Source organism: Physella acuta, unplaced genomic scaffold (genome assembly GCF_028476545.2).
Source record: "Physella acuta isolate Inbredline_101_S28 unplaced genomic scaffold, ASM2847654v3 ptg001162l, whole genome shotgun sequence".
NCBI classification, from domain to species: Eukaryota; Metazoa; Mollusca; class Gastropoda; family Physidae; genus Physella; species Physella acuta.
Window position 1 is genome coordinate 14,856 of NW_026732679.1, and position 144,179 is coordinate 159,034.

The 144,179-nt window shown below is 36.3% G+C and overlaps 7 protein-coding genes across 12 annotated transcripts in view; 3 read left to right on the plus strand and 4 right to left on the minus strand.

Annotated features, from left to right (window-relative positions):
* Nucleotides 1–2,548: 2,548 nt before the first annotated feature.
* On the minus strand, nt 2,549–4,422 carry LOC131956586 (putative transmembrane protein DDB_G0289901; the record flags this gene model as incomplete). The annotated part of the gene is made up of 1 exon (XM_059321112.1): nt 2,549–4,422. A coding segment is annotated over exon 1 (1,874 nt), but the record flags the coding sequence as incomplete, so codon positions are not given.
* Nucleotides 4,423–14,123: 9,701 nt separating this feature from the next.
* LOC131956587 (uncharacterized) lies at nt 14,124–18,817 on the minus strand. The gene is made up of 6 exons (XM_059321113.1): nt 18,670–18,817; nt 17,808–17,935; nt 17,172–17,247; nt 17,000–17,060; nt 15,831–15,934; nt 14,124–14,254 (listed from the first exon to the last, which is right to left on the minus strand). Exons 2-5 carry the CDS (start codon nt 17,910–17,912, stop codon nt 15,838–15,840), a joined length of 339 nt encoding a protein of 112 aa, XP_059177096.1. The 5' UTR covers nt 17,913–17,935; nt 18,670–18,817; the 3' UTR covers nt 14,124–14,254; nt 15,831–15,837.
* Nucleotides 18,818–30,033: 11,216 nt separating this feature from the next.
* LOC131956579 (mediator of RNA polymerase II transcription subunit 13-like) lies at nt 30,034–63,146 on the minus strand. 3 transcript variants are annotated; one of them, XM_059321103.1, is made up of 35 exons: nt 62,920–63,146; nt 61,393–61,642; nt 61,073–61,175; nt 60,903–60,980; nt 60,616–60,761; nt 46,410–46,598; nt 45,952–46,294; nt 45,678–45,785; nt 44,501–45,484; nt 44,022–44,262; nt 42,087–42,153; nt 41,648–41,751; nt 41,293–41,374; nt 40,977–41,161; nt 40,399–40,565; nt 40,094–40,310; nt 39,877–39,985; nt 39,514–39,764; nt 39,038–39,170; nt 38,268–38,390; nt 37,943–38,113; nt 37,750–37,847; nt 37,353–37,602; nt 37,176–37,235; nt 36,837–37,016; nt 36,336–36,565; nt 35,978–36,160; nt 35,570–35,781; nt 35,204–35,346; nt 34,892–35,043; nt 34,643–34,759; nt 34,166–34,381; nt 33,642–33,803; nt 33,266–33,375; nt 30,034–32,963 (listed from the first exon to the last, which is right to left on the minus strand). In XM_059321103.1, exons 1-35 carry the CDS (start codon nt 62,986–62,988, stop codon nt 32,831–32,833), a joined length of 6,366 nt encoding a protein of 2,121 aa, XP_059177086.1. In that variant the 5' UTR covers nt 62,989–63,146; the 3' UTR covers nt 30,034–32,830. The 3 variants fall into 3 exon arrangements, with proteins under 3 accessions (XP_059177086.1, XP_059177085.1, XP_059177084.1); XM_059321102.1 differs by having other exon boundaries at nt 41,648–41,784; XM_059321101.1 differs by having other exon boundaries at nt 41,648–41,784; nt 42,078–42,153.
* Nucleotides 63,147–63,199: 53 nt separating this feature from the next.
* Nucleotides 63,200–101,432, plus strand: LOC131956578 (protein hobbit). Of its 2 annotated transcripts, none has more exons than XM_059321099.1 (59): nt 63,200–63,365; nt 64,867–64,999; nt 65,503–65,552; nt 65,978–66,131; nt 66,487–66,605; nt 66,836–66,902; nt 67,168–67,257; nt 67,550–67,595; nt 67,821–67,993; nt 68,222–68,283; nt 68,565–68,659; nt 69,032–69,096; nt 69,712–69,881; nt 70,232–70,386; nt 71,130–71,293; nt 71,788–72,052; nt 72,414–72,523; nt 72,788–72,874; nt 73,390–73,513; nt 74,606–74,729; nt 75,401–75,512; nt 75,660–75,748; nt 76,330–76,399; nt 76,828–76,929; nt 77,630–77,689; nt 78,329–78,419; nt 79,230–79,440; nt 80,250–80,422; nt 81,327–81,425; nt 81,928–82,194; nt 82,722–82,818; nt 83,314–83,407; nt 83,609–83,755; nt 84,091–84,182; nt 84,716–84,821; nt 85,194–85,331; nt 86,166–86,218; nt 86,647–86,710; nt 87,139–87,312; nt 87,782–87,955; nt 88,311–88,389; nt 88,909–89,075; nt 90,020–90,205; nt 90,774–90,890; nt 91,120–91,209; nt 91,399–91,464; nt 91,693–91,790; nt 92,414–92,485; nt 92,850–92,930; nt 93,017–93,069; nt 93,162–93,276; nt 93,899–93,995; nt 94,231–94,318; nt 94,684–94,812; nt 98,062–98,210; nt 98,402–98,473; nt 98,736–98,876; nt 99,128–99,238; nt 100,010–101,432. In XM_059321099.1, the coding sequence occupies exons 1-59, from the start codon at nt 63,307–63,309 to the stop codon at nt 100,061–100,063; spliced, it is 6,690 nt and encodes a 2,229-aa protein (XP_059177082.1). In that variant the 5' UTR covers nt 63,200–63,306; the 3' UTR covers nt 100,064–101,432. The 2 variants fall into 2 exon arrangements, with proteins under 2 accessions (XP_059177082.1, XP_059177083.1); XM_059321100.1 differs by having other exon boundaries at nt 67,171–67,257.
* A 140-nt stretch (nt 101,433–101,572) lies between these two features.
* LOC131956580 (small nuclear ribonucleoprotein Sm D3-like) lies at nt 101,573–103,557 on the minus strand. Its single transcript, XM_059321104.1, has 2 exons — nt 103,092–103,557; nt 101,573–101,778 (listed from the first exon to the last, which is right to left on the minus strand). Exons 1-2 carry the CDS (start codon nt 103,402–103,404, stop codon nt 101,717–101,719), a joined length of 375 nt encoding a protein of 124 aa, XP_059177087.1. The 5' UTR covers nt 103,405–103,557; the 3' UTR covers nt 101,573–101,716.
* Nucleotides 103,558–112,356: 8,799 nt separating this feature from the next.
* Nucleotides 112,357–135,813, plus strand: LOC131956581 (SH2B adapter protein 1). 2 transcript variants are annotated; one of them, XM_059321106.1, is made up of 8 exons: nt 112,360–113,453; nt 129,507–129,608; nt 130,457–130,584; nt 130,761–130,807; nt 131,129–131,314; nt 131,826–132,034; nt 132,352–132,619; nt 133,910–135,813. In XM_059321106.1, the coding sequence occupies exons 1-8, from the start codon at nt 112,755–112,757 to the stop codon at nt 133,912–133,914; spliced, it is 1,644 nt and encodes a 547-aa protein (XP_059177089.1). In that variant the 5' UTR covers nt 112,360–112,754; the 3' UTR covers nt 133,915–135,813. The 2 variants fall into 2 exon arrangements, with proteins under 2 accessions (XP_059177088.1, XP_059177089.1); XM_059321105.1 differs by having other exon boundaries at nt 112,357–113,453; nt 132,352–135,813.
* A 5,607-nt stretch (nt 135,814–141,420) lies between these two features.
* Nucleotides 141,421–144,179, plus strand: part of LOC131956585 (rabankyrin-5) — a 22,113-nt gene continuing 19,354 nt past the window's right edge. For both annotated transcript variants that reach the window (XM_059321109.1, XM_059321110.1), the window contains exons 1-5: nt 141,421–141,463; nt 142,525–142,720; nt 142,983–143,104; nt 143,539–143,674; nt 144,059–144,179. The exon at nt 144,059–144,179 is cut by the window's right edge and continues 3 nt beyond it. In XM_059321109.1, coding sequence (XP_059177092.1) covers nt 141,436–141,463; nt 142,525–142,720; nt 142,983–143,104; nt 143,539–143,674; nt 144,059–144,179 — 603 coding nt within the window. In that variant the 5' untranslated portion in view covers nt 141,421–141,435. The remainder of the gene's footprint in view (nt 141,464–142,524; nt 142,721–142,982; nt 143,105–143,538; nt 143,675–144,058) is intronic.

Genomic DNA, 144,179 nt, shown 5'->3' on the forward strand with positions numbered 1-144,179 from the left:
TTGGTTAATTACTAACGAGAGTTCAATACAACCTCCATCATTACAAGTTTTATACGACGGAGATGGGTGGGATGGTGCGGGGTGGGGTGGGGGGGGGGGGGGGTACTTAATCCACTTCCTTCCTACAAAATGACGTTGAGATGTCCATTTAACCACAACAACAAAAATGCGACATTTCTCTTTAAAAAGGTACATAATCCAACGTTTTATCTTTATACTTCAGCGAGGAGTGGTGAGTATGGCTTTTAAAACATATTTCTGAGAGCTTATTTAGTATAAATGCAGTTTTATTTGAATTACGATTTGTTAATACAGATTTGTGAATTTTTATACAAGCCTAGGGACTGATGAAGTCACTGGTTTTGAAGTATGTGTGTGTGTGTGTTTATGTGTTGTGATTTTGAAAAGATGTGTCATGGTTTTGTAGTGTGTGTTGTGATTTTGAGAAGATGTGTCATGGTTTTATAGTTTGTGTTGTGATTTTGAAAAGATGTGTAGCGGTTATGTAGTGGTTGTCTTGATTATTTAACGTGTGTTGTAATTTTATAATTTGTGTCGTGGTTTTTTAATATGTGTCGTGGATGTTGTATAATTTGTCGTGAAAAGATTTTCACGAAACATTGTTCATGATCAACGTATCTAAACAGTAAACATATGTGGCGGGGAAATATAAAAATGTCAAAAATGTCGGGATAGAGAAATGTCGGGATAGAGAAATGTCGGGATAGAGAAATGTCGGGATAGAGAAATGTCGGGATAGAGAAAAGTCGGGATAGAGAAATGTCGGGATAGAGAAAAGTCGGGATAGAGAAATGTCGGGATAGAGAAATGTCGGGATAGAGAAATGTCGGGATAGAGAAATGTCGGGATAGAGAAAAGTCGGGATAGAGAAATGTCGGGATAGAGAAATGTCGGGATAGAGAAATGTCGGGATAGAGAAATGTCGGGATAGAGAAATGTCGGGATAGAGAAATGTCGGGATAGAGAAATGTCGGGATAGAGAAATGTCGGGATAGAGAAAAGTCGGGATAGAGAAAAGTCGGGATAGAGAAATGTCGGGATAGAGAAATGTCGGGATAGAGAAATGTCGGGATAGAGAAATGTCGGGATAGAGAAAAGTCGGGATAGAGAAATGTCGGGATAGAGAAATGTCGGGATAGAGAAAAGTCGGGATAGAGAAATGTCGGGATAGAGAAATGTCGGGATAGAGAAAAGTCGGGATAGAGAAATGTCGGGATAGAGAAATGTCGGGATAGAGAAATGTCTGGATAGAGAAATGTCGGGATAGCAAAATGTTGGGATAGAGAAATGTCTGGATAGCAAAATGTCGGGATAGCAAAATGTCGGGATAGCAAAATGTCGGGATAGAGAAATGTCGGAATAGAGAAATGTCGGAATAGAGAAATGTCGGAATAGAGAAATGTCGGAATAGAGAAATGTCGGGATAGCCAAATGTCGGGATAGCCAAAACTGCAAATAGTGGTACAAAATTAACACTTGCTAACTTCGAGATCGTCTACATTGATTTGTCAACAGGTCAAGACTAATAACCTGTCTCAATATTTCGTTTTACCGAACACCAAACGTTAAACATAGACACTGCGCTAGACACTAAAATACAGACAGACCTAAGGAGTCAACGGTCTATATGGGTCGTAATAAGTTGGCACCTAATACTAATAGTGTTGGGGGAATTTTATAACGAAGAAGATAAACTATCCAAGACACTAAACATAGAAACTGTCTTCGACACTAAATAGACACTGTCTCAAACACTATACATAGACACTGTCTTCGATACTGAACATAGACATTAAACACAGACACTAAACATAGACACTGTCTTAGACACTAAATAGACACTGTCTTAAACACTAAGCATAGACAATGTCTCAAACACTAAAGATAGACACTGTCTTAAACACTATACATTGACCCTCTGTATAGCCCGTAGCCAGTTTTGTTAAGAAGGTTTTTTTGTTCTTAACTCGCTACAAATTCAATGTTTAAAACAATTGACGCGCGTTCAATTATATTTTGAATTGTGAGAAAGTATGAATAATTTCTAATCTTCATTTTTTATTGACTACCTTTGCCTAGTAAATATATCCAATCGGTTGCCCATTTGCAACGCAACCACGTATGGGGAGGGGGGATGGGGTGGAGGAAATATAGACCTGACTATACACGGACGCCCAAGGCAAACCTTTTTTTTTTGTACTTCCTAGAGAGTTCGTGACTATTGTCTGCTTTGTGTTGTGACAAAGCGTAAAACATTGTCCTAATTTGTCATGTCCTCTATGGTAAAGTGTGTCAGATATTTGTTAAGGTGTGTAGCTATTTTTTTTTATTTACAGTCACTCAGTCACTGGGGACTTGCAACATGTTTGTGCAACATGTCCGTGCAACATGTCCGTGCAATTTGTTCGTGCAACATGTCCGTGCAGCATGTCCGTGCAACATGTCCGTGCAACATGAATTACCGAACAAGTTCGGTAAACGAGATATCTCAAGACCCGCCTTCCTGACCCACGTCCCATAGACCCACCTTTGTGACCCACGTCCCATAGACCCACCTTTGTGACCCACGTCCCATAGACCCACCTTTGTGACCCACATCCCATAGACCCGACTTCGTGACCCACGTCCCATAGACCCGACTTCGTGACCCACGTCCCATAGACCCGACTTCGTGACCCACGTCCCATAGACCCGACTTCGTGACCCACGTCCCATAGACCCGACTTCGTGACCCACGTCCCATAGACCCGACTTCGTGACCCACGTCCCATAGACCCGACTTCGTGACCCACGTCCCATAGACCCGACTTCGTGACCCACGTCCCATAGACCCGACTTCGTGACCCACGTCCCATAGACCCGACTTCGTGACCCACGTCCCATAGACCCGACTTCGTGACCCACGTCCCATAGACCCGACTTCGTGACCCACGTCCCATAGACCCGACTTCGTGACCCACGTCCCATAGACCCGACTTCGTGACCCACGTCCCATAGACCCGACTTCGTGACCCACGTCCCATAGACCCGACTTCGTGACCCACGTCCCATAGACCCGACTTCGTGACCCACGTCCCATAGACCCGACTTCGTGACCCACGTCCCATAGACCCGACTTCGTGACCCACGTCCCATAGACCCGACTTCGTGACCCACGTCCCATAGACCCGACTTCGTGACCCACGTCCCATAGACCCGACTTCGTGACCCACGTCCCATAGACCCGACTTCGTGACCCACGTCCCATAGACCCGACTTCGTGACCCACGTCCCATAGACCCGACTTCGTGACCCACGTCCCATAGACCCGACTTCGTGACCCACGTCCCATAGACCCGACTTCGTGACCCACGTCCCATAGACCCGACTTCGTGACCCACGTCCCATAGACCCGACTTCGTGACCCACGTCCCATAGACCCGACTTCGTGACCCACGTCCCATAGACCCGACTTCGTGACCCACGTCCCATAGACCCGACTTCGTGACCCACGTCCCATAGACCCGACTTCGTGACCCACGTCCCATAGACCCGACTTCGTGACCCACGTCCCATAGACCCGACTTCGTGACCCACGTCCCATAGACCCGACTTCGTGACCCACGTCCCATAGACCCGACTTCGTGACCCACGTCCCATAGACCCGACTTCGTGACCCACGTCCCATAGACCCGACTTCGTGACCCACGTCCCATAGACCCGACTTCGTGACCCACGTCGCATAGACCCGACTTCGTGACCCACGTCCCATAGACCCGACTTCGTGACCCACGTCCCATAGACCCGACTTCGTGACCCACGTCCCATAGACCCGACTTCGTGACCCACGTCCCATAGACCCGACTTCGTGACCCACGTCCCATAGACCCGACTTCGTGACCCACGTCCCATAGACCCGACTTCGTGACCCACGTCCCATAGACCCGACTTCGTGACACACGTCCCATAGACCCGACTTCGTGACCCACGTCCCATAGACCCGACTTCGTGACCCACGTCCCATAGACCCGACTTCGTGACCCACGTCCCATAGACCCGACTTCGTGACCCACGTCCCATAGACCCGACTTCGTGACCCACGTCCCATAGACCCGACTTCGTGACCCACGTCCCATAGACCCGACTTCGTGACCCACGTCCCATAGACCCGACTTCGTGACCCACGTCCCATAGACCCGACTTCGTGACCCACGTCCCATAGACCCGACTTCGTGACCCACGTCCCATAGACCCGACTTCGTGACCCACGTCCCATAGACCCGACTTCGTGACCCACGTCCCATAGACCCGACTTCGTGACCCACGTCCCATAGACCCGACTTCGTGACCCACGTCCCATAGACCCGACTTCGTGACCCACGTCCGATTCTCCAGACCTCTGTCCTGACCCAAGAGGACCATGTCCTATAGACCCACGTTCTGACTCACGTCCTTAAGACCCATATCCTGACCCATGTCTTCTAGACCCAAAATCTAACCCTTGCACCCTAAACCCAGATCCACACACACACCCTATACCACCCACGAGTTAAACATGAGATAATCACACACCAACCTGAAACCAACCCATCCACAACAAATACCCATTACACACATGTTAATTACGATTCTAATGCAGGTACCTCCCCCCCCCCCCACCCATCAGGAAAATTACCACCCCTCTTTTTGAGAATATATGTTATACATAATGTCTATAAGGTGAGCACCCAGTTTGTTATAAAATGTCTGTGTTATAAAATGCCTGTCATTGGCTGACATAGTACAAAAATAAATAGTACTTTGTATTTTCCCTCTGTATTCTATACTATACAAAACATGGAAACAACGTGCAGAATAAGATTATTCCGTCCAGAACATTGACTAACATAACCTAACGCTATCACTATCATTAATCTTATCCTTATCCATATTTTACCGATACCCTACCCGGAGCTTCCTCAAAATGACAGAGAGTATAGACAGTTTTGTGTTTGTTCTTCTGCAGATTGAGAAAGGGATAATGTACAGCGGCTGGGGGTAACTGATCTAGGGGGTGGGGGGTGGGGGGGGGGGGGGGTAATGGCCTGTTGAAATAATCGGGGGGGGTGTAATAACTAGCAGAGGGGGTCGATGTCCTGCTCCCGTTATTTCATCAGTGTGATTTTCCCCGTTCGTACCCAAGACACATGAAGTAGAGTTCATCTGTTTCAGGGACCTCGGCATATGAAGTCATAGCGTGGTCAGCACTATGCCCAGCCGCCTTTGTTTTTCCCAACGTGAGTTAGGTACCAATCAGAGCTTCTACTGACTGGAACCCGAATTCGAACTCGATACTTTCGGGTTAACAGCCTAGCTCTCAACCGCTAAGCCACACCGTCCCTTGTTCCCCGTTATTTACATACCATATTTGTTGATGTTTTCAAACCTCCCTCTCTTGTTTACCTCTACCAGTTCAGTCCACCACAAAAGACTACCAGGACGCTCTCACACAACAATGGATTAGGGAGGTCATCTCAGCTTATCTGGAGGCCAACCGGACTCCGTGGAGTTTTGGTGCCACCACGACGTCGGAGGAGGAGGAGGAAGTGCCGGAGCTTAGGCCGCAGGCGTCCAAGAGAAGTCTGGGTCAGTGTATTCACAAGTGTATCAATGTCAGCAGGATGAATTTTATGCAGTGCAAGTCATTATGCCATTAGGTGAGCTGGTTGTGTTGGTTTCTAAAATTATAGTGTGTGGGTTATGTCCCTTGAGTTAATTCAATTCATGTTACAAAAGGGGCAAAACTTAAAGACCAAGGGATAAAATTTACTGAGCTAGAAAAAAAATTTCAGTTCACGTTACAAATTATTTTTTTTTACTAGCTCAGTAAATTTTGTCCCTTCGTCTATAAGTTTTGTCCCTTTTTAAAGCTTGTAAGTAATGTCCTTTTTAAAGCTTGTATGTTGTATTCCTTTTTAAAGATTGAAAGTTATGTCACTTTTTTTAAAACCTGTAAGTTACACTTTCTATTTTAAAGAATTGACACACTTCTGGTCGATTGGGCATTTGGTTTTCAAGAAACCGTCGTATAGGTTAATCAGTTTTCGGGTAAAATTCCGGCAACCTGAATATAAAATATAAACTACTGCTGCCGTGAAAGCATGTCATGATCGCAGTGACATTAAACAAGGAAATAAACAGCTTACGTCGTATATTGTGATTTAGTTAGGTAATCAACATGTCCATGGAAGGCTACGTGGTTGGGTAGTAGAGCGTTTGATTGTTAAGTCCAAAAGTTCAGACTCTGGGCAGATGAGGCTCAACAGCTGGGGACAGAAACCCATCCAGGCGAGACAACTCCAAAATCAAACAACCGCTGCCTTGTAGTTTGTTCTTGGTTGGACAAAAGCTATGGGAGCAAATCCAGAAAGAAATGCAGGCTGAAATCAGAGTCAACGGCCTCAATGGCGCATAACCTGTTGACACGTAATACTTAATTGTTTTGGAGGAAATTTTTCCAACATTATAATTCAAGAACGAAAAAGAAAACATCCCCATAAATAACTGAATGAGCCGGTAACTCTCGCTCTCTACTTGCGCAACTCTCTTACGACAACACACCGCTATAGGTTTTATAGTTTCTTGGTTTACAGCCCTGTTGCTTCACTTGTCGTTTGGCCAGCCCCTTGGCCCATCCCCCACCCCCTCCCCTCTGTATACCATTAGGTAACACGTGAATGCATGGTAAAGGGGGTGGGGTGGTGGTACGGCCGTTTAGTAACGCTATTAAAACACAAATCAGCGCGTGCAATGATCAGCACATAATAAATTTTAATGCAAGTGGCAGCTGGACATACATTTGTATTTTACACTCAAAGGTTCCTAGCGGTAAATTTTATCGCCACTTCCGATACAAAGTCAACCACAAATACCCCATTGCAAATATTAGCTTTTTCCCATGAGCAACCGCATGTAGCGTGTGCTGGAGAGGAGGGAAAACATAATGCCTATATATATATATATATATATATATATATATATATATATATATATATATATATATATATATATATATATATATATATATATATATATATAAGCCTAGAACCGCTGATCTGTAGTTTTGCACTGATTCGTTGGTTTTTGGTTTCCCATCTAATTTTTTATAAACCCTCCTATTGTTCATCGTTCCAGTAATAGCCGCTAGGAGGGGAAGTCTGTCTTCGATTATTTGTTTTAAAAATGTGAAGAATCAGCTCGGGATAAGTACCAATCAATGCAGACTATCTAGTTCTATACCACTTAAGTAGAGGGGGTGTGGGTGGGGGTATGTGCAGACTATCTAGTTCTATACCACTTGGGGAGCGGGGGTATGGGGGAGGAGTTGGGTTGGGGTGGGGGGAAATGTGCAGACTATATAGTTCTGTACCACGTGGGCACCGGAAAGTGGGGGGGGGGGACAAGGATGACAAGGGGGAGGAGATGTGCATACATATCTGGCTCTAAATTTGGTGGTGAGTGAGCGGGGGGGGGGGGTTAATCAATCATAGGCACTAAAACCAATGTACACATATGACTAAAAATGTGGAAATATTCTTTCTTAAAAGCATACGGCATCTATTAAAGTTTATTTTCGCTGGCATCTGGACTTTCTTTTAACAATAACAAAAGGATGGCAATATGTATGCTAAACTGAGCTCAGCAGTTGCCACCCACCCACCCAGTGGCGTAGCGAGGTCGGGTGTCACCCGGTGCGGCACTTAATAGTGCCACCCCACCCCAGAGGCGTAGCGACTTCCCGGGGACAAGCTTCAATTTTAGATTTGACACCCCCCTCTCGAACTTACTTTCGATTTGCACTCCCCCTCGAACTTTTGATTTGCATCCCCCCCCCTCAAATTTTTCTCTATATATTTTACTATTTCTTGCCTTGGTGTCACCCCCCTAAATGGTGTCACCCGGTGCGGTCCGCACCCCCCGCACCCCCCTCGCTACGCCTCTGCACCCACCCACCCACTACCCATCCACACACCCACCCATAATCCTTAGCGACCGTCCAATTTTATTTCAATGCATGGCGCTGCAAGAAAACTCCCATGCTAAAAAAGAACGGTTTGATTCAATGGTGGATATCATGCCACCAGACCCCCTCAGCCGCCTTTACTTTCCCTAACGTGAGTCAGGTACCCATCATAGCTGGGTGGACTCAGGGACGTTCTACTGAATAGAACCCGGTTTCGAACACTAGACTTCCTACCGCTCTGCCTCTACACCACGCCCAGATGTATATCTGTTTATTAATAAACAACAAGTACCCCCTTACATCGGCAAGAAAAAATTGTCTAAAAATTACAAGACAACATAGAGATAGCTACAGTAAACAATTAAATTGAATAAATTAAACATTAGTTTTCGAATTACAAAATCTTTATTTTATAATCTACAAGACTTTCCCTTCAATTTTATTTCAGCTTTCTTTGTTGTTTTTTTGTCTTCATATCGTCAGCCAACAAGCCGTCTGTCTATCTATGATGGTATTGTTTGCAAAACGTCCCGATCTATTCCGCGCTATAGGAACACAGTACAGCCTATACATCATGAATACGTCAGCCATGTTCTTCCTTTTATGTGTGCGCGCGCATGACGTTCTGGCCACGGAAAAGAATACGCCGTGTCTATTTATAGCCGCCAATGAAGAAAATAGCACCGGGCTTACAACAAAATGCACATCTACCCAATGTACGTGATATACGCGTCATGAGTGGGTGGAGAGCGATCTGAAGTACAAGTTCTAATCTTAATTACACACGCTCTCCACAGATTGTACACACACACACATATATATATATATATATATATATATATATATATATATATATATATATATATATATATATATATATATATATATATATATATATATATACAACCTCCTCTACAACCTCTTATACAACCTCCAATACAACAAATTATACAACCTCCTATACAACCTTATATACAGCATCTTATGCAACCTCCTATACAACCTACTATACAACAACCTCCAGTGTACTTGATGCTAACAATGCTAGGGTTATTGTTCACTGTGATCGGTTTAAGGCCCAAAACCCGTGAAACCTGTGAAACCTGTGTAGCTTGTGAAACCTGTGAAACCTGTGTAGCTTGTGAAACCCGTGAAACCTGTGAAACTTGTGAAACTTGTGAAACTTGTGAAACTTGTGAAACCTGTGAAACTTGTGAAACTTGTGAAACCTGTGAAACTTGTGAAACTTGTGAAACTTGTGAAACTTGTGAAACCTGTGAAACTTGTGAAACTTGTGAAACCTGTGAAACCTGTGAAACTTGTGAAACTTGTGAAACCTGTAAAACCTGTGAAACCTGTGAAACCTGTGAAACCTGTAAAACCTGTGAAACCTGCCCATGGATTGGCTGAGTTCATAACCTGAGGGTCACGCTATAGCCTTAGGTCAAACGTGGGGTCAGACGATAACCTGGGGTCACTTTATAACGTGGTGTATAACATGGGGTCATGTGGTAATCTGCGGTAACTATGACAGACATTTGAGCACCGTGTTGTCAAATGTCACAACACACAAACCATTTTGTGATGTCAAATGTCACAACAACACACAGACCTTTGAGCACCGTGTTGTCAAATGTCACAATAACACACAGACCTTTGAGCACCGTGTTGTCAAATGTCACAATAACACACAGACCTTTGAGCACCTGTGTTTTCCAGAGTAGAGGCAGATGTTGGCAGCAAGTAACACAGAAAAAAAAATCTCCTGACGTCATTTGTTAACGAAACAATAGCGGTGTGCGTGACTCCGCCATCTTGTGATGACGTCACGATTATTTTGACCAAGTTTCGCTTAATTTGTTGAGAAAATGTCTCAGAATAAAAAAAAATAGGAAATATTTATTTTTCAGTAATCGTTAAAGCGGATGAACATTCTACCCTTTTCGTTAATATGTATGTCCATATGTTTAAATGAAATCGGTTACGGCCAAATAATGCTTATCTTTTGAAAATACTAGTTGTAGGTATTTTACAAATTTCGCTTAACACGAAATTTTTTCCACGAAAGAATATATTTTTTCCCTCAATTTTGTATTAAATATTTTTAATTAATTCATGTACATGTATATAGGCATATATATATATATATATATATATATATATATATATATATATATATATATATATATATATATATATATATATATATATATATATATATATATATATTTATATATATATATTTATATATATATATATATATATATGGGAATTTAGTTGACACACATAATTATCGTATGGTATTTTGTTTCTTTACAGATGCTGAAATGAATAGGACCGGTAGATATACAAGAGGAACAACTATCTACTGATGTCATTGAACTATTAAAGCATTCCTGAAAACAGAAATAATTTTGTTCCTTCATTATTTTAAATAGAAACTTACATTTGGAGTTACGCGATTACGACAATTAAGTTATCAAAAACAACGAAAAGCACTTTTAAGATTATTTTTTTAAATAAATTACGTAACTGTTTTTAAAACTCGCTGCTTTACTATAAGAAAAATTAAAAGGGTGCTTCTTAATAAAAAAAAATACATGGAAAGACTCAGAAATTGATAATATTTATTATTACATGTTACAATCGACAGTGGCGTCACAAGGCGGAGGGTAGGGGGTGGGTGCGACCCAAATCCTTTGACACCATTTAGGGGGTAACACCAAATCTAAAAAGTCGTTAAATGGTCTGTCAAAAAAATGTGTTATACTGTTAAAAAAATAAAAATAAAAGTTAGGGATGAAACTGAAAATGCAGAAAAGCTGGAAGGGAGAGGGATGACACCCTCAGATACCTCACCGGGTGACACCCGCCCTAGTGACGCCACTGTCAATCAGACAAATACTTTGTAATCTATTGTATTATTTGAATTATATTCATCAGCATTGAATGACTTTTTTTCTTTATTAAAGTCGTTTTGTTACTGTTGTTTCTTCATAACTTTTTATTTACACATTGCTGGTAGAACATAGAGGCTAGGGTTACCCTTCAAAACAAATAAGATGGTGTTTCTTGTCCAAGTATGCTATATTATATATATATATATATATATATACATATATGGTTCATTTGTAGAACATTTGTAAAATTAGGACTAAACTAATGTTTGACACATGTTTAAAAAAACCGTTTTGGTGAAAGGGAAACCAAAGAGAAAAGCCTACCCGCAAGAAGATAAACCTACCCGCAAAAATCAAACCTACCTGCGAGGGGATAAAACCTACCAGCCATCTCATAATGACGCTCGCGATTTTTTTACAGGCAAAACACGTCATCATATTTTATTTATTTACAGAACTTCCTATCTCTTACAGATGTTTTACATACATCATCTTGAATGAATGATAACGGTAATTCAAGGGGAGGTAATTATAAATTACCTTTATGACTAATTAAAGGGAAGTTATGTTGAATTACTGGCAGAATAAAAATTGTAGGTTTTAAAAATGAAAAGATAGGCCTACTTATAGATCATTTAAGATTTTAACAATTTTTTTAAATCCTTAATTTGTAGTCTTCTTGGCTTCACTTAATTTCGATATGTGTTTTTTTGTTCCATACATTGTAATTAACTGCTTGTTCGATCTTATAATGATAAATGTTTGTAAAATACCGTATTATTATTTTGTAAAACAATACAACAGCTCAATAAAACAGTATAATTTATTTTAACAAAACTGTCTACAATTAACAAAAGTATTACTTAACATCGAGTTTAGCTAAATTAATAAATCATTTTGCAGTTGACGTTAATTAAAGATAACTTGAAGACATTTTTAATTGTGTTAATTAACGTAATAGGTATTCATAATTAGCTTTATAGGGTGCCGCTATACTTTTTAAAACTAATTGAGAATCTGCTAACAATAAGTGCTTCGCCACTTGTACTTCGTAAGATTCCCTTAACAACTCAATACCAGATATTCTGTGTACTTAGACTGATCGTATTTCATAATGAAGCTATACTTAAATTAATTAAAGCAAAAAAAAGGAAAAAATAATTACTTTTTTATCTATAGCCTAACCTAAGTTTTTTTCTAAGTCTACAGTCCTAACAGTCCTAAATGTTTTGCAATTGTTTTCGGAAATTGTGAAACTAAAATAAATTCTGTTTTCAGCAAATGCTAAATTCAGGTGGTTTTTTTTTAAATATTACATCAATTTACCACTAGTTTTAAAATGTAATGTGTCTGTTTCAACTGATATGTGTGTTTCAATTATGAAATTTCTGATGTCAACAGCGTTTCTGCCCAGTACTAGAATCTAGTAGGTTATCTAACAAAAAAGACTAGCTAGTATCTCCTATATCGCAAGGTATCCTCTTTTTCTAGACCTACATTAGCTACACCTTGTACTCTACAATAAAAAATATTTAGTTAATTTTATGATTGAGACAAAACTCCCATCAGAATTTATCATTTTCAAGATTTACCATTTCCCCAACTCACCATACACCAACCTCTTACTGTTTAAAAAAAATTAGCTTGCTCGTGAAAATATTTAATTGATCCTTTCAATGAATGAATTTTTTATAAAATCGTCGAGACATTAAAAAAATCAGTATAATCATTTATTAGATTTCCTTTTCCTTTTTATATACAAATTCTCTACAGACTTTACAGTATGCTCAAAGTAAAATGTTTAACCCTAATCGACGGCATCGATTAAGACGTCACAGGAAAAACTACGCAAAACTAGACACTATTTTTATCATTCTATTGACAGAAGTATTTTGATCATAATAGCCCACTAGAATCTAAGTTAAAAAAATATATTTGTGTATTGGTTTCTTACTTAATGGCCAGGCTTTTGTTGAAAGCGAAGCCAAAAAAATATAAAGATCTCTTCAGGGAAGAAGAGACGAGCAGTAAAAAAACAGTTTTACAAAATCAATCAGAGTAAAACAATGGCTTGCTTGCATAGGAAGTGGATGGTTTTTCTCGTTTCTGATTGTCGGTCATACACTATGTCAGACTTGCATTTGGTGTGTCAGACTGGCATTTAGTGTGTCAGACTGGCATTTAGTGTGTCAGACTGGCATTGAGTGTGTCAGACTGGCATTGAGTGTGTCAGACTGGCATTTAGTGTGTCAGACTGGCATTTGGTGTGTTAGACTGGCATTCACTTTGTCAGACTGGCATTTAGTGTTTCAGACTGGCATTTAGTGTGTCAGACTGGCATTTAGTGTGTCAGACTGGCATTTAGTGTGTCAGACTGGCATTTAGTGTGTCAGACTGGCATTTGGTGTGTTAGACTGGCATTTAGTTTGTCAGACTGGCATTTAGTGTGTCAGACTGGCATTTAGTGTGTCAGACTGGCATTTAGTGTGTCAGACTGGCATTTAGTGTGTCAGACTGGCATTTAGTGTGTCAGACTGGCATTTAGTGTGTCAGACTGGCATTTAGTTTGTCAGACTGGCATTTAGTGTGTCAGACTGGCATTTAGTTTGTCAGACTGGCATTTAGTGTGTCAGACTGGCATTTAGTTTGTCAGACTGGCATTTAGTGTGTCAGACTAGCATTTAGTGTGTCAGACTGGCATTTAGTGTGTCAGACTGGCATTTAGTGTGTCAGACTGGCATTTAGTGTGTCAGACTGACATTTAGTGTGTCAGACTGGCATTTAGTGTGTCAGACTGGCATTTAGTGTGTCAGACTGGCATTTAGTTTGTCAGACTGGCATTTAGTGTGTCAGACTGGCATTTAGTGTGTCAGACTGGCATGTAGTGTGTCAGACTGGCATTTAGTGTGTCAGACTGGTATTTAGTGTGTCAGACTGGCATTTAGTGTGTCAGACTGGCATTTAGTTTGTCAGACTGGCATTTAGTGTGTCAGACTGGCATTTAGTGTGTCAGACTGGCATTTAGTGTGTCAGACTGGCATTTTGTGTGTCATCGTTATGTCAGATTAGCATTAACCGTAGCTTCAAATTAAAATGTAACTAGGATCTAGTTTTTTAACTTAATCCTAACCGTCATCAACATATATCAAACAATAACCGTCAAGCATTTCGTTAAATATAACCAATATAAACATAAGTCAAATTTAACTGAAACAGCTGCACACATTCGTATTTTGTTTTTATTCATTTCTATTTGATGACAAAACAAAGTTCATGAACTGGTCCGCCTCAGTTGTTCACTATTCTACTCCATTGTTCACTATTCTACTCCAATTGGGTTGGGTAAATTACGCTGCAAAAAAAATAATTGTAAAAAAATCATTTCTTCACTCTTCTAAAAAGCTACAAATCACGAATGCTGGTTAGTGTGTATCTACACATAACAGGGGCGTAGCAAGGTTTTTAGGTTTAGGAGAGGGGGGAGGAAGATTAAAAGAGTGGTAAGTTTTTATTTCCTATGGAACATGTGTTTTCAATCAACACAAAGGTCAAACATTAAATATGCAGTCCCGCATGAGAATAGATGCATCTTTTCACGAAAGAGGCGTCGTTTTTCTGGAGATGGCATACAGAAGGTGAGGTATGTCCTCCCCACCCCCACCTACTGCCCCACCCCCAACCATAACTTACCGTGGTTCTAGACCTCTGAACTGACCCCGTCAGAAGCTCCTGGCACTCCTGTAGCGCCCTCCTCACCCCCACCCCCAACCATAACTTACCGTGGTCCTAGACCTCTGAACTGACCCCTGTCAGAAGCTCCTGGCACTCCTGTAGCGCCCTCCTCACCCCCACCCCCAACCATAACTTACCGTGGTTCTAGAACTCTGAACTGACCCCTGTCAGAAGCTCCTGGCACTCCTGTAGCGCCCTCCTCACCCCCACCCCCATGACTTACCGTGGTTCTAGACCTCTGAACTGACCCCCATCAGAAGCTCCTGGCACTCCTGTAGCGCCCTCCCCCCCCACCCCCATGACTTACCGTGGTTCTAGACCTCTAAACTGACCCCCGTCAGAAGCTCCTGGCACTCCTGTAGCGCCCTCCCCCCCCACCCCCATGACTTACCGTGGTTCTAGACCTCTAAACTGACCCCCGTCAGAAGCTCCTGGCACTCCTGTAGCGCCCTCCTCACCCCCACCCCCAACCATAACTTACCGTGGTTCTAGACCTCTTAACTGACAAACGTCAGAAGCTCCTGGCACTCCTGTAGCGCCCTCCTCACCCCCACCCCATGACTTACCGTGGTTCTAGAACTCTAAACTGACCCCTGTCAGAAGCTCCTGGCACTCCTGTAGCGCCCTCCTCACCCCCACCCCCAAGCATAACTTACCGTGGTTCTAGAACTCTGAACTGACCCCCGTCAGAAGCTCCTGGCACTCCTGTAGCGCCCTCCTCACCCCCACCCCCAAGCATAACTTACCGTGGTTCTAGAACTCTGAACTGACCCCCGTCAGAAGCTCCTGGCACTCCTGTAGCGCCCTCCTCACCCCCACCCCCAAGCATAACTTACCGTGGTTCTAGAACTCTGAACTGACCCCTGTCAGAAGCTCCTGGCACTCCTGTAGCGCCCTCCTCACCCCCACCCCCAAGCATAACTTACCGTGGTACTAGAACTCTGAACTGACCCCCGTCAGAAGCTCCTGGCACTCCTGTAGCGCCCTCCTCACCCCCACCCCCAAGCATAACTTACCGTGGTTCTAGAACTCTGAACTGACCCCTGTCAGAAGCTCCTGGCACTCCTGTAGCGCCCTCCTCACCCCCACCCCCAAGCATAACTTACCGTGGTACTAGAACTCTGAACTGACCCCCGTCAGAAGCTCCTGGCACTCCTGTAGCGCCCTCCTCACCCCCACCCCCAAGCATAACTTACCGTGGTTCTAGAACTCTGAACTGACCCCCGTCAGAAGCTCCTGGCACTCCTGTAGCGCCCTCCTCACCTCCCTCAACCTCTGCTTCAGCTGGATCAGTTGCAGCCTGCAACAACAAACAACTCCGTTACTTGTGTGATCTCCATCAGGGCCTTAGGCACCGTACACTGTTTATATTCCCTCTTATAGAAATTAGTACTGAGACCGCAACATTATAATTAAAACACTCATTTCTAAAGTGAAACAAGCTTTGGGAACCAAGCAAAAAACAAGGCGATTAAAGAAAACCTCCAAGACCAAATGCAGACTTTTTAAAAATTTCATGCGTTCTTCTGTATAGGGCTGGTAAGTAGGTCACCAACCAGCTCTACGGCTCAATAAAAACCTGCATGAGCCATAGAACTGGTTGGTGACCTACTTACCAGCCCTATTGCAGTGAATGTTTACAAGCAACAACAACCGCTTCCATCTGACAGTGTCTTCGAATGATCCACTGACACAATTTCCAATGATAGGAGACAACGAGAAATGGAAGTCGTTTAAAAAATAATTGAAGAAAAAAAGGTGGGCCATGTATGAAGAATTTGACCAGATAAAATTACAGCAAATGCGCGGGGAAAAGAAGACAGGGAAAACCAATGTAGACGTGGAGACACACAGCAGAAAAAATAACTGAATATAGTCAGACTATCTAGGGGACTGCCTAGAAAGTTGCCAGAGACCGACAGAAGTGGAAATAACATTCTGCGCCTGCCCTATTTGTCCTTGTCATTAATAGACACATAGATGTGTCGTGGGATGGTATCGATGTACATCCACATGTGTAATGTAATGGATGTCCAGTGGTACAGTCTCTCTAATATACGTCTGTTACATTACGTCTTGTTAGTGATTGTTATGTCCCTTGTATTGTGTACATTGTGGTTGCGTCCCTTGAGTGTTCACTGTGTCATCCGCGATGTGTAGTTAATGTGTACCTGTGAGTCAGTTAACTGCAGACAGACCCAGAGACAAGACGTGTCGTCTATGCTGTCTAGTATAATAAAGTATCAAGGTTCACTGTTCACTCAGAAGTAACGTAACAACGTCCAGCAATACACTTCATGAACATCAAGCAAACCCCCTAAAGTGTCACCTCACACACAGCATGTAACGCACATTATGTACTCACGCTGGGGACAGAGGCCACGGTGTCGGAATGACGTCAGGAACCTCCACAGATTCTGGATCAGCTGTCGAAGCAGACGAGACATATTTTTTTTTAATTTACAAGGACACTACCAATATGCGTGGTAAATTTAGAAATAAAATAAGTTTAAAAACTGAATGGAATATTACGGTACCATTGACTGATGACGGTGGAGGGGGCCGTGAGGTGGGGAGAGAACCCTGGCATAACTCCAGCTCGTGTGTGGCTAGCTGTAGGCAGATTAACATAACTACGTTTGTTTATGTAAGTCTCGACACACACACACACACACATACATATGTGTGTATATATATATATATATATATATATATATATATATATATATATATATATATATATATATATATATATATATATATATATATATATATATATATATATATATATATATGTATATATGTATATATATATATATATATATATATATATATATATATATATATATATATGTATATATATATATATATATATATATATATATATATATATATATATATATATATATATATATATATATATATATATATGTATGTATATATATATAAATATTTGTGTATATATATATATATATATATATATATATATATATATATATATATATATATATATATATATATATATATATATATATATACATATATATATATATATAAATATTTGTGTATATATATATATATATATATATATATATATATATATATATATATATATATATATATATATATATATATATATATATATATACAAATCAAAAGTTTCCATGGATTACCTCGATTTTAGCAATCGTCTGCCAAATCTGTAGATAATCTGTGGGTCTGGATGTGATACTGACCACCATCAAACTGACCAGCAGAACAAACAGCTGTGTCTTCATGTTGTTGGTAGGATGTCAACTAGCTAGATAACGTTACATTGTTTTTGTTTTTTAAATTCATTTATATTTTTGCTTTTGAAAAAAACATTATTGAAAATGTTAAATCGGGATGTTCTACTTACACCTGTAAGGTCATGTCTGACTTTTAGCTGTTAAGTCATGTTCTACTTACACCTGTAAGGTTATGTTATTTTCAGCTGTTAAGTCATGTCACACTACTTACACCTATAAAGTCATGTCTGACTTTCATCTGTAAGGTCACTTGTTTCCTTCTCTACCTTGAGTGAGAGGATCTTCTTCTTTTTTCATCGTTCTTAATTATAATATTGAAGGGGATTACCTTCAACTCATTCAAGTATAGCGTGTCAACATGTAATGGGCCATATGGCCATTGACTCCGACTTCTTTTCTTTCTGGATTTGCTTCCATAGCCTTTAGCTCAGCCAAGAACAGAACAAACTACAAAGCAGCAGTTGTTTGATTATAGAGTTTTCTCTCCTAGATGGGTTGCTGTCCCCAGGTATAGAGCCTTATCTGCCTTGGAGTTCGAACTCGGGACTTCTGGAGTTACAGTTACAGTCACTGAGTAACAACGTGTCAGTCACGTGGGGCTAGGTCACCGAATTTACTAATTATAGATCACACTCTCCTTACACGGAAACAATGCTGTTGAATCTGTAAGTTAATGCTATTACATCTGTAAGGTTATATGTGTTCATCTATATTATCTTACAGCAGAACGAAAAAAGACACTTACCAGTGGTGAAGTTGTACGAAGTGTTTAATTCAAACCTGAGATGTGTATTTCAACCCAGCTATTACAAGAGTGAGTTATTTTATACGACTCTTCGGCAGTTTGATATGTTTATCACTTCTCTCGGGATTTGGATGAACTAATTAAAAAACGTGACTCGCGGAAGGAAACAGCTTAATTTACAATACAATATTTCTGTTCTATTTCACTGTTGTAAACCCTACGAACTTAGACAAAGGTCTGGTGTATACACTCACACAAATACACCGGTAATACCTCTATATATAACGTGTTGCCTTGGGTTACAACTGACGGTGTAAATACCGAAACGTAGCAGAATATTGTATGGACAGCTGTTGGACGGAGCGGAAATTAAAAATAAGCCGACTTGGGAGACACAAGGCTAGGGTTAGTTAGATATTATCTCATAGTCTCTGGATCATAGTGTAATTATATTGAGGTTTACATAACATAAAAATGAATAATAATAATAATATTGTTATTATCATTATCGACCTTCTCAAACTCATTCTCTCATCGTTACCATTATTCATTTTACTAACTCATAATCATTATCATTATCATATTCATCACCAAATTTATCATCACATATACCCTCTAAATATCATCATCACCACTTTTAATATCATCATCTCTGTCAGCATTAGCACTACAACCATCATTATCATTATCACCGTTAACATCAAAATCAGTCAACTACAAATATCTTCTTCGTCATCAACTTATTTTATTTTATCATCACTAATGTATTTTCCATTGATGTTTCCATTGATGTTTCTTTATTTTATCATCGCTAATGTATTTTTCATTGATGTTTCTTCGTTTTATCATCACTGATGTATTTTTCATTGATGTTTCTTAGTTTTATCATCACTGATGTATTTTCCATTGATGTTTCTTAATTTTATCATCACTAATGTATTTTTCATTGTCATAGAAGGTACTAAAGATAAACTATTCTTGCGCACTACGTCTTGTTTGTTGGTCTAATCGACTCAAAAACATCAGTCATGTCCTAACTATACATTGCAAAATATCAGTCATGTCCTAGCTTTAATACAGGACAAATATCAGTTGTCCTATCTATACAGGACAAATATCAGTCATGTCCTAGCTAGACAGGACAAATATCAGTCATGTCCTAGCTTTAATACAGGACAAATATCAGTTATGTCCTATCTATACAGGACAAATGTCAGTCATGTCCTAGCTAGACAGGACAAATATCAGTCATGTCCTGGATATACAGGACAAATATCAGTCATGACACCATGACAAAAAGTAGTAGAGAGTATGCCACAGAAGTCAACCCCATACCCCACCCCGCTTTAAAAAGAAATACTTGAAACATTTTATCAACTTATGAAACTTATATCAACATAACAATATGTGTTTGTATGTTCGTCTGTAAGCTGAGCCCATCCTTATGTAAGCGATATTAATTCCGGTTTAATCAGAGGCGTAGCGACCCTTCCCGGCGCCCGGGGACAAACTTTCGATTTGCACCCCTCCCCCCTCAAGATTTCGATTTGCATTCCCACTCTCAAGATTTCGATTTGCACCCCCCCCCCCCCCCTCAAGCTTTCAATTTACTTTTCCAACCCATTTTGGCGCCCCCCTAAGGTCGGCGCCCGGGGACAGATGTCCCCCCCGCACCCCCCCCCCTCGTTACGCCTCTGGGTTTAATGTTTTATAAGCTCAGTCCTTACCGGTCTTCTTATTCTAAAAGCGCTGCAACAAATAGTTACTAAGTCTAAGTAGATGCTAAGTTTTCGTCATGGCTTAAACCAGAATTTGCATTTTTTTTCTTCAGTAAATTGAAAAATAAAATTCTAAATCACTTCTGGAGGATGAAAAAAAAAAGACCCAGTAGAGCTGTTTACATTATTATAAATGAAGTCAAGCGGAAACAGTTCTGAATTAATCCACGGCCCAACTGTAATGAGCATCCGGTTTAATTTTTGCTCTCCCCTTTTCTTCGAGCAAAATTGTTGTTATCGATAAACGCTGGCACGGTTATTTAAAAACAAGTTAACTATTTATTTTAAACGAAACAATTTAAGCAGCACTGTTTTTAGTACTCATTATACGCTTAGCCAATATTCTCTTGCTGAATGGTTTTAAATTATAAATTGTGTGTATTTTTACATACTAATATGGTATAAAAATAAATATGCTAAATCCGCGTGTTAATTTATTCTTCTAGCTGTGAATCCATATTTTGACTCGTACGCCAAACATTAGTAGTTTTTTTTTACGAAACTTTCACTAAGGTAGCTTCATGCTAGTCACTTTGGTAGTTGCATTAGTGGCGTCCCCTGTCTAAACTGAGACAAGACACAACGAGTCATCCTACATTTTTTATGATGGCAAGGTTTTCAGGTGCAAGATACCAACTCAATGGCGTTTAGAAAGAAGAAAAAAAAAGGGGGGGGGGGGAATCATTAGATCTCTATATGACATGTACATGAAAACCAGAAATAGAATTTAGGCGGGGGTACTCCGAGGGGGTACAGAGGGTTCAGAGTTTTGTGAGGATGTGTGACGGGGGTTCAGAAAGTCTCAAAACACATGTCTGCATTTTTTTAAAATGAATCTTAAAACTGAATTATACCCGACAAAGGACCTGTATTATCGAAAGTCTTTTTGTCGGAAGCTAAAGTCACCGGAGTCGAAATTCCAGGAGCCGTTTTGTCGATGGTCCTTTTGACTAGATTATATTCATTTAATGAGACCGTTGTGTGTGTTTGTGTGTGTGTGTGTTTGTGTGTGTGTGTGTGTGGTGTGTGTGTGTGTGTGTGTGTCTGGGGGGGGTGTGTATGTAAGACAGTTGCTACGGGCCGATGTTGATGCCCAACTGGTTTAAGTTCGTGCGCAAATTATGTAAAACACACGACATTGTTATCATTACAATACGAGAAAAATGGCCCGTTGAGGAAGGATACACCGGGCGCTAGGCTGATAGTGCTGTCTCTTTTCTCTAAACTAAAACCACCCCCGCCCCCCCCCCACACACACCCCCACCCCCCACACCCCCCACCCACCCCACACCCCCCCCCCGACCACCCCACACCCCCCACACCACCCCCCCCACACCCCCCGACCACCCCACACCCCCCCCACACCACCCCCCCCACCCCCCACCCCCCAAAAAACATGTATACCGTCCCATTCAACGAAATATAATTATATACTTTTTCCAGTGTCCGCCCCCTCCCCGAAAATTCTACCCCCCACCCCCGAAAATTTCAAGTACCCCCACCACTCTCCGGGGAGGAAAAAGTCTAAATTAAAACCACCCCGCCCACTCACCCCCCTACCCCCCCACTCACCCCCCTACCCCCCCCCACCCCCCCCCCCCCTCTAAAAAAACATGTCTACCGTCCCATTCAACGAAATATAATTATATACTTTTTCCAGTGTCCGCCCCCTCCCCGAAAATTCTACCCCCGCCCCCGAAAATTTCAAGTACCCCCACCCCTCTCCGGGGAGGAAAAAGTCTGAAAGAAACACTGGTGTCGCGCTTAGCCACTACGCGAAGAATTGCATTAAAGAAATTGCGAGAAAACCACTTTTTAGATTAGACACATTAATTAGGCGGTAATTTTATTATAGAGTATCGATGAGGAAATTTCTTTTGAGTTGGGGAGGGGGGGGGGGGGGGGCTCAGACGTTCTTACGCGGGGGGTGGGGCTTCGCCCCTACTCGAAGAATTCTATGCAAGAAACTCTTCACGCAAACCATTTAGATTAGACAACATTTCCTTTTTTTCAATGTTTCAATGACGTCATTACATTACTGTGTGCACTCTCTGGTTTGAGATTATGTTCTACTCTACGCTAAATGTGTCGACGTCATATTTCGTTTTTCGAATTACTGTGCAGGTTTTTAAATTCCTTGTGTTTTCTCTAGAGCGTTCTTGTCAGACAGATAGATAGATAGATAGATAGATAGATAGATAGATAGATAGATAGATAGATAGATAGATAGATAGATAGATAGATAGATAGATAGATAGATAGATAGATAGATAGATAGATAGATAGATAGATAGATAGATAGATAGATAGATAGATAGATAGATAGATAGATAGATAGATAGATAGATAGATAGATAGATAGATAGATAGATAGATAGATAGATAGATAGATAGATAGATAGATAGATAGATAGATAGATAGATAGATAGATAGATAGATAGATAGATAGATAGATAGATAGATAGATAGATAGATAGATAGATAGATAGATAGATAGATAGATAGATAGATAGATAGATAGATAGATAGATAGATAGATAGATAGATAGATAGATAGATAGATAGATAGATAGATAGATAGATAGATAGATAGATAGATAGATAGATAGATAGATAGATAGATAGATAGATAGATAGATAGATAGATAGATAGATAGATAGATAGATAGATAGATAGATAGATAGATAGATAGATAGATAGATAGATAGATAGATAGATAGATAGATAGATAGATAGATAGATAGATAGATAGATAGATAGATAGATAGATAGATAGATAGATAGATAGATAGATAGATAGATAGATAGATAGATAGATAGATAGATAGATAGATAGATAGATAGATAGATAGATAGATAGATAGATAGATAGATAGATAGATAGATAGATAGATAGATAGATAGATAGATAGATAGATAGATAGATAGATAGATAGATAGATAGATAGATAGATAGATAGATAGATAGATAGATAGATAGATAGATAGATAGATAGATAGATAGATAGATAGATAGATAGATAGAGAGACAGCGAAACTATTATTATAGATAAGGTTATAAAATATTATTAAAGATACATATTGTTCTTAAAAATATATCATGTAGAAAACGCTACATCTTTGTAAAATTGGACCCAAAGAAAAGGATATCAAAGGTAGTGCTATATAATATTGCTTTATATCTATCACCCCTGTACATATAACAATGTATAACAAAACTATGAACCATTTCTTACCACCAGTGCCGGCCCCCAGGTTATTTAGCGCCCTATGCAAAACTTATTAAAACGCCCCCTTTCACTTAAATTACTTACTAAAACATGTATAAGAAAACAAGTAATTAAAAGTGACATATTAATTTATTATCAATTGCATACACGCTTTAAGTAGACTTCAAAATCAAACTTTACTTGCCTCCTGCGTCGCAAAAGTTTGTACTAATTCCTTCAATCCCAGCTTGCAAGCGTAATCACACTCTATTGAAATTGTCTACGAGTATACTTTGCCCACACCCCCTCCCCTTAGAAAATTTCAAGTGCTCCCCCCCCCCCCCTCCTTCCCGGGAGAAAAAATTCTGGAAAAAAACACGGGAAAAAATCCACAGTTCTTGTAGTGTTGGGCTCTCTGCAGACCTCCAAAGGTAAATTCAGGGACGGAACTTACCTGTTTTAAGGATGACTGTTTTTTAGTTATAATTGTAATATATATATATATATATATATATATATATATATATATATATATATATATATATATATATATATATATATATATATATATATATATATATATATATATATATATATATATATATATATTGTATGATTACGTAACGATTTTTTTTTTTTGCTTTTGAAAAATTAAAGGTTATAAATGATATAGATTCCAGTCTGCACTTGTTATATATGAATCCTTTAGGAGAGGGGGAAAAATATGAAAAACACAATTAATTAGATGATTAATTTCCGACTTAGACGACTTTAGACGCATTTGTTGCACTATCTCATACTCTGTATTAACTAATATTAACGTAATTGCAATATACAACGGCTACTGATATACATGTTTTTCCATTGGATGATGCTAAAAAAAACATACCAAGCGTTTTTGTTTGGAACTTCTGCTCTATGTAATTTTAACAAAAGCAAATAATAACTTTAAGTTGTATTTATATGTAAGGGGTCAGGAATTTGAAATTTGAAAAGTTATGTTGCGAATTATCTCCCATTCGGAAACCCAATAACGAAAATTTGATTCAAGGGAAATAAATTCCACAATAATAGCTAAATTAACCAAGTGTAACTAAGACATGCTTGAAAAACACAGTAAAACGCTCTAAATCTCATTACGAAATAATTATAATAAATATTTTATATTAGCTATGTAACCGTGTGAAACCAATATATTTTACTTATTAACTACTTAACTATACTTTTTGCTTCAAAATCTAAACACTTTAATTTTATTATAACATACTTCTAGTCAACCTTGATGACATTTTATGCAGTACATTATTACAATAATCTGTATTAGAATTCAAAATTTTGGATTCCCTAAATTAGGGACCGCCTTTAAAACAAGTTAATTTAAAAGTCTAGTGACATTTAAGCGCAATTTCCTTATGTTATCTAAAAATAGCTCTGTCGTAGCGTAAATCAAGAGCAGGGTTAGTAAAACCATTGGTTAGTTATTAAAACGTTTTTTATTAATTTTTTTTCCAGTATTTTACATGTTTTATTTACTATAGAGTTACATGACTAAAAACCATTGCGCGCCTAGCTACCGAACGTGATGTCGCAGCCATTGAACGTGATGGCGCAGCTATTGAACGTGATGACGCGTGTGGTGTGGTTGGATAAAAATGCCTACTAATTCGGTCCAAATTTTAATTAATTCAAAAAAAAAAATTGTGACCAACGAAATGATATTTTTGAAAACTCTCTTCGGCAATATTGTTCTAAATTATGGCAGGAATCGATTGGTACATGTTTCAAGTCGCTAAGTGGTCTGGTTGCCGAGATATGGGCCAAAAAATGCATTTTTCGAGGTTTTTTGGCTTTTCCGGGAAATCCATGAAAGAAACCCGGAATGTTTTTGGCCTATGTTCATCCTCGTAACTTGCTTAACATAATTGCTTTTGGAACTAGTCCTCGATATTGCTTCGTTGAGGAGGAGATACGACTTAAAGCTGCGGACACACATACATCCATACATTCATTCATTCATCCATCCATTCCCAGAAATGACGAGTTAATAAACGCAATTCTCCAGAATGGAAATTGCGCTAAAAATCAAACACGGAAGCTGTTTAAAACATTGATGTAATTATTGAATGAATATTTAAAAAATTATAATTTGAAAAAAAAAAGTTTACTGAAGTTATAAATTCCAGCCTATATAATATTATATACTAATACTTCCTAAAAAACTAAAGATTTTTCAGCTAGAGAACGCCCAACTTTCTTTGTAGTGTGTTCCGACCTGAATTGAAATCATCTAACTTACCATAAACTCGACTACTCTATACACTCAAACTCTACAACATTAACAACACATATCAAACTTCGATACCTAAACATAACTAGATTGGATGCTCAAAAACTAAGACACCAACTCGCTTAACTTCACCAAGCTCTACAAACGATACTCCCAATTAACAGCGATTTAACTGGACCTACTACTACACATTAACAGTCAACACAATTCGATACCTTTATACCACTAGACTCGATACTTCCGGACTCCAGGACTACGATACCTCATCACCTACATTCTCATTTCTCTACTACCAAATATTATTCCACTAGACCTTCAACTACAAAATAGCCGAATAAAAAATATGACACTTTAATACTTCGATACTTTATACCTACGAAACCATATCAGCAACAGCCTTCCGCCGTTACTCCCAAATCAAAACGATTCATCAAATCTGACCAAACAAGTACAATACTTTGAACACCCCGTGATTACAAAACTATATACACCAGAACACGAGTTCTAATTCAAAGCCAGAGAAAACGAGATTTACAAGCCCTATTAAAAACCAAAATTGCACGTGTTTTGGAACGCCCGTCATGCGCTGGAGCGATCACTAAATCAACATTAAAATTAGATAACCGTTTGAAATGTTCAAAATTTAAATTACGGACGTATTTAATCGTTTTCTACATCAACTATGAGAAACCAAAATAAAAAGTCAAAGTGACCGATAAAAAGCGCCCCGGCATTTCCAAATTAGGGAGGTGGGGGTGCATTTTTACCAACGCGAATAAATATAGGCCAATGTAGGCCTAATTTTGGGGTGGGGGTGCAAAATTGATAGTTCGTCTTGGGCGCCGAAATAGATCGCTACTCCTTTGTTTATGACCCTGTCTATAGTTTATAAAAGATAATCAAAGTTTTTAATTATTAGGTACTTTTGATAATAGCGATTAAACCTTTTTTGCGCCCCCCCCCCACTAGGGATGGGGCCCTTGGCGACCGCCTAGTTCGCCTTATTTATAGGTAGCGCCGGCCCTGCTTACCACCTTTTCCTAATATAGATCTACAGTGTGCACGATCCCAACATAGACTCATAAACGAAGTTCTTACTTTTTAAAAACAGAAAACGAAATATTTCAATTTTCGTTCATTGGGCTGTAAAGTAATGTTTAGTCAGTCATGCTTACTTTGTTTAAGTGCTAAATATATTTTAACACGACTGGGTGAACTTGAAAAAAACAACTGTGAGAGCTTACTTGAGGAGACATACTTTGTTAGTTCGTATTTTTGGTTTCCAATTAGTTTTATATTTGTAAATATCTCTGTTATGCACGGATTAATATTTGTTTAAAGTATAATTTGCTGAAAAATGTACGAGTCGATTATAAATACACAGTCGGTCACGATTAATACTTAAATGATTGCTAACATTAAATTGGGAAGAAAAAAAAAGAAATGCGAAAACATGGCGAAAAAACCCCGATGTTGAAGCTGTCGTTTGGCGTCACGCAAAGGAAAAAAAAAATAGCAAGGGAGATAAGTCAGAATTCTCGTCAGAAGATTTTTATATGCTACTAAATCAAACTCAGCCCGTACATCACACCGACCCAAGGGACTTGATTTGACACTGGTTAAGACGGCCTATTAGAGCGGACGAACGAGAAAAGAGGGTGTTCTACATTTTTTATCACCCAAAAAACTGCACTCGCTATCTTATACAATACCCTAGGCGTCTTCCTAAAAAGTATTGTTTCGTTGTTTTTTGTTTTGTTTTTTTAATTATAAACGAACACCTTATTTAACTTTTTTGAAAAATGTGTTGTATAAATAGAAACAATTTGTTTTTGCTCCAAAGGTCAAAGGGCAAAATAAATTTTTAGTTAATATCCAAAAAACACTTGAATTAGGAATTCCTATTTTTTACCTGGCTGATGAAACGGAAGTTAGTGGCGGCAGGAACTTCAATGGATAATTAAGTTTTGGAGGCGTCCACCTATGACGTCAGGCACATAGAATGATGGTGGTGTGCCACGTAGGTGGAGGTAGGGTGGGGGTAGGAACTGTGACGTAGCTGGCAGCTTGTGTTATTATTTAGTTTAGATTAAAACAATAAAAAAAACTATAATTTCCGTTCGTTTCGTGGTTTTAGGGGCGGGTTTTGGAAATTCTGTGGGCGGTAGGAGTCTGACTTTTCATCACGTGGGGGCGGTGGGTGGGCAATGACAGTAACCCAAACAACCCCCTTAGATTTTTATTTCCAGCGCATAGAAGTTCGTTGGTCTCAAGACTGGATTAGTGGGGGTACTCACGACATTTAGTACATTTGTCCTTAAATCAAACGCTAACCCCCCCCCCCCCCCCCCCCCTCCTAGAGCTTCATTGTTAGAAGACTTAGGCTAAAAATAAAACGAGACGCAAGCTACGTCATCAAGCACAAACTTTGTGAGCGTCTGAATTTGTAAACCCATTCGGCATCTCTGTGACCAGCCTTCATGCGATGAGGTCTGGCAAATTGCTATACATGGGCGGCAAGATAGACAGCACGGCCGGTAACTCTGGGTTTGTGAGGCTGGAAGAAAAAAATTCATCATTGTCGATGCTCGCGTTCAATGACGGCGTCTACACGGAAAGTGGGTAAAAATGGGAATAGTTTAACCGTGCTCGTATCTTTTAAGATTCGACCCACGGAAAGTGGGTTGATCTTGTGAAAAATCTCGTCATGCTTTTATCATTTAAGATACGACCCAAAGAAAGTGGGTTGAAAATGTGAATCTTGTCACCACGCTTTTATCATTAAAGATTTGATCCCGATATCATCTCTTTAGGTAGACTGTCGTAGAGCGCTGAGCCGCTTCCATTGAGAAAACGAAAGTGAGTAGGCCATAGGCTCGTGCATACATGAATTGCTTTTCTTTAAAAAATATAAACAGTTGCTAGAACGTGTGTACAGCTTGAGGTACCACAACCTACTTGTTCAGCATCCTATACTAGAAGATTTTTTAAAAAGAGGCAAGTTTCCAACTCTTAAGTACAATTAGGCCCATCATCAGCACTCAACTTGTTTAAGTTTATAAACTTGTGGTTGTAAACACCAGTAACTCACCTACAAGTCAGCAGGGTTAGAAAAAATTATAGATATATTACTCTTTTATAACCTTAAGGTCAACGGGGCTTATCACCTGGTTCAGTGACCTCGGCATATGAAGGGATAGTAAGTTCAACACTACCATGCACAGCCTATTTCAATCCCCTGAATAAGTTAGTACTTGAGTCGGGTATCCATCACAACTGTGTGGACTCAAGGGTATCGTAGGGACTCTAGCCCGGGATCCAAACTCGAGACTTTCAGCGTAGCAGTCGAACGCTCTCTCACTCCACCAAACCGTCCATCCAGCTGGGATAGACTTATGTCCTAATCCTAAACCACAAGGTGACACCCACCACCTTCAGAGAAACACGCTAAATCCTAACCCATCACCTAACTCGACACCGCTTAGCCCCTACACACGACCACCCACCACCTTCAGAGAAACACGCTAAATCCTAACCCATCACCTAACTCGACACCACTTAGCCCCTACACACGACCTACCAAGGCACCTGGCCAACCTTAACTTAGTCCTCTTTACTCTTTATGGAACATAGGGCCTCCACCATTTCATCCGCTCCCCGACTATTAATTTTGCCGTCTCCCAAGACATCCCTGTTGGCTTCAGTTCTTCAAGAAGACTCCGCCTCCAGCTCTGTCTTGGGCGCCCTCTCTTCCGCTTTCCCTGGGGGTTCCACTCAAGCGCTTGGCGTGTAACATTTGGGTGAGCCTTTCGTAGGGTGTGTCCCACCCAGCGCCACTTCCTCATTTGCACAGCCATAGGCTCCTGTCTAGCTTTCATCCATAATTATGTTCGGCACTTTCTCCTGCCATCTCAATATCTGTCTCTGTATCTTTGCTGTGCTTGCTTTGGATACTCTCAATGTCTCTGCTCCATATAGCAGAACTGCCTTGACATTTGAGTTAAATATCCTAATTTTTGTGGTAATGGCCAACCCTTACCCACCACCTAACCCAACACAGGAGACAACTAACAAAAGACAAGGAGGCCTTCTATAGACTCTGCATCATGAGTTTTATTACCAGATATTTCCTCAGGACTACTGCTGTATGATATGACCATCTAGAGAATAACTTAACATCTCATTGTTGACAGACAGACAGCTGACACTAAACCTCTCACTCTATTTACACACTACTTTCAACAAACATGAACCAAAAAATATAACCATCACAGAAAGAGTCAACGTTTAGGTTATAAGTTTTGTTCCTTTATCTTGAGAGAGAAAAAAAATCAGAATTTTTTATTTTCTGATAATACTTGAAGGACAATATCCAGTGTCTTTACAATTATTAAAAATATGTATTACAAAAAAATAATAATCATACAATGAAATGGTGTCATAATAAATGCAATGGAAAGATACTACACTTTACTCACCAGTCAAGAAATTAACAACGGAAGTGAGTTTTTTTCACAACCCAGTGTCACCCACTTCAAAAAGCAGATTTACTTTAGCTTTTATAGGGTACAATTAAACCACATCTAAATAATCTAGCTCTCAGAGGTTCATTATTTTTTTTTAAAAATAACTTTATTCAATTTATAGTTTCATGACATAAATATGCACAACAACTTAGATTTCTATTCCAATTGTTTTACCATCTAGTACAAGTTTAGCAAATGAATTCTACTGGAACCTCAGGATATAAAAAAAAAAAATCTCTTACAGGAGAGTTGCAGGGCATAGGTTTTGTTCACCACTATAAATATTTGTACAGACATTTGTAGCAGTCATAGGAAATCATCTTGAACATAAATATTTATACAGACATAACAGTCATGAGAAATCATCTTTGAAACAATGTCAACTACATGCATGATAGCAGTCATCTCAAAGCATAAAATACAATGGATTAATTAAAAAAACATTTGGAAAATTAAAAAAAAAAACAACTGATGCAGTAATTCTGGTATTCTATATGTATATATATATGTATGTATAAACATTTTGAAATGAAATAGAGCAGACAGTTGTAAACCAGGTGAGGAATTATCAGGTGTGTATGTACACAGACACCCCATATTTGACTAGCTGTACAGAGACCATCTATTTGCTACTTTAGGGCATGTTCATATACAAGAGGGGGGAAAAAAACAACATGAGAGCACATATAGAGTTGAATTTTTTAAAAATTGAAACGGTACAAAACTAATACAAAATATACATCAGTTTGTTGCAATAGTTTTCATAGACAACTGGTTTCACCTATGTGTCAACACAAGTCCCAATACAGAGACATCAAAAACATTTCTTTGGTAAAAAAAAATTTTTTATTACACAATTATTGTTTCCAGCTTAGTATTTCAATGTACAGACTAATGCATTGAGAGTTTAAAAATACCTTTTATGCCATGTCATGTTCAGATCAGTTAAAATTTTTTTTAAAATACAAACTTTATTGATATAATCCAGACAAAAACATTTAATGGTGCAAGGCAGTAATGGTTTATATATATATATAAATATATATAGATTTTTTTTCCCACTGACTAACACTGTAATGTCTATATATAGTATGGTAAATAACCAAACAAATCTATCACATGAACATCAAACTGACCAGTCCAACACTACATACAACTGGCAGACAAGCAACAATTTGTGTAGGTGGTGATCATAAACAAAGGGAAACTTGCCAAGATGCCATCTTGCTGGGGGTATAAAAAAAAAACATGTCTCAATCTTGTTCATTGTCAAGCCAACAACAGAGCAGCTAGTTATCACAAGAGAAGTTAAGTACTGCCATTTCTTATGTCACCATCACCTTCTAGCAGTCAAACTAACAACTGTTTCATTACATGTACCTTTCAATTACTGTCACCTAGCAGTTAAATTGTTTCATTACATATAGCAAACCTTTCGATTACTGTCACCTTCTAACAGTCAAACTAACAATTGTTTAATTACATGCAGCAAACCTTTTAATTACGGTCACTATTATCACTCTCTTCTAACAGCCAAACTAACAATTGTTTTATTACACGTAAAAAAAAAACTTTCCGTAACTAATATGTATTTGTGTGTACTGGACGTATTTAAAAATATAATCTACCTAAACTACATGTTTATTCTGTTGACAATATGCTCCTAAAGTAGGCTCCCTTTCACAGAAAGAGAACACATAAGCTAGTAAAGTTACATCAAATGAATGAACACAAATAGGAAAAAATAATTTAAACAAGTGACATGAAATTTGATTTTAAAACATAGCTGGTAGCTCAAGTAATGTAGGAACTACACCTAACCTGTCCTTCCTAAGACAATATTACAATTTTTAATAACCACTTTAGGGATAAATCTTTCTAAACAAAACATTTACATATTTAAATAGTTGGGATAAAAATTTCAAATCCTTTAAAGAAAATGAAACTGCCTGTAATTAAAAACAAAGTTCAATATAGCTGCCATCATTGTATTACTGTATTGGATGGTATAATAGACCTTAAATAATCTTTATATTAAGCTTTCTATTATTAATGTGCCAAGCATATATACCCAGGCGATATACAAAATTACTTTTCAATCCATTGATTTTTCATAAAATAAACTCGAGTGAAATATACTATATTTCAAATATATTTAGTGTTTAGCTATTGGATCAAACAGCTCTACATCAACAAGATATTGCTACACTTTCTCACATATCATCCAGGCATTCTTAGTATCAAATATATATAAATAACAAGACAAGTCTTTTTGGTGTGATTGTTGCACCCAACTCCAGGTATCAGGGAGTCGGTGGATGGACACAGGTGGGTCATGCTACAACGACATGCAGATCTGTTAGACAAATGTGTGGAGGGCATGGTACAGCTGCATCAGCACCACAAAGTGAACTGGCAGGCAAGATCGGCGATCGTTGAGCACTGGGTCAAATGTCAGCCAGGACAGAGAGTTGTAGTTCTCCAAGACATACCTGGAGGGAGACAACAGGTTTACGCTCTAACACTTGGGTTCAGATGGAAATATGACAGAAAGTCATAACTAAATCATTTACAATAAAACTATACCAATTTAAACACAGCTATTTTTTTCTTTAAAATGTTCAGCGGACTGATATAAATGTTTTTTGGCACTACTAAGTACTCTAATTACAGGATGTTACTTTTTTCTAAAATAGCTTAAATACAATACCAGAATAAATAAACTCCACAAGCTACTGTGCAAGCCTTTTTTTTCTGAACATGTAAGTATAAAGTAGAATATTGTAGTACTGACCTGAGTACATCACAAGTCATGTGTGAATCTAGAGCGTGTGGTTTACTTCTGTTGTCTGACTTGTGAAGGAACTCATCATGGCGAGATGACTCATGAATGTGCAGGGCAGACTGGAATATCATAGCACTTATTTTAAATTATTTAAAGCCAGTTGTTTCTTAGTTTTATGTAAAGTAACCTTTTTGAGGACTATTTCATTTTTACAAAATAATTTGACTATTTTTAAGCAGGGATTATTTAAAACATTTATACTCCCAAGCTATTAAAAAATAAAATTAATATTTTGACCTCAACACATTTAAAACATTAAAGAAATAATGTATACTATAGGTTTTCTTACTCTATAAACTGTATTTCTAAATGTAAAGCCTCCTACCTTGAAGACATGTGGACTAACAAATTCATTTTCAGGGCAGGCAGACCAGAACCACTTGGGTAATGGCCCTGGCGGAGCTGTTGAAATGTAGTAGCCCATGGCTAGTGGCTGCTGGAGCAGGTTGAAGTCATCCTGTGGGTCAGCCTGGATCTCTGCCATGTTCTACACAGATCATACACAAGTCATAGATCATACCCAATTTATACACAGATCATACACAAGTCAGGTATAGAGATCATACCCAATTTATACACAGATCATACACAAGTCAGGTATAGAGATCATACCCAATTTATACACAGATCATACCCAATTTATACATAGATCATACACAATTTATACACAGATCATACACAAGTCAGGTATAGAGATCATACCCAATTTATACACAGATCATACCCAATTTATACACAGATCATACACAATTTATACTCTAATAGTCACATGGACCATTGTTTTTGGAAGGTTATTTTTACTTCTATAAATAAATAGATCTAAAAGTTCTATGATTTGAATGTACTTACAGCTGAAGGTCCATTGTTGCGTGAGTTCTGTCGCTGTGCATTGCTGATTGGTGAGACGGGTGGGGAGGTGTTAGCATTGTCAAAGTTGTCAAAGAGACCTATCTCAAACAGGTTTATCTCCTCCCCCATGTTGTTGATGTCAGAGAAAACATCATCCAGTTCAAAATGTGCTGTGAGATCATTCTGGGGGTCTTGCTGGAGGGGGTTGGCGTTTACCTGTAGAGGGGGAACATTGAATCAGCATACATACTAACAATGAGACAAGTTAAAGTCTAGATTTTAATGGGCTGCGAAGTTGATGAAAAGGAGATTACTAATGGTGATGACAGAACTAAAGTTATTTATGGTACATGAAAAGTTTGCTGTTCATGTTATTACATTATACAATTATTCCTAATGATAGGGGGACACAGTGTATGTAGTGATTGAAGCTTGAATGACTGGGGTAAATGAAAATAGATGCAATGATTGAATTACCTGGGCTGTAGCTGATGTAGGGAAGACCAAAATGTGTGTGACACTAGCATCTCTGGGTGTCTGGAGTGGAATGCTGCTGCTCTGTTTTTCTTCCTGTTTCATGGCATCTGCTACCACCTAAACACAAGAGAACATTTGGTAACATACCCAGCAAAGACCATCAGATACTACCTACATTATTTGATTAACAAACAAACACATTGAGAAACAATTATACAAATTTGTAAAAAAAATGGCATGGCAACCTACTTGGAAACTGGGATGTGTTTCAATAGATGTTAGACAGACACTAAGAACACAGGGAACTTCAGAAGGTCCCATCACTGAACACTGCCCACACATATCTTTCAAGCGACGGGATGCGCTGTGTAGATTCTTTTTACTCAACAGCCCAGACCATCCTTAGGATTACATGGAATTTTATACAATTATTTCTACTATAAACCTTGTGAATTCAATGTTGATAAAAAAATTTTTTTTAATAACAGCAGGCATAAAAAATTCAAGCAGGTTATATGTTCATTATGTCTGGGCATACAAATGTAAAATTTGTAATGTTACCTTTTAATTCTCCATGTCCCATACGTCCAAATCTTCCAATAACCAGCCTAGTGGGATAACATGTCAGAGACACAACACCCAGGATAAAGTCCCAGAGTTTCTGCAGTCCTGGTCTTCTTGCCGAAGCTTTCTTTCTGCGATTTCTGCAAGTGGACAAAAAATATATGTATACTAAATGTAAAAAATTAGAAATAAATATTTGCATTTAACGTTACAGTACTAAATATTTATTAAAAATTGTTTTTCTTAAAGTCTTTTAAGAAATGTAAGCAAAATTTAGTGTACTAACCTAGATTATGCTAATTACTGTAAATATGACAACTAATCCAGTAATGAGGTTACTTTCTACTTAAATTATGTAATAACCTGTTGGGTATTTCAATATTGATAGTGCAATGTTCCATAAGTTCTCCTTTCTCATCTGTACACACAGCCAGCAACCATCGTTGGTCCTCAGACAGACAATAGCCACAGAAAACAATGCTTTGTTGATCACTTTTGGCCTCCATAATTTGGTTTTGTCGGCTTTTAGTTGAAGCAAGTATGTAGGGTGGACTGTACAGCTTGAAATTTTCAGGCTGAAAGGAAATTTTTTTTAAAAAACTACTTTTCTTTAGGAAATGTAGCTATATCTAAAGTGTGATTTACTACTTTTCCACTTCAGGTGATTGAAAAGTACACCTAGTATTGTTTAGACTGAGCAACCTTAAGATTAAAAACAAACTTTCATGTGTAAGATATTAGAGTCAACATAAATTTTTTTAAATGGCTTACCCCTTTGCGTTTCAGATACTGTTCAGCTGCAGCAGCGGGTCCAAACCCAGTCAAAGAACGACCCATGATACTGTGACCCAGGTTCCACTTGCATGAGGTGAAGACAGAAAACGCTACAGACTTGAGTGTCTGAAGCTTGTTGGCACTGTCTTTGTGTTCCAGTATTGTGCGAAGAGGTACCAACTGTAGAAGTAAGAGTAACTTGTTTCTAAAGACTTATGAAGAGTGAGCATAAAAAAGACAATTGAAATAGTTGAAGGGACAGATTAAGTTTCAATAGCCACAGCTTTCAAAAGGAATGTGGTTTAATAAACTAGCCAGCCAACGTTTTAAAACAAATGGAATAAAATGTATTTACCTGCAGACTTAGATTGTTGGCCAGGTTCTCTGGTAATGCCATCTGCTGATAACAGCGCAGCAACCCAATCATAGCCAGCCTGGATATTGTTTCACTGTCCTGCCCATATGAAAATGGATCTACAATGTACACCACAATGCCAGGGGCATCAGGATTGTTGTCCTCATTGCTGCCATCGCCACTTTCATGCTGGCCATCTTTCTGTTGTCCATTACCCTCTGCATTACCATCTATGTTCATATGAATTGTTTAGCATTTTGAAAATCTATACCTTAGACATTATAAAAACTGTTGCCTAACATGAATGTAAAACTATAACTAAGTTTATGCTACATTTTTATGATCACCCTAGAATTATGTGATTATATAAGCATAAATAAAGTACATTAGTAATTATTTAGAGCCATCTAACTCTAAAGTGGCGACGTATTTTCTCTCATTGCTACATTATTTATACATCGGTCTGTGCTGAGGTTGATAACAAATAATTATTTTTTTTACCTTTCCCATCATCAATGCCTTGACCCTGCCCTGATGAGTTAGAATTTTGTAGATTGTCTGGGGTGGCAGGCCGGGCAGAATTAGATGCAGGTTCTGGCATTTTGAACTGGGCTTTATGTGCATTACCAGAACCTTGATCAAACATGGATTTGTCCAAGTTTGGCTGCGATAGGATTGGTCCTAAACAAAAAATAAATTATAGAATTATATACTCTTAACAAGACAAATGCACACATAATTATGATAAAGACAACTAGTGCTAGAGAGGATCTAAAACAAATAATTTACATTATCAGAAGATTTGAGTAGTAAAGTCGATGAATATAAAAGGGTACACACCTAAGTTATGTTTACAAACTTGAGCATAAAGCTTCAATTTGGATGCTATACTTGATTCTCCTGGTGTCCAAAGAAAAACAATTCATTAGCAATTTGTTAAATTGAAATAGTACAGACATTTTAGTCTGGTTGTTAATCATATATGAAAAAGGTTAACGAAAGTATATAGATAATTACCTAAAAAATTAAACCAGTCTTCCACTGGCTCATCAATAAGCCTAGCTGCAGCTTGTTTTCCAACCCTCAAGACACCCTCACGCAAGGGTTTATTTATAGCACAGTGTCTCCCCAGCCTACACATTTCATACACAGTGCTCAACTCTTTGAAAAATGCCACAACATGTTGCAAAATGAAGTCATTGTCTGGTGCCACGACAACGTACAGGACATCACGCATACGCCCATAAGGCTCCAGGAATTGCTTGTCCTGAAAACATGATTTTTATTTTAAGATATACACATCTGAAATGTATAATTTCAAGACAAAATTAAATACAAGAGGGGAAAAAAACTGTTTAAAAAAAATGAAATGTTATTCCAGTCAGAACAAAAAAATAATAATTGAGAAACATACCCAATAACGTATACTGTAAGGTGAAACTGTTAGCCAATCTCTATCATGACCAACCAGGAAATGTGGAATGGGTTGTGGTTCATGGTTTTCTTCAGTTCCTTAAAAAAAAATAAAGACATTTTGTTAAGACACCAAATTATACAGCTTATCTAAAGTGCTTTATAAAATAATATGTAGTATCAAATGTGTTTACCTCTTCCAGCCAAATCATGGAAATCTTTCCAGCTGATGGGTCCTTGAAGTGTGTATGTGTTTTCCCACAATCTTGTGACTCTTTTATTCTGAATTGCAGTTTGAAGTATTGGATGCAAAGACTTGAGACATTGTATAGTGTCTTGTGTGTTGTGAGGAACACACCCTGGTCCTGAAAACATAAGAAACCATCTTTATCCTAACCATACATACAAGTATTTTGACCATTTACCAATAGCAAGGCTACTTTATTTCCAGAATAAACAATGTTTATGGTTCATACAAGCCCTACCAGTAGCTACCAACAAGAGAAATTCTGTACAAACCTCTTAAGTAAGGCCACTTATGCATGTAATTTATCTTGAGGAGATGGTCTTCATATCTACCAGAACAGTTGTCCATAGCCTGTTTGGCCACTTCTATTGCTTGACTCACAACATCATTAGCATCTGTTGTACAGAGTTTCAGCAGTGTTAAATATACAGGCTACTGCAGCCAGGTAAAACAAACAACATTTACAACTTAGGGCTTATAAAAATTCAAGTTCAACCGTTACATTTTTTTAAAAGCAGATATCATATACTTGGATTAAATATGTTACTGGCTAAAGCCCAAAATCAGCTAGTTACCTAATAGCATAGTCAAATGTGAAAATTGCTAATGTCACTGTAAAATGGATAAGGGCAATAAAATTACAATTGCATCGGATGTAGCTCATTAGTGAGTAATAGAGAAGATACGACAGTTTGCAATAGTTTTCTTTGCACCTACAGATTCCATTACATGACCCTCACCTCCATAACAGCTGAAGCTACAGATTTGCCACCACAATGAGAAATTGCTGTCTAAAGTAGTATACACACAGGCTATTTTAAGTACATCAGATTTAAGCCACACTTCTCAGCCCAAGTGAGAAAGAGCAAGTCAATTTAAGAAATGACATGTTTAATGTTTTTTTCCCCATTTGGAACTGTACACAGCCTTTCCCTTAACTGCTATTTCATTATGTTTAAAAAGCAGGAACACAAAAAGTCTAGAAATTATCAAACAGTGGAAATTTTTTAAAAGTATTTTGATGTATTTAAATGAAACAAACCTCTAATTTGTAGTATATCTACAGTACAAGGCTGATAAGACATATCTGTTGACATCTGTAGAAGGTTTATGTGGTGGCTGCCTATACATGATATGAATGGTGATGCATATTGCCCAAGGAGTTGATTCATCACCTGCATTGTAATATAATGGGTTGACAAGGGCACATAATTTATTATTTAATAATATAAAACAATCTTTTTACCTCCCTGGTAACTATCAGATGTCTGGCCATTTGCATTATTAAGTTGTACGAGCCGACCTGCAGCGTATCATACGCTGCTATTTAGTTGTTTTATTTTCTACTTTTCAGTAATTCATTTGTGAATTCGACAGTATCAATGCTGCCACTGAAAATATTTGCTTTAAATTTTTTTTATTTGCTAAGATATGAAAACAGTTCAATTCCTCCTCAAGTCACATTTTAAAAATATTTGTCAACATAGCTAAGGTAACAGTAGCACTCATTCTTTTTACCTGAGGAGTAATATCTTCTGACTTTGATGAGCTATCACCATTATTTTTTGGCAAATCCACCTGTACAAGGGGAGCTTTTCGATGATCAAAGAGTTCATGCCGGAAACCAGTGATTTCAACCTCATCTTCATAAAACAGTCCTGAATTGTAGCCAAATCTCCGGTTCACAGCAGCACTAAAAGCACAACTGCATTTGAAGCCTGACGAGGATCCTTTACTTGTATCAGGGAGATAAACACTAACATCACTGCCTAAAAAAAAAATGAACACAACAAAATCAAACATTAAACACTGAAAAGCAATTTTTAATGGTTAATATTAGAAAAAGTTATGAATTATTAAAAATGAAAATGCTTTATTTACCATTGATATCAGCATTACAGACACATATAGTACAGCTGTCAAAGTTGTGATCTTTGAAGAGGTTTAATATAGAATCACATAACAGAACATTCAGTAATAAACTATGAGCCTGAAAATATAAATAAAAAAAACAATAAGTGTAAGAATTTACATACACAGCTCATGTTTTTAGACAGGTAAAAAAATTGAAGATTTTTCAAATGTATATATCCCTTACCTCAGGTAGCTGACTATTGGTGCCATGATTGTCAATGGAATTGTTAGTTTTGTTGAGGTAGGAAGAGGAGTTTGATGCTGGTGAAGTGAGTTCATAACTTAATGGTGTACGCTGCTGACTATTGCTATATATTGCTGGACTGGCATCAATACCCGCTCCAGAACCAACAGTTCGTATAGATGAAATATTCTCAACGCTGGGCAAATTAACATAGTGCCTGTAAGAAGAAAATACATTGTTATTTGTGAAAATAATAAAGCCTTGAAAACAAACAGGAGATAAGGGTTTAAAAAAGCATGACATACGTTCTCTGGGAATGCTGTGAGTCCAGGAGAGGTGTGGGAAAACTCCAACTGGACTTGTATTCAGGTATATTGGGTAACGGAGAAGATCGACCGCTAGGTAAATCTACTGCTGAGTATTTGCTAGCACCAATGGTCTCTGCAGCTATGGGTGGGACAAACACATCACACTGTGGAGGTGAGGAGAAAAAAAAAACAAGTATTAAAATTAAAACAAGCCAGGATGATAAAATGCAGAAAGTTAGTGAAAAATTGATATAAAACTGAAATGGGACAAACTAGTCATGCAAGGCGTGTCATGCTGGGATTAAAATTTGGATATTAGGGTAATTCCCCAAACTAATCCAGTTTTAAAATATCAGACTGTTGACTGGAAAAACTCTCATAAGCCACGCAAAATATGTACTCAAGTTAGTCTTAAAGGCTTGTTTCCTTTTGATGGCATTTCATAAACGTTTTCAGTAAATGAAATTTTCTTTAGATAAATAAATATTCCAACGATGTAAATACCATTTATTCTTTTAGTTTCCTTTTATCACTGAGGCCACAATAAAAATCAAAGATAAAAAAAAATGACTTACTTTAATATTGGTAACAGGGTCAATTACTGATGGAGCTGTGCTCTCTAATGAAGAATGAAATGTTCCAATGGGTCCACTAGTGAGAATGCCTTCATTGGTGACATCTGTCATGGTCTCAGGAGAATGAGATTTGTTGGTTTCATGTGAAGGGGGTGTGGGATACATACGTCCAAGGTCTAGAGGAGCTGAAACATGGATGTTTTCTTCATTTGCTAAGTTTAAACCACTAATCATTATTTTATCCATCAAATATCCTAAATATTATTTAGTAACATTTTAAAAATTTACAATCATAGTATAATAAAAACTGGCTTACGAATAATGCCTAGTGTGCCATTATTCATTTTAAGAGGCTTCAGATCATCTGTTGATTTACTGCCAACACCAGAGTCATGGGCCTGAAATTGTTACATAGAAAACATTACATTTTGTAGATAAGTATAAAAAAAGTGTAGTAGTTATGGGCATAAAAGGTAACAGATGTAAGCAAAAACTAAGCATCCATAATCAGGATAATACAGATCAACCCTACTTCCTGTTGATAAATAGCGAAGATACTTAAAATGTAGACAATTTTCTGAATTTCTTCAACAAGTTCTATCTCAGCAGAGTCATATTTAGTTAATTTAGTCGATAAAAAAAAAGAGAAAAAACTTTGAAAGAAAACTGACCCCGCCATCATCATCCTCCTCTGAGGAGTCAGACTGAAAGATCTGTAGAAGGTCCTGATCAGCTCCAACAACTCTGATGTCCCGCTCTCTAGTCAGGCTGCCACCTGGTGTTAAGGGGGAAGTTATGTGACCCATCTCTAAAATAGTAAGATGATGTCAGATAAGATTAAAAAAGAATAGAGTCCCTTTATAGATTAACACACCAGTTTCAAATTAAACATTTTAGTTCTAAATCTACAAACATAACATTAATAAAAAGTTTATATTTAAAGATAGTTTAATAATAAAAGAATAACATAAAATGTCCAGGATTACAATAATATAGATTTCATAATACTAGTTATATACCAATAACGTGTATACATATATATATTTTTTTTTAAAGATTGGAAAAAAAGACAACATCTAAAGTTGAAAATTGTGTGTTAACCTTGCTCACCATTGGCTGGTTCATCTTTCACTGACACATCAGTACCCTGACGTGGTGATGCTCGAGACTCATCCTCCTGAAAATAAATATACATAATAAATTTCAAACGATAGATAATTTTAATGATAAATGTACATAATAAATTTCAAACCATATGCAATTTTAATGATAAATCAATAAAATCAATGGCCTTTTATTACTAATTAGGCATGCTGCCCAGCTTCGCTTAGGCTTTCGAAAACATTGAGAATTTGAATGCTTAATTAATTCGCCCGAAGGTCGGTCTACGACCTCAAGAGTTATGAAGAGGTTCCTCCGTGGACATTTTTTTTCGATTTATAGCTCATATAAGGTACCGGTCAGTCGAGGTCAGTTTTGACCCCCACATCGTAGACTTTTCGGCCAACCGGCCCCCGTGTTCTGTCGCACCAAGGCAAGATCATGCCAAATTTGAAGCGGCTGCGGCGCCGGGAAGTGCCCTATCGGACACCCGACAATCTAGATCTAGATCTAGATTCCTAATAGAATTTTTTTTTAAGTTTAGCCCGAGCATAATAAAAAAGAATACATTAACCAAGTTGACTTGCTGTGTCTCGAACCCGCACCACCTGCGTGGTTTAATGTACACTAACATCTCCGCTATTTAGGCATCTTATAAAATACGGAGAATGAAACACGTATTTTAAAATCTTAACTTACGCGAATATGCCTATTCTTTCAAATTAATTTTTTATCCCAAATTAGCCAGTTCCAAACAAAGATTTTGTATAAAATAAATAAGTCTTGAAATAGTTTAGTCCTAATATAGAAATTTATTTTTGGAATTGATTTTAGAGAAGTTAGAGTCTAAATCTAGATCTTAGCGTCTACGTCTAGATCTAGTTATTGCCTAGATTTAGATTTAGATTTAGTCTAGATCTAGAATCCAAATACATAAAATAAATTTTATGAGTTTAGGCCGGAAAAATTGTATTGTATACATTTCATAGTGTACGTAGATCTAAATCAAATTTGAATGAAATAGTTCATTTCTTTTTATTCAAAACACAGCAGATGACGTCATTAGTTAATGTATAAGCAATAGCGACGTCGCAGTTTTATGCGTTCTTTTTCACATGTATTAATGCTTTTCCGGTTGCATAAATAATACTGTTTCTCTACATTCGAATACGCCTTTAATTTTTATTTTTTTTCTTTAAGTAAAATTGTGGTTATACATTTAAAACATCTAACATATTATTTTCAACAAAAGTCCGTAAAAAGTTCTCCATATACCGCTGCCGATTCTGACGTGATGTCCGGCGAAAATTTTTTGCGGACAGAGAAAGAGAGAGAGAGAGAGATGTGCGAACGTGGGGATTTATATATTAGGATTATTACAGTTGAAGGGAGGGGGGAAGAGAAGAAGAGGAAAGAGAGAAGCTGATCAATAAGGATACTAACAGTGGATTTTGGGGATAAACTCAATAAAAAAAAAAGATCATTTTCTAACATTTGTAAGAGAATTAATATAAAAAAAATGTCTTTACACCTCATGCAATAGGCCTACTCTGGTAGTTTTTAAAAATGCCTGGTTTATTATGAATATAGTTTTTGAAAACTATTATATGTGTCTATCTCAAAATTTGTTCAGTCCATGTGGGTTACAAAATTTTGTTTAACTAAAAATTAACAAATTTCACATGGTTCAAATCTAGATCCTAATAGATACTTCACCACTTTTCTGTTTGATTTTCAAATTTTGAATAACTGACTCTTGAAAAACTGACTCTTTGATTATTAACAAAAAAATGAATTGAGTTTTGAATGTATCTGGCTAATGTTCTGTAGTTTCTGAAAGTACTGTTCTAAAGAATTTTTGAGTTTTAGCTCTAGATTTTGACAAGAAACTAAGAATTTTCTTAAATTAAATAGTGAAGTTGAAGATTTCAAGCTTATACATACCATTTTACCAAGAGGTGAGGGCCTCTCATCTCTACTAGGCCTGGATCTTGTTGTTAGTGTTTTTGGATCTTTAGAAGCCTCATCAGAAAATTCATAAGGATCTGGGTCAGGTTGAGATGGACTTTGCACCATAGGAATGGAGCGAGAATGTGATGAGAAGTTCGAAGAATGGGCACCCAGATCCCCAGATATGCTGTCACCCAGAGACTCAAACCGACCTTTCTTCAGTGGTAGGTGTATCCTAAGCAATTTAGGTAAACAAAGCACTTAATAAGGACAATAACTTCTTAATTATTTTTTTTTAAATTGCTAACAAAAATTATTACATCTTAATGTAATAAGGCTACAAAATCAAGTTAAACAATAGCCAAATGCAGAGAATTCTAAAATATTAACTTTCTTAAAAATAAAAATTTAAATTATAAAAAAAAAAAAAAAACTCAAAAAAAAAAAAAATGAAAATAAAAAGAGCAACATACCACATATTTATCCATTCAAAATCATAGAGTGAATCCATACCCTGCTCTGTGTCACTATCAGAACCTTTAGTTGGTAATGAAGGGCGTTTTAAATTAGTGTCTATTAACCTTTCATGCTGTTTGTCAGGGTTAGGTCTTTGGTGGTGTGAGTTCACCCAGTGACTGATGCTTTCTGTTTTAGAGGTAACAGAACTCCAAGAAAATTGCTGCGGGTCGGCCGAGGCGGTATTTACAGACGGAGCAGTTCCAATTTTACCTGCTGCCGCTGGGTCCTCCATTTTGTTTGTAATGTCCAATGAAGTATTCACAAGGTTATTTGCAATATTTACACTGTTCAATAGATTATTAACACTACCTGTCACTGCCACTGATAAATTGCTGCCAAGGATCCCAGGGTTACCAGTGGAATTATTACCGTTATTGCTGCAGTTTGCAACAGTGGTTCCGCCGTTGGTGATACCACCACCAGCAGCCAGGGCGGCTGCATGCAAGTCTGTGGCAGCACCACTCCCCCCGCCGCCAATCCCACCTGCCACAGCACTCCCTGACCTACCACTGCTACCATCAGTCAAAAATTTACTCGGTGGGTGTGGGCTTAGGGTGGGCATGGTGGGGTCCATAGACGACGATGCTGGTGGTTGTGGTTCATCAAGTGGAGATGGTGCTGAGTTGGGCGTGTCCATCGGCATGACAGTGTCATGCATGGGTGTGCTACTCCTACCCTGAGGGGTAGTGTTGCTACTGCTGCTACTGGTGATTGTGGTAGCCCCAGTAGAGGAGAATGCTGGGTTCGGCTGGTGCATGGGCTGGGTCATCATCCTCTCAACATCAAACTGAAGTAAGTCATCCACATGATGGCCACGCCGGTGAAATGGAATAGGGTTTCGACTCAATCTGCTGAGTTGGCGGTCTAGCTTTTCATTCTTGTCTCCTTTCCCATGCTTTCCCCCAAGTGCCCCCTTACCCTGAGCTTTTTTACGGTGTCTGAAACATTGTTTTGATTGAAGATAAGTAGAGATATGGGTGGATGAAACAACATTGTAAAAGGTAAACAGAAAGATTTTTTAGACGTGACATAACAAAAGCTAACAGTAATGTTTATAAAAAAAAAACTGTTCAAAAGGTGGTTGTATAATGATAATAAAGACAAAATAATGTAAAGATTAAGATCACTCACTTGACACAATTGCAGTGCACTTTGCCGGCAGGATCAGAGAAATTCCACACACCCACAGGGGACTGTTGCTGGGTTGACTGATCATCTGTGTTTGCTACATCTGACAACCTAAATATAAAATTTTAAATATTATTTTTAAATGCTTTACCTATGAGACACATAAAAACTAATAAAAATGATTTTTTAAACTAAAGAAAAAGTTTAGAAAGTTATTTAAGAGAGAAACAACAAATCAGCAATGTTGTGACTGTTTCAAAAGTAACTGTTTACATACCTTTTGTTAAGAGCGATGTTGAGACAGGCATCTTGTCTGACTTTCTCAGCTAACTGGTAACCCAAAGCCTCAGCTTTACTGTCACTAATGAACGGCAGGCTATCAGGCTGACCGGGCACTGCACACAGTGGTGCTATCTTCATGCCATGGTGATCTATCCCCATTCCTGGGTCACCAGGTGAGGAGGGTGGAGAGAACTGGGACATGGAGCGTGCAAGGTTTCTGCTGTTGGGACCTGGAAGAAGTGAAGTCTGCATGGGCTGGAGGACACTGTTGCTGCCATTGAGTTCCTCATTGTCACAGACCAAAACATAGCATGTTGGATAGCGCAGTCTGGTACCACCTGTAGCGAGAGATGAGTTGTTTTTTTTTTAAATTATGACCACCACAAACTAATAACTACATTACATTTGTTTTTAAAACTATTTTTTATTACTGAAATAAAACTGAAATCTTACCAACAATGACTTCCACCATATTAGGCAATTTATTAGTACTGTTGCCAACAAACTCATCTTTAGAGTTATCTTTGATGGGGTAGTAATTTGCCCAGTCAGCAAAAATCTTAGAAGAGGTTTGGTTGTGGTCAATGTCAGAATAGGTAACACCAGTCAGTATTCCACTCAGGCCATGTGGGGCCAAGATCACTGAAACATAAACAGATGGTATTAACTTTTCATGGGCTATCAGATTGTAAATGCAATTAACATGAAGCAAGTGACAATTTAAAAAGCCTACAGGGGGGGGGGGGGGGTGGGGGGCGGCTTAGGCATGTTAATAGCAGAGCCCAGCTTAAGGTAATCATGCAGCCCACAATATTTAAATATTAACTGTTGAGAGTAGTGGGAAATTAAAAACAAATAGCAGGTCATAAAGGCCTAAAAGGTTAGGAATAATTTTTATTGCTGTTTTTATACAGCAGGGTTTAGTTTCTCTAAGGATCATGCTGTATCCCTTACTACCCCCCCCCCCCCCATGTTATTCCAGAAATGCCACAAATAATAGAAATACCGCTTTTTTTTTTTAAACCATGCATATTCCTACATGTAAATTAAGGAAGACAGCGAAATGCCTGTCATGATCTTATGATTGATCACCACGAGGGACGATATCTACCAATCTGTTCTTTCACACCCAGCACGAGAACGTCCCCCCAAAGACCCACCCAACATAACATGGACGGCAGAACAAAACGGAAACGCGATCTATTTAGGCGAGAGCGATTTTCTTCCATCTGCAAAGAGAACAAAGCGCATGTCCGGCGAATCTCAGCCCTCCGATAAATCAAGCTTTTTGAAACCAGCACACCAAAACAGTTTCCTTTCTTGGGGCCTTGTTGGGGATTCACGACCTTAGAGTAACGTCGATAACGGGTTGATAGTCGTTCAATTAGATGATGAGGATATACTAATTAAGTACAATAGAGATAAGGTATATTTCACTTAGTTTAAAAAGAAGGGAGATGAATGTAATAAATGTAAAAAGTGATGGCCATGTAGAGGATAAAATTGAAAGCCAGCTTCTAGAGAAGCACACGCTTCAACACCAGGAGCAATACAATCCTCCTCCCTCCCCCCTTCCCCTGTTGACAAAAAAAAGAGGGCTATGCTATTGATTTTGTTCGCCCTCCTCTTTCCCCTGGTCTCCAAACATGTCTGTCTGTGGTGTGATACTTGGGTCTCGTCCATCGCAGAAAAAGTGCAATGGACAACTGATAGGTTTGGAGGATTTCTTCTCCATGAATTTAACTACACTCAATAGTTTGTAACGTTCTCAGACTATAGATATCCACACTGACAACAGAAAATAATAATAAAAAGATAAGAATAATAGAAATCTATTAAATCATGGACCAGAAACCCTGAGCTAGCAGACGACAAATAAAGACGTCGGTGGAAACTAAACAAGAAAAAAAAATGACGTTTGACAATCAAACAAGAAAAAATACGTGTGACAACCAATGTGAAACTATAGTTCCTCATTTACTAATCGCTGATACGCCAAGGTTAATGCCCCGTGTACAGCACGCTATAATAAGCTGGAAGTTTATCACCTAAAGGATCTTACATGTATTACAGATCGGTAGAGAACAGGTTGTATACACAAACACGGCGCAACTATCAGTCAATGAATAAACGTAAGCAAGGCCAAATGTCACCTAGCACAACTATATACACAGTACCATCGTACCTTGGCCCGCTTATATGCTGACTTTGATGGCTTTTGGAGTATTTAGCATGGGGGCGAGTTAATAATCTCACACATGAACGTCCAACTTTTGACTGGCTAAATCAATTGCACGTAGTCTACGTTTTGTTGTGTGTGAAATAAAAAGAACGAACTCGATAAATAAACCAACAACATTCAAGTGATACTCAACGAACAAAAAGGTTAAAGTCGAAATAAAAAAGACAAGTTGTAATGACAATTGTTAAATATGTACTAGTAAATAGGATCGGGTTATTAGAAGTTTACAGCGATCAAACCAAAGACGCTATTTTTATGGCTCTCCGCGCGCCGCTAACAAGTTGTTTGTTAGTGTCTACCCATTCATGTCCCAGCGCATCGTCTCTACATGGAACTAACCTGCAGACAAATCAATACTTTCACTACAGCACAAAGCTTACCACTTAACCCATCAATTAATACTTTCACTACAGCACAAAGCTTACCCCATCAATACTTTTACTACAGCACAAAGCTTACCCCATCAATACTTTCACTACAGCACAAAGCTTACCCCATCAATACTTTCACTACAGCACAAAGCTTACCCCAACAATACTTTTACTACAGCACAAAGCTTACCACTTAACCCATCAATTAATACTTTCACTACAGCACAAAGCTTACCCCATCAATACTTTCACTACAGCACAAAGCTTACCATTTACCCCATCAATACTTTCACTACAGCACAAAGCTTACCCCATCAATACTTTTACTACAGCACAAAGCTTACCATTTACCCCATCAATACTTTCACTACAGCACAAAGCTTACCCCATCAATACTTTTACTACAGCACAAAGCTTACCCCATCAATACTTTCACTACAGCACAAAGCTTACCACTTAACCCATCAATTAATACTTTCACTACAGCACAAAGCTTACCCCATCAATACTTTTACTACAGCACAAAGCTTACCATTTACCCCATCAATACTTTCACTACAGCACAAAGCTTACCCCATCAATACTTTTACTACAGCACAAAGCTTACCCCATCAATACTTTCACTACAGCACAAAGCTTACCCCATCAATACTTTCACTACAGCACAAAGCTTACCCCAACAATACTTTTACTACAGCACAAAGCTTACCACTTAACCCATCAATTAATACTTTCACTACAGCACAAAGCTTACCCCATCAATACTTTCACTACAGCACAAAGCTTACCATTTACCCCATCAATACTTTCACTACAGCACAAAGCTTACCCCATCAATACTTTTACTACAGCACAAAGCTTACCATTTACCCCATCAATACTTTCACTACAGCACAAAGCTTACCCCATCAATACTTTTACTACAGCACAAAGCTTACCCCATCAATACTTTCACTACAGCACAAAGCTTACCATTTACCCCATCAATACTTCTACTACAACACAACACTTACCCCATCAATACTTTTACTACAGCGCAACGATTACCACTTTATACCCCATCAATACTTTTACTACAGTAAAACGCTTACCACTTAACCCCATCATTACTTTTACTACAACACAGAGCTTACAATCAGGTGATAACGGAAAAAAAGCTAGCTGAACAATGTGTACATATTGAAGTGAATTTACAACGACAAATTAGGCGCTGATCTATCGTGGGACTTCGTTTGTTCCTAGCGAAAGATCTCTTCTAGATCTATATTACGTCGGTGGTTAGGCGACTTAATTTAGTGTATTACAAAAATGGTTCATTATTTGTTCACCCATATGTCAATCCCTTTTTTTTTAAAAGCGCACATACCGATGAAAGGCAGACGGTGTTGAACCTTGTTAGGCAGGTACAAAAAGTAACGCTAACCCAACGCCGAGCACCCAACCAAAGGATGGTGATGGCTGTTCTTTGATGGCGGGTCGTGTCGGGGGGGTGGGGGTGCTTGTAAGCCGGTGTGTGTTACTAAAGACAGGCAGGAATTTAATGACGAGCGGCGAGTCCCTGGTCAAACAATAGACAGGCACAACACGGGGATGGAACCGTCCATGCGTGGCAAATATCAAGTGTTTGTTCGGCCACCAAGGCCCGCGGCTAACCGGTCTCCACGTGACCAAGTGGACTTTATTATTCGCTTCGTTAACCGTATATGAGCAATAACAACTTAAGTAGGGAATTAAAAGTGGGGTGTACGACGGGGAGAGCCAGCGAGCTATCAGCACGTAATCGGAATGCCAGGTAGTGTAACGAGCGTCTGATGTAGAGCGATCAGTTGGCGGACACCAGTTGAACACTTGAGGTAAGCAGCTAGGCAAACACGGGGAACATGCTCTCTACACACTCAACAACACCAGGTAGGTCACGCCCTCGCGGCGAGCAATAACAAAAGGTCCAGAGGAATGCAACACACCCTCCCCCTTTTCACACCGCGGTTTGAACAAGTCATTCTTGTGACCAGTGAGACTCAGGTAAAGGACCAACCAAAGCATAAAATTTATACCTAATCGCTATAAATAGATAGTTGTAATATAGTAAAAAGCTTGATGAGCATTATAAATACAGGTGTCATGCTAACGGAATGACTTGGCGTACTTACTTTATAGAAACTCAATACCCACCACCTGCTATATATAATACACGTTTCTTTTCTCTTCTGATAGGTCAAATCGTTAGAAATTAAGTCTAGCTATTTCAAATTGCCGCACGCGTCAAGAAAGATAAATACCAGATTACTAATGTATCGTGCTTTACGTTTATCCTACTTTATAATAAACCCAACTAGAAAACCGATATACGACAGAACATTCGAGAAGTGGTGAAACAGAAGCTATATTAGTGTAAGTAGAAAGTATATGTGAAGGCCAAGGGACCAATTAGCTAACTCGTGTCTTTTGAGAGTCGGTGTTAACCATGAAGGAAAAACATTTTTGAGTCAACTTCTATAAATCCAAACAATTACATGCGTATAAGCTGTACATAAGGAAGAAAAAGTGCTCTATGAAGGTTTAATCTTACGGTGACAAGACAACGCTAGCACCGTATCGCTCTTAAATTAAGTATGAACGCCTTGTAATGAAATGTATCAGTGATATTCAACAACTATAAACCGTTACTAGTTTACACGTTGTAACAAGCAGCTCGCATGGTGTACACTTAAAACCGTTTGGGGAATCCCACAAATGTAATAAACCTCCTAGATTAAAATAACCACACGGGTGAGATTTTAAAAGGTTTCAAATCTCGGAAATCCTGTTTGCTTTGTTTTTTTTAAGCGACATAACGCAATACCAATGTGCTCAAAACTTCACAACGGTAAAACCAGAACAACAAGCTGGTGGTAATAAGACCCTAAATATCGACTGTTTGGACCTACACACTTGTACTACAATTTGGTCTGCCGAGTCGGCTTAAAATGGATTAACTATTAACCCAACTCAACATCGTCCACACAGTGTATTTTTTTTTTTTAAATTCCGGTTGAATCGTGGAGTCCTAGCAACATAAATCACAAGATAGGCTGTCACTAGCCCGAGTAGCTAGGGCCATAAAAAATGCATGTGTCAAGTGGAGCGTCAACCCACACACGTATACACTCATTCACACAGAGCCGGGACAAATCGTGCACACAACTCCATACAGGAACACTAATCAAGCAGGGAAGCAACCATGCGCTCGTTGAATAGGGCTTGTTGTACTAGCATTGTTACTCGGATGCGAAAGTTAAACTAGCACGACTGACACCAAAACAACGCTGAAGAGTGGTATTACTTTTCTTGTGAAAATGTACATTTTATAACTAGATCTAATAATAACCCACCGTACATCAAGTGTTGATGTTTTGTTCATCTAGTACTTAAACTTTGGGTTTTAAGTAAGATACACTTAACATTCGTATCGCTAAGCTAGTATTGCTGATTTAGATCTGTACATCCGTTACTTTTTATACGAATAAATGGTTAGAGATAATCGCACAAAGCGATGTTTGATACCACACGAGAATATTGTTTCGATGTCGGGAAACCATACAAACTATCAACTTGGAGAATGAGGTTAAATTTGACCACCTGTCGTGGTTCTTGAATGCACCATGTTTAGAACACCGCTACAGCAAGACGCCTGTCAAAAATGGAGCAGCAATCAATACAAGCTGCACTAGGTATGTGTGTGTGTGTGTAGTTGACACTGGATGCCATGGCTAAATGGGGGTTAAAGTATGCTTTCAGAGAATCAACTTGGGTAAAACACTTCTCTGTTTGGCCTTTTAAAAGACGAGACTTAAAAACATAATAACATCCAAATCTTTATGCTGTCTAGGATCTGCCACATGTATGACAAGAAGTTTTCATGAATAAAATACAATCTATATGCAAGCCTACCGCAGCTCATAGACTCAATTGTTTCGATATTTGAAGCTTTTCTTTTGCGAGTCTCTCTACCGTAAGGACAAAACTATAATAGCGAGGAAAACAACAAAAACACAACTAATCTACTGAGCTGTCTGCGCTACTGTGAGCAACTTTATGTACAAGATCTTAAATTATTGAAATAATGAGTTACTGATGAGTTACAAACGATTTATTGCATGTGCAGAAATTAATTAGCACGCTCGACATGCCCCACGCCAGGACTGAGTTCGGATCTCGGTCCGGACTCGTGGCTGGACGACTTCCCTGAGTCCACCCACGTTCGTGAAAGTATATGCAGCCGGGCATAGTGCTGACCACACCATCCTTCTATATGCACAGGTCAAGAAACACCAACTCTACTTCATCTGCCCTATGGATCTTTAGGTATGAAGTGAGTAGATTAGTTTCACTCTCGCAAGTCAAGTTTCAAACTGGCCGTCTTATTACTGTGAGACCACTTATACTTCAGGGCCGCCAACCTAATCATAACAAAGCCGGCTGTAACCGAATTAGTCAGACGGTGAAATAACTAAACGAGTTCACCTAGCCGAACTGAATGTAGGAGGGAGGAAGATGGAGCGAACAAGGCCACCTAACAACAAGGATAAAAGAGCGAGCCGCCCCGTACCGACAGGAATAGATTAGCCAGAGGAAAAATCTATACAACCGTCTTGTAGTAGATAGGTCAAGTCAGGCCGTGGCGAGATAAGATACTCATTGCCGTTTGGTTAAACCACTACTGAACTTAATAGGAGATCAAGTCCTTTTTCAATATCCACTTACTGATTTAATAGCATATTCACGTCACTATGTTAATCGGCATATAGGATTTCATAATTTTCGTTTTACAATCTATTTTAAAATGTTGTGATGATTCTGTGATGATATTACAGTAGCCACATATTTCAATAACGGAACTCGTCAATATTGAGAGTTTAACCTTTAGGGTAGGTGCAGGGCAAGAATTAGGTTGCAGTACAGTTATTTGGCTGAGCTAGCTGTATAAACAGATTCAGGTATAAGGATCCTTCGCCACAAATTAAACGCTGGGTGATTTTGATATGTATATAAAGAAACTGATCAGATCAACAACAACAACAAAACAGAATAAAGTAATACTGCAATCGCTTTTTAAAAAGTTCACAATGCACCAACGTAGGGAGTAAAGGTATCTGGTTCATCAAAGTTTTAAACCGTCTAGTTAAAGAGGACGAGAAATGCATCCACCGTCTAGCCAACACGCGCAGCCCGCCCAGTGCTACACTAATGGCGGTAACTGCTATCGATTCCTACAAACGAAAATCAAGTCATTAAATTAAGCAGTCCACGCCGACTGAATGGTCGTCATGAATAGTAAAGCGAATCAAGGTGAAGAGAAACAGCTGTTGGGGGGCTGAGCTACTTAGAGGGTATTAACATTTCGAGGGATGCGTACACATAGATCACCAGCAAGCACACGACAACTGGCTCGGTTTTAAAACTGGCGACAGCAACTAGGGTAAATGTCACTCAACAGTTTCAGCATTCAAAAACCCCAACAAAAACAGGTTGACTCGGTGGACAAATAGCGTAAGCTACATGTGTGCTACGTCACCACAACATACATGCGTGAGAAGAATTTCATTAGCACGTCAACTTGGGTTAACCAAACGCCTAATAGTTATATCTTGTAAAATTAAAATGAATTTTAGCCCGCTTTGCAAATGTTCAATAAAAATTAGCATTAAAAGGCACGTGTTTCTTAATTTGTATACTTTGATTGGACATTCATTTAAATAAAATATAAATTAAAAAAAAAAAACGTTAACATCGGCGACATCTTAATCACTGCGTTAAATAAAAACCTTGTGTCACTTCTAAGCATGTAAATGACATTGATCGAAGTACAACTCTATAGACAGAAATCTGTTTATCAACAAAACGCTTCACCAAACCTGTATTGTCACGTCTTTAACAATGGAACAGGTCGTATGGATGTTCACCGGCGTAGACAAGGGGTTTTATACCCCCCCCCCCCTCCATCTCAATGGACCCACAAAATGACAACTGTCTCGCCACGTTAAGTTACAGCGATTACCGAAGGTACGCTCGTGGTGATATATAAATGTCAACTCTTATTTAGTTATAAATACACAAGACCAATAAGGATTTTTTTTTTTATAAAACCACCCAAGAGACAAAAATCCTGGCTACGCCACTGTTGAGCATGGTGTAACAGAAATGTCTGTGACCCTGCATGAGAAAAAAAAAGCTCTCAGCAGAAAGGAATGAGTAAACTTGTGTGCTTGTCGGATATGCAGCCTGACCTTTGCAGCTTCTAGCTGTCTAGATCGATTTTCACTTTACTTTGATGTACCCCGACTTGGGCCGATTCATCGAGTCCCCCCCACACGTGGATTATTTTGTTTGCTCTCACGTATCGATTTCTGTGCTGATTGAAAACGGATACCGTCATTGGTCTGAATGCTGTAGTGAACAAATCGTACCATTAGAGCCTACTGACTTTCAATAAACCAATAATGCTCAATTAGAACACAAACAAAAGAGAGCAGTGTATTTGTTGATACGAGACGAGCTTCTATTTATGTAAGTAAAAGAAGTGCTAAACACCACGGCTTGAGATAACAGGAGATCTAAGGATAAATGACAGGTATAATACATTCACTGCTCTCCAGCCCGCTCGCATCAACAACAACCAATAGATGGAATCACAGGCCGACACAACAACCGCCCCCCCCCCCCCTCACACACACGTGGGACTATCGTGCCTCCGCAGACAGTGCAATGGCTGCTGCACTGAGGCACAAAAATTCGTGCACTGTAAGCTGATGACTGTACGTGGCGGTGCAACCACTTTAGAGGCATGTTGGCCATTTTTATGTCACACTAACATAAATATTCAACCATTTCATAAACATTTTTTTCTCTCTCTTCGGTACAAAGCTAGGAATGCACTGGAATAGTAATGGAATGTTTATATGGCAACGTTTAAAGAGGGCACTGGGCTGGTAAGTTAAGCACCGAGTGAGCTGTAGACGCGTAAAAATTAAAATGGCCGGCTGACAAAGTGACGTCATAGAGGAACAATCTGGCAATGAGAAAACGAGAGGGGGGGGGTGGTTTTTAGAAACACCAAAACAAAAAGGAAATCAGGAAGCTACATCATTCTAATGTTGGGATCGTTGTGTTGAGAAATAAATGACAGCCCAATCGATCCTAGTAGCTCCAGCAACTGTAAGGGACAAACAGATGATTATTTACATGGCAAGCACGACAGTTTCTTGTTGGATCGATTCAAATTGCTTTCATTTCAGCAGAATTACAATATACATGCACCGTATTCAAAGTAGACACGCCAGAAGGGAAAGGGAGAAAAAAAAATTCCTCAAAGCTAATTAAAACTTGGGAATATGTGCGGAAGGTGGGGGGATGCTATGGAAAACACCTGCTGTATCTTGGAACTATTCCACCGGCCTGGACTGTACACACAAATACCGTGTGGGTTAAATGTTAGCAACCAAAGCTCGAAACGGCCTACAACGAGATGACAGTAGAGGCATGTTTCGTTAGCCGCTTACTCATAGTTTTTTTATATACACATTTATATCCAATATACATTTCATAAACATTTATATCCATTAGAGTATAAAAAACTAAAATATGATTTTGAAAATGCGACTCGTCCTCGCAATAGTTAATTTTTTTTAACAGGACTTAATATGTTACAAATGTCTATTAAACAGCCTCACTGCTAATTTGACTAGGACTCGTTAAAAAAAAATTAAGTGTAATCTTGAAACAAAGCACATTGTGCTGTATGCGTTTAAAGGGTTGATGAAGAACGCAACATACGCTACTTTTATTTAAGCGTAAACGCAGCACTTATTTATTGAACATCTGCTGGTGTATATTAAAACCAATAACACAGAGAGAGAAACGCCTGCAGCAGCGGTGCGATTAGAGAGGCGACTCGCCAACTACAAATTCTCGCAAGGTCAAAAATAAATAGATAAAATATTTAATAGGGGGTGCATTACACATCCTCGGGCTAGGGCGGTGACGTGTACCACCCCCACACTTTATAGAAACAGACAAAAAATATCTTCACATGTCTATAAATAATTGTAATACTTTTCAAAGATTTATAAAACAATAAAAGAACCGTACGTGCAAGAAATTATCATAGCATAATTTTCATCCATCTAGAATTACAGCCTTGATGTTTTTTTCATTCATCGCTCTATCAAGTTTATTGGACAAAGGATCTCGTTGGATACAACTTACTTCAAACAGTGTTTACACAAGTCTATTGTGTTGGGGCATATTAAACAGACGCTTATCACATCAGTTTCACTGACGGGTTAAGAAAAAAACCCAAACTCGCTGCTAAATAGAACAGGGCCATGGGGTTATAAGTATATTATGATAACAAAAAACGCCATTTGTACTTCAGGGGTGCGATGCCAGTAGCAGCAGTTATCTTACAGTATGTCGGGGGGGGGGGGGGGGGGGGGGGGGGAATGTAGCCGAGATGGTGTTATATGGCCTAGTTTAACCCTTCAGACAGTGTGGCACCCCATCCCCCCCAAACCTCGATCCTCATTATCTCTGTCCCTACAACAATGCTCTCTTCCTCCGCACACATCTTTCTCACCGTCCATCTCTCTACCCATTGCCCGGGCCGGCGGTTGACACAAAAATCAATATGGCCACCTCCGTAAAAGCAATGGTGCCGTGTATCGGCTCACTTACAGCTTTCAAAGCCTGTTGTCCCGGCCCATTTATTGTGTGGTTAAAGTGTCGCGCCCGAACCAAAAAAAAAAAAATAAAACACCCCAGCTAGGTTACAGCGCATAGGAATGAATCCAGAATAGGAGAACATTTGCTAGATGAACTGTAATAAAGCCGAGATAGACCCATTCCGCTACGAGGCGGAATAACAATATCTAAATCTTATCAAGCAGTTGTTACAGCATGTTGATAAGGTTTGGACAACAGGCGTAAACAACCTGACACGGTGATAAATACATTTCACCACTTATAAGTATATTAACACAAAAACGTATCTTCACACTCATTTATATATTTTTTTTCAAAAGAGCGTACATCAAAGAGGATTATTGAATGAAAATTAAAAAAAAAACAACAACTCAGTGATGAGAATGTAATAAAGCGAGCGTATAAATAGAGCAAGCTACTGGCCGAGACAGGGAGTGCTCAAACCTAGCACAGTTACACGCTGGACAGGTGTTGCTTTAGTGTCAGGCATGAATGGAAGTGTGTGAAAGTAACTGTGTGTTGTGTAGGTTACCGGTGTCGGATGCCGCTTGTTTCTTTTGTCGGGCTCAAGGTGTTAGCGTGTCTGGTAAATTCAGTACAAGGGGCGCATAACTACCGTTACCAGACATTTCAGTATAGAATGCCACTCGGGACGGGAAACGATAAATTTTAAAAATAAATAAAAAAATATAGTAAAGACGTGATGATAAAAATAGCCAGTGCTAGCCCTGATAAAGATTAAGAGACGCAATAAACGAAACGAGAGCCCCTGAAAACCAGAGAGAGAGAGTGTCTGTCGGGGATTTAGCCAGCTATCAATTCTATTAGTGCGGGCCTGGCTAACTAGAAGACACGGAGTGAGTGAATAAAACCCAATCAATAAGAAAATGGGACTTCCTGAACCTTCTTTCCCAAGCCGGGTCGGCCAAAACACAATCTGTAACTGCTGATGGGCTCAACTATCACCACCGCAAACCATTACAGGCCATTATGTTTACAAAATGAGAAAAGACAAAAAAAAAACAGCCCGCTCAAGTAAAAACATCTTTAGAGCATACACTGTGTGTGTATGTGGGAGTTAAGAACGAACGCTGTTAAGGTTGAAAAGCGTTTGTGTCACTTGGAGTTTTGTATGATTAGAAGGCACACAGGACTTGCACTAGTCAGACACTTTATAAATTTACTCGTGTTTCAAACATAGGTTTATGTTGTATTTCTAGCTTAAAAACTATGCCCCAATAAACTTCTAAAGAAATACATTTAAATCCCAATGCTTTAATTATACATTTGGTAAGTGTTTAAAAATAAAAGATTATACTTTAAAATTTGTACAGTGAATGTATTTTTTATTTTACAAAGAGCTAGTTTTGAATAGGTGAACACACAGAGCTGCATGCAAGAAAAGATTTTTTTAAAAACTAAATTAACTTATCTTAGCCTGCTATAAATTGAAACATGAGCAATAGGATATACACTCTCATTTCACAACAACATAAGTAATTTTTAGGGTTTTTGTAGTAGTTCAAGTGCATAATTCACACATCTCCTATATAATGGCATTAAACCTTAAATAAAACAGCAATTATAACACAGGTTTTTAAAAAATGAGTTTCACTTATGTCATTACAGAAATAACACAGGTTATATTCAATTTATTTTTTTAGTTTACTAAGAGCATGAAATTTAAAATGACTTGGGCATTGGAGAAATAATGACAATACGTTGAAGGGGATCAAATTAAGTGTTAATCAAGGCAAATAGCAAAACATATACAAGGAAGGGGCATTTAAAACTTCCTGTATGAAGTGAGGGGGTTAAACCAAGTCTTAAGAATGGTTATATATAAAGTATTCATTTACTATGCTCAGGGGACACTCTGTGTACCACAATCCCTCTCCAAGAAAGAAATACTGCCCCCAAAATATTTGAATTTATATTTGAAATGGGATGGGTGTGTGTGTGTTGAATTTTAATCAGTATTTCTGAAATACTTGAAAGAAACTGATTTCAGTGGAGGTAGACACAGCATACCCCTGTTTATCTTAAAATAAGACCAGTGATCTTTACAAAAGGCTACCAAATAGAAGACAAAATATGAACACTAGCTTATTTCTACTGTTTTGTTGTATTGAATACCTCTAAGCAAGAGTAACTGCTACTAGACGATTCAAACTTTGAAAATTGTTGACAAAGGTAAATACACATGCCACAATAATATTATTTTCAAAAGAATGAGATAAAATAAAAGCTAAAGTACCCAGAAAACAAGAAGTAGTATCTCAACAATTGGGGGTAAATGGCTAAAATGTAATGCATTCTCTCACTGTTTTAAAACACAATACTAGATATACAAATCATTATCTAACATTTTTCATGGGGTTTAGAAAATAGAATTCCTTTTTATAAATGACAAACAAATTAAAGGTGCTAGAAAATGTAAACAGTTATGGGTAATTAATTTTTTTAAATTGATAAATTTTTTTCTTTACAAAAAAAAACGGACACTACAAACTTAGCGTAAAAAATAAGTACTTTCTCAAGAATGTTTAAGAGTAATGAAACAATTTAATTAAAATTATCATTAAATGAACTTAGACTATGTAACTATTTTAAATGTTAAAACATGAATGATCAATAGAAGGTGATTAACTAAACCTTCACTGCTTCAACATTTACAAAAGTATATTTAGTTTAAATAAAAGTTTCATATCCATTAGCTATACAGCTAAATTCAAAATCCTTGGTTGTCAATAGCAATATCTTAGGGATAGGGTTGACGTGACATTAAGAATTAGTAGCGAACTGAGAATACAAACAAAGTTGTGTTCGTTTGTTCATTTATTGGGCAGATCTGCTCTATAAACTGGACAAAAAGGGAGTGTGTTGGTCTTTCAATGCCTCTAGTCTGGTAACTAATAAAGGTGATTGCACCCATAATTACCACAGAGAAAATCCTGGGCTGTTCCATTTGTGGTTTTTAACTCTAACTTTCAAAAAGTAATGAAGATAAGAGTAGAGTTCACCTGTAACCACTGCATATGAAGGAATAGTGTGGTCAGCATTATGCCCAGCCGCCTTTACTTCCCCTGATATAAGGTAAGGTACCCATGAGAGCTGAGTTGGACTCACCTGTCCTCCCATTCATGCCGGTAGGTAATTTAAAAAAATAATAACCTTTTACTAAAACATGTGTTTGTAATGATAGTAAATAAATAAAACAGATGAAACCAGGTCTCAATTATCTTTTTCTTTGATGTGTTTGAGATTTTAAAAAAAAAACCAGCCTAAACAAGAATGAAAAACTAACCTTGGATGCTGGCTTGGTTATCCTGTACCAAAGCAATGTGTTGGTTTGTCAGCCGCCACACAGGAGGACGCAGCTTGACCTCAATACTCGCACAGACTTGACTCTCACCGTGCAAAAAGTAGTGGAAACAAAAGCTCAGGTGCACACTGAAACAGAATAAAATAGCCATGATTAGAATAGATCTATTACACATTTTATTAAAGTTCCAACAAGATAAACACAACTTGTATCTTAATACAAACAATAACTTTTTATTTAAATAAACAAAATTTAAACCCAGTGCTTACCCAGTATCATTGCACCCATGCTCATATGGTAAGACATACCATCTCCCCAGTCTAACAAAGTTCTTTGACAGCAGGCTCCTGTTACACAAAAAAGTTTTCAACATTTTAAAAAATTCCTCTAAAATATACATCAGCATGAAAAACATGCAATGAGAATTAATAAAACCAACCTTTCAATAAGATTGTGAAGTGCTTTGAACAATAATGTTCTGCATTCATAAGTGAGACCATTATCCTTATCTTTATCTCTATCCCATGTTCCACTTTCAAGTTCTGAAGAAGAAAAAAATTCGGGGTACAAATTAAAAAAAAAAAAAATATATCAAATACCAGTGTGCTTATGCATATATGTCATAATCCAAGAAATAAAACTAGAACATTTCATTAAATATATACAAAAACTACTTAACAGTAAAGTTTACAAAGAAACAACAAGGTACTACAATTTAGAAATAAAAAATAATAACTTAATTGTAAGTTAACTATTTACCTTTCAGGCATAAATCAGATGTAGCCTGTCTTAGAGATTCAGGCTCCTCCCCATACCAAAAAATCCACAACTCTTTGCAACTGTTGAAATCCGGCTGGCGCTGCTCTGGATCCCGCTGCACTCTGCGCCAAACACACAGTATGTCATTCTTAATACAGCGGGAAAACCCTACTAAAACTGGATCATCCAAAAGCTCATAGTTTGTAGGTTCTGAGGTCAAGCGACGCCACTTTATGCCACACAAATCAGTCTGAAATATTTAAATATATTTATCAATGGATAATTTTAAAACATTATGGATGCAGCCTTAGAAATAAAAACATTTCAGGTAAATAGTTCATTCAATGCAGTTACATCAAAATTGATCACAATGGCCAAATAATTTTCAGTAACTGAAATATCAGTTTTTATTGAAATAATACCTGCTCATCATTGGTTACAATTGCTTTTTAAAAATAAGCAATTTTTAAAATATCCATATTGCTTTCTTAATATTACCAATTTTAAACAAAGAATGTGCATTAACAAAACATTGCTAATAAATTGACCACAACATATTGTTATTGACATATTTGTAGTTATATTTTTATAATTTGTATATAAAAATCAACCATTCATAAGGCATAAAAATATTTTCTAACTCTTAAAAAAAAAGTTGAACGATTATTCCTAACCTAACACAGACCTATTATTTTATGATGCATTTACTTAGAAAATGAATCGCAAGATTATTCGATTCAATAGTCATGATTACATTTGTGAGTCAGTCACTGCCTTGTAAACACTGCTGTTTATTCATGGTATCGAAATCTAGACATTATATTCAATAGAGACTCTAGAAGCCAAATGACTAAAATAAAATTAATGAGTGCCCTACTTAATAATTAATTGGTATGATCTAGATCTAGATTCGTACAACAATATCGAGGCCAATCTAAATTTTTGAGGAAATGAGTCAAAAACCACACTGACCAAATCATATATAGGTTCTAGATCTATATAGATCTGCCCCAGCCTACAATAGATGTGGTTAATCATGTGGTTGAAAAGGATTCAAGTTAAAATATCAGTTTTGACAAAACTGAAGCCTACATTCTAGAATCTAAAAAAAAAACAGTTTTGATTTGGTTAAGAGTGTAAACAAGGGTCATGTGTTGTTATTCTAGTATTAAGATCTAAATATTAACATAATAATACATGGCCCTATTCGAGTGTTAATTATTTCTGGTGGTTGTAGGTAACTGTGTAAGCCTATTGATTTCAAAACATGCCTTGACCGACCTACCCCCCCCCCCCCCCCCTACTTCCCCATCCAATGTTGTACAATACACGACAAAACTGTTTTAAATATTTACAAAGTAAGATTGTAAAGAGTGAAATTGTATGAAATGTAAACCATTTCATACCAAAACATAAAAAACAAAAATATCCAGTTTAAGATCAACAACCCCCCATACAATTTAAGCTGATTCTTGTCTCACGACAGCAAGTTTTGGTTAAAATTTGTCAAAAAAATCTTTCACTCACCAAAGCAAATAGATTTGTGAGGCAATCCTCCAAGGAACAGCCGTTTCCAGACGGATTTGGGTGACTCATAGTCACTCCATATTATTTTGAACCTAAATTATATCCAAGTGAATTATATAATTAAATCCTAAGACAAAATCTCAATAATTATCGTTCGTCCATCGTGGAATTGGAGTTCTCACAATAATATGGCTACTATAATGGCGCCTCGATGGATCAACTTCTTTTTGATTGGTCAATTCAAGTCACGTGTAGAATGACCTAAATAAAATTGTATCAACATGGCAGACAACGAGTGCCATCCGCTGCTGTCAAATATAAAACTGCACCTTTAAACTATCTTTAAAATGTTGTTTTTAACTAAAGGGCTTACTGATTGATTTTACAATGTCGCAAATAATTTTGATAATTATTTATATACTTATTGGATTCTGGGCTTTAAACAGGTACCTTTACACGAGTTTACTTCTGATCACAGGGGGAAAAGAAATAATTATTTATATTTTTAGTAACCAGGAAGAATGAAATCGAAAGTTGAATCAGTTTTATTTACCGTATTATTTATTTAGATAAAAATGCCGATGTTGAGTCAGTTTTCCTTTTGTAGTAAGCAAACAATCTTAACGTTTTTTTTTTTAAGAAACAGAATGTATGGTTTGATTAGGCCTACTAAACCTATTTTACTATTTTAAGATGACATTCATTACGCCTGTAAGCCAAATTGAAATTACTTCATTTTTCAAAAGTGGGAGGGGCAAAAAAATATTTAAAAACTGTTAACTTCAGAAACATATTACAAAAGGCGATCTATAAGTATAATATAACCCTGGTCCTTAGCCCATTGCCCCCTGATTATATAACATTTTAAGATAAGCCACCCCCCCCTCCCCAATTACACACCAAGACATTTTGCACTACCATCAGTTTTTAGACTTTCGAGTTAAGAAGTTTTAGAGTTTTAATAATATAAAATCACTTATTTTGTGTAGTGTTGTCATATTTAATGATTTGTCCAGCTGTTCTAAATAACAAAAAATACCCCTAATGAACTTCTGTTCTAGTACATAGGCCGTATATACTATAGTATAATATAATAGTATATAATTCAAGCTATTCCAAAAAGTAATGATAAAAAGTTTACCCTTTTTTTGCTTTTCATCACACAAGATAAATCTTGTTGATTCTTCTGTTACAAGTTAAAGTGGCTTTACCATATATATTCAGAAATAGTGTATTAGAAAAGTAAAGTAGTAAATAGGAAATAAAACATACCAGTTCAGGAATTTTACTCATTTCACCTTTCCAAAATCATTTAGGGGCTTATTCTTAGTAGGACATAATTGTTTTATTGTATTTTTATTTATTCTAAAATTATGGCATAACAATACAGTTTTGTTTTCGGCTAGAATGGCTAATACTAATACGGTCAGGGTGAGATCTAGGGTTGGGATAGAACTGTGAGCAAAAAAGATTGCTTCAATGTACCATCTAATGTTTTCTTTAAAGACTATTTTGTCGACTCTTTTATAATTACACAATCCCTTCAGTGCAAGCATTCCATAGCTTTCTTATTTTATGTCTGTTTTGTGGGTTTTTTAGAGTTAAGGTGTTAAGTTGGAAACAGTAGCCCCACGAATTATCACCCTTGTTTCTTACAGTTAGTGTGTGTGTGGGGGGGATAGCTCATTTTTAATGGAAGGCTACAAGAGTCCAACCTATTTGTTATACCTTTTGTCATTAGAAATAAAACAGAGCTGCTGCTTCTTTAACACTGTCAATCAAACCTATACTTCGCTGGTATTTCTAACCTCATACTGACATTGACCCTATTCCTAACAGCTTTAGTGACAGAAGAAAAACTTACCTGCAAAAAATATAGCATTTCTTTTACGTCTTGCAGATACCAGTGTAATGTTTGTGTAATAAAAATTATTGGGTTTTTTTCAGGGCTGTTGCATACATTATACAATGGCTTTTAAAACGATATCACATTCATTTGAGAATTGGGCGGATTGGCTTTTTTAACTATGGAAAGGTTCAAATTACTGTTCAAGTTCATTCTGAGGTCTCAGTGCATGTGGTAAGTTTCATAGAGCTGCTAAGCATGATAGGCTTACTGTAATCATGTGCATTAGTTGCTTTTAAATTAAGTGTTGGAAGATGCAACTTTTTAAAAATTTTATTCTGTGGAAATATAGCAAGTCAATGTTTTTTGTTTATTCATCAGAAAAATAAAATAAATCTTATCTAAAAGATTGCTAAATAATTAGAATGGTATTTTGTGAATTGGCAGATATGGATCTTTGCTTTTCTTTTCTGAGTAGGATTACATTTTATAAAATTAAAAAAGTAAAACTCAAAACATTTTTTTAAATGTAATATTCTAGCCTTTTTAAAGTGTTAATACTATAGACATTAAAATAATTCTATTCAAATTTTTTTATAATCACAAATGTTAATTAAAATTGCTAAAATATTCAAGTGTCCTTTGAGTAGATGGTTTGGATTAAATATATCAAATTAATATAAACATATTATTTAAGAAGCACACAGTAATGTTTACTAATTGATTTTATGTTCCAGGAACTGGAGAATATCTGGCTATCTAGTTCATTTGTAAATCCAGATGTCAGGTATGTTTTTGCATTATTGATTTTGAAAGTGAAAATTTATGCCGGCATTGTCTAGCGGTAGAGTGTTTGACTGCTAACCTGAAAATCTTGAGTTTGACTCTGGGATCAAGTCAGTAAAAGTCCACCCAGCTGTGATGGGTAACATATGTTGGGGAAAATAAAGGCGGCTGGGCATAGTGCTGACCAAACTATCCCTTTATATGCCAAGGTCACAAAAACAGGCGAACTCTACTTCACTACCTGCCCAAGGACCGTCAGGTTCAAAAATTTAAAATTATTTGTTTTACTTTAAATTCATTCCCTTGTTTGGAGTTTTTATTGCATCAATTTAAAGCACAGATACCTTGAAAGTTATTATTATTATTAAAGTCAGGTTTTTGGTTCACTAATCTATCTATATTATTACTTATACCTTTTCCTCTCAGAAAACCATTGGTGCTGTGTATAGAAGATCTAAGGATCCAGGTGGATGTCAACAACCATAGAACTGAGCAGCTGGAGGCTCAGCCCTTGAGACCCCACCCACAACAAGGCCTGCCACTAACACAGCGCCTGAATAAAATTTTGTCCCTCGGCTCGGTAATCTTTTAATCACCCCAATACAGTGCAAAGATTACAAAACAACAGTAAATTTGTTGCCGTGGCAGTAAGACTAGATGGTGTTTGATTATATATAGAGAGAAAATATTTGTATAAATTGTATATTGATTTCATTTTGCAAAATAAAACTAAATTTGTGTCCACTTTGCTATAATTTAGGGGCATGCAGTTGAATATAAAATCAGAACATGTTTTATTAAATTTATTATTTTATTGAAACTTGCAAACTTGCTTTTTACCAGTCTCTGGGGGTTGTTTTTTTTTTTTTTTTTTTTTTTTTGAGTTTTTTATCACTGTGTTAATAATTAAAGTTTAATAACATATTTTCCCCCAGTATGTTGGGTTGCGTATCAATAACATGACTGTGATGCTGTTAAAGACCATGGTACCGGACTGTCTGATCCACTTCACTAGCCCAGAAATCTCCTTAGATATTACAGCAGCTTATGACAAGTAACTTTTTGCTTCGTTCATCTTTATCTTAAATTTTTTATATAATTGTTTAAATTAAAGTAAATCTGAACATTTTCATAAAAATATTATTATATATGAAAGATTAAATGTTACATTCTTTTAACTGTTGAAGCTTGAGTTCATTAAACAAATATTACAGAAAACAGACACATGTATCTTACAGTTTTATGCATATCTTTATTGTAAGATTTCAAATACTTAATCCATAGGTATGAAATGTGTATAAATTTAAACAACTTGGGATGTAAAGCTCTACGCTCTTCTCCTGAAACAGTGGTAAGTTTTTAAAAATGCAACTGTACCAGAGATTAAACCCTCATCAGCTTGTAACAGTTTCAGCAAAATCACATTTTAATGGAAATTTTACTAGAAGCATAAAACAAGATAAGATACATTATTCAAATTTTGACTTATATCAAATTTCATTAGTTATATGTTCAACCTAGTTTTCATATGTATTCACTTATAATTTGTGATTTTTTTTCTAATAATTTGCTGTGAAGATTTTGTATTTTCACAAGTTTTTTTAATCTTTTGACAGCAGCATCCGCAGCAGAATTGCCTTGGGGAGTTTTCTTTTACATTCAAGATGGAAGCTAAAGTAGATAAATTAGACCCTGGAAAACTTGTAGTCAGTATTTTCTTTTCTGTGTTTTAACCTATGTGTCTATAAAGTTAAGGTATTTTTTTTTAGGATTTTTGAAGACATGGAACCTATCAACTTTGAGAAATAACATAAGAGTGGTGACGAAAACGAGGTCTTAGTTTTGTTAATTTTCTCTCAAGAATGAATGGAGAATAATAATCTATGCCTGCTAATGTAAACTTTCTTAATTTCTAAAAGTATTTTTTAAATTTCTTTACTTATTTTTTATCATGTTTAATGATTAGCCACACAATTATATTTATCTTTATGTGTACAGGTACTGAGAACTGTGATAGCCAAACCACAAATGACAATAACTGAAGGTAGCATGTTTAATTTCTTTGGTACTTCTGTCTGCATGAAAGCTATTTTAGTAGTATAACAATCTTTTTAACCCCCTCCCCACCCACAGATATTGTCTACACCACCAGTCTCAAATGTAAAAAAAAATATTTTTACTAAGCTATTTTCAATAAGAAAATGACGTCATATTAAATATTCATTTTTACTCATATATTTAATATTTATTTTTAAAATGAATCTCCCAGGATTTCTGCAGAGCCTACAAATGATAAACACCAGGCGACTCAGTCTTGTAGAGCACCAGGTGTCAGATGATGGCTCAGCGGCTCCGTTGCACCAGCCAGAGGATTCAGACAGCAATTATGTCCAGTGGCCTAACGACAAGATGTTTTCAACGCTCAAAATTTTTGAAAAAGTGGTAAGGATAGAATACTTAAGTATGCAAACACAGTAGTAGAGTTTATGTTTAAGTTTTTTTTTTGGAAAATTTTTATAATTTTTTAATTGAAAGTATTTTTTTTTTTTGTAAAACTTTGCAAAATGTATCATAAAATGTATCATAAATCCACATTAATTTCTTAGAATAAACCACTAAAAAATTTTTTTTTTTATGAACATAATAAAGGTGAATTAACTTTATTTTCAGCAAGATATCAGTTTTGACATATCAGACTTAGATGTTAAGATAGTTAGAGAAACTAAGCAGAGGTAAACATTTTATAGTTTATCTACATATTTTTTAAAGAAACGCAATAATTTGTAAAAGAAAATTATATTTTAAACTGCAGAGGTAAACACTTTATAGTTTATCTATATATATTTTTTAAGAAACGCAATAATTTGTAAAAGAAAAATATATTTTAAACTGCTACTACTAGTTTAGTATCAGCATGTTAAACATGTCAATTTACAAAATAATAATTTTGTAACAGATATTACGAGAATTGTAATTTTAGTAGTAATTTTTTAAATATTTGAAATGTTTACAGAAGCTTATCAGTGTCCCTTAGGCTGTTTCACTTAGGCTTTCATAATCAGTCATTCTGGCAAGCCACAGATATCAACTGTAATGTGTATTTAGAAGGTAAATGCTTGTACAATTTTAAGGGGAAATACTCATAACACTACATATTTAAGTACATTCTTTTGTATAATATTAAAATATTTGGCATAAAGTGTAGAAGGATAATGCCCCTTGTCATTCCCCCCCCCCCCCCTCCAAAAATTAAACTACAGTAGGACATAACCTACTTCTGGGTTGATTGCTAATTGACCCTGTACCTAATAGGATGAGGGATAGGTATAATTATATGTATTCTCAAAATGATTAAATGGATCTGGGGGGGGGGGGGGATATGTCCTAGACCTTGATACTTACATCTCTTTTTGTTACTCTGTAATATTGCAATTATAACTGGTCATACTTTATTGAATCATTTTCCTTTTGTCCCTCTAGAGTTCAATACTAGTTCAATGCAAGCCAAATTTGCTGGCCTTAATAAAATTGTTATCAAAGGACAGGTAATCATCTTTAAGAAACTGCTATGTGTATGTGTGAATGGAAGTTACAGTACTTATTTTTATGTCAGTACATTGTAATGTAAATTGTAAATTTCAAAGTAAAATCGATGATTAAAGGAAGTGGTATACATGACATAACATTATTATTATTTTTTTTTTCAATTTTCCTGTTTATCTTACTTATATCAAAAGGGTTTTTTTTTAAAATTTAAATGAAACTCAAATGCATCTCTACATTATCTTATTAAATTTGTCAATGCTATTTATTAAAAACTTTCCCACCTACTATAAACTTATCACTTAAACTTAAGCACACCACACACATACATCATTTTTGCCCCATGTGTTAAACAAAAATCTCTATTCTGCCATTGTTGTCATGTAGGGGGGTGGAAGCAAGCATTGTAACTGAAATAGCAATATAAACAGAAAGTGATATTTCAATGCTAAGGTACCCATTGAGTTCTGACTGTTCTGTATTTACTTGGACTATATTCTGTACCTTTGTCTACCCTTAGCGTTAAAACATCACTTTCTGTTTATATTGCCATTGTTGTCATAGATTTAACAAATTGAAACAAAAAACTAAACACTTTTATCATTAAACATTCACAGCTACTGCAGGATTCACTGGACACATTCCTGTCCATAAGTTCAGGATTTTTCCACTACCACCACGAAGAAGTGCAATACTGGGTTTCTGTGTTTACAAACATATTCAGGTGGCAGCAAGCTCACCACCCACACCAGCATCCGAAGCTCAAAAAGAAGAAGTCCATCCCAAGGTTTGTAGTGTAAAAAATGTACTTAAGTGTACCATTTTTTCATTAGCAGACAACAACATTTTTGTAACAATAATTCAGCCAATTTTAAAAGAAACACTTTTACCATATTAAAATCTCATGAGTTTAATTATTAAATATTTGTGTCTAAGAGTTTGAAATAGCTTAAAAAACTATACCATTTTTAAAACAAAACTATAAAAAAACATTTTAAAAAATGTATTTATTTTTTTGAATTAATACAACTTTAAAACCAAATATGAGCCTGATTATAGTTCTGTTTTAAATAAAACTTAAATTGAAAGTCTCCAGTAACTATTTCTAAATTGTTGAAATTAAAAATAAAATTACAGCCCTACCCTGTTAGTCTGGATGGAAGGCAAAAATTTTTCCACTGTCGTTGAGGTGACGGATATGTCATCCACAATATCCACAGCCACCTGCAATGGTCTTCACACCCAGCTGGCCCATGCAAGGTTTAATGGCGTCATAAAGCCAGGAGGGGGAGGTAATCTAACAACTTAGATATGTAGTTGTTTATGTTTTTTTTTTGGGGGGGGGGGGGAATTAATGCTATATCCACCTAACTTGTACTAGAGTTGTATTCCCAATAATCTAAATGTGTTTACAATCATTATCCATTAATTATTGTTCCCAATGGTCAAAATATGTTTCCATTTATCATCTATTTTTATTGTTATTCTTTTAGTACAGATAATCATATTGAACTAGTTCTTCATAAATTTTATTTTGAGGAATAAATTAAATTAAAAAAACAAAAATAATATTTACCTTAATTACCTCTAAATGTTTGCCATACAGCCAAGATGTAAGAATGAAGCTAGTTGTAGGAAATCTTGAGGTTGTAAATTGTATAGTGGTCTCCCTTCTTTGTTTTTGTTGCAGACAAACATGTTAACTGGATACCCAAAATGTTTCCTTGTTCATTGGCCTAAATGTTTTATTATTACCAATTCATGCCTACAATTACAACACATCCTGTGAAGTTGATACCCAAAATGTTTCCTTGTTCATTGGCCTAAATGTTTTATTATTACCAACTCGTTTTTTAAGTTCCTATCCACATTGTTTCAGTGGTAGACAATCGTGACTGGTTCAGTGCCTACAATGCATCTTGTGAAGTTGATATCTATCCACATTGTTTTGTTTCAGTGGTAGACAATCGTGACTGGTTCAGTGCCTACAATGCATCTTGTGAAGTTGATATCTATCCACATTGTTTTGTTTCAGTGGTAGACAATCGTGACTGGTTCAGTGCCTACAATGCATCCTGTGAAGTTGATATCCAAAATGTTTCATGCTGCTTGGTCGATGCTAAACTGTCCAGCGAGCAGCTGGGGGGCAAAAAACATTACTGGGGTCTTGTGCTGTATCTTGGCATTCTGCTGATGAAGGTCAGGCCTGTTGTAATTAAATTTTAGTTTCTTATTATTCTAATTAGCTTAAGTAATGTTGAAAGTCAATGACAGTGACATTTTTTTCACTCTAGTTTCTCTAGTTATAAAATGTTATTGTTTGCCCTGTCATTGTTTTTTTAATCTATTTTTATGGTTGTTAGCTAGATTGTAAATTTTATGACTAGATTTAATTAACCCTTAATCAGTCATTCTTTAGTGTTAATTGTTTGAAAACTGCAGATTGTTAGAATTTTCATTTTTATTCATCTCTTGCAGTGTATTGTAGGTTGTTAATTTTTTTTTTGTCAGTAACGTTATATAAATCACATGCATTACAAAATATTTATGTTGGGCTTTTATTGTGGAAATAATTTTAAGATGCATAAATTGAGAAGTCATTAAATCATTATTTTTAAAAATTGGATATTGAAAAGTTTGTTTCTTTACCCAGAAAATAAAATAATTAAGGATTTGAAAATAATTTGTTTCAGGTGAAAAAATTTGGTAACGACCTGAAGATAGAAGGCATGAAGGACAACCTCCAGATTGAGTGGTCCTCAAACTTGTACACGGTGCTCAACAATTTGTTAGGTGCCTTCAGGAGGTCAAGGCCACTCCTTCTCAGAGCACAGCCCAGGGTGCAGTATCCAAAGAGAGAAGAGACTGTTGTCAAGCCCTTGTCCAAGAATTCTTTGATCCATATTTTTAAGTTTGATGTTTCCAATATAAATATATTTATTAGCAATACTGTCGGAGGTAAGACTTCATTTTGCCTTTTTTTAACTTTTGTTGTTTTTATAAGAAAGTATCATTTCATCTTTTTAACAATCCACTCTATTATCGATTTATTATTGTGATAATTTTTTAAATAATTACGAAACAAAGTCATCTACCAGAAGAAAAAATATCAAGAAAATGTATCAAGCACACAGCATAAAACATTTTTATTTATTTTATTTTTCTTAAGTACTTGACCTAAGGTTGTGTTTACACCATGTTTCAGTGTGTGTGGTGATGCGTGTTGATAAGAAAATGTATCAAGCACACAGCATAAAACATTTTTATTTATTTTATTTTTACGTACTTTACCTAAGGTTGTGTTTACACCATGTTTCAGTGTGTGTGATGATGCGTGTTGACAAGGTGGCTGCTAGTCATAACATAACGCAAACCAGTTTGTCTGTCGATGGTACCAAAGTGCAATATATCATCTGTGATAGTTTACAAGTAAGTGCTCCATCTGTGATTGGTTCTATTTTAAAGTAAATGTTTCTTTTGCTGTGGTAGATTCTAGTCTAAAGTAGGCACCTTATAAGTAATAGATTTTGTTTTTGCAATATTTATATTACATGATTCTAGACATATTCATTTACTCATTATTTTTTAAAATATTTTCTTTTTGATCTTAAAATATGAAAACAAAAGTCTACACAAGGAAGCTGTCATTGTAACTCTAAATTACAATGCACTTGTATTTCTCCTTGCTTTCAGTTCATTCCCCTTCATCGATCAAATGAAATTCATAAACCTGTTGTTCATATTCATCAAGTTAAAATCAAACACACTCCTTCAAACAAGGTAAGCGATTTATCACTCATTTTCAACTCAGACAGGGAGATAACCCCAGCTATATAGGGAGATTACTCCAGGGGTACTTTATACAATTGCCAACTCAGGCTTTTTGTGGCAATTTTAGATTCAAATCCTTGATTTTAACTCTAACTGTTGGACAAAATATAGTAATCTTTACCTACTCTGGTCCATTTACCCTCTCTAGGTCTGATTAAATGTTGAGATAATGTGTTGCAAGTACAATATCTTGCTGGGTCAATTTTTCCTTATATAAACTATCACAGCTAGGGGGGCAGAGTAGTCCTACAGTTGTTCTAAATACCATTACCAATAAGATCATTACTGGGATTTTTTATCCATTTTTTATCCATTTTTTAAAGTTGAATTATTTATCCTACCAATTAAACTACATGGCAACAGTTTATTTAACACAATATAAGCAAAAGTTCTTTATAATTTTTGTATGAACGCCATGGTAAGACAGGTGCTGTAAGTATTTTAAATTCTCACACTGTTGACAGGAGTGTCGAGTCCATATCCTACAACACTTGACCATCCAGTGGACAGCTGAAGTCCACAAGTGTCTTGTGGAGGGTGTCCAAGAAGCCAAGTCTCTGCAGGCAAACTTTTTTGGTGCTGAAGGAGGTGATTTAATTGACCACATCCAGTTCCTTCATGTTTCTTGATTACTTAAATAAAAGTAGTACAAATATTCAACAATACTATAATGTGAAATCTAATTTATCATTACAATTGTAACTAGATTTTATCCTACTGTCATTCAGTTGATTTTTTTTTTTTATAAAAACATAATTAATTCCTTTCCTTCACCAGCCATAGCTTTATGGTTACTTCCCTTCATTAGCCATAAGACGTGGGTATCTTCTTCTTCTTCTTCGTTCTTAATTATTAGTGTTGAAGGGGATCGAGATTTATCTGCCAGTGCGTTTGAACTCGAGACTTTGTTCGATTTTATCAACCATGAGCTTTTTGCCGACTTGACCACACCTCCAACACAATTAAGCGTTACGTGTCAACTGTTTATGCGCCATTGAGGCCATTGACTCCGATTTCAGCCTGCTTTTCTTTTTGGATTTGCTTCCATAGCCTTTGTCCAACCAAGAACAAACTACAAGGCAGCAGTTGTTTTAATTTTGGAGTTGTCTCTCCTAGAAGAGTGGCTGTCCCCAGCTAACGAGCCTCATCTGCCCGAGGGTTCGAACTCGAGACTTTTCGGTTTAGCAACCATGAGCTTTACCGACTCGACCACGCCGACCCCCTCGTGGGTATCTAAATTATAACTTTTCTCAGCATAAGCTGACATGTGATATCTAGATTATGTTTTTTTAAATAAAAATACATTGATGTTCTTTTGCTGATCTCATTTATCATTCTTTTAAATATAACTCTTATAGGGACTAGGTTTTTTTTCTTAAATTTAGTGTCACAATTTGAGTAAATTCTTGCACCCATGAACTTATTGAATTAATACCACACATCTAGGTTAGTCTTGATATCCATTTTTAGTAGGTTAATTTCAATCACAATCTCTGGTGTACCTGACATGAAGGGGGGGTTGTGCTGGTTACAATAATAGATGAATTCTACCTCTGCTTGCTGTGTTATTGCATACAGCCTGTGATCAGTTTATTTACAAAAATGTATTTATTAAAACACTGAAGTTATATCTCAGTCTGATTATTATTTGCCTGACCTTAAGATTTCTGTTTGTTCCAGAAAGTTCTTTGTTGCCTGCAAATATTCCCACCAGCATTGAAAGTCCTAAAAAATCCTCTGTTTCCATCAATGTGTTGGTTCTAGCTGAAATCAATCTGGAGGCTAAACTATCCAGCCAACACTTGTGAGTAGGATTATGAATGGTCTATTTCTACAACTTTTTAAAACTTTAGCTTTGTTAGATGTTAAGTGTCAATTTTTTTACAACTTTATTTTTGGCGAGAGCTTTCTGCATGAATAATTTCATGGATAAAACTTTTTTTTTGTAAAATTAAACTTTTAGACACAACTTGTTTTTTTTATAAGAACATTGTTTATAACTTAACTGCATGAGTAAAAATGGCAGGATTTATTTTAATTTCCTTGTTGTGAACACATGGATACACCTTATGGGTGATCTAATGCTAGTGCAACATATAAGACAAACAACCACAAACAGGTTACATAAATAGACTGAATGAAACAAACGACTTGTTAAAACCTAAAAGAGTCTATTCTAAAAAAAATACAGCAGCTAGTACAAAAACTACGATACAGTGGCTAACTAATAGTCGACCTAACCTTGGGTGAGATCTGGATGAAACTGAGGCAGTCACACATGTTCTCACACACCTTATATACCCTTACAGAAAACAGGTACAAACCGGACTGTCACAACTAACAACACAAGGACTGAACAGGGACGAACGAACAGGGTACAAAGTACAAACAACATTCACCCCGATACATCCCCCTTCACTCATTCACTACAGTCCTCTTATTGCATATTTTATATTTTATTTTTAATTTTTTTAGGCTGAGCATCCATACTCAAAATCTTTTATTGACCATGACCTTGCCTGATATCCTGATGGAGGTTAAAAATTTCCAAATTAAATGTGATGGACACAACATTTTTAATATTGGGGTGAGCATCCATCATAAAAACATGGACATGTGGCTTAGTTTGAATCAAAATCTTATATCAATACTGCCATATAAAGTTCAGTGAATTTAAGTCTCATTAAAAAGAATATTGTAGATATTAAAAATTATTTCCTTTCTTTACCCCTAGGGCTTCCAACTAGAAGTTCTACCAGTATCCCATCTGAAAGCTGAAAGAGAGAGAGCCAAGATATTACAGAACCCCACCAACAAAGCATGGTTAGTGTCTACCTCTTCAGTTTTAGAACAAATAATTAACCCCCTTACAGAACCCCACCAACAAAGCATGGTTAGTGTCTAACTCTTCAGTTTAGGAACAAATAATTAACCCCCTTACAAAACCCCATCAACAAAGCATGGTTAGTGTCTTATCTCTTCAGTTTAGGAACAAATAATTAACCCCTATACAGAACCCCACCAACAAAGCATGGTTAGTGTCTAACTCTTCAGTTTAGGAATAAATAATTAACTCCCTTACAAATCCCCACCAACAAAACATGGTTAATGTCTAACTCTTCAGTTTTAGAACAAGTAATTAAACCCCCTTACAGAACCCCACCAATAAAACTTGGTTGGTGTCTTAACTTTTTTGTTTAAGAACAAATAATAAATCGATTGTCCTTCCTACACCCACAGTTTCTCTCTTTTGAATACCATAGTTTTATGCTATGTTTTTGTCAACTTCCACTTTTTTAAGAATAAAAAAAAATATAAATTTTATATAAAAAATGTAACTCCAAATTCAAATTTTAGTTTGATTCAAATAATTGTTTTTTTTTTCTTTCTCCTTTTTTCATAAGGGGAATAACTTTTGAGAGTATTGATATTTTGTTTCCACACAAGTACAACTTTGCTGATTGCTATGAAGAGGTATGTTGCTGTTCCCTAGCACTAGCTGTTCTGTTATTTTAAAATGTAGGCCTGAGTGAACAATTGTTGAACAATCCATTTTTTTTAAAGTTGTTACAATGATCAAAACTTGTAACTTATGTTGGAATAATAAAAATTTAATTTGAGTGATCATAAAACAATCTATTTTTTTTTAAAGTAGTAAACAAAGATTTAACAAGTCCTGTGTTGGGATATTAAAAACCTAACTAGAGTGATCATGTGAACAATCTTTTTTTTACCAAATTTAGGGAAAACAAAGCAATTACTAAACTATATAGATTGTTATTTTACCATTAGTTCTGATAAATTTAGCATGTAAGGTATAATATAAATGCAGCATAAGTGCATAAAGCTAATGTCCTATAACAACAAATGTATCCACTTATTAACAACAAAAATTTCTCCAGGTGTTGAATGCTGTGAAATGGCTGAAACTTGTTCATAAAATGAAGAGAAAACCATTCACTGTTGATAGTCCCCTACCACCTGATCTCACCATTAAAATCAAAGTAAGACATCAAAAAAATTCATTGCCCTTTTTACCATGATAATTTGATCAGAGGAATAATATAGCCCAGTAGCGTAGCGAGGGGGGGGGGGCGACGTATGTCCCCGGGCGCCGACCTTAGGGGGGCGCCAAAATGGGTTGGAAAAATAAATTGAAAGGTTGAGGGGGGTGCAAATCGAAAGTTTGATGGGGGGGGGGGGTGCAAATCGAAATCTTGAGGGGAAGGGTCGCTACGCCTCTGATATAGCCCATAGAACCTCATTCATTTTTACAAGCACATGTTCAAGCACTAGACTGCTAACCTGGAAGTTTTGATTCAATTCAGTAGAATGTCCCTGAGTTTGCATCTCTAATGGGTACCTAACTCACCTTGGGGAAAGTAAAAGCTACTGGGCATAGTGCTTACAACTCTATCCTTTCATATGCTGAGATCAAATACACATGTAAACTCTACTTCACTTGCCCCATTCACCATCAGGTTCGAAAAGTGAACTCTACTTTTTTACATGTTGAACAATGAAGTATTCATGCAAACCCACTTGAGACTACCAAATATCTTATTGCTACAAAATTTCATGTTTTAATTTTTGTTAGTTTTATTATTGTTATTTTGTGTTAAAATATTACTACTGACTAAATTATATTTTTTTAGACTTTTTTCTACATTTTCTAAAAAAAAAATTAACCTGTCTATTTCACAGTTACTGTCTATAGAATTAAGTGATGATCCTTTTGAAGTCAAAATGTCTCTTAATTATGAGGTAAGCCAAGTTGTCTTACAAGCCTTTGTTGAGTACTGCTTAGTGTTTTAATTACACAAAAGAAGATACGCTCTATAGATAAAGTAAGATTAGCTCTATAGATAAAGTAAGATTAGCTCTATAGATAAAGTAAGATTAGCTCTATAGATAAGTAAGATTAGCTCTATAGATAAAGTAAGATTAGCTCTATAGATAAAGTAAGATTAGCTCTATAGATAAAGTAAGATTAGCTCTATAGATTAAATAAGATTAGCTCTATAGATAATGTAAGATTAGCTCTATAGATAAAGTAAGATTAGCTCTATAGATAAAGTAAGATTAGCTCTATAGATAAAGTAAGATTAGCTCTATAGATAAAATAAGATTAGCTCTATAGATAAAATAAGATTAGCTCTATAGATAAAGTAAGATTAGCTCTATAGATAAAGTAAGATTAGCTCTATAGATAAAATAAGATTAGCTCTATAGATAAAGTAAGATTTCAGCTACTTAAATGTCCTGTCTTCTCACTCAGCTAAATGTCATGTCATCTCACACGGCTAAATGTCATGTCATCTCACACAGCTAAATGTCATGTCATCTCACTCAGCTAAATGTCATGTCATCTCACTCAGCTAAATGTCATGTCATCTCCCACAGCTACTTAAAGACGAAGGCATAGAGAGCAAGAAAAGAAGAGAAGTCCTAGATGCCAAGCTGTCAGAGCTACAGAAGAAACAGTTTATACCTGGTAAGCTGGTGAATCATCACACAGCCACTTCAATAACTGTGTTAGTAATTGTCTCACAGTTAACAGTTTATACCTGGTAAGCTGGTGAATCATCACACAGTTTATGCCTGGTAAGCTGGTGAATCATCACACAGCCACTTCAATAATTGTGTTAGTAATTGTATCACAGTTTTTAGCGAATGTTTTACCCACATCATCACAAAAGGTGAGATTCTTTCTCCTCACCCCCCATTCCTCCTTATATATCACCTGTCAGAACCATCCCAACCCTTATTATGTCATTGATGGACAAGCCCAAAGCTGTTGTCAACCACACCCAGATATAGGAAATCCCCCCCCACCCCATCCCCTCTCAATTATCACCCCCCCCCCCCCTTGTTAATAATCCCGCCCCCTCACCCTTTGCGAATACATACTAGACTTACACCTATCCATATTTATCTCCCTATCCTTAACCCTAAACCTATTCTATCCTTATGATTTCTCCTAAATTTAGCCATCACCCAACTTATTTTTTAACCTACCTTGCTTCAGTATACTGTCAGTTAGATATCAAACAGGGGAGGAGGAGGGGGGGGAGGTTTAATGTCAGGAGGGGTAATGTCCTGCTCCCCCATAACCCATCTCATGTCTAACTTTAAAAAAAAGATTCCTCTTTAGACCTAACAATCCATTGGGCAGATGAAGTGGAGTTCAAATGTTTCTTCACCTCGGCAAATGTCGTCAGCACTATGCCCAGCCGCCTTTACTTTCCCTAACATCTAAGATAAATAATTATAAATTCTCTCCACACCCACCCACCTCCTACAGTCAACAAGCGCGAAGAGTTGTATGCAAGCCTTTACAAGAAGGACTCTGAGATCTACATCCAGCGTTCTCAGCAGCTGTACAAAGCCGAGCCAATCAGGACGCAGCTTTTTACATGGCTGATGGAAGATTTGCATATCACTGCGCTGGCCGACATCTCATTCCATGGGAAGGAGAACGTCTTGAAACACATGCAAGAAATAGACAAAGAGAGGTGGGTAACTTTTTGTGGCTGTTCCTGTCTTGTTGTGTGTGAAAGTTTATTGGTGGCAGTGACATGTTACTAGACTATTCTGACTAGATTCATTAATTAAATTTCCTGAGATTTATTCTCCATTTTATTCAAATACACCAAAGTATCATGGTTATAAAATCTGTGACCTTTACAACAAAATATATGTAAATACTAAAGAAAACCAAATTTTAAAGCTTTGTTGTGAACATTGTTGTGAAATGGAGGTCTGGTTTTAGAAAACTATGTGTGAGGTTATTTTTCACTTTTAGAATTAAAGTAATGGTAATGTGATCATTGACTTACTTGACTTAGTCCTCTTTGCTCCTTATGGAACATAGGGCCTCAACAATTTCCTTCTATTTCATCCAATCCCCAGCTATTAATTTTGCCATCTCCCAAGACATCCCCGTTGGCTTCCGTTCTTCAAGAAGACTCTGCCTCTAGGTCTGTCTTGGGCGCCCTCTCTTCCGCTTTCCCTGGGGGTTCCACTCAAGCGTGTGTGTCCCACCCAGCGCCATTTCCTCCTTATTTGCACAGCCATAGGCTCCTGCCTTGCTTTTCTCCATAATTAATGTGATCATTAGCATACATTTTTTCTTTGTTCTTTGTAGATTTTTTTACTTCTAAATTATTTTCTTTCCCAACTATACATCACCGTTGGTCTTAATGTAGATCCAACTACCTCACTCTTGACCCATGTCCCACTGTTAACCCACTTTTGCTATTATAGGGTCAATAATAATAACAATTTTCCTTTGATTATCCCAACCTAAAACTATTTATTTCAGCCCATTCCCAAAAGAGCCCATTGACTTTGTCACTCTGTGGTGTCGCTATGTCAATGCCAGTGTTAAGATCTGGTCAGTCACCCTGCGTGACTTCCCCCGCCCCATGATTGACGTACAGAACAAGCACGTCTGGGGGCGTCTCATTGGCGCTGAGAGAGATGGCACCAGAAGAGGTATGTCTCAACAAGCTAACTAAGTTACCCTGGGACAGGTGAAGTAGAGTCCATCTGGGGTGTCTCATTGGCGCTGAGAGAGATGGCACCAGCAGAGGTATGTCTCAACATGCTAGCTAAGTTACCCTGGGGCAGCTGAAGTAGAGTTCATCTGGGGGTGTCTCATTGGCGCTGAGAGAGATGGCACCAGAAGAGGTATGCTCAGAAGAGGTATGTCTCAACAAGCCAACTGAGTTACCCTGGGACAGATGAACTAGTAAAGTAAAGTAAAGTTTCCCTTTCAAACCTGACGGTCTATGGGGCAAGTGAAGTAGAGTTCACTTGTTTCTGTGACCTCAACATATGAAGAGATAGTGTGGTCAGCACTATGCCCATCCACCTTTAGTTAGGTACCCATCAGAGTTGGCTGGACTCAGGGACGGTCTACTGACTTGAACCCGGATTCAAACTCGATGCTTACGGGTTAGCTGTCCAGCTCTCTACCGCTAGACCACGCTGTCCCATTAGATGAAGTAGAGTCCATCTGTTATTGTAGCTTCTGCATATATAGGAATAGTGTGGGATCATTTTTATGCCCAGACAGCATTACTTTCCATACTGCAAGTCAGGTACCCATCAGAGCTGAGTGGATTCAAGGACATTTTTATCAGAATTTTGGGCTAAGAATTTTGTACACTGCTACATGACTACACTGTACCTTATGGTATAATAAACAGCTGATAAATTGTCTTATACAATTAAATAAATGGCAGTAATTCATCACAGTTGATATTTATTAATGCATTTTTAAAGATAAATTTAATTTTTTTTTTAAATGTGACTTATTTTTCTTGACGAATGATTGTGAGCCAGTCTTGTTGTTGAAAAAAAAAATTTTTTAAATTGCAACTAATCTTATTTTCAGCCAAGCGAGTGTGCACAGTGGAGCTAAACAAACCTTGGGAGACCATGGCTGTTGAGAGGAATCTTCCCCCACTGAAATTTTTCCATGACTTTAGTTGTGGTGGGTTTGGTTTTTTATTATTCTGCTTATACTAATACAGTAAACTTTAGAAATGTAATTTTAATACTCACCAAACTCTTATTGGTTTGTGTCTCTAGGCACTGGTCATGTACTCTCATTTTTGTATTGCTTTGTTGTGAAGGTTTCATGGCTATTACAATCCTTTATGGCAAATAGGATTGGTTAAGTGTTTATTGAAATTTGTACAACATAAATATTGGCAATTTGAAAAATTAATACTTTGTTGCCTTGTTATTATTACATGACATCTCTGATATTTTTCCAGACATGACATTTTTGACATTTTGTTTTCAAAGTGTCATCTTTGACATTTTGTTTTCCAGACATGACATCACTGATATTTTGTTTTCCAGACATCCAGACATGTCATCACTGACATTTTACCATGCATGACATCTCTGACATTTTGTTTTCCAGACATCCAGACATGACATCACTGACATTTTACCATGCATGACATCTCTGACATTTTGTTTTCCAGACATGACATCCCTGACGCTGGCCTACGGTGTGTGCTGGGAGCCAGCCGTGGCCTTGTTTAACCTCAGCCTGGACCTCATCAATCGGCCGTCAGTTGACCCCAGCAGGCCGCTGCCATTCTGGGACAAGATGCGCCTCCTGTTCCACGGCCGCTTCACCTGGTCCATCAACAAGATGAGCTGGCTGTACCACGCCTCCTTTGACCCCTACAACAACACTGAGTTGATGGACTGGTCATGGACCAACTTAGTCATGGACTGGACCAATGGTATTTTTCTCATTTCAGTCCAAGCTTTATAAGTCCAGTATAGTGCAGTCAGTATAAACAAAACACATTCTCTCTTCCACAAAAAAAAACATACAACAGCATCCCCATGATCTTTTCTGGCCTACCAATCTCTGTCAGTCAGAGAATTGAATTAGTGTAGTGGGGGAAAAAAAAAGGGGGGGGGTTAGGAGAGAAGGATGCCTTACTCAAAAAATACTTTTAACCCATATAATTTTTAAAGTGTAACAACTATTCTCACACTATCAGCTTTATGATTTTTGGCCATATCTCCTCCCCCCCCCCCCCCTTAAACAATAGTTGTGTGACTATAATTTCCAACTATTCCTAGCCTCAAACACTAGTTATGTGATTATAATTGCCAATTATCCCCACCATCAAACAATAGTTGTGTGACTATGATTTCCAACTATCCCTACCACCAAACAATAGTTGTGTGACTATGATTTCCAACTATCCCTACCACCAAACAATAGTTGTGTGACTATGATTTCCAACTATTTCCCCAGGTCAGTTTGTGTTACAGGGAGATCTGGACATCTCTGTGGGTACAGCATCCAAGTACAACCAAAGTAAACTCCTACACCTGCCCAACTTAACTTTCAGGTCAGAAAATCTTCTTGTTGCTCTGTTCAATTGTTATTTTTTTTATGTCGTATCATAGAAATTATATAAGAAATACTTTTAACGTCGAAACAGATTTCTTAAAAATGGATTCAATAAAATAAATGAGAATCAAAATTTTTATATGTATTGTTTTATAGGGTTGGTATAGAGTGGCTTTGTAAATAAATGAGATTCAGAATTGTATATGTATCATTATTTTAGGGTTGGTATAGAGTGTCTTTGTAAATAAATGGGAATAAAAAATGTATATGTATTGTTATTTTTGAGGGTTGGTATAGAGTTGCTTTGTAAACAAATGAGATTCAGAATTTTGTATATGTATTGTTGTTATTTTAGGGTTGGTATAGAGTGGCTTTGTAAATAAATGAGATTCAGAATTGTGTATATGTATTGTTGTTATTTCAGGGTTGGTATAGAGTTGCTTTGTAAATAAATGAGATTCAGAATTGTATATATGTATTGTTGTTATTTTAGGGTTGGTATAGAGTGGCTTTGTCTAGGTGATGCCAACGACCACCATTCTGTCATGCCTTGTGCTCCTGACAAAGTGCCAGATTTCTCCTTAGAGGCAGGTTATTTTTATTATTAGAATAGTCTGTTTCAAATAAAAATTGAACTTGTTATTTGTAATTGAAACAGAACATTTTTTAAATTATATACTTGTCTAATAAAACATATTAGATGAATAGATTTTTTGAAATAATGATAATTTTTTTATAGAAAAAGTTGTAGGCTACTTGTTGAGACAAAGGTTTGATAAATTTTCCAGGAACACGACTCATTCAGAGCATTCAGATCTCAAAACCTCAACCTTGAACTCAGTTTAAAAACCAGACCTGCTGCTGACAATTCCCTGGACACCCCATCATGTCCTGAACTTTACGCTAGCACTCTTCGCTTTCTGGAGAAAATAAGGGTATACTTTTATAATCATAATGGTTAATAAAAGCATGTACAAGCAGAAAAATATTTTTTTAAAGATTGAAGCAAATGTATTGATACTTCTTTTCAAACCGAACTTTGCATGTTAAATCTTAAATGCCGATTGAAGAAAAATTATTTGTAACAATAACTTTTTGTGTAAATTAACACTGTTGATGACTGTCTCAATCTATATTTCTTAAATTTTTATTTTTAAAATTTTTGATACTGCTTTATCATAGGCTGCCCAGTTATGTGTAAAACTATTTAGTTTCGTCATTAATTAAGTGCACATTCTAATTGAGTTTTTTAATGTCAAACGGTCTACAGAACTGCATGTTTAGTGTCACAAGGCCAGTCAGAAGAGGTAAACTCTTTGGTATCGTCACCCCTCGTAAACTCCAGCTCACGAGACATTACAAGTAATTTTATTTCTTTCTAGCTGTCTCTTTTCCTTTTGGACACTTTTTTCTTCAATAATTTTTCTTTTCTGGAAGATGATTATTGAGAAAATAAGGATTTTAAAAATCTTGTTAATTACTTATGTTGGCGTGGTCAAGTTGGTAAAGCTCATTGTTGCTAAACCGAAAAGTCTCGAGTTCGAACCCTCGGGCAGATGAGGCTTATTAGCTGGGGACAACCACTCTTCTAGGAGAGACAACTGCAAAATCAAACAACAGCTGCCTTGTAGTTTGTTCTTGATTGGACAAAGGCTATGGAAGCAAATCCAAAAAGAAAAGCAGGCTGAAATCTGAGTCAATGGCCTCATTGTCGCATAACCAGTTGGCACATATCCTTAATTGTGCTGGGGGATCCCTTCCAACACTAACATTAAGAACGGAGAAGAAGAAGAAGACCTATGTAAAATAGTTACTGTTTACAATTACGTCTCTTTAACATTCATGCTAAAGTGTAGCCTACAAGATATTTACAAATCACATTTTTGTGTGTACAGGAAGATCAAACTGTCAGTGGATTTCCACAAGTTTGCCATCTGTCACTGGATGTCCAACGCCAAAGAACACGGAGCTGAGCTCATTTCTGATTCTTTTGTTCTCCAGGTATTTCAATAAATTCATTCTTCTTAGTCACATCTTTTACGTCTTGCAGGTTTCAGTCATTTTTTAAAATTATTTTCTCTGGGAAAAAAATCAATTCATCACTATTAATAAATATAACTCTAGAAATCGCTTTTAACCCATCATTAGTAATTATATCTATCATTAGTAATTAAAATTACTATTTTTTTTAGCTATTTATGCTTTTATAAAAAGAAACAGTATCAAACTTAATTATTTTTCTTCTTTTTGTTACAATATTAATTAATGCTTAAAATATTGCTGCAACTTACAATGATTAAACTTAATTTAATTAGTATCTAATAGCTGTGCAACCAATCACCTGTTTAACTTTGAGACTACTGACTTGAACAGATGTGCAACAAGTTGAACCTGGTTCCTCTAGAAGATGGCCTCCTTCACAGACCCCAGGCAGAGTGGAGCATCAAGTACCTCAAGTGTCACCTGGGGCCCACCAGGATTTACCTGTGCAAGAATAAAGGCAAGGATGAGGTGAGTCTGTGGCTCAGCCACACCCTACAGGATTAGGATTAGTGGTTGGATTAGTGCTAAAGCCCCACTCTATTACAGTGTTAGTGGTTGAGTTGAAGTTAGTACTGGAGCCACTTCCTACAGGTTAGGATTAGTGGTTTGGTTAGGACTAGGGCTAAAGCCCCACTCTATCGCAGTGTTAGTGGTTGAGTTAAAGTTAGTGTTAGAGCCAAGACCTACAAGTTAAGATTAGGGTTACGGATAAAGCCACGCCCCATCACAGTGTTAGTGATTGAGTTAAAGTTAGTGCTAGAGTTACCCCTACAGGTTAAGATTAGTGGTTTGGTTCGGGCTAAAGCCACACCCCACCATAGTGTTAATGGCTGAGTTCAAGTTAGTGCTAGAGCCACCCCCTACAAGTTAAGATTAGTGGTTGGGTGTCACCACAATGTTAGTGGCTGAGTTAAAGTTAGTACTGGAGCCATAACCTACAACACTGTCAATATTTGCTATTTGGTTATGGCTAAGGTTACTTTCTTTAGCAATAAAACATACAATGACACTGCTAACCCAAAAGTACAATCTCAAGCTATAAATAAGGAGTCCAATTTTTTAAAATCTACTTATCACTGAGCATGACAGGTTTGTCTCATAAAATTAACTCCAAAAGTATATGACAAACTTGTCATATACTTCTAGCTGTAAACACTGCAGTGAAAGGGTTAACAATCATACATCATCTATTGGAACTTGTAACCCTGAAGTTCACATTTTGTGAGCTAATGTTTTTTATTAGTGTGATAGTATATTTTACCTTATTACGTGCCAACATACAATTTTTTTTCTGTCTTTCAGTCCAGTGCGTCACCTGGACCAGCGGAGAGGAGTTTTTTCCTCAGTGTCACTAAGTGAGTAAAATTTTCTCTTACAGAATGAATGCAAGAAAATAAGTATTGGATATGTGTCATGCATTTATCTTTAAATCTCTACGTAAATTGATCCTACCATAATAGTTTCCTATTTATGCCCAAGACACATGGGGCAGATGAAGTAGAGTTCATCTGTTTCAATGACCTTGGTATACAAGGGGATAATGTGGTCAGCACTATGCCCAGCAACCTTTGTTTCCATAACATGAGTCAGGTACCCATCAGAGCTGGGTATACTCAGGAACACCCTACAGACTCAAAGCCCGGGATTTGAAATTTATATAGAATATAATATTATAATAGATTTAGTATTAGTGGGAAAAGCTTTAAAATGTGAGGGTCGAGTGTCAATTAAGTAAAGTTTATATCATTATTTCACAGTTTGTGTTTTGTGTTATCTCCCTTAGAATCAGTTACCAGAGAGCTGACAGGAAGAACAAGCCAGGCAACTCTGTTGAAGAACAGGAGCAGGTAACAGAGTTGTTTTTTCCTGAAATTACTTTTAGTAAATGGAAAATTAAATCTTAAAGGATGTGAATTGATAGGGGCCAATTGAGATCTTGGTTGCTTACCTGATTGTCCTGAGTTCAGTTTTGGGTCTGATCATTTAGGATGCTCCTGTGTGCACCTAGCTCGGGTCTGGTGTAAGTAATGCAGCTGGAAGCAGCACTGACCACACCATCCTTCTTAGATTACCTTCTCTGGACCATGAGGCCCAAAATATAAAAAATCAACTTTTACTTTAATTCATCTAAGAGCTTTAAAATATATCTTTTTTTTTTTTTAATTTATGAATTAAATTTAACAACAAAGATAAATTTGCTTTAGAAAACACAAATAATGTGTAGACGTAAAAGAAATTATTAAAACATCCATTAAAAATTATCTCCCCTTGACAGCGTATCCCAACCCACAGTGTTTCCATCCATGAAATGAAAGGCGCCTGGAATCAATTCAACCGGACAGTTGTCATGAACCTGTATGACAGCTACATGCGTGCCAAGGCCCTGCGCAGAAACCTGTCATCAGAGGCCCTGAAAGGATTTCGTGTGGAAACAACACCCAGTGTCACTGTAAGAATTTTTGTTGTGTTATTTGGTGTTTTTTAACAGTTGAACTCTCTACCGTTTGACCATGCCATCACATTTATGCTCTCAACTTTAAAGTAATTCTGAAGCTGTTAGTTTTGTTTTTAAGTTGTATAATCTGTGGTATAAAAAAATACTTAAACAGCAATATGATGGAAATTCTAGATTTCTTATACACACAATGTACAAACATTTCTTACAGCAACATGTGAGAGCAGTTTTAAAATCTGACTTAATAATGTTACACTAAACACAAGGATATTTTTCATTGAAGTATATTTTGGAAAATACAATATGAGAAACATTATTATATTTTTGATGTTTTAGAATTTAAGCTTTAAAAATAATTATCAACATGTTAGTTTTATTTCTCCTGAAAAAAATCTCTTTTACAATCCAGATGTATAAAATGGAAAAATGCTTTTATCTAAAGAATTGAATTCACTTTCCACAGAAAAACCGTTCCTTCTCCCTGAGCAGCCCAGACACTGCACCCCCCAACTCTGAGGCGGGCTCAGATTTGACCAACCCCACCCCACTGAGTAAACTCCAGATGGGACACGCCCACTCCATGTTGATGAAGCTGGTCTCAGAGTCAGACAGCAAATCTGTTGCTTTCACTGAAGAGGTACTCTTTTTTCTGGGAGTTATTTTATGAATTATTTAAGGGCTGCTTATGTGGCTTTGTAATAAGTATATTGTAGGGTATTTAAAATTAAGATTCATAACCATCTTTTAAATATATATTTTTTTAGCCATGTTCAAATAAGAATCTTAAAGTAAACAAAACCTGATGATAGTTAAGAAATAGTTATTTGTTCGAATTTTTTGTTAATTTGGTAGGACATTTATTAGGAGTGTGTGTATGAGTAATGAAAATAAGTTAGACACAGGTAATAAGTTTAAAATGATTGCCTGTGCATGTAATTTCAAATAGATTTTAATATAGCTATCAAAAGTAAAACATGCCAATCTATTTTTAGCCCTCAGATAGCAATGTGGATCAGCTGCATGGTCTGAGAGCTTGTAAGCTAACAGATATCCTGCAGACAAACTGGCAGAGTATGTTTGATTTTACACTTGGCTTTACACTGTCTTCTGTTAAAGCTATATTTAGTTATTCTATTAAACACACTATCTTATTCTGTTTGTTTACTGCAAGGTAATTTTTTTAATATAATTACTGTTCCTAAGCATTCTATTGTGTTTTTAAAGTTGACCTCAAACACATCTAGCTTTAATAATACATTTTAACTTAAAGTATCAAATGTTAAAGGTATATAATATAATCAAATGTTAAACATAAATCATATTAAATGTTAAACAAAAATAATATCAAATGTTAAACATAAATAATATCAAATGTTAAACATAAATAATATCAAATGTTAAATGTAAATAATATCAACTGTTAAACATAAATAATATCAACTGTTCAACAAATAATATCAAATGTTAAATATAAATAACATCTAATCTTAAAACATAAATAATGTTAAATGTAGATAATATGTAAATGTGTATAAATATTTATCATTGACCTGGAGTAAAACGAGGCATTGTGTTTTAATCCATCCACAGTTGAGCTACACAACAGTCAGGTTGTCCTCAAAGGTTGTGAAACCCCTGGCTACGTCATCGTCAGTGCCGCCAGGGCCAAGATGACCTCATTCACCCACATGCCAATCTGGCGACACGGTCAGCTCAGGTCCAAGTCAACCTGGAATGGTGATGTGGACTGTATGCAGGTACAGGGGTTTGGGATTCTTTAGTACTTTTAGTGTACGTTTGTGTCATATCTGATAATATCATTGTCCATAGTTTAACTTAGTCATATCTTATATCATTGTCCATGTTCTATTTAGAGCCACAGATTAAATTTTACAATTGCATTTAATATTTGAAATTAAAACTATAGAGGGTTGAGTTGGGTTTTTTTTTTATCACATTGTCCACTTTGTTATGGACCTCAGGTTGTGTTTACAACTTGGGTTGCTGCTTATTGTTTCCATATATAAATTCAACAGATGAATTGTGTGGGTGTATAATCTAAATTAATTTTTGTAGTAAAAAGGCACCCAGAATCACAAATACAGATAACTGTCTAAAGCCTAGGTGCTGGGCTCATGAGTGTTTAGACCCTGTTGAACACATTCCTACATATGAAAACTATGCAAAGAAATCTGTTTATATTCTGAGAAAAAAATAAATTCTATATATAAATATACTTTTATCAGGCAAACGGGTCAGATGCCTGTTACGGGAATAAACATACATTAAAAATTAAAAGGTTTATATTTATTAAGTAAAAATAAACCATTCTTTGTGAATTAAAGTACAGGTCAGAACAAATAGGCCTAAGGAACAAAATCTCTTCGTTATTTATGATTAAAATATTCATTTTACTTTTAAGATGTTGGTATTAAATTAGGAATAGTGTTGTTTACTATTGGTTTGTTACCCAACTTATGTATACGGTATGATTTTAGGCAAATGTTTTTCTTAAACCTAAGCAAAGCTTGGCAGTATGCCTAGTAAATATATATATATATATATATATATATATATATATATATATATATATATATATATATATATATATATATATATATATATATATAAATAAACTGTTGTAGGAAGAAGAAAAAAATTCTTCTGTGTGCCTCACCATTATGTCCTGTTTTGTCCCCAGTACTATGCCACTGTGGACCCAAACAACAGCTATGAGAGGGACAACATCCCTTGGTTGCTGAGGGAAAATGTGGAGGACAGGGCCAACACTGACCTCAGTGGCTTGCCAGAGATGATAAGCAGTGGTCAGTCTGTGGGCAGTGTGGTCAGCAGTGTTGTGACTGGGGTCAAGCCAGCTTCTGAACAGGTCAGTTGTTTCACTTTAGGAGTTGCCATCAGCATGAAAATATTAAGACTGGTATCAATGTTGAAGTTTTTTTTTTTCACGTGTACTGCTTTCTCAATAGTTGAAAACAAAAAATGTTCTGACAAGTACTAAATCAATTAAAGGGCAACAACCTTTTTAAAACTAAGAATCACCAGTTTTTTTTAAACTTGTTTGACTTTCAAAAGATACATTAGCAGTTTTTTTCCCTGCCTGTACTGCCTTCTCCAAACTTAGTTTATTATGTAAAAAAATGTTCTTGTAAGAACAAAATCAGTAAAGCAATTTGACTATTAAGGGGTAGCAATTTAATAAAATTGGAATTAATAGCTTTATGTTAAAAACATACATTACTGGTGTTTTATTCCAATGTACTACTTACTTCAAATTTGAGTCAATGAGGTGAAAAGTTTTTTTTTTTAAAACTGATTTGTTTTTTACTAAAAAGGATTATTTACATACTTTTTAGAGCACAATTGACTAAAAAAGATTATTTACATACTTAACAGAGCACAATTGACTAAAGAAAGATTATTTAATTATTGCACAGAGCACAAGTTCGGATACAGTTCAACTTCAGAGGATCATCTACCGGTGCAGCTGCAAGTTTTTCTATGCTAACTATGGCGATGTGGACCCCAACAGTCTGCCAGAAGTTCCCTTACCTGTAATTTGTATTTCCTCATTTAATAATTCCACTGCTAATTACGTTTTAAATCACCATTAAAATCTTTATTTAAATCCCCAATATCTACCTACATTTAAATCTCATATGAAAATTTGAAGAAATACCTTTTAGCACAATCTTTATAAAATCTAGAAAATATAATTTAAAAAACTTTCAAAAAGCTGAAAATTGTAAATATTTATGGATGTACTAAACTAAAATTCCCCAGCCGATTGAAGATGGTGATGTGATGAGTGTTGAGGAAGGAGTGGACACATTTACTTTGTTACATGAAAGTGTCTACGCTTATTCCAACCCAGTAAGGCCTTTCCCTACTGTTTATTTAAAAAATGTAACCCTTAGTACATTAAACAAAGAAGTTGTGGTGTATTGGTTTTTTTTTTCTTTATGATCAATTGACACTCCAACAATATTATTGATTCTTGCATTAAAATATAACTCATTAAAAATAAAAATCATTAACTGATTATTTTTATTATCATTTTAGCTACAGTTTTCTGTGATAATGGATATTGTAAATAATCTATTGCTCTATGTTGAACCCAAGAAAAAAGTAAGCCAATTATTACTATTCATTATTTAGTGACAATTATTTAATGTAAAAAACAGCTATAGAATTCATAATTATTTAGTGTTTCACGACTACTGTTAGATTAGCTTTTTTATGTTTATTTTCTAATAAAAATTTCTAAAAAATTATATGACTTGTTTTAACATTCTTAAATCTTCAGTGTTGTAAATAGGGAAATGTTTGAATCAAAGTTTTGTATTAACTCTATAGGCTGCCAGTGACAGACTGCAGAACATGAAATTTAAACTCCAACTGTACAGGGATGAAGATCAGAAGACACCCATCCTACAGTTGCAGGAGATTGTCAGGTTGGTTTTGTCATCACAAATGTTCTTGGGCTGGCCACACCTTTGGATATTAAAACAAGCCCGCACCAGAAACCTAAGAAAAAGGGTGTAGCTGAACAGAGTAGATACAAAAATTTGCGGATATCTAACATAGTATTAATAATTCTTAAGTCTAACCGAGCCTTCATCAAATGTTGGCAAAAGTGTTTATAAAACTTGAAGATATTTCCATTATTTAAAGTATGTAAGTTTCCCTTTCAAACCCGACGGTCTATGGGGCAAGTGAAGTAGAGTTCGCTTGTTTCTGTGACCTCGGCATATGAAGAGATAGTGTGGTCATCACTATGCCCAGCCGCCTTTACTTTCCCTAACGTGAGTTAGGTACCCATCAGAGTTGGGTGGACTCAGGGATGGTCTACTGACTTGAACCCGGATTCAAACTCGAGACTTACGGGTTAGCAGTCCAGCTCTCTACCGCTAGACCACTCCGTCCCATTTATTTAAAGTAGTTTATGGTAAATAAAGTTTAGAATGAGTTTTTAATTTACTGTTCATCAAATTTTATTTATTTATTTTTATGTTCTAAAAAGTTTCATAGGTACCATTCTCTTAATATCTTATAATTATATTTTAACATATTTTAGGGAGAAGGTCCAAGAATTACGCCTCTTGGAGAAAGAATATTACATAGCAAAAACGCAAAATGATGAAGAAAAGTAAGTGCACCATTTTATTTACTTCTAACTTTTCTTTGCCTTAAAATTTTTCTATTACTGTAAACTTTTTTCTATCATTTAAAAAAAAACAGGAATTACATTGAATCTGATTGTATGCATAAAAATTATAGTACAGTACTCCTTCACATAACTTTATTTTTTTTTACTTGACTCTGCTGAAATATTGAGAAAAAAGTTTTGAAAATTACATGACAAATTTTTTTTTTTAATTGAGCTGTGATTGTTTTAAAACATAACACTATTTATTCTAGAGTTGCACTAGGAAATGAAAAGTTCATTTTACTGCTTTACCACAACAAAAATGCTTCAAAAATCCTGAAAAATGGTACATTTTTATTTACAGGATGGAGCACTTAGAAATTGCTATGGATGACATGAAAAACTGGATTGGATTAAAGAATGAAGAATTGGGGATGAGAATAAGGTCTGTGTTTGTTATTGTTAATTTGGATTTATTTTTAAGATATGTATTGGCTTTTATTTACACATTTTAAACAAAAATATTTCCAGTTGCTACAATGAGAGCCAGCTACAAGTTAAAGCGCAGATGAAAATGGAAAAATGTAAGTTATAAAATATTTTTTGTTTTCTAGTAAATAAAAATTAGCTTTAAAAAATGTTTTCAAACTGTACATTTATTTGTATTTTTTAACAGCCCAACAAGCACAAGTAGTTAGAAGAAATGAAGTCTGTTTTAAATATGCCAAGTGGCGTATGACAGAAAGAGATGGGCATTGTGGAATAGCAGAACTTGAGCTTCGTAACTTTGTGTAAGTTTATTGAATTGCTTACTTATAAATTACAAGTTAGTTTCCTTTGTGAATGAAGTATGTATTAATTTAATAATCCTTGTTTTTTCACTGACTTTTTTTAAAAATGTGGTTTTTATGCATAGATTTTTTAAAATCATTTGGAAATTACAAGCTAGGGCAAACAGGTTGTAGTGTTTACACTTCTGAACTGATGCACTGCAGACGTGGCAATTCGGCTTAGATCCTAAAACTGTTCTGTCTTTACAAGGTCTATTTTCTGTACTTTTTGTCTACCTTTGGCTCTGGAACAAATTTGCATATCTTTTTTTGTGGCACGCTCACAGACCACACTAATTTATTTTTTAATGAGTTTTAGCTAAATTTTAAAAAAACTGTTCCTATTCCTTTTAATTTTTAGGTTCATTTTATCATTTATAGTCTTTGTCTTCATCTCTTCACAAATGCACAAAAAACTGTTCCTTTAAATTTTAAACAAACATGCCCTGAAAAAAAGTAATTTACTGAATTAATTAATTAATACACAAGTGAAATCTATTTAGGATGCTAATAACACAAATGTAAGTAATTATTAAAATAGATGATCTGAAACTAAAATTCATTTTTGTTACACTTTCTTCAGATATACCAAGGTCAACAGAGATGATGATACATGGACTCATCAACTGGAACTTAACTGGGTCAAGGTTGAAAATCTGCTCACTGATAACTTCTACCAAGTAAGGGGAATAACTGCATTTGTTTTTTCTTGATGAAAAATTAAAATCATTAGCACTAGCACTTCTTTTTAATCTCGCAAATGTTTTCTAACCCATATTATTTGGAATCTATACATCATTTGATAAGGTTCCATTGGCTTTTGTCACTTTATCTAAAGTATTTAGATGAATCTGTGTTAATGTAATCTTCTTAGTGATGAATAATGATTTTCTTCAACTTTTTATTTATTTCTAGAAAGTTCTTGTACCCAAAGACCCCCAAGGACAGGAGGGAGAAAATAGACAAATGGCCTTAAGAATCACCTGTACTGAGAGACCCCCAGGTCAACATCAGATTTCTTATATATAGCATTTCTTTACTTATTTTCTTACTTCTGTGAATTTTTGTTTAAAATTGTATGCATCATAAATAGTCCTTGAAACTTGATAAACCACCTTAATGTGGTACAAGTATTCTTAAACGTACCCCATGAGTCCTGGGTACTGAAGAGAAAAGATGATTCATAAATTTAGCAAAAAAATATTGAACATTTTCTCATTTGTTTTGTTTTAATTAAGAAATTTAATTATGCTTCTAAAATAAAAACATTTTTTAATTTAATGAATTTTTATGAATGTTTTTGTTTTTAATTTCAATATAAATTTAATGTAAGACTGATTGTTTGTTTTTTTTACTTCATCTCTCCAGTGGGTGGCATCCCAGTGAAAGAACACTTTGAGGTCAATGTCGCACCCATTCAGATCCAGATGACCTACCAGTTTTACAAAGCTGTCATGGAGTTCTTTTTCCCTGACAAGAATGTGGAGGTCGATGATGGTAAGTTGAACCCATGTTCAGCAGCTGCAAGATTTGTTTTCCCAGATTTTTTAAAGCTTCTTAATGTCTTGAAAGTTTCTAACTAAATATTAAGTAAGCATTTACATATCCTATTTACCTGTAGGCTATAAACTTGAACTAAGAATAGAAATGTTTAATAATGTGCTTGAAGTTTAAATATCTTACTAATACTTATAGAATATAGTTATTTATTAATCTATATATATAAAGCAAAGTGGTCAAGTGCCCGATAGGGCACTTCCCGGCGCCGCAGGCGCGTCAAATTTGGCACGGTGGTGCCTTGGGGCGATAGAACACGATGGCCGGTGACGGTTGGCCGAAAAGTCCACGGAGAGGGGGTCAAAACTGACCTCGACTGAACGGCGCCTTATATGGGCTATATTACGAAAAAAAATTTCCTCCGACGACCCCCCTTGACATTTTGTGAGGTGGTAGGAGAACGCCTTGGGGTGTCCCAAAAAACTCGCCATGTCCGGGAAAATTCGTTAAATGGGTCAAAACTGACCAGTCGTATTTCCCTATATAATCTTTGTATTTTATGGGAAAAACATAGGGTGATTTCAAAACGGATTTGAGGGCACTTACCATCTTTACATCTGGCTAATTTTTTGCATGCTCTTAGGTAAATGGCTTGACCTTTAGGGAAAACTGTCGGTTTCACTCAAAGCCCTGGACGAGGGCTAAAAAGTGACCGCGAGTGAAATTCTCTTTATATGAGCTCTATTACGAAAAAAAAATTCCTCCGACGACCCCCCTTGAAATTTTGTGAGGTGGTAGGAGAACGCCTTGGGATGTCCCAAAAAACTCGCCATGTCCGGGAAAATTCGTTAAATGGGTCAAAACTGACCAGTCGTATTTCCCTATATAATCTTTGTATTTTCTGGGAAAAACAGAGGGTGATTTCAAAACGGATTTTAGGGCACTTACCGTCTTTACATCTGGCTAATTGTTTGCATGCTCTTAGGTAAATGGCTTGACCTTTAGGGAAAACTGTCGGTTTCACTCAAAGCCCTGGACGAGGGCTAAAAAGTGACCGCGAGTGAAAATCTCTTTATATGAGCTCTATTACGAAAAAAAATTTCCTCCGACGACCCCCCTTGAAATTTTGTGTGGTGGTAGGAGAACGCCCTGGGATGTCCCAAAAAACTCGCCATGTCCGGGAAAATTCGTTAAATGGGTCAAAACTGACCAGTCGTATTTCCCTATATAATCTTTGTATTTTATGGGAAAAACAGAGGGTGATTTCAAAACGGATTTTAGGGCACTTACCGTCTTTACATCTGGCTAATGTTTTGCATGCTCTTAGGTAAATGGCTTGACCTTTAGGGAAAACTGTCGGTTTCACTCAAAGCCCTCGACGAGGGCTAAAAAGTGACCGCGAGTGAAATTCTCTTTATATGAGCTCTATTACGAAAAAAAATTTCCTCCGACGACCCCCCTTGAAATTTTGTGAGGTGGTAGGAGAACGCCTTGGGATGTCCCAAAAAACTCGCCATGTCCGGGAAAATTCGTTAAATGGGTCAAAACTGACCAGTCGTATTTCCCTATATAATCTTTGTATTTTCTGGGAAAAACAGAGGGTGATTTCAAAACGGATTTTAGGGCACTTACCGTCTTTACATCTGGCTAATTGTTTGCATGCTCTTAGGTAAATGGCTTGACCTTTAGGGAAAACTGTCGGTTTCACTCAAAGCCCTGGACGAGGGCTAAAAAGTGACCGCGAGTGAAAATCTCTTTATATGAGCTCTATTACGAAAAAAAATTTCCTCCGACGACCCCCCTTGAAATTTTGTGTGGTGGTAGGAGAACGCCCTGGGATGTCCCAAAAAACTCGCCATGTCCGGGAAAATTCGTTAAATGGGTCAAAACTGACCAGTCGTATTTCCCTATATAATCTTTGTATTTTCTGGGAAAAACAGAGGGTGATTTCAAAACGGATTTTAGGGCACTTACCGTCTTTACATCTGGCTAATTGTTTGCATGCTCTTAGGTAAATGGCTTGACCTTTAGGGAAAACTGTCGGTTTCACTCAAAGCCCTGGACGAGGGCTAAAAAGTGACCGCGAGTGAAAATCTCTTTATATGAGCTCTATTACGAAAAAAAATTTCCTCCGACGACCCCCCTTGAAATTTTGTGTGGTGGTAGGAGAACGCCCTGGGATGTCCCAAAAAACTCGCCATGTCCGGGAAAATTCGTTAAATGGGTCAAAACTGACCAGTCGTATTTCCCTATATAATCTTTGTATTTTATGGGAAAAACAGAGGGTGATTTCAAAACGGATTTTAGGGCACTTACCGTCTTTACATCTGGCTAATGTTTTGCATGCTCTTAGGTAAATGGCTTGACCTTTAGGGAAAACTGTCGGTTTCACTCAAAGCCCTCGACGAGGGCTAAAAAGTGACCGCGAGTGAAATTCTCTTTATATGAGCTCTATTACGAAAAAAAATTTCCTCCGACGACCCCCCTTGAAATTTTGTGAGGTGGTAGGAGAACGCCTTGGGGTGTCACAAAAAACTCGCCATGTCCGGGAAAATTCGTTAAATGGGTCAAAACTGACCAGTCGTATTTCCCTATATTATCTTTGTATTTTATGGAAAAAACAGAGGGTAATTTGAAAACGGATTTTAGGACACTTACCCTCTTTACATCTGACTAATTTTTTGTATACACCTCAAAAGCTGACTACGCCGTATGGAAAACTGTTGGTCAGACTTATAGCCCTCTTAGAGGGCTAAAAATGACCGCGAGTGAAATTCTCATTATACAAGATTTGGTCATTTGGTCTTTGAACAGGGGAGGTAACTTTTTAATGTAATAATTTTTAAATATTTTGTATACTCTTTTTAAGAAAAAAAACAAAAATCATAAAGTATAGCATTGTTTTAAATAAATATTTTGTTACGAATTAAGTTTTGCATTGAACTGTAATTGTATAAATTAATTGCGAAAGTAATTTATTATAATATTTGATTGATAATATTAAGAAAACCCTTGCTGTTCTAATAACCGTACAAGTAATAAGTTTGCGAATATTCCATCGATTATCTGAGTGACATTAAAATTCTCCACTGTAAAAATTTAGGCCCTAAGCATTTAAGATAGCAGCCAATCACCTATTAATTAATCATTCAATTCCCCAACTTTTTTGAAAACCTAAGCGAAGCTAGGCAGTATGCCTAGTTATTTATAATCTTAAGATGAATTAAATTTAATTTTAAATACTTTTAGAGGATGAAATGGACATCAAGCAGAAAAAAGAAAAGAAAAACAACAAAAAAGACAAAGAAAAGAAGAAAGAAAAAACAGAAGATACTGAGAAAAGTTCTTTGCGTTCTGTTGCATCTTTCAGCAGTGCTGATGATATCAACAAAATGAGAGTATGTTTTTAAAGTTTTTGTCTCATTTATATATATCTAAAATTTAGTAAAATGTTCTAAAATTAAAATAAAAGCAGTTTTGGTATATTATGAAATTATTTTTACTAATAATTTAAATGGAGATTTTGAAGTGTAATTATCATCTGATAAAGTTTGGAGATGCATGAATCTTATGATGTTGACTTTTGCAGGAAAGAGCAGCCAAGAATAACACATTTTTATACATAAAAATACCAGAGGTCATTGCAAGGGTCAGCTATAAGGTAAATAACTGTACATTGTGAAATCTTTGTAGTATGAAAGTTATAGAGATGACATGACACATTACTTGTTAACCGTAATACAGATCTTGTAAAATTAGAAGATGTCGAAATTAGTGAGTTTTATGGCAATGTTATAAATATTATATGTGTTTCATGTTTAGTTTGAAAAAATTTTTATAATAAAGTTATAAATATCTCATCGGGTAATAATTTTTTTCTAATTTAAATGTTCATAATTTTTTTTTTACTGTTCTATTCCTAGGGTCAGAAAGAGAAAAATATAGAAGACGTCCATGATTTCAGTTTCATCTTACCAACAGTAGAATACCACAATAACATCTGGACATGGTTTGACTTCCTAATCACACTAAAAAACCACAGCAAACGAGTTCTTCTTTCACAGGTCAGTTAATGGTTATATGACAGTCAGTTCTTTTAATCAGGGAGGGGCGGGATGGTTGGTCAGGATTGAGAGTCCTCTTCTTTTTATCATAAAAAAGGTTATTTAAATTTAAACAACTATAATAATACATTTCTAAAAAATAATGTTCCATGATGAAATATTTAGGCTTATAGTTATAGTATAGAAATTTTCACGTCTCTAATGCTAGTTAGAAGGAACCAGTTTTTCTCACTTTGTTATTGTAATTGTAGGCCATAAAGCAAAAACTGCACTGGAAAGCAAGAGTTCTTGATGAACCACCCCACACTGATGTTCAAGAAGAAGAGGATAAAGCCAAAATGTTGTTGGGAGCAAAGCTATTGGTAAGAACAGCTTTGCTAATGTATGGACTCTTTTTTTTTTATAGAAAGAAGTTTAAAATATATCTTCACTGCCCTGTAATTTTTAGGTCAGTTGAAATTGTTTAGTAACTTGGCTTAGTTAATTACATTAACTTTATTAAACCAACGATGCTCATCCAAAGTACCATACATTGGAATTCTGGAACTCATTAAAGTAGACTTGTGAGTTCACATAGACATCTAGTTATTAAATTTAATGTGACCATTCCCACATTACAACAAACAGAACTATTTATGCTGACACATAAATCAAAATGGCAGTCCTAGAGTTATAATAAGGTTATATCAATGCCGACATCTGCTGTATTGTTGTAGAAATAAGCTACAGAAGTCATGAACCCTTTGGCCTTTCTGTACTTATTATTAATTTAATATATGACTAGAAAACTTCCAAAAATAGGTTACCATCATGAATCAATTTTATTAAAGAAAATCATGCTTTTAAAAAAAAATAAGCATTTTTAATTGTTTTATTTTACTTTTAATATTTTTTTTTTCCATTTCTGAAAATAATCCCCTTTATTAATTATTTTGATTAGGTTATAGTTATAATATTGGAACTAAGTTTTCAGAGGACAGATTTAATATTCGTGGATATCCACAAAATCTGATGCATTAACTTTCATTAAGCCCCATTTATTATATGAAATTATTTGATATTGCTTGAATTGAATTTTGCTGTATACAATTGTTTGCTATTTTTAACTGCAAGATATCCTGTCATCTTTTCAGTCTGGCCAAGAAAAACCAGCAAAAAAAGGATTTTTTGGCAAATCAAGCAAGTAAAGAACAAGTATTTTTAGGACTTCTAATTTCAGCTGTTTTTGTATCATAACTAACCTCGGTGATTTGTTGAGAAGTTAACTTACTTTTTTTTTTTAAACTTTGGTATGTTTACATAAGCTTGCTTCACCTTTTAAAGAATGAAATTTTATCATTTAGGTTTATGTTGATAAAGATGGTCAACATATCTAGTTTTTATTGAAAAATAATTGCAATTGTGGTGTTCATAAATACAATAAAAATATGTACATTATAATACTGCATTTTAATCTTTAGTTTTATTGTACTTTTAACTACTTTCACTGTCGTTTTTTACTTTGTCTTTTAAAGAGGAAGTATTGTAGCTGTGCAAAAAAAATCAAAATGTTTCACTTTGTTTTGCAATCTTGTCAATGAGTCAGAAAAGTGAAGTCAAAAGTTAGTGTTTACTTTACAATCAACTTTGAGTAGTTTCTTATAACCGGAATTGATACTTACTCTACTTCATGTTTCTCAATTACAATTTATGTGCGACCTGATATCTAGAACTTTAATACCATATTAGATCTTATTCACTAGGTTTTTTCAAATTTTGAGTAGTTTCCGCTGAGCAGAAATAGTACTTAACGCTATTTACTTGTAAGAATTTGATTAGCACTTATAGTTTATAATGTAGCCGGTAGTGACAAGATTTGCAAACTTTCAGAACAAGTTAGTTGTGACAAGATTTGCAAACTTTCAGAACAAGTTAGTTGTTACGTATGATTATAAATTATGTGCTGTGGAAAACTTGTACAATACTATAATATAAAAAAATTGTATTATTTGTATGTGTACATATATCAAGTTAGCTCAAATGAGCAGGAATGCTGTTTACGCAACTACTGAACTAGCAGCTGCATGATATCCATCTTTTGTTCATACATTTACTTTAGTGATGATATACCACTTCTGCATTAAAATTTGTGATCATGAAAATATATTCCTTTTGAATGTCCAGTCACCCCTAAGGTTTTGTTTTTGACTGCCCAGTTGCTAGACTATGAATACTAATTTTGGTATACAAATGTTTACTATCACTTGCATATATGCTTTATTAACTATGCTGTTTCCACCAGTTAGAAGAAATGGTTTTTTAGTTTTAGAAGTAGCCCTAATACTAAATGAAAAGAGTTTTCCAAACGAGCTGGTTTATCAATTTTCTTAATAGAAATAGTTAGGGCATTTTCATGACACTTTTACATTTTAGCATGACTGAACCAATTGTTTTACTAGATTGGATGAACATGTTGAGCTTTACATTAGTAAGATTAATGTTAAACCAAAGAAAGTCTGCAGATGTTCATAGAATTTATAAAAAAAAAATAAAAGATGTATAACAATGATTAACAAGAAATTCATTTTTTATGTTGTTTTTTTTAACTGAATACCATAAGATAAAACTATACCCCCACCCACAAGCCATATTTACATTGTTAAAAAAAATCAAAAGCGGGTACAGTACAGAGAATAAAGAGTGAATAAAACAAAGCACATTTTATGGAAAAAATTTATTATAACATCAAAAATGAAAAAGTACTTGTTTGAAAAATTTTGTGTACCAAAGAAAAATGACAAATATGATGATCAGATTGAAAAAATGTACATAAAGACAGTGATGAGATGGAACAATCAACATCAACGACGTTTTTGGAAGATATTTCCACCACCTCTTCCTCTCTGTCCCCTGCCTCGAGCAGCTGAAAATAAATATACCTGCCCATTATAAATAAATGAAAGAGGGAAATTTTTAAAAAAGAAAGTTTTTTTTAGTTTTTGTATATTTGACCTTATTGAGCCTGCAGTTAAAATTTGTTGTATACTGTATAATGATAGATGGTAGGCTTACATGCCCACTGAATCTAAAATTATTTGGCTATTTTTGTTATCACTCGATTAAGTAGAAATATAGCTTTGAAAGATGTCTTCCCAGGGTCCTCATTGTGATTGATAAAAACGCCACTAAAACACTTCCAATACCAGATATTGCAATGTCAAAAAGTTAAATGTCATACACAAAGAGTGCTTATTCACATGCATTTTATTTGCTCCGCCTTGCCTAGGGAGGCTTGCCAGTAAGCAGTTGGGGGGAATTTTTATAGCAGTGTCAGATAATAGAATCTTAAAAAAGGGGTGCCAATTAACTGGTAGCTAACTAAAATACACATTGCTTGCTTATGGCAATGCTTACCCTATCCCTAACCCTGGTCCTACCATACACCTAACCCTTATATCTTATCATAAAACTAGTTATTACAATACTACTAACAACCTAACACACCTATTTTTGGAAGTCTATTTTCAGGCATCGAAATCTTCTTCGTTCTTAATTTTTAGTTTTGGAAGGGATCGAGCCTTATCTAACAGAGGGCTCGAACTTGAGACTTTTTCAAATTTAACAACCATGAGCTTTGCCAACTCGAACCACGCCTCCCAACACAATTAAGTATACGCGTTAACTGGTTATGTGCCATTGACACAGATTTCAGCCTGCTTTTCTTTTTGGATGCTTCCATAGCTTTTGTCCAACCTAGAACAAACTACAAGGCAGCAGTTGTTTGATTATGGAGTTGTCTCTCCTAGAAGAGTGGCTGTCTCCAGCTAACAAGCCTCATCTGCCAGAGGGTTTCAACTCAAGACTTTTTCTGCTCAGCAACCATGAGCTTTACCGACTCGACCCCCTGCATCGGTATCTAAAATCTTACAGTTTGATCCACTTAGTCAATATGTAAAAAAAAAACCAACAACTGCATTTGCACTTCATGAGTCAGGTCATTTGGCACTACAGCCACACAAAATGTTAGGCCAAAACGCTTTAAAAAAAATTTAGGGTTATGAATGGGGGGGGGGGGGGGAAAGAAGGGACCAAAGGATCATAATAAACTTATTAACAAAACAGTTTGACTATACCAACATTAAGGTTAACTATATCAGGCATAATTAAGGGGATCAATGCTAATACTGAGGATCTAGTAATTGCACTAGAATCTAGATTTCTAGATTCTATTTTTACCTTGAGCTCTCAAGATAGCAGACTTTCCTCGACCAGCACCGCCACCTTTGCCTTGGACTTTCTTGAACATCGGGGCATTTTTTAACATGTCAGGTAACACAAAAAATCTTATTTTGCTGCCTCTGATGTAAACATTTTCAAGTTGAGCAACTCTACCATCTCTGTAGGTTACTGTGATATTTGCCATCTGACAGTTCATGTTATCTTCTGCTTCAATCAGTTTTCCTCTATACACTTCACCGGTTGAAGTTTCACAAGTAACTATGTGTCCTTCTGCCTCATGCAGCACCTTAATAGGTACTCCAATCGACATCTTAATTTATTTAACTCAATGATGTATATTGAGATTTATTTTTAAATGCACATTACGTTGTGATTACATGGATTTGTCAACTGCCTTTTTGCCGGTTTCAAACAAAAACAAATAATGGCGGAAAACAGGAAACGTTATAAATCGTTGTATTTCCGGTTAGTATGAAAATAACAAGAAAACACAAATCATTAATAAACTAAAATCTGAAACAAAATTATATCAACCCCGAATTAAATTAAAAACAAGCAAATTGTATCAGTTTTCTTTTTAAAAGCATTTAACTAGAACACAATAAAAATGTAGCTTTATCTACTTAATGAAGTTTCGTATTGTATATGAGTATAGAAGAATTAAATCAAAACTATTCAAATTGGGCCTAAGAGATCATGATCCGGTTGAGTAGCGGTGAAAAAAATCTATTCTGTGTGTAGAATGTCCAGTAGCTTATACTATACTTATACTCCAAAAACATCTTTCTTCAGTAACTAATAAAGGTTCATTGCCATTATGGTTATTATTTAACCCGTCGTTAAATGATAGTGTGACGATTACAAAGGCATTTTTTTATTTTCCACTCGACAAGTTTCAAATTTGCATATTACATTGTTTTCTTGTCAATCCGAGAGGTATATGGCCCATAGCTTTATAATATAACCTGCAGCCTACATAATTTGTGATTGATCTCGTATAATAAGATTCGAATAAGACCACATTTCTCAGAATAAGCCTAGCCTACTATTAAAAATTAGATCACTCATACTACGTAGGCCTGTACCGTAAAAAAAATACAACTTTAAAAAATCAAGATATTGTAGGCAGTGGCGTAGCCAGGTCGGGTGTCAACCGGTGCGGGTGGGGTGGGGGGGGGGGGTGGTTAGGTGTCACCCCTTCCCCCCCCCCCCCGTAAAAAAAGAAAAAGAAAATATATATATATATATATATATATATATATATATATATATATATATATATATATATATATATATATATATATATATATACACTTGTAAGTATGTGTATACGCATGTGTATATCCATTCAAATATTTTTTTCATTTGTTTCCCCCCCCCCCACCCCAAACATGGATAAACATATAGGTTATTACCGTTTTATCTCAGGCATATATATTGCAACGTTGAGTTCATGTAGCTTCCCCCCCCCCCCCCCCCCCCCCCCCCCACTGCGATTGCTTTAAACTGTGGTTAGATAATACTAACGATTTGTATCTATATTCGGTTATTAATACAGCTGGATGTTGCATGTTTTCTCTATCATTAGCAGGTTTACGTCATGGTGTCACCTCATTTTCCACCGTTTCGGGTTGTCCACTTTGCTCTTAAAATACTATTTAATTCACTCTAATTAATCATTTAATTAACTGAAATTATCATTTTTTCTGTATATAATTTGCTATTTTTTTTTTACCTTGGTGTCAACCCCCTAAATGGTGGCACCCTATGCAGTCCGCACCCCCCCTCTTGCTACGCCTCTGATTGTAGGCCTACTCTATAGATCTATATAAAATCTAGATAGTCTAATCTAGATCTAATCCTACTCCAGCAGCGAAACAATAGTAGAAAGATTTGATTTCCGTTCGACTAAGTAGGTCTAGATCTATAAACTAGATAGGCCTACTAAGTTTGTTGTTGTCTGTAGTAAGGTATGTAGGCTATTACCCCCTGGCCTACTAGTCTTATAGAAAAAAACATACTTCACTGTCACTTCACATTAATCACATTGCGCCAACGACTTTTTTTTGACAATCAATGACAATGTATTTAAATTCCACACTGGCTTTAGTCACCCACCATCGTTACGCGGATTTTATTTCTTCTTTATAGTTTTTTTCTAAAAAAAAAAATTTCACTTTTCTGCGGGAAGGCAGAGAATTAAGAAATCAACGAGTTGTGTCAGTGTCCTTTAAATTTTAATTCGTTTCTTTCCTGGATGAGGGAAAAACGCACAGAAAATTTAAAAAGTGAGAAACGTGGTTGCACTTTTCCCCCAATACTACCAAAGTTTCTTCCAGGCATCTCTTCACCCCCCTCCCCCCGAGATCATCTAACCCCCCCCCCCCCCGAACGAAATAGAATTTATATAGAATTCAGTCTGTTTTTTGTTTTGTTTTTTTGCCTAGATTTGCTTGCATAGCCTTTGTCCATCCAAAATCAATCCCCAAGGGCATGTTGCAGCTTTCAGAGTTTTTTTTCCAGGCATCTCTTCGGGGGTGGGGGAAGGAGGGCACCAGCGCCATCCCGTCGTGTCCCCCCCCCCCCCCCCACCGAAAATTTCAAGTTCACCTCCGGAGAAAAAAGTCTGAAAGAAACACTGAGTTGTCTGATTATGGAGTTTCTCTACTATTAAAAACTATGTGTTGATGTTGTCTCCAGCTAACGAGCCTCATCTGCTAGGGGTCCGAACTCGGGCCTTTGAAGTCAACAGCCTTGATCTATCCGACAGGACTCCTTCGTTCCCCGAGTCAGCGTGTGTGTAAGGGGGGGGGGGGAGGTATTCTAACCACTCAACACCTTGAGTACGACCAACATGTTTTTGACGTAGATTTTAATTGTAGCTTATAAACTCGATTATGTTGTCGATTTTCAAGTCTGTTTTGTCCTCGCATAGAAATAATCACAAAGTAATTATCCACGCGATGTTTATAATTATACAGTACCGACCGAACTCATCGTTTACAATTTAACTATTATTATTACAAGCTACTTACGCATACAAATTTTAGACTATACTGGGAAATAATGATGCGGACTATTGTTGAATAATGTCCTTTGCGCAGTAGTTTGTGCTGTTTATTTGCTCCATACTCTATTTAAGGTAAAAATGATATCTTGTAATTTAAAATTGTTGTTTTCTAATTCCGTTCGGAGTCAATGTGTTTTACCAACTTCATACTATTTAGGTCTGTAAAAAATATATGGAAATTCCCATTGCCATTATACTTCTATTTTTCATGCTTTGCTAGCTGTTATTCACATAACCATTTTTAAAGTTAAAGAGCATGCGTTATATATAAGTTTGTAAACATGACAACAACAAAAGCTTAATCAATTGCCAATTCGTTCAAATAAATTGCTTCCAATAGTTTTACCCCTGGTTCTCCGCTTGAAATTCGTGAGCTGTATCAAGGGCCTCGCCGTCTCATATGCAGAGTTTCTTCCAGACATCTCTTCGGGGGGGGGGGGGGCGAACCCCCGAAATTTTTTTACCGCCACCCCCGAACGAAATGAAATTTATATAATTTATATAGAAAATATATACTTTTAACAGTGTCCGCCCCACCCCCACCCCGAAGAAAGTTTACCGCCCCCCCCCCCCCCCGAAAATTTCAAGCTCCCCCCGGAGAAAAAAGTCTGGAAGAAACGCTGCTCATATGGGCTCCTGGTAAATGTGAGTAACTAAGACAAGACGGGTAAGAAAAATTTAGAAGAATCTGACATTAAACCTTTAGACTCACCCTCCAGTAGACCTTTGTTAAACAGAATCTTGCCCCCCCCCCCCCCCACACACACAAACATACACACATGAAAACAAACAAACATATCCCCAAAAATATTTGAGAGAGTTGCGGATATTATACATCAGATGGTCTGTGAAAATTACTAACGACTGACTATGGAGAAAAAAACTTAGAGAAATGAAAACGGAAGCAGTTTCCGAAATAATAATTTTAAAAAGATGGCGCTGGATGGGGCATGTCTTAAGAATGAATCCAGATGATATCGCAAAAAAAAAAATAAAAAAAAATGGCGCTAAACTGGACGCCTCCAGGAAAAAGAAAACAGGGAAGGCCAAGGTAGACGTGGAGGCGCATAGCGGGGAAGCAGCTGGCAGAGGCAGGAGTATCATGGGAGGCTGCCAGGAAAATTGCCGATGACCGACAAAGGTGGAGGGAGCTTTCTGTGGTGGCCCCATGTCTATGACTCAAATGGAAATGATGATGAACTATGGAGAGAGAAAAAAAACAACCTCGGCAAAACTCAGAAATACAAAATCGCAAATCTGGATGGATCGGACACGCCTTGCGCAAATTAACAAACACAACCACCAGACAGGCATTAGACTGGAACCCGAAAGGAAAGAGAAAAGAATGTAGGTCAAATCAAACTGGGAAATGATCAGTAGTCAGTGAAGCGCAAGCAGCTGGAATATCTTGGACCCAACTTGGAGGAATAGTCTAAAAACAATAACGATGGTTGCGTCATACTTATGCTTCACATGATGAAGATAACGGTGATGATGAACTTGAGGTTCTAATGGAGCAGAGGCATATGCAGGAGGGGAGCACGGGAAGTGACTGCCCCCCCCCCCCTAATAGAGTTTTTTTCAGACTTTTTTTACTCCGAGGGGGGGGGGGGGAATACATTTTTAGGGGTGGGGGTGGAAGACACTCTAAAACTATATATTTTCTATATAAATTCCATTTTGTCCTTGGGGAGGGGAGAGACGGTCTTTTTTTGGAGGGGGGGGGGGGCTGAAAGATCACTGCTCCCGAGGACCATTTCCTACAAAATCGTAGTTCTTAGAAATTTTTTAAAAGATACAGCAGCACCCTTCCACGCCACCACCCCTGACTACGTCTTTTTTGTACTCGCCCCAACCCCCTACCCCCCACCTCCGTAAAAAATGCCTACGCCCCTGCGATGGACAGATATTAAAAGTTTCACAGTTTGCAAACTGCATAGTCATTTAGCAATTGTTTCGCGTGTAAAATCACTGTTAATTTTTAATGCGACGTTTTGACTAGTCACTTGACCTTGATCTGGCTCGTGATATAGACTCGTGCTCTAGACTCATGCCGCCGATACGAATAATGGTCACGAGACCTAGTTTAGTTCTAGATTTATACTTTGTTCTAACTAGTGAAAAAAAACGCGATAGGAAAAACACTATTTCGAAAGAGAAATAGGCCTACATTTTAAGTAAATTTGCTATAACGGTTTACTCCCATTCCCTAGTATTAAAAATCAGAGTTTCTTCCAGGCATCTCTTCGGCAGAGCCCCCCCCCCCCCACCCCCCACCCCGAAGAAAGTCTACCGCCCCGCCCCCCCCCCCCCCCGAACGAAATAGAATGTATATAGAAAGCATCTACTTTTACTAGTGTCGCACCCCCGCGGAAAATGTTGTGCGCACCCGTCACCCCGTAAATATGTAAATATCGATTGCCCCCCCCCCTCCCCCCGGAGAAAAAAGTCTGGAAGAATTACTGATTAAAATATCTGCTGTTTAAAGTTTAAGATAATACATTTTATTATTGTTGTAAACCAATCAATTAAATTACTTCTATTTCGATTAAAGGTCTGCTTTGTTTAAAGGGGGTCGTCCATAAACGATGCCCAGAGGCGTAGCGACCCTTCCCGGCGCCCGGGAACAAACTTTTCGATTTGCACCCCCCCCTCCTCGAGATTTCGATTTGCACCCCCCTCAAACTTTCGATTTGCACCCCCCTCTCGAGATTTCGATTTGCCCCCCCCCCCTCAAACTTGCGATTTGCACCCCCCTCAACCTTTTAATTTATTTTTCCAACCTATTTTGGCGCCCCCTAAGGTCGGCGCCCGGGGACATATGTCCCCCCCCCTCGCTACGCTACTGACGATGTCACACTACTGAAATGAAAGTTTGGGGGATTGGGGGGGGGGGGGTAGGAAAGTGTGACGACACAACTTAGCGTTTTAAGAAAATCTTAAAAAACTGAATTTTTACAAAGTGAATTGTAATAACAATTGGTTGACATACTTAACGTTGACCGAGTTTAGAAAAATTTTTTGAGAAATAAAAATAAAAAACAAAATTGTATTTTTGAGTGGATGTTAATATAAGATGAAGTGTGAGTCCAATTGGCTTTTTGTGACGCTGTATTGCGTTGGGGAAAGGGAAGGGGAGGTAAATCGATTTAAAACTTGTCGGAAGCTAAATCACTGAACGCGTCAACATTTGTTTATGCTACTTGCTACTCGTTTTCAATAGAGACGACACACCAAAACAAAAACTACACGTAAACCATGTTTTCTAAACGGTATGGCTATACTGATTAATTATAATCCTTTGAAGTTTCCAATGATCATAAGAATACTAATTTAATCTGTGTTGTGCTAAACACGAATCAACACAATTTTCTGCGCATTTACCACTTTTGTTTTGTTTTTTTGTTTTCTTTCGATCGATATTTTGGTGACCTGTAAACAATTAACGGCTCTGCGAACAAGAAAGTCTGTTTACTGGTTTCGCATTTCACTAAAAGAAGTGAAGATAATCACATTTAAATAGGACAGTCGGTAAGAATATTCTAATATACCTACACCATTTAAATATGCCATTGAGGGCCAAAAAAGGTCAAATCATTGCGTATTGTAATGAACAGTATAGGCTGCAGGATAGAAGTCCAATACACCCCAAAACATATTGAATATAGTTATATTTGTAGACATACTTAATCATTGACATCTCAATATTTTAAAATACGTATCTCAGTTTTCATTACCATTACCATGCCCAGAGCCGGCGTTAGGAATACGCGGGGCCTAGGGCCAACCATCCGCGCGGGGCCTTTCCATTATATATATATATATATATATATATATATATATATATATATATATATATATATATATATATATATATATAAAGGCCTATATAATGTGATGTACACTTAATAACACAAATGTTTTGGATTTTATAAGTTAATGTCAAACTTTCCACTATAATAACAGATTTTATCTCTCCCATGTATTAACCCAATGTTCGTAGTTTTTTTCCTTTGCTAAGATATTAAATCACTTTTGACAGTTATGTAATTCATACCAAATCACTTAAGAATATTTAATCACGTGCCGAAAAATTTGGAAAATATAGTTTACGATACAGCGAACTCGGCCTGATGTATCAAAACAGTAGGCCTATAGACTTCAAAATTTGTTTAGAATTCATACAATATTTTAAAACCAAAATCATTATTGTCTTAATTATTGAACGGGTGAATCTTTAAGGTGACACAACATAACAACAGTTTTAACTTTCTTCCAAAAAATAATAATAAATCACTCTGTTTAATGCCGCATGATATAGATCCTAAGGCCCCCCCCCCCCCCCTCGTCGCCCTCCTCCCACCCCTCTGCACGCAACTGAATGTTAATTTTGTTATACCAAGACAAGTAGGCCTACATATAGAGTTTCTTCCAGGCATCTCTGCGGGGGGGGGGGGGGGGGGGGGGCAAGACCCCCCCCCCCCGAAAACGAAATGAAATTTATATAATTCATATAGATTATAGAAAATATATACTTTTAACAGTGTCCGCCCCCCCCCCCCCCGAAACAAGTCTACCGCCACCCCCCCCCCCCCCGAAAATTTCAAGTGCCCCCCCCCCCCCCGGAGAAAAATGTCTGGAAGAAACACTGTACATATACGACACTATACGACATCTACAACAAGAAAGTCAGGACTAGAGTTCATCAGGTCACTAACTGTCTACTACAGACATCCCGTCTGCTCACTAAAAGGATGTCTTCATGGGTCCGCATACAATAGGGTATCTCTTTACGTCGTGGGCTAATTCTCGACCGCCATCTCCAGTCAGCTCAGGTCAAATGCCAGCCGACCGTACCCTACACAAAGGGGAGGTATGTGACACTGTTTTTTTGTATAGAATTACGGCCTGTCCCAGTTCAGTGGGTGATAACTTACTAACATCAACCGTGGCCTCAGTTATAACAATCAACAACGTCGGCAGTCGACCATTTAGTTTTTCCCAATTGAATTCAGTTTACGAACTAATTCAGATAACAATGGCATTGCTCAAGCGCGGGGCCCCTTCAAGCGCGGGGCCTATGGCCACCGCCCCGTTCGCCACCCCCTAACGCCGGCTCTGCCATGCCCATCTACATTTCAGTAAAAGTATAAAAGCCTATAAAGGCCTAGTAGTTGCAGATTACTTGTTTATAAGAAGTTAAAGATCGTGCACCCCCCCCCCACACACAACGATAAATAACTTGGGCATCTCTGAACACCCCCACCCACCCCTACATTAATTCGTTTACATCCCTTGAAGGGGGTCATCCATAAATGACGTCACGATTATTTGACGATTTTTAACCCCCCACCCTTCTCTCTAAAACGCGAAATAACGCCTAAAATTCGTTTTCTAACATTGCTTTTTAAAATGCAAAAGTTGGCCGTCACACCATCTCTTATCACACACCGTCACAAAATTACGGACCCCCCTCCCCCTACGAGTGTGACGTCATTTATGGACGACCCCCCCCCCCCTAAGCCCACCATGTTTGCTATATCTTAATATTTCTAGGAATCGTGCACTCCCTCCCAAACGAGAAAACAATTTGATACTGGTAGGCCTTCTACAAAAAGTGTAATTAAAAAAAAAAACCCCACTAAAATTACACAATTTAAAAGAAAAACAACCTGCAGTAGATCTAGTAAAGCTTTATTTTATGCTAGCATTTTAAAAAAAAAGCAACTAGCAAGACCCGTTGTGTCAAACTATCCATCCGACAACTGTAAATGGAAATAAAATTGGCACACACACACACACAAAAGGAAACCCAAGGTTGTGTTAAATTATACCTAGGCCCACATAACACTACACAATAGTATCTCACACAATAAAAAAACAGCAGAAATCCTAACGTCACCATTATTCGTTTAATATTGGTAAAACTGTGAACAATCCTATATAGATCTAAATCATGACATCGAAACTTCTTTATTTACTACAAAAATGTTATTATATTTTTTTACTTCTGGGTCTATCAATTGTATAATTAAATCTATCAAACTACATTCATTAGACTATCTAAAATATGAAACAAATAAATTACAAGCTACATTGCTTTTTTTCCAATTATTTCATGGTATAAACAACGCTGATACCGGACATACGCCATAAAGTGGCTAATAATAAATATTGCAGAATGTAAACATGTTGTCTGGTGTCTAGTACTAGGTTAAGGTAAAAATATTTAATCAAGGATAGGCTTATGACATAATCTAATGAATAAAAAACAAATCAGCGCGTGTGTAGTCTTCACGGTCTAGAGTTATTTATATAATTAATTTTAATATTCATGAATGGCGTACAATAACAACGACCTTTCGCGCATGCGTGGAATTCGCCTCTTATGAATGCTGCACGTCATAAGTTGTAGTGCACGGAAAGGGGTTCACATCGAGTTTGTTGTAAACAACGTTGACAGTAGTTTTTGGCCGTGGATAAAATTTGTTTATTTTAGGCATTTTCGGGCGATCAAGATGTCTAGAAAATGGTAATTTGTTTTTCTAAGGATATGTGCCAGATTTTAGAATCCATTATTTTTACTTTCAATGGCTGGAGTGGACAGTGACGGCGAAAGCGAAAGCATGACAGTGGATTTTTGTGAAAAACAGGCTTCGAATTCGGCTCAAAACTTTGTGCATAATTTCCTTGCTTACGATAGGAGTAATCCAGCAATAGGACGAACAAGGGACCCTTATGATTATGCTAAGAAATTTACAGAATTTTTTCTTCGTTATTTTGATTATGAGCTTCGACGGTCATCGTCCCATAGCTCAAATAACCACACGGAAGTGAATTCAGTGGTCGAAGCGCACGGAGCAAGTGCGGCCGAAACGACTTCTCGGACAGGTGTTGTCCCACAAAACGGCAGTGACCACATACACCATACTCACGCAGATGATTACGAAAGAGACAGTAGCCCAGACAGAGGCATAAGCCCTTCAACCAAACCAAATAAAGGCATTTTAAGGCGGTTTTCTTTTAAAAGCATTCGCAAATCAAAACTTTTTAAACAGGGTACGGAAGAAGGACCCGAACCACCTTCCCCACACCCAAGATCAAAACACAAAAACAAAAAAGATAACAAACACCGAGTCTCAACTTTAAACCAAGATATTCAAAAGGAGGGAATTGTAAATGTTTTAAACGGGGAAGATGCTAAGGGAAAGTCCAGATGGGAGAAAACGAGACTTGTTTTGTTAAAAAATCAAAGTGGATATCAAATGGAATTCTATTCTCCACCTAAGGTAGGCGCTCAGTTACTGAGAATGGGATAGATCTAGACTAGGTCTCTAAAACTTTAAGTGAATAGAAAGCCAGACCTAATCCTAATAATAATATGATTATCAGGCCCTATAGGCATAGGCAGTATATATTATATAGATCTAGTACTAGGCTAACAGTTCTAATATTTATGCTCAAAATACTCAAATGATTTATAATAGCCTTTAGAAAATTCTTGAAGTCTATTTTAAACTAAACCCCAGGCCTAAATAAATGATTTAGATTTGCATTTGTCTACTACACCAGGTTTTTTGTTTAAAATTATTTTTTCCTAATTTCTGCTATGGATGAACCTATTTTGGCCTACCCTTTCTTCGGTTATGATGAATTTGGAAAGAGAACAAAACAACTAGCTATAACCTTGGCCTTGTTTGCTGTTGATATTATTAGATTGTGGCTTATAAAGTTCATCTACTGTGAAATAAAAACATGTAGATATTTTGGTTTTGATAAAGGTATTTAACAGATAATGTGATTTTAAAAATGTAGGCCTATAGTATAACTAGAATAATGGTAGTTCCTTGTTGTGTATATTAATAACCATTATGTAATGCTCAATTTAGTTTTTGGATAGTTGGGTATACTGATGTCCGATAATAAACTCCTAACACAGGTGTGTTAGGTTGTTAGTAGTATTTTAATCTCATGTCCAGTTTTATGGTTAGAAATTAGTGTTATGCGGATGGGTCAGACTAAGGGTAGGGATAGGGTTTCATTGACATTAGCAAGTCAAATGTGTATTTAGGTAACTACCAGTAACCCAACAACCCCTTATTTTAAGTAGATTCTGTTATTGTGATTATCAGACAAGGGTATAACAAATACACCAAGTATGTATTCTATGCTAAAACCCCTTTTTATTGTATTTCTGACAAGATTTGACAATGAAAGACATAGATACCAAATAATTTATTATTTGATTAGGGATGGCTGCCAAAATAGGTTAAGGAAAAAAAGACTAAAATTTTAAGTCTTAGCTTTTGTGTTTCATTTGTTTGTTTTATCTTTCAAATTCAAGTATTAAAAAAAAATCTCCACCCCCATCATTTCGGACTAAAATAGTAATTTAAATGAGGGCTACAAAGGATTAGGCCCTCTACCAATGTACATGACTATTGTTGTGGTAGCTGTAGATGTATACATGACAGTCTCAATGCTAGTAAGTTGAAAACATTAATTGGATTGTTCTGCTCCATCAATTTAACCGTACAGAAATCCATTAAGGCAAGTGTGTGTGTCTCAAATAAAAAAATGTGATGGTGTGGTCACATGGTAGAGCGCACAACTGCTACACCAAAAGTCTCAATTTCAACTCCAGTACTCGAGTGTGCTGGCCATCCCTTAGTCCACACAGGACTGATGGGTACCTGACCCACGACTAGGGAGAACTAGGGCAACACTGCCCATTATATGCAGAGTTTGTTGAAACTGATATACTCTACTTCATCTGCCCCATGTGTCTTGGGCACTGGTAGCAAAAGATTATGCCATGCAATGTCTCATTGTCTCATGCATGAGCTAATATGGCCTTCTAGTTTGGAGGAGGGGGCTAGCTAAACATACATACATATATATCTATTTAGGAAAGTTGACTTTCAATACTACTCTTGAGAACCACCAAAGTATATACACATTTCTTTAAAAACATCAGGGGCGTATGGGCAAAATTTTAATAAAATATCATAATAATTGCAATAAAATAATTACTTTTTGGGGGACTTTTTTTTTTTCCAATACACCCCCCCCCCCCTTCCCAGTCATCTCCTAGACTTGCCTATGTCAAACAGTACACATTTTGTTGTTATTGTATTACTTCTTATAGTCTGATCATCATAAGGTTCATGTTTTGTCTGCCACATAGATCTATATCAGATGAATGAAAATGGTTGTCTTAAGATGTACTTGTACTTGGATCAAAGTGAAGTATTCTCATTTAGTTTTTCTTCTTGTTATCATGAATAGTTCACAACGTTTTCATTGGCAAAACACTGAAATAAATGTTGCTAGGCCTTATATCCAACTGTTTTGTTTTGGTTAATTCTAAGTGACAGGGTTTAGATTAAGATCGAAATTATTATTAAGCCTACCAGTGATTCAATTCAAAATTTAACTTATGCACAAAGTACCCAGCAGCTGAATGTTATCAATGAATTATGTAAATGAGTGTGGGAAAGGAGGGGTTAGAGTTTAAACAGTTTTGTTACTTTCCTATCTTCACATCAGTACTGAGTGAGGAAAAAAAATGTTTATAAATATGGAGATTAGTTGATTTGACAGCTGTCTGTTGCAGAGGGAATATTATTTAAATATTGTCACCCTATTATTTTTACGTTTTGTCAATAGGAATAGAGTTAACTCCATTTTAGGTTTCGTATAAGACGTAATAAAACGTAGTTAAATTTCCTGTTTTTCAAATATTTAAACTAAGCTTAAAAGTTGCTAATACTATTCATAGCATATTGTTTAGTCTTTAATGCACACTATTCATTAGATCAGTTCCTGGTATCTTAATTATTATAATTAGCCGAACAGGGACACAAGATAACCAGTCCCTGAATATGATGCCGACATATAAAAATGCCTCCATTTTCCTTCAGTACTCCAGTTCCTAAGCTGATCACTGCAAATCCAAGCATTATTTTGCCAAAAATAGTTGATAGCCGTGTTTCTGAGATTATTAGCATAATGTCATGCGTAATTAATAACTACAGCAATCATGTCTGGTATTTGATTAAATAATTAGCCCATTAAATAATATACGATGTGGCGTCCCCTTTCTTTAAATCGTAGTTAGTTGTTATTCTTCTAAAAAACAAATACCGGGTTATGTTTGTTTGCTGGTGAATGTTGGGATAGCAACAATAGCATTGGAACGGTATAACGCCGTTCTTACATAATCTTACATGTAGCGATAAACGGTTATATATCTAAAAAGGGCCTTGTTATATGAGCGCCTATCGTCTCATTTTTTTTTAGCTTGAGATCCACTGATCTATTTATATCCTACTCTCAAGTTGACCTGCGGGTCAAGCATCTTATGTCAAATCCCCAAAGTAAGTAAACAAAGGTCAGCCCTCTCTGACTAATTTTCAACCGGTCGTGACCAGCAAGTGACCCAAACAACAGCTGCCGTTGTAAGAATCTTAAAAATAGCCCATTACGTTAGACACCCCCCGTCCTCTAAATGTAAACTGGTCTAATTCAAAGCCGCTTCTCTCTGCATCATTTCTATCACGCAAATCTCGACCCCCCCTGCTCACCCATGTATTGTAAACATCGATTTGACGTCGGTTGTATTGACGTTGCTATTAAAACAAATTAACACGTCCACTTTGTTGTTGTGAATGCAAGTATTGCGTGTTAGCCGGCGCCATCTTGGACCCCCAAATGACGCGCTTTAGCCCGCGAAGCTTCTACGCAGATTCGGATAGAAATAGATGTTTAAAGAGGTCGTTTTGTGGGTGTGCGAGTCGGAGGGGGGGGGGGGGGTCCTTGTTACTTTATGCCATCAGGATGTGATTTGTGTTTAGTTGATGATATGTAGACATGGAAATTATATTAGAAGAATTTTCATATTAACGGGAATCCCATGTGTCGTCTTTAATGTCACGTTTTATATTCTGTTCCTAAGCATTGTTTGGAAGCTGAATTAAATTACGACTGTTATATAGTGCTAACCCGAAAGTCTCGAGCTTGGATAACGGGTTCGAGTCTGCAGGACTTCCCCGAGTCCACCCAGCTCTGACGGGTACCTGACTTAGGTTAGGAAAACTAAGGGGGCTGAGCATTCTGCTGACCACACTATGCCGAGATAATTGCATCAGATGAACTCTACTTCATCGGCTCTATTTGTCGTGGGCACGAACGGGAAAAGATAAAAATCGTAGTACGGTTATTAGCGAAACCTGCTAGATTTTTTACTGTGAAAGCGGGGGGGGGGGGGGGGGGGGGGTGTGTCACGGTCACGACTAACCTAAATTAAACAAAGAAGTTTAAAATCGGCTCACGCATGCTGCAAATAACTTACAACTCTTCACTCTTGAGGTCATTAGAAGATTCTTAATTCTTTTCTAAGTAAAAGAAACCGAAACAAATACAAAAAATCCACAAATCTTGAATCTCATTGCTTATCAACTTCCTGGTCCTATTTTTTATACCTATCTCATTGGGTAAAGTGTCGCTAGGCCTGTGTTTATTTGTCATGCTACTGTTTGTTTCATTCAGGGTTGAACACACCACCCCTCCTCCCCCTTCTAAGTAGCAATAGCTTGAAAGCAAAATATATTTTCAATGCGTGTTACAAAACTACTGCGCGCCTGTTTACAACTGTTGTGGAGCCGCGCAACTTTTGACGAGGCACAACATTGGGTGGGCAGTATCTTTAAAACTAATATGTAACATTTAACAATCATCTTTTAGCGGCGATGATTGTGTGGGCAGTATTTAAAATGATTATGAAACATTTAACTATAAATTTTGCTGTGAAGATTTTTGTTGTCAGTATTTTAAAATGATTATGAAACATTTAGCTACAATTTTAGCTATAATTTTAGCGGCAGCGGCGAAGATTGGGTGGGCAGTATTTTTAAAACTGCTATGTGACATTTAATAACATATAATTTTTACTTGCTGCTAAGTCCGTATTTAAAAATAATGAAATCATTTAAACGTTTATATTTACTGACTCCTACACAGAAACCTTAGTCTTTGACTAGTTCACAATACACAACTAGAATGATTATAAACATAGCTTTAATAAGCTATAATACAATTTAAAAAAAATGACAATAAAAGGATCGGTTTAAACAGCGCTTTTAGTATAGAGACCATGTAAAATACTTTCTATAACCTTTCTGAAACAACCACTTACGCTACACACGTCATTATTGTAAAATTCGCACTTGACAATTTGCTATCCCTCTCCCTCCATGTATTGTTCATTTTAAACTGCTTTAGACTGCAGTTTTCCCACAGTTTTTAACATGTATTTTACGATAGCTATTGTGTAGAATACACAGAACCATCTGCACGCTATACAATAAAAGAATAGCTCACTTGTATTCAATGTGTTAGTGAGAAATGTGTTATATATTTCTTTCTTAACTCGTTTATTTACAATGCCAAAGTCATCAGTCATACAAGAAGAAACAAACCTCTAGCGATACAACTTAAAACTTCCAAATAATATGTTGTGTTCTTTATACGGCTATAAGTCATATTTACTCCGATGTCCCCAATGGGGGTCATCCATAAATGACGTCAGGTTTTTTGGGCGATTTTTACCCCCCCCCCCTCCGCCACACATTGCCACAAAAAGCCAGCCCCCCCCCCCCTTTTAAAATGACATCACACCACAGCCTACACCCCCCCCCCCTCAAAATTGTAGTTGGATTTTTCTTAAAATACGATATTTTTCCATAATCTTGTCTGAACTCTGTCAACATAGAGTATTTTAATCAAATTCTATTACAATTTATTAAAACAGTTTTTTAAAACGCGAAATAACGGCTACAATTCTTTTTCTAACATTGCTTTTTTATAATGCAAAAGTGTAACGTCACACCGTCTGAATCTATTCCCCCCCCCCTTATCACACGCCGTCACAAAATTACGGACTCCCCTCCCCCTACGAGTGTGACGACATTTATGGACGACACCTATGCATCGTGTATTTTATTAATCCTACTGTTTACTCAGTCCTATCTACATATTTGTAGCGATACCACGTAGCTGTTTTGTTTGGTTAACTTTCTTATTAGCGCCAGCAAAACAAAACAAACCTAACGTAACCTAAACTCAAATAATTAATAGGCGGTGTTTCTTTCAGACATTTGTTTGTGTGTGTGTGGGGGGGTGGTTGACATATTTTCTATGTAAATTTTAAGTATATAAATTAAACTGTAGACTGGTTCAGGGGACAGTACCCCACCGAAGAAGTGCCCGAAAGAAACTCGACTAATAGGTAAGCACCCAACGCAGCAAATTTTCATTGAAGATGATCTTATCTTTTATCCTGTGTTGTTTCGTTTTTTTTTCTTGTCAAGGTATATGTATATGTCAATAATAATTGGGTTCATAGAACTGCAAGTGGTTTAATTTTTTTATTTAACCTGCGAGGCCAACCATTCTATGCACCAATGTGGCCGTGTTTACTTCTCTAGTCACACATTCCTTTTTTTTCTTTTAACCAGACCAGATAAACAACCCCCCCCCCCCCCTATCCCCTCCACCGCCTCCATGCAGATTTCTCAGAAAACACCGGCTCGCATACGGCGTTCTAGTCTAGAATTGATTAACTTCTCGAGCGTGAATCCCGTCCACCCGACACACCACCAACTCCATCTTTCTTAAACATGTGACGTCGCTAAAGGAAGAAAAGGGGGGGGGGGGGGGTAGGGGGTGGCGGAACCTTTGCGTTTTTCACATATTGATCCAGACTTGTGTACTACGTAGGTGCTTTCAAGGTTGAGGTTTTCTTTTATTTTTTTTTTTTATTTCTGGAATCTACTGACAACGGGGACGACCCGGCACGTTGCACAATGTTTGCCAAAATATTTTTTTTTCTTCTTTGCTCCACTTGTTTCCCTTCATCGCTTTTATTTGACCTAGCGAATGTCGAATACTGGGTCAAGCATGTGTTTGAAAAGAAAGTCGGGTAAACAACACGGTTAGCAAACACATGACACGGTGACTCCCGACCGTCCCGGATTGGTTCGCCCGTGTCCGTCAAGTCGTACACATCCGTACACGCTGAATCGACGCCAGAGATAAAGTTTATGTCTTGATGAGTTTATATTTCAGGTGACTTATGTTTTAGCTGATTTATCGGTGTTTATGATCTGTAGCTATTTCTGATTTACATAAAAGAAGAAAAAAAAACCCTCCCGTTCCCCTTTTGTTTTTGTTTTGTTCTAAAATTGGCAGTAGTGTAGCTACAATATTTGGCGCCAGGAACCTGTTCTCGATAACAAGTATAATATTATATAAGAGGCGTCATCATTTCTAATTATACCTTACGTAATAATTACGTTTGGCAGACGTACCCCCCCACCCCATAGTTCCACCACGGGCACTCGTCCAACCTTGCTGTGCTCCCATCACATGATGTGTTTAGTGTGTTTATCTATTCTTTGTTTTTTTACTTTCTTTTAGTATTCTACCTCGCTGTGCCCAGATTTTGTTTAGTCAACACTAATATATAATGTAGATTTTTAGTCCGTCTGTCTATCTTTTTGCCTCCAAATACTGAATGTACAACATGGGTATGTGTAATTTTGTCACACAAGGTACAGTTTAAAGCCACTTCTAATGGTCTGCGAATAGTCTAAACTTGATGTTCTCAGACTAGATCTGCGAATAGTTTAAACTTGATGTTCTCAGACTAGATCTGCGAATAGTTTAAACTTGAGGTTCTCAGACTAGATCTTTTAATAGTCTAGACTTGATGTTCTCTGACTAGATCTGCGAATAGTCTAAACTTGAGGTTCTCAGACTAGATCCGCGAATAGTCTAAGGGGTCATCCATTTATGACGTCCACATCTTTTTTGGATTTTGGTCCACTTAATTCCCTTTTAAAAGTCCACACGCGTCCGCAAAGGTCAATTTTTTTTCGGAACACACCCCCCCCCCCGCGTGGACGTCATAAATGGATGACCCCTAAACTTGAGGTTCTCAAACTAGATTTACAAATAGTCTGAAATTGTTGTTCTCAAACTAACTGACGTTTTCAATTGTGTCGTATACCCTACCCACAGACAGGCAATAGTCAAATACATGAATAAATCCCCACCTTCAAGAATTACATCTGTTATCAATTTGTCTAGAGAAGTTTAGTGTTTGTATACAGAACAAAACTTATACAGTGAACCATATTAACAAAACAAATAATAAATTATCTGAACCAACAAGAATTCAGCTTACATGATAGAACAAAGTAAAATAACAACATAATTGGTGACAATTTTTTTGGATCTTGTTCAGGAAGGCTCCCGCAAAAAAAAAAAGTTAACCCCTGCCACCCAAAAACATAAAAAGAGGAGATAAAACTTGTACTTTTGGATGTTATTGAAGAGGGTGAAATTGGGACTAGTCATTAATAATTTGCATGAATTTCTGTCTTTTGGTACCTTTGACCCTAACCATAGAAGCGAACAAAAAGTTGTTTTTATGGCGTGCGTTTAAATATTCAAATGTCTAGACATCAGAAATAGGCCACAAGTGGCGGGGCTTAACTTTTCGCCCGTGCATTTTTTGCATTAGTAGCGGGGCATATCTGGACAAGATCCATTTTTTTTCTAAAAAGAAAAAAACAGTTGGTCGTAAATTATCCAGCTATTTTGTTTCTATCAGACATAGCACCGCCAGTCTTTATTTATTGAATAAGATTCTGTAGTCCAACGCCCACGCATTTTTTTTTTTGGCCAGCGGACATAATTTCTGGAGTGAGTTCAAATCAATACACCGGTGACCGGGCAATTCTGGGTTAAATGATTTTCTGGTTAGTTTCATTTCGAATTTTTCAGACCGATTGCTGTAAATGTTAGTTTTATTACATGTGTGGTTATTGCTGGTTAGAACAGTTGTTGATCATAAAAATACGCTACGTTTTCTGAACCTGAAACCCAAGAACCAAGTAGACATTCGAACTAGTCAATTTCTGGAGCTCGAATTCTCTTGTGGTCTTGTTTCTTTCATTTTTCTCGGGGGGGGGGGGGGTGGGTGGAAAGACGGGTGGGCAATGGTTAAAGTATATATTTTGAAAAGAAATCAATTTTGTTCCTGGAGATGCATGAAAGAAACTGCTTGTAATCTTAATGAGTAGCAGAGGCGTAGCGGGGGGGGGGGGTGCGGACCGCACCGGGTGACACCATTTAGGGGGGTGACACCAAGGCAAAAAATAGCAAAATATATAGAGAAAAACTTGAGGGGGGGGTGCAAATCGAAAGTTTGAGGGGGGGGGGTGCAAATCGAAAACTTGAGGGGGGGGGGGTGCAAATCAAAAGTTTGAGGGGTGGGTGCTACGCCTCTGGGGGGTGACACCATTAAGTGCCGCACCGGGTGACACCCGACCTCGCTACGCCACTGATGAGTAGTTTCGATAATAACTTCCGTTGGTGGTTGTAGTTTAATATTAGAACCCTTGTAGAATTTTAGAATCATTGGTGGGAATGAAATTAAAAGTGCATCAAATAATTTTTCATTAGCTGTAAAACAGAATTAGACGGTATCGATATGATAACAATACTGTAACCTACATACGAATAGAATATCTACTTTGGTAAAACTACATGTTCGAATATAACGGTACGGCTAATAAATTATACTACCCATACTAATAACATATCCGTGTAGACATTACTAGTAATACTAGATGTTGGAATAGGGCGGTTCTGCTAATAGATAAAATCCCTGCGTCCTGTTACAAAAGAACGTGTTTGATGCTTAGAAAGATAATTAGAAAAACAAGTATTGTTTTGTCAGCGTAGAGGGTACACTATTAATAAAACATTGTGCAACACAACATTGAATAGTCGCTGACGTCAGAGCCAGGGGAAGTCAGTCACCGCACAGCTGCCCGCGTGATCCTAGTATTTAGCGCGCGGGCTCTACCCAATCCTACAGCCTCAGCACAATACGGCCCGTCCTTGTTTGTGTGTTTGTTTACTGTGACGAGGTTCGCGCCGTCGTGTGGGTGTCTGCTAGCTGGTTCAGGTTGTTGTTTTTATGTTCGTCCCCGTTTTAATCCCGGCTTGCGTGTTTGTTTTGTTCCTTCTCTCTGCTGATATTTGATAACTTTTTATTAATTCATATTTTGACGTCCGCGAAAACATCCTACATGTAGAGTAGATCTAGATCTATGTGTATTTCATTATTAATCGTTATATAACCAGTTGTGACATAAAATGAAAGACACATTTCTTGTTTGTTTATACACAAAAAAAAAAAAAACGAAATCGAAAACAAACTAAAACAAGCGTAATGAGATTGTTGTTTGTAAACAAAATAGCTGGGTCACACAGTTCGATTTGTTTTGTTTATGCCAACGCCGTGATATTTTTGCCCGGTGTGACTTTTTTAAAAAGCTGTTATTGTATGGGTGGGTGTGATCATTTCCTGTTTGTTTCGTAGGCCAGCCAGAACGCGGGGGAGTGTGGGTATTCACTGATAGAAAGGAGGGGCGATAACAAGGGAGGGAACTTTTCTCCTCCGTCTAGATTAAATCTAGATCTAGTTTTAAGCGTCTGGAATTATTAATTTACAGAAAAATAGACGGGTTTTATACGTAACCACCTCATTAAAATGCCTAATTCATTTAATTTGATTAAGTGTGCACCTGTAGGTTATCTCATCGATTACACAACGCACTTTAACGACACCCCCCCCCATCCCCATTATCTCCTACTCAGGTCACAAGGTGTCGAGGGATTTTATCCACCCTCCCTCCCCCCGCCCTTGCTCTTATTATATTATTTCTAAGGCCGATTAAAATAAAAACAGTGATATTGCGACATAGCTATTGCCTAGGCTGAACGTAATATCCTTGCTTCGGAGTCAGCCATGTAATTCCCTACCACACCAGTTGGTGATCATTGTTGTCGATGCAGACAGGCGTGGGTGCCCCCACCCACACTGGCGTCAGCTGATCTTTAGTCTTTCCAAGCACAACAATGGGCTGTATATCAACGGATACTTCACATTACAAATTTGATCCCCCGCGTTATCCAAGAAACCTCCCCCCCCCCCCTGTCCCCCCCCCATACTAAAAACCCTCACTTCCTACCAAACCCCCACACTATATCCCGAATTTCACAACCCCCCCCCTCCCACTCACACAGTGCTTGACGTCATTAATGAAAGCCACCTATATCTATTCCAGCATGTCGGTGCATAAGTACCCCCCTCCCCTCCCCGTTCGTTGGTTTATTTTTAATCCTGAGATCTTGCACATGGGCTCACAGAGACGCACGTGCCGTAGACGGCTCCATTCACAAAAGGCCGTCAGATTCTCATTCAGCGTAGAACCACACATTTTCCGGGCTTCGTTCTAAAAATAGTGTACATAGCGGGCATAGTTTCCTTTACGGGCTACATTGATAATAAAGTTCATTAAAATCTTACAGCTGATGAAACTGTTTGATTTCGTATATAGAATCTATGAACAAGTTTTATTGATCTTATTTCTCGTGGTTATGTGACAGCGTGGTCGGGTGGTAGAGCGCAGCGGTTCAGGCATCTCTCCAATGGAGAGCATAGAAATATAAAAAAAAATTAAGACAGTATAGACTTTAACCAGTGTCTGCTCCTACTCGGAAGTTTAAAGTACCCCCAATCTTCTAGGAGAAAAATGTCTGAAAGAAACCTCGATAGAGCGCTCGACTAATACCATCAAAGTCTCAAGTTCGGATCTCGGGCTCGAATATGTAGGAGGTCCATGTGTCCGCCTAGTTCTGATGGTACCTAGCACATGTTAGGGTTCTCGAATATGTAGGAGGTCCATGTGTCCGCCTAGTTCTGATGGTACCTAGCACATGTTAGGGTGCTCGAATATGTAGGAGGGCCCTGTGTCCGCCCATATGGTACCTAGCACATGTTAGGGTTCTCGAATATGTAGGAGGTCCATGTGTCCGCCTAGTTCTGATGGTACCTAGCACATGTTAGGGTTCTCGAATATGTAGGAGGTCCATGTGTCCGCCTAGTTCTGATGGTACCTAGCACATGTTAGGGTTCTCGAATATGTAGGAGGTCCATGTGTCCGCCTAGTTCTGATGGTACCTAGCACATGTTAGGGTTCTCGAATATGTAGGAGGTCCATGTGTCCGCCTAGTTCTGATGGTACCTAGCACATGTTAGGGTTCTCGAATATGTAGGAGGTCCATGTGTCCGCCTAGTTCTGATGGTACCTAGCACATGTTAGGGTTCTCGAATATGTAGGAGGTCCATGTGTCCGCCTAGTTCTGATGGTACCTAGCACATGTTAGGGTTCTCGAATATGTAGGAGGTCCATGTGTCCGCCTAGTTCTGATGGTACCTAGCACATGTTAGGGTGCTCGAATATGTAGGAGGTCCATGTGTCCGCCTAGTTCTGATGGTACCTAGCACATGTTAGGGTTCTCGAATATGTAGGAGGCCTTGTGGGTTGAGTCTTGAGCGCGAAATTTCACCCACTTCAACTTCAATCAAACCGATTAGTTTTTCAAATTTAAAAAGCAGCCCAACCTCAATATGTAATTAGTTTTTATTATCTTAAAAAAATCTACTGATGGTTGTATAAGAAAGTACTAGTCTGATTTCAGGGCTGTAACTTCAGATTTGAGTGACAATTGCGACAACACAGGCCGTTACGACAAGTCCCAGCTACGAATACCAACATATTTAGTGCCTTATGTTTTGACGGCGATAATTTCAATGCCACTGTATCTGCAAGCAGAGAAATGTGAAACCCCATACCCTTGTTCCAACAAATGTAATGCCCTACAACTTCAAACCAACAAATTTAATGCCCCAACAAAAGTAAAGATGTTTTGACTGCAAGTGGTTCAAACGACACTGATAAAGAGGTTTAGCAATACTTCTGTATGACTTTTCCAGCTGAAACCTAGATCTATATCATAACCAACGCGCTCTCCAAAGGTGAAAAAGCTAATGTGCAACGTGTATTTTGTGAGCGCGGTGTTCTAAAAGTCTTTTACAAGGATATTTGTATTTTACAAAATGACTGTTGCGGTTGAAAATTACTGCGCGGTTTTTGCGCGGAGCATAGAGGGAACATAGATCATAGCTACAAGCGTAGGATTCGATTTGTGGTTCAGGCTTTCTATGTGCGGTCCTACTAGAATGGGGTCAAAAGGTCACAGACCCGAGGCCGTAAACAAAACCTAGCCAGCAAAACACCAGGTATCCCCCCTCTCACCCCCCTTGTCTGCCACTTGGGTCATGTTGTATGTCACCGGACGGTGACCCCTTCCACGGGAAAAACAACCCTACGGCGTTTTTTTATCACCTGAATAAGCACGTAGCGGGCAGGGGTGTAATTAGCTTATAATTATCATTACCTCGGATTGGTATAATTTCACCCTTACATTTTTATGGACAAAAAAAAAACAACCAGTCATACATCTGTTTTTTTTTAAAATCAGTTTTGTCGACAGCTGGTTTATTCACAACATAGTTACCCTCCACCCATCTCTCCCCCCCCCCCCTCACCCCCATACACGGTACGTGACAATGGTTACCAGGTGAACTCTTGACCTCCGCGGACTCCCGTCCGGCGAAATGGAGCACGGAATAATCCACTTGCCAAACAGCCATAACAAGATTGACTCTGGCGGTATCGCTGGCCAGGTATTGACCTACTTCTCAACTCGCCAGGCCCTTTATCAAAACATGTTTCTCTCTACTCTCCGTGCCTTTTAATCCTCTTCCTACCCTTTGATGTTTTTTCCCCAGATCTGACAATTTAAAACCTGGTTTGAGAGATCTTCAAAACAAAGATTTCACACTCACAAATGATCGGACAATTTTCTAATCTTGAGGGCCGTTTGAAACAGATAGTTTCACACTTTAAATAAATTTGACAGTTTGGGTTAACATTTGGATTTTTTTCAAATCTGCTTGCAGTATTTAAAAACAATGGTCCTCATTGTACCTATAGTAAAATTAGAATACAGAAAGATTTGTCTTCCTTAAAATGTGAACCCAGTAAACATGTTTTGTTTTCTAGGTATTTGTGTAAAGTAATTATACTTTTTAAAAATTTAATGCAAAACAAGGAGGTCCCCCACACCCCCTTTCAACCTATAACAAATACAAATTTCTTCAGTCTTTCATCACCAATCCAATGAGATCTCTTTGTCATGGCCTGAATGGGGTTATAGGTTAAAGCCAAACACCTGTCATCTCACCTGGTATGTGAAGATTAGATCAGGCCTCACTGGGCCCATGTTTGTTAACAAGTGGACTGGATTAAGGCTAAAAATAATCCATTGTTAGTATTTGACTTCCTTTGTTGTCCAGGGGGGAAGCTAGTTGAACAGTAAGAAAAAAAATATGTGTGGAAAGTTGCAAGTAATTAATGAATGGGGAAAATAACTTCAGTAGTACAATGGTTGAGCTATGGTAAATAGTTTTGCTGAAGGTGTAATCAAAAGTGGTTTAGGGGAGGGGAGGTAGAATGGCACCACTAATTAAAGTATAAAATTATAATTTAAATAAAAAACATATACTTGATATATATTTATACATATTATTTTGTTTTGACCAAGGGTGTGGAGGGGGGAATGGACGTGCTAAAAAAAACCCCCCAGAAATGGTTCATAGTTTCCTTTTTTTTTTGTTCTATGTTGCTCACACTACTAGTTCAAGTGTACTTCCCCAGTTGAGCAAGAGGGTTATTATAAAAATCTAATTTTGTAGAGCTTTTGTTTTTTCATGTGCATTTTATTTTTGTGCAATTTATATTCAAAATATTGGTTACTTAAGCTCTAAAAATTGATAGTTTTTTATGCTAACCCAATTAAAAAGTTATATAACATAAAAAAACAACCAATCTACTTTAACAGTGAATATTTAGTTGTGGGAAAAATATATTTTTAAACCTAACTTGTTTTAAACATATATATGTTTTTGATTATGTTTTTGCCGTCATTTTGTTGTTGTTAACTATTGATTAAACAAAATTTTTACCTTGATATTATGAGGTAACAAACAAGTGTTGCTCTACTTTTAAAATCAGTTGGTCATTTTTTATTAAACTGACCCAAGGTTGACTCATACATCAAATCTAGGTCAGGCTTTAGTGCATGGGTCAAAGGTAATTAACTGGGTTTATTTTTGTCTCCTTTCTATTTTATACATTTTTGACTTTAATGTTAACACATTGTGAACTGAAATTAACAGCAGAGAAAGAACAGTCTAACAGTCTAGATGTTTAGCGCACCATCACTAGCAATGAGTTGTGAATAATTCAGGGGGGGGGGGGGTGTGTGTGTGTGTTTAGAACGATAAGTATGTTTTTTCTAAATAAATTATATATATTTTTCTATTTTGACTTGGGAAGGATGTACTACCCACTTCCCCCCCCCCCCCTTCCCCAAATAGATGCATGTAAGAAACTCTGGTAGTGACCATTATGAAAAAAAAAATTACAGCCCATTGGTCTGTTTGATGGCTAAGTCTTTTACAAAAAGTGGAAGTTCTTCAGATCTGAGCTATGACCTTTCAAATTTGGTTGGGAATTGGCTTAAGTATTCATCTTCCCCCTCAACACTAAATCTATTAGTTGTGGTTCCTCAACCCACCATGGTGTACAAAGCTGGGAAAAAGTGCTATTGTCAGGAAAAACTGTTGTTTTTCCTACTAACAAACTGGGGATTAGTTTTTCCCAGATCAAGCCCACACCTCTGTCATTGCCAAAAGTCTGGAGCTTGGGACTTGGTTGCTTAGGTGACGAACCTGAATAGTTCATAACATTGCATTAATATAAACATATCAAAATATATTTTGAATGGTGTTAGTTGTTTTTATTAGGTTCTTTTATGGCTGTGAAAATTTATTTATTTTATAAACACGCTCATATAAAAAGTTGATTTTAGTAGATTATCTATGCCCAAGTTAAAACTGCAAGAAGTGTACCCAATCACACCTAGCCTAATACCAATACACATTATGTGCAGCAATTATTTTAATCCATAGGCACCGATGCAAAAAATCTTCACTAAACCTGGTAATGCACTCTTTTAAATAAAATTATTTAAAAATAAGATGCCACTTGAATAAAAATGAATGCAATACTTAGTAGTTTGTGGCTGGTGCATGTAAGTAACTGTACAGCACTTAACTAACCATTGTTCATGGTTAACCTACAAGTCTTTTTGTTGACATTACGAGGCCATTGTGATTCTGTGCTTTAAAAATAGATGAATCCTTCCACCACTAATCCTGGGTGTCAAGTTTCAAGAGAACTTCACATTGTTTAATAAACGTACTTAAGTTTCCTTGTTAATTTTTTTTTTTCCAGGCCATCAAGCCACGGACAGGTCTGTTTTGTTTTCTCATTACTGAAGTGCGAGAAACAACTGCCCTCGAGATGCCAGATAGAGAAAATACATTTGTTATCAAGGTGAGCCAGCATTGATTTCCTTTAATTGATTTTTCAAAAGGTCTCAATAATTATTTTGGTTTTGTGCCTCCTGTGTGATGAGGCATTGATTTCCTTTGATTGTTCTAAAGGTCTTAATAATTATTTCATTCTGTTTTGTTTAAGTTGGCATCGATTTCCTTTACATGATTTTTCTAAAGGTCTTTACAATTATTTTTTTGCTAGAAGTGTTTTTGTCAAGGTTTCTTTCACCTTGCTCAACTTAAGATTATGGGCTGTTGAGAATATTATTAAATTGATTTACATGGGTTGGGGGGGGGGGGGGGGGTTTGTAATGTAAAGTGTAATCAAAATCAGAAGCACAACTAATGTTTTTTTTTTAACAATTTTTACCCCTCACCTATTGTCACAAAAAGATGACATCACATCCCATCACCACACCTGTCAAATTACACAATTTTTTTTAAACAGCATTTTCTTTTTGATATATTTACTGAGCTTGATCAACATTAACATTTACATTTCAACAAAAAAAAAGTCTTTTGAAATTGCTAAATAACTGTAAAGTTCATTTTCTAAAATAACATTTTGAAATGCGTTAGTGTGTTGTCTCAATATTCATAACTTCAGGCTGCCCCCATGAGTGACATCATTTATAGACACTTGGTAGCAAACATTTCTTTTTCAATATTAATATGTTGCTAAGTTACATTTCTACACATATAATCTATCACTGCATTTGTTACACTAACTGTAAAAAGATGTTACGGGGGTCTAAGACAGTATGTGCAGTTTGTATGCAATAGTAGTAGATGCATCAAAAAGCTCTTCTATAATAAAAGTTAAATATTCATGCCTCTATCCTTAAGGGTGAAGGTACCATTGAGTATGTAGTTGAAGCAAGTGACCCCCAAGATCTAAGATCCTGGCTAAATGAAATCAAGGACAGCATTCAACACAACCACTGCGCTGCCACAGCCGAAGGCATGGCCGCAATGTAAGATCTTAAAATATTTATATTCATTGTGCTAATAAAATTGCATTTTTATTTATTTATAGTTTCAAATTCACTATCTTGTAAATATTGTAAATCTTACAATTTAAAAAATATTTCTATTATTTTACACATATCTAAGATGTAAAGAAAAAACTTTATATTTCCTCTACTTTTAGGAGACCCAGGTTACCCACTGCTCCATCAGGTTCTATTGAAAGAAAAGGTAATCCATAATTTTATAAATCCAGTTGTGAGAATACTTTTTTAAAAATAATTCTCAAATTAAAAATTTATTTGAATGGGCAATTTATTTAAACATTGAATCAATTTATAGCTAACATATTTTTGTAAGATAAAGATATTGTTGAATGACATGGAAAACAAAAATTGAATGTTGAATTGTTTAGTAAAAATGTAATGAATACAACAAAATATATTTTTGAACAACACTTGTCATAAAGTTTCTGTATATTGAAAAAGCAATGCTTTTAATTCTGTTTAAAAATGTTATTTTTGTTAAAATTTTTTATTTTTGTTTTTAAAGATACCACACAGCTTACAACCCAGCATCGCAGCTCCTCACAAGGAAGTTTAGGGAGTGCCACGCCTACCATACCCCCTCGCCCTTCCCCTCGGCCCTGGAGCATGATCCATGTAGATAACACAAACATCAGCGGACAGATCAGCGCATCAGACTTGAGGGGCTCCCCTAGAACTGAGAGTGGTTTTGGTATTTACTGTTTTGCTTACTGTAGCATATGGAATAGTAATTTTAATCCGATCTTTATTCTTTTGTGAAAAACTTCCTTTGTATATTAGCAGATAGTTTTTTGATAGATATTTTTGATCAAACATGAACTAAAAAATATTTTATTTTTGTCTGTCAAAGTGTCTATGCTTTGTGTATTAATGTTACACTCTATTTTACCCCTTGTACTAAACTATATTCAGACAAGGAAAATTTGGACTGATTTTTATATTATATTTTTATTGACTCGACATTTCCTTGAGATATTTTCTAGCATTTATCTGTTCAATGACTATATATCGGACCTAGAAATGTTCTAGAAATCTTCTATTAGGTTGACTTTATATTCATCTGAGAAATATTTTAGTATTTATTTATTTGACTCAACATTTGCCTGAATAAATGTTCCAGAATTTTTTTTAGGTTGACTTCAAATTGAGCTGAGAAATGTTTTAGTATTAATGTACCTATTTTCTTCTGTTGATCTGTGTAGATAGCCATACTGAGGGCCATGATGGAGAAGGGAGTGTAGAGGGAAGGTTGAAAGAATACCCATGGTTCCACGGCACTCTGTCCAGAGCAGAGGCAGCGCAACTTGTCTTACAACAAGGCCCGTCTGGGCATGGTGTGTTTTTGGTGCGCAAAAGTGAGACGAGGGCTGGGGAGTATGTGCTCACATTTAACTTTCAAGGCAGAGCTAAGGTGATCATTTTTATAATTTTAAATTAATTTGATTAGGTGTTCGAAAAAAAAAAGCTCTTCAGTTCTTATAATAATATCATTAGATTGATACAGAATAGTTTTTGAGGTTTATTCCTGCCAATATTATTGTTAAGATGAGGTTAATGGTTAATTTCTAGACAAGGTCTATGATAAAGACATACTAGCACAACAGCCATGCTGGGACTTAAAACTATAAGCACCCTATTTTAGGGCCCTATGTCACTTTCCTTTTTTTTTGTAAACCGTGCTTGGTTCTTATAGTGAGTCATTTGTTTTTAAACCTTGTGTTTTCTCAGCATTTACGTATGACAATCAACAATGAAGCTCGCTGCAGAGTACAGCACTTATGGTTTGAAACAATTTTCGACATGCTCGAACACTTCCGCACCCATCCTATCCCACTGGAGTCTGGAGGGTCATCTGATGTCACGCTCAGTGATTTCATTGTTTCGATCGAGCGACCACGCACCCCAAGTGCATCTGGTATGCACGGATCACCGAGAACGAGAGGCGGTGGTGCGGCACATCATGGTCGTACTTTAGGCATGTCTCACCTTGATGGAGGTAGGGATGTGATGATCATTGGTGGGTCGGTCAGAGCTCGGACCTCCTCACTTGAAAATGTCGTTCGAGAACAATCTCAAGCACAACATAACCGAGCTATAGATAACCATTACTCATTTGTATGACACTAAAGACTAAAAGTATTTTACCATGGGTAAACAGTTATCCTTTATTTACACAGAACAAAATTATCCCACAAACTTTCATAGATCTTCACTTATCCAATACTTTCTTTACAAAAAAATAAATAAATTAATCCTGTATGTAAAATAATCATACAAAATTAATAATAAATAATGAATTTATTAATTATTGTCTTGTTTTTAAAGAACCAGTTTGAAGTAGTTAAAAAACTAGGTTATTCCCACTATGTATAGTAACTTCATTGCATGAAATAAACCACTAATTTAATAAAATATTTCTCAATAATTCACTCTCTCAAAATTATTTAAATACTATTTATTAATTTTTAACTAAATGTATTATTTATTTACTGACAATTCTAAAAAAAAACATTTGTGTAAAAGTAAATGTGCTTTAAATTGTGCTAAAATTGCTTGTGTAGATCACTGCACTGAGGAATAATAATAAGATAAAGAGCACATTGTTTCAATATTAATATATTCTCCCTCAGGCAAGTTAAACTATTTAAAACAACGGCGTGAACTAGAAAGTTGTAGATTTAAATAAAATTCACTTATTCTTTGAGGGACCAATGTTATCTTACTTTAAAAAGAAAATCAATCCTTGAAAAATAATTTAAACTTGTTAAATACTCTCATAATTCATTTTAAAAATTGTAAAATAACTCGCTAAAATCTATTCACAAAATTTATATTGATATGTTTGCTAAATTGATTGTTAAGCATTACCCCTAAAACATTTTCATAAGCACACCTGATTGTGAATCCCTATAAATGTGATGCTTGTTTACCTCCCTTTTGCTTGGCTCTTCTCTTGGCAAATCTGTATGTGTGACAATGTTTTTATTCTGTTGTCTTCAACCCTTCTCGATAATTACTGTTAACACTGCCAATTGAAGCATTCAGTAAAAAAAAATAAACGCATTAAAAAATAAAAATTTAGAGTTTTTAAAAAAGGACACACATCTTACAAAACAGTTATTAAATCTTGACAACAAACATCTTAAAAAGTGTATAAACTAGTCTAAACGAATAATTAGAATTCAGAGTCATGTCCCTTTAAAATAACATGGCATTTATTAAATCTGGTCTTGGTAGCCTCTGTTATACTAGGCTGTTGTTTTTATTTACTTTTCTGTTGTTTCAGATTGATCATCTCCAGGCATTGTAATCAGAGGTTGTTTTTTTTTTTCAATAATATGCTTATTTTCCACTTAGTAAATGTTTTAACAGAACTTTTTATTTTGTTCTTCTATAACATGATAAAAACCAGCTTTCAAAAATTATAAATGTTTCATATACTCTAGTGAATACATGATATAGAGTTGATTTTTATTTACACTAATATATTTCTAAAGCTAGTAATTTTCGTAGCTGGAAACTATTATTTTATTTAGATTTTTAAATAATTTTCTTTTTGTAAGATATTTTAAAAAAAAATTAATATTTTAAAATAATAAATATGTAGTTTTTTTTTTTTACATTTTAGTGAAAAATTAATGCTGAACTTTAAACTATTTATCTTCACATATAAAATACACTGAGAACACTTGTTTGACTAACATAAAATAAGTATGTCTAATTGCATTTAAACTTCACTGGCACTCAGCACTTAATTAATAATGTACATTAATTAATAATTTGAACAATAAGATGAACAATGTAATAGTTAACATGAAAATGTAACTTCTTAAATTCAATTTTTGTAAAATGTTTTAAAATTAAAAAAAAAATCTGCTACAATCTTTTTTAGGGCTTTTTTATATAAATATCTTAAATAACTGTTCAGCAGTAAATTCTTAGTTGCTGTTAATCGGCTTGAAGAAATAAATAATTGCAGCTAGTAACTCTCAAGAGTATTTTATATGAAAAGGCCCTATATTTGTTTTTTAAAAATAGCAACCCTGTGCTAATTATAGATGCTTAAATTGGTGGGGGTCAAAGGGAAGTGGTGATTCATACTCTGCAGAGAATTCTGCCATAAGGCAAACAGCTTCGTACCACCAATGTCTTATACTTGGTAGATGTTTATGTAACTATCACCTTGTAGCTCTTGAACTGCTTTTATTAACCAAAAAAAAAATTATTAATAACACCAGCCATAACCATGAGAATTGTTGTTGAACTACTAACACTCTTTTGTGTTGTGGTTTTCATACACCTTTATCCCTGCTCTTTTCTGGTGATTGTCTTTTATTTAGCTTAATATATTTAGTTATTACACTGATTTCTCTCCCCCTCCCCCTAAAAAAACATCTTTTATATTTTCGCTATAGGGTTTGGCTGAATTTTGTTTTAAAATACTATTAAAACTTAAATAGTATGACTATTACTACAGTCTGTTTTAGAAAAATAAATTATTTGATTTGATACAATTGGTGAGCCAAAAAAATTAAATTTATAATTCAATCCAGTATAAATGATTTTTTCTTATTCATCTCATAGCAGTTTTAAAAATTTATTTTTCCTTTTTCCTCTGTAACTACTAGTTTATTATTACCCATTTTACTTCCACTGCTTAAAAGCGTCTACTTATTTTCCTGGGTTATTGCTATACTTCAATGGTGTTTGGCCATTTTTAAAGTTTACCATTCAGTAACTTTGACATAGATTGATAGATTTGCTGGTTTCATTGTAACTATAGCTTGTGGGTATTGGGACATTTTTTTTTTAGTTGTAGACAGATTTAATTTTGTTGTTTGTGAGGTGTGACTAGCTCATCCTTTAAACTTCATCAACCAGTACAATGATTTAGATGACTTTTTCCACCAACGAATGCTGGGTACTCATTGCTGCTAGTTAAGCTCCTGGAGGTACTGCTCAGTAACCCAAAGATCAACAAACTGTCGTTGTTTAATTGCCAGCAAGGTTCTTCTATTTAAGAAAAAACTGGCCTGCCTGTTGAAGGCTGTATGAAGGAAGTGGAATTCTTTTGTTTTTTTTTTTTGTATTACAAAACCTGGGTCACTGATGTCTTTATAATACAAGTCTGCTAGTGTTGTAGTATTTTGTTTTTGTGTAGTTATTTAAAATATTTTGTCAGTTTTTTTTTTTAAATTTAAAATGACAACTGATTCTTAAATTTTAAAATAAATCATCCTTAAGAATTTTCATTAGTTTGATAATTAATCTTGCTCACCAAATGCAATAGGTTAGGTCGCTTGTGTAGTAGGGGAAGTTTTCTGTTCATTCATCTTAAATTCATTTTATTCCATTTGGTGACACTTTTAAAAAACTTATCTGGCAAACATTTTTGTAGTTTAACTTTTTACAGTCAACCCTTGTATTGTTTGATTGTAAGGCTTATGTGGCATAGCATTTGTTAAACCACAGACTGCTGGTTTGCACACAGGCTATATGTTGAGAAGCCAACATGTTGAGAAGCACTTAACCGAAAGATACTTGATCTTACTCATAAAAAATATTCTGATTTAATTATTTAAATGCTATAATTATTTTCCCATTAAATTATTTTTAAAAGTTGTCTTGCCAATACTTAATTCTTTGGGTTTATAAATAGTCTTTAATTTAAAATAATACATTTGATTTGCTTGTAATGGATTTGACCATTTGTTAATAGCTCAAGATAACAACCACTTTTTAAAATGCTTGTACAAAATGTAAAATTTCATCACATGTAGAATTTTATGCAAATTTATTTACACTACTCTAGTATTTATAATGCCTGTTAATGTCATACTTTTTTTTAAAAGTGTGGCATTTATGAAAACAAAGTTGCTTTGTTTTTGTATATTGCGTCTTGAGTTTAAACCAAATTTCATTCTATTTACCTGGCTGCTTTTTGAGTAAATTTTACATTAACAAAAATTTCTCAGAAACCAGAAATTTTTCTTTTCTTTTTCTAGTTTGACGCTTTGAAAGGTCATAACTGCTAAAAATAGTTTTATTGATTAAAACTTTTAATAAAGAAATTTTTTTTTTAAATATTAAAAACTTAAAACTTCTTTGGATATTTATAATTTCAATGGATCTTATAACCAAATGAACTTCAATGGAATAAAATATGATCAAAGCAACTGTTATAATGGATGCTTGAAATACTCTCAGTAATCATTCAGAAATGTTCACTTGTGCTAAAATGTATTTCATTTTACCATATCAGAAGGAGAGAAGCAGTGTGGCTTATGATATACAACTACCTCCAAGATTTTAAAAAGGAAACATATACAAATTTTAAATGTACAAATAGTATCCTCCCAGAGAGCTAATTATTTAAAAATGTTGTACAAATAGAATCAAGTCACAGAAAACTATTTATACAACTTGATTGTATATTCACCCTGTTTAACTGAATGTGAAGCATTGTGGAGTTTTGATTTGTATACATAACACTTATAGTTCTATCTAATGTTTAAGTTATTAACTTTGAAGTAATATGATGAAAGCAGATTTACTTAAATTAATAACGGGTAAACATTATTTATTTCTGTATTTTAAAATAGTTTATTAACTGCATACAGTGACAAACTTTATAGATGAGATAAGCACTCTAAAAATAACGGTAAAACCTCATCTTCTAAGATATATTGTGATAGTTGGATAACTGTCAAATGTGATAATTATCACAACACACATGTGAAAATATTGTCGAAACAATCTATAAGTATACGGTATTCCATTTATGAGGTCCAAAACAAAATTTATTATTCCCTTCATCCATATTGGACAATGCAAAGCTATAAATTGTAAAGAGTAGAAGCTAAAAGTTGTTGAGTCAAAAATATTTTCAAAAAGGAATCTAAGATGACCATTTATATTGCTTTAATTATTATATCTTTACTAAAACCTGATGTAGAATTTTTTAAGGAGTAACATTTTGGATGGTTGTATCACCATCATAGTTTCGTGATCGATAATTCTGTTTTTATTATAGGCTTGCTTATCATAAAGAGGTATGTTGTTATAATAAAGTAAATATGGACAATGACTTAATTACCCACTGAACTCTTGTAACACAAGACCACTGTCATGTAAATGTGTAGACTTTATATGCAGGACAAAAGTAGTTCTGTGTTTCTGAAAACCTTATAAGTATTTTAATGTTAAATTTTATGCCTAGTCCACATGTTCCAGAGCCTTCCCCCCCCCTCCCAAGTCCACACACAACCACAATATCTATATCAGCTCCCCTCCTCCCAATTGATGTCATTAATGGATGACTACTATGACCTGTATAACTTAGTACCTAGTATAAGCAAATAAAGTGGATGTCTTAAATAAAAAAAAAATTAAGACTTAAACACAATATTACATTTTATTATTTAAACGTATGCACATATTACAATATTAGATGATATTTTGATTTAGGCTAGTCGTAGTATTTAATGCAGAAGTACTTCTAGGAATATTTTTTTTAAAACTGATGGCCTGTGTTTGAATCATTCATTGGTTAGAGGTAGGACTGATGTGAGTATTGTGATAGCTTTGACAACCAGTACCGGATATGGGTACAAGCTAAACATGCTATAGCTTAGGGCCCCTGCTGTTTGGGGACACCCCCCCCCCCCCCCCCCCCCCCAAAAGTGTTGTTTTTAAAACCATGGTGGACATTGTCTCACCAGATTTATTTTTTTATGTTTCTTAAAAAAATCTATTTTCTAAACTGGTGTAGGCAGAGTTATCTTTCCGCTACAGTTACAAACACTTTTTTTTTTTTTAGCTCTGACATATATTCTGGACTTCAAGTTTTGTATAGAAAATAACTTATCCAGTCAAAATCTGGTCCTGATTGTAACATCAGCATGTGATAAACTTAAATTGGAGTCATCTTTAATATTTTATAAATACATTTCCTAATACCTCAAGCTTGGTCAGGCTATTTGGTTTTTTTGTTTTGTTTTCAAAAGAAAAAAACTAATTTTTGATGCATTGTTGTATTAGTGTATCCAGGTCTTACTAGTTATGTCTGTCCAAAAAAATATCGGGGTAAAAACATTTTTAGTTTTCAATGATTCAATATCAATTCACCCCTGATTTTTAACAATGCTAGAAATGCCATTTAAAAAAAATTTATATAGGTTCTGCATTTAAAATTTAGAAACCTCTTCATTTAATAATTTTTCTGTATCGACCAGTTCTAAATGATTAAATAATAGCATAAATGCTACAGTAGATTAAACATTTTCCTTGTTAGATCTTTAGGGTAAAAAAATCAAGTTTTTTTAGTTACATTATTTACATTTTATTATTCTAGAAATTTGATTGCATTTAATTTTGTTCTGGTGCACTATTGTATTATTTCTTATACATATTGTTACTTCTGGGAATCTGTATAGTGCTAAACTATTCTTTGCTTTATGTAACAAGTGTTTGTTTATTTAAATGCCTAGAAAATATCTCACACTAGTAATTAAATTTCAGTTCATGCTCATTAATTATTTTTTACCCTAGTCTAGCACAATTTAACAACCATGGTTACACAAAAACTAAGAGCAGGATGAATGAAGGGAACAAAATAAAATTTAATACTTGATGTTCAGTGGCTGCCCCTTGTGCTATTGGTGTAGCCTAGATTGCTGTTCTTACTGTGCATAGGCTAACACTTATCATGTTAAAAGTAGTAATCTGTATTCTTGATATATATTTTTACACTTGAAATTTTGCAATGTCAATTGTCATAATTTAATTTTGTTTCTTTTCGACTACTAAAAAGTTTAATTATTCTGGAATTCCTTTCTATAAGTATAGCTAATATTTAGTTAAGAATTTATATATATTTGAATTAGTCATAAAAATGGAAGGCACTGCCACTTTTTCATGGTTTTCTATTAGCATTAATTTAGCTTAATTGATGCATTTAATTAAATATTCAAGAAATTTCAAAATTTGCTTTATTTAACCCAATTAAATAGTTGTCATCTTTATTAGTTGGACCTAAAGACCTTTTAAGTAAATATTTTATGCCAAGGTAATTAAAAAAACTTGATTATAAAATTTTATTCAAAACAAAACGTACTTTGACATGATGGTAAAAGATAAGTTTAATCATTGTATACTATCCATTTGTCCTGTTAATTATTGTATGCAAAGTGTAAATCAATTTTACTTTTAATTTAAATGTCAGTAAATAATACTTAAACTTGTTTTTTTTTTGTTTTTGTTTAGAACTGTGCACTGTATAATTTATTGAACATCTTCATGTTGTCCTTAATTAAACTTCATTACATTTTTAAAAATAGAACTGTAATTAGATATTATAAACAGAGGCGTATGGTGGCTGTTTAAATGTGTTGAAAGTGCTTTGACTGGGAATTTTGTTTTTTAAATCATGTAAAAATCAACAATGGTGATTTAATTTTTTTTCTCTCTTCTGTAAATACTTGTATTATGTTTATTTTATATGTATCATAAATCATGTGTAGACATATGTCTGTCTATATGCAGAATAAATGTCAGCTCGGAAGTACTGCAATAAAAAAAAAGTAACAAGTTTATTGAGAGTTTTTTATGTTGATTGAGATTTGTTTTTGTTAATTTGTTGGAAGTGAAATTAATTTGGAGAATTAGCCACCCCTAATTAATCTATTAACCCAATGCAAGTATATACTGAATACAAAAAAAAGTAAAAAAAGTTGTGTTTCCTTTTCTTTATCACATTAATAGTACTACAGTAGTGGGACGCAGTGGGAAGTGGTAGAGCACTTGAGTGCTAACCTGAAAGTAACTAGGACCCCGCCCCCCCCCCCTGCTTTCACCTGTGTTTAAGGCTGCTGATATTTTTGTTTTGAGATTATCACATTTTATAATGTACTGATTTTTCTTAAGAAATAAACTAACAAAAGACAACATAGCAGCTTCACACAGTATTTAGTATATACATTAGTGGTAAGTTTCTTTCAGTAATTTTTCTCTGGGGGGGGGGGGGGGGTGAAGTATTTGGGGCACTGGTCAAAGTATATAATTTCTATATATATTTTATATAATTTCGTCCAAGGAGAGGGAGTGGTGGACATCCTATCCCTCCCCCCAAGAAGTGACTGAAAGAAACATTGGTTAAGTTGTATAATACCTGTAAACTTCAAACCACGTGGATGGAGTTATTTGATTAATGTCAAATCAGCAGCTTTAACCACTGAACACTTGTGTGAAGTTGTATAATTTATGTCAACATACCACAATTTTAACAGAAGTGAACATCCACACCCATTTAAAATGTTTCACTATCCATAGTATCCTTCAGCAGACTACTGTTCTATTTCCATTAGGGGATATAAGAAGCTGTGATTATTTTTCGAAACTATTAAATGAGTTGTCACCCTTGGTTTGATAACTAGTTTTACATAGCCGAAAACATCGCTAATCATTATTTATGCAGCATATTCTGATCGATACAAGAATCATTGGTTCATTTTCATATGAATTTCAACAAAAAAATTTTAAAATAATATACAATAATCGATACAAAATTAGGTTTGAAAAAAACAAAAACTAAAATGCGTTCACTTCTAAATTCCCAACCACTGGGTGTATAATACTGACGTCATTTACGCTTAGACTAGCATTCATGTTCTATCCCAAAAGCGCATATGCGAAATAAAAAACAAACAAATTCGACCGCTTAGAATTTATGGAATAAGTCAATATTTAAATTGATTATTTTTTCTGAAGGAAAAATATTTTTCAACTGAGCTGCTTCAAATAATTACAGGTCACATGATCAAACACGATAACATGGCCGCCGGTAAGGAAGTGTTTATCATTTGAGCAAAACACATCGTCAAGGGGTGTGATCATCCCATTGAATACACTTAATAGAAACATTTTTAAAAACCACTACTCATGTTTTTATTAACATATTTTACGTATAACAAGCCTAAACAGTCAGTTTAATCACCTGTCTCTATCCCGAAAGAGTGTTCGTCATTTTAAAAAAAATCTTGTTTTAAAATTTTAGATGTATTGCCACTTGCCAGTATATAGATCTAGATCTAGATCTAGTCTAGTATATATTGTGAAAATCAGATGAAAATCATTTTCAAAATGGGTTGATGAAGTGATGAATGAAGTTGATGTCAATTTTCATGAGTTTTGTCATTTGTGGTTTGTTTGTGAACATAAAGAATTGGTAGAACTGATAAAATACTTAAATTAATTTTAAAATAGCCTAAATTCTAAATCGACGTAAATCCCATTCCACCAATTTCAGGTAGCCTGCACTAATTACTAATTATAGTAATTATATTAGAATCTACTAGAGAGTATACTTAGTATTATTAGTATAGTTAAGTAATAACTTAGTAATTCTCAGTATTGACTCTCCCAAAAATAGGTGTATGATGTTTGTTACTTGTTAGTATTAGGGTTGTTTTAGTATTTTAGTTTTAGCTAGCGGTTTAAATAAAACTGAGTCTGCTACTATTAGTTAGTAGTTAGTAGGCCTAATTACTATAATTTACTATAATTAAATAGATTAATAATTAGTATTAATTAGGCATATAGGCCTATAATATGAGATTAATTTGGCCATGGTAGGGCTAAGGTAATGGATAAGCTTAGCATTGACTTTAGCAAGTCATATGAATATTATCAATATATGTGCATTAATTAATAATTATGTGCAACCAATGGGACAGAGTGGCCTAGAGACAGAGCATTAGTTAGTCTACCAGATCCGAAAGCAGTCTAGTGCTCTACAGTTATGTCATGCCGTCCCCTAAATAAAAACCTATCTATTTTTATTAGGCTATAACTTGCAAATTACTTTATTAGATTGACTTTTGAAAAAAAATATCTCAAACACAGATGAAGTCTCAAAGTTGCAAAACCACCTTAGCTTACTGAGAGAAGAATATGTTAAACTTCAGAATAAGCTAGCAGACGTTGAACGGAGATACCAAGTTGCTATTGCAGCAGGACCTGGTAATGGAGAGGGTCAAGATGGATTTGTCTCACGTCTGCTCAAATTTATTGCTGACTTGTTTGATAAGGAACAATACAGGTTCAACCTTCTTATTATAAGATGTATACACTTTTTATACATGTGCAATTTATAATATTCTTGTTGTAAATACATATTTTATTTCTAAAAGGAAGAAAATATAAAAAATTTTCTAAAATTTATAAGAGTGAAGTTTTTATTTAAATTTAGTTTTAGTTTGATAATTACTTATACTGTATTTGTCTAGAAAAGCTTTTGCATCTTTAATTTTGTATATCTTTTACATCAAAGAATAAAATATGTATGATTGTCTTTGATTTAGTGACTTGACAATTCAACTGGAAGGCGGGCAAGATGTGTGTGCACACAAATTCATCTTGTCTGCCAGAAGTTATGACTGGGGTGTGCCAGATCTTCAAGTTGTCTCAGAGTTGAACATGACAGGTAGGTACAGAACAATAGAAAATTGCCATGGTGCCATGGCAGCTAAAGTTTATTTTGGTTGTAGTGTGCATTGAGAATTTTTTTTACTGTTCAGCAAATTTAGAGTGCACTTTTGTCTTTTTCAAGCTAAAGTTCTTTAGAGTTGTCAAACAGTAAAAAAAAACATTTAAATTCTAGGAGAACTGACCCTACCTTATTACTAGAAAAGTATTTTTAAAAAAAAACCATGATGCCCAGCCAATTAAATCTACAACTGAACACATGTCTAAATATCACTATAAGCAGTCACGTAATCACATAATTCGTATCTTGACTTAGTAAAACATATAAAAATGAAATGCTAAAATGAATTTTAATATCTCATTCCTACTCTAACCCGGAATTTCTGTCCAACTATTTTAGTAAAGTGTTTAAAAAGTGAAATATTTCAACAGATATTCGGCATGATGTAGCATACGCTCTAATCAGGTGGATCTATACAGATGAAATCAATATTCAAGCGCAGGATTCATTTTTACTGGAGCTTCTTCGAGCTGCTACCAAATACAAGCTTGATGAGCTGAGAACCAGGTTTGATGCTTGACATTTTATTCTTAAAATAGAAAAATTATCTTTTAAAACCTTATGGTCTCAGTGGAACAGATTGTATTAACCAATAGCCTACAATATAATGTCAAGCTCCATGTTATTTGCTGGTTTAACTCAGTGTGTGTGATATAGGAATACTGCGGTAAATGAAGTTTTTGCTTCAAAATGAAAAAGAAAATAAATAAATAAAAACACTATGGTGTGTAGTGAGATGTAGTTAAATTGCAAATTAACCAATATAGAATCAGTGTTGTGAATAAATCAAAATTGCTGAATTTGTTTTTGAAAAGAGAACTCATTGAATCAACTCCTCTCTTTTTTAACAGCATGTTAGTCATTAAAAAATAAATCTTTTTTAAACTGTAGGTGTGAAAATGGGTTGATGTCATTTGTGAACATGAAGAATTGCATAAAATTCTACCAGACAGCAGAAGAAATGCAAGCGGAGGTGTTGAAGAAATACTGCTCTGAACTAATATCCAACCAT

Excerpts from the sequence above, each read along its gene's own strand:
- LOC131956587 (XM_059321113.1), bottom strand. The coding sequence starts at position 17,912 with ATGAAGACACAGCTGTTTGTTCTGCTGGTCAGTTTGATGGTGGTCAGT. Across the intron at positions 17,061-17,171 it reads TCCACCGTCATCAGTCAATG|CTGATCCAGAATCTGTGGAG; the intron begins GTACCGTAATAT and ends CTGCTTCGACAG. Across the intron at positions 15,935-16,999 it reads CCGTGGCCTCTGTCCCCAGC|GCTGCAACTGATCCAGCTGA; the intron begins GTGAGTACATAA and ends TTGTTGTTGCAG.
- LOC131956579 (XM_059321101.1), bottom strand. The coding sequence starts at position 62,988 with ATGAGTCACCCAAATCCGTCTGGAAACGGCTGTTCCTTGGAGGATTGC. Across the intron at positions 41,162-41,292 it reads TGGCACACTAGGCATTATTC|CTCCTCTAGACCTTGGACGT; the intron begins GTAAGCCAGTTT and ends TCCATGTTTCAG. Across the intron at positions 40,566-40,976 it reads ACCCTGTTACCAATATTAAA|TGTGATGTGTTTGTCCCACC; the intron begins GTAAGTCATTTT and ends TCACCTCCACAG.
- LOC131956578 (XM_059321099.1), top strand. The coding sequence starts at position 63,307 with ATGTCGCAAATAATTTTGATAATTATTTATATACTTATTGGATTCTGG. Across the intron at positions 84,822-85,193 it reads CTGATTCTTTTGTTCTCCAG|ATGTGCAACAAGTTGAACCT; the intron begins GTATTTCAATAA and ends TGACTTGAACAG. Across the intron at positions 94,813-98,061 it reads GAATGTGGAGGTCGATGATG|AGGATGAAATGGACATCAAG; the intron begins GTAAGTTGAACC and ends AAATACTTTTAG.
- LOC131956580 (XM_059321104.1), bottom strand. The coding sequence starts at position 103,404 with ATGTCGATTGGAGTACCTATTAAGGTGCTGCATGAGGCAGAAGGACAC. Across the intron at positions 101,779-103,091 it reads TGCTATCTTGAGAGCTCAAG|CTGCTCGAGGCAGGGGACAG; the intron begins GTAAAAATAGAA and ends ATTTATTTTCAG.
- LOC131956581 (XM_059321105.1), top strand. The coding sequence starts at position 112,755 with ATGGCTGGAGTGGACAGTGACGGCGAAAGCGAAAGCATGACAGTGGAT. Across the intron at positions 113,454-129,506 it reads AATTCTATTCTCCACCTAAG|GCCATCAAGCCACGGACAGG; the intron begins GTAGGCGCTCAG and ends TTTTTTTTCCAG. Across the intron at positions 130,808-131,128 it reads AGGTTCTATTGAAAGAAAAG|ATACCACACAGCTTACAACC; the intron begins GTAATCCATAAT and ends TTGTTTTTAAAG.